The following is a 144,179-nucleotide window of genomic DNA, read 5'->3' on the forward strand; positions in this document are numbered from 1 at the left end:
TAATTTGGAGATTTTCACATACCCAGAAAGGAAGGCTCTAGATTTTAACTTCTCTTCTAGGGTCACATCTTATAGACAACGAGGGTGAGTTTATTCTAATATTCAAGAACAAGGAAGGAGGACCAATGCTTGAGGAATAAGAAGGACATCAAGTAAGCTAAGTGAAATGTCTGAGTTAGTAGAGGATGTAAGGCCTGAGCCATGGCTTTTTAGCTGATGATAAACTTAAGTATGACAGGTCTAAGAAAGGATCAATTTAAGAGAAGAAAAAAAACTATTGGGATAATTGTTTTTTAAATAACATGTCTTTTGAACTCACAGATGTATGTGTATTTTAAATATATTTGGAATTGCATTTCCCGCCTGTGTTCTATTTTACTGATTTTGTGAAAATAAAGAGAAATGAAATAGCTCCTACTGGTTTATTGCTGCTCAGTAAGCCCCAGATCTTGGTTCTCAAAAAGTTGTAGGTTCACTTAAAATAGAGACATAATAAACAGAGGGGAACAAAAACTTCTATTATGACTTTATGCTGAAAAGAAACAAAACTAAAATTATAAAGTAAGTTTTAGACCCCATTTGCCAAAGTATACATTGGAGTTGCAACTAGTTATTGAATCTCACAAGAGGACAAACAATGTATCAAGCATGGTTGGTCTGTTTGAGTTTAATACAAGTTTTCCATTGACACTGGTACCAACCACAAAATAACAGTAGTATGCACTTTACTTAGACCAAGGTGATCCTGGGAAAGGGTTTTGCACAAATAAACCCAAAGGCTTCAGCAAATTTTCCAAGGAAAAAAGAAGGGAGTGTCCAGTGGTTCTCTTTTGACATTAATAGTTAACCCTGACAGACTCTTAGCCACCTATGATACCCAACTCATTTTCCAACATTACTTTTAACAACCTCATGAAATCTTGTATATGACACAAAATTTACTGTGTCTGTCTAATAATCAATTTCTCTCCTGTGTTTTCTTTTTAACTTTCAGATATTTGGCATATCAGAAAACCACCAGAACTTAGAAGATGAGAATGCTAATATTATGAGCAGAGATAAGCACTAATGTTGCACGACACTAATTTTATAGGTAGTTTGTTTTATAAGGTTTTTTGATACAGTAACTTAGGAGATTTAGATTCTGGATACTCAGATGATAACTGTCTCCTGTAATTATTCTTTCTTTCATCCACATGGTAAGGATGTAATGCCAAATCTGTCCTTCCTACCACTGGTTATGCCTTCTCTCAGGAACTATGACTTTTTACCTGGCACTTTGTGAAAGCCATTAGAAGCATGCATGCTGAACAACCCTAGGAGGAAATCACCGGAATAATTTCTCAAATCACACAAAAAACTTTCAAGTCTTGGCACTGGCCTGACCTCTTCATTATATGGACGTCAGCACTGTTCCGTGGACCTTCTGTCTTCACCATTCATTTTAGTGCTGTACCCCGAGACACAACACTTGGCTTCCCTCTTACCTAGCCAGAGTGAAAATGGCAGGCCGTAGGAATTAGGACATTAGAGGAAGAGAACTCACTGGTCCTGTCTGGGATTATCCATAAATAGACACACTTTTACATGTTTCTCTATAGAAGGAAGTTTGGAAGAAGGAGTGTATACGTTCAGATAAGGCCAATCTCACTCCCAGTGTTGCTAGTATTGCTGAGAACAGAGATGTCAATAGAATTAGAGCACAGAGCCTGGAGGTCCAAAAGCAATTACTTGGATAAGGGTCTTCCCTTTGACTGCCACATCAGCAATAGTCTCTCTTGTGACTTTTAGCTCAAGAAAAGATTCTAGTTGAATGAGTCATTTTCTTTCTAGGCCAAGAAGTAGAAGTGCTGAAATCCTTAGGGTAAAACTTTGGAGCAGCATTTGAAAACTGAAAGCTCGTAATTCTAACCAATCACATCTCTGCAAGGCTTACACCGACAAAGCTTCCCAGTTGACAAATATAGCAAGGGCTCAAAATAGACACAGCTGTGGTGGCGATGAAATCTCTCACATTCATAGGCAGCATTTCTAGTAGATTCTAAAATGGCAAATGCATAAAAGCAAGGGTTCATTCCATGTTGGTATATTGGAGAAGAAGCCTGCTGGATCACAAGCTCACACACACACACACACACACACACACACACACACACACACATTTGTATCCCTAAATACTAGATAGTATTATCATCAGAAAAAAACACTATTGGTAGTAATTCAGTATGATACTAGCTCTAAGCAGGACAGACAATGGAATATAGGAGTCACTTAAGAAATACTATATGAAATTAAAGTACATAAGAATCTTCTATGGGAAAAAGGATGGCTACTGTAGGGATAGATCACGCCCTTTCAATAACCACATGACCCATGTACTATCAGTCAGACTGGCACATGTAAGCAAGCACAGGGAATATTTGATTGACAGCTTCTATATGTCTCAACTCACTCTTTTCTTCACCAAATACTTTTTCTTTTTCCTCCCTCTAACCCAGAATGCACCCAGTCCTCCAAATTTCACCCAGCATCTTCTACATACAACTCAAAAAGTTAGTCCTATGGGGTGGTATTCAGTTGATAACCATCTAATCCTGGCAGCTGTGACTGCTCTTGGTCCTGAGGTCCCTGGCTAAAGAAAACCAACCACGCGCTTTCCAACTCTTGCAAGTGCATACGTCCCTGCCCACACAGATATGTGTGCACACATCTGTTTGAAACAAAAGTCACAGAGCAACCACTGAGCTCTGGCCACTCTGGAATCTAGGCTGGACAGACCCTAGGAAGAACCCAACCCTCTTGGTGGAGGCTTCTCAAGTAGTCCATGGTCCTCTAGAGGAGAATTCCCTTTTCCTAGTTCCCCTTGCTCTCTGATTCACTTTCTAGAAGAGTGTCCTGATTAAATTGGAAGAAATCAAACTATCCAGGGGGCGTCCTTACCTTCTCTAAGTTCATCCTACTGAGTGTCTTGAGGATCAGATTAAGTTCTAAGTAGTAAATGTGTTTTTATTCTCACTCTAGATATACAGTGTCCTTCAAAGGGGCTGTTTTTATCTCTTTGCCCTCTCACCCCAGGCCTCCTTTCAATGTAATGGGGTCTGCACTGAAAGCCGGCCAATGGGCTTCACTAGAGAGGCTGTCTCCTGTCTTATGTGGTTTGAGGCAGATTAACCGACTGGACGACCGTCTTCTTTTTTTTACATAGCATCTCTGATTGTATGGGTTCTTGAAGCACTCACTCTTTCAAGTTCCATGGCTTAATTTTCTTTTCGCCCTTCTCCTTTTCCTATTTTACAGTGCTAGGACTTCAGCCTGGGTCTTTGTGCAGACTAGTCAGTTAATCCACGGTCCACTCCCAGGCTGCACGCCATCCCAAGGCCCTGAACTTAAAACTTTCTGATGACTTTTCCTTCCTGCTTTATAAACTGACCAGGTCTCTCCTGGATTCATCACTCCCCTGTTCTTTCTTGTGAAGCATAGCCACCAATATTAGACACTATTACAGTCCTAGTTTTTTATTATCTTTTCACAGCACTGCCACTTCCCTAGTTGAACAGGCTGCACAGCTATCTATTAGGAAAAAGAAAACAAACAAACAGCTACGGAAACATTGTGCCAGGACACAACAGGGTTCATCATTTTCCAACATCCAAGACTGGGTTCTCACCCTCACCCCAATGGCCATGGCAGTGTTCTACCCAGCACATGTATATAAGTACAAGTTGCCACACAAGCCCCGTGTTATTGACTTGGTTCACAGAAGGTCGCTACTCATTCACAGATATCTTATCGGCCCAATCTTTCTATCACAAGGGATGAGGGAAACCTCGTCCAACCTAAGAAGCTTCCAAAATCCCAGCCCTGGAGTCATAAAGCCCAGGGTCCACTCCCAGCCTTCACAGACATGAGCACCCTCCATGGAAGCCTATGCATTTGTGAATGCATCTCTTTAGAGTACTGTGTTGTAAGCTCTTTGAGCTCTAGTTAGGGTGACCAGTCAACTGGATTCACTTGAGACAAAGGAGGTTCCTAGGGGACATGACTTTCTGTGCTAAACTAGGAGAGCACTGGACAAACTAAGACAAGTTCATCACCCTAGTCATTGCCTCAAGGATAAGCAGGTAAGAGCAAACATTACCCAACTGTTTGGAAGCCACGTGTACCAGAATATTCAGCTCTTTCCGCCGTGGACTGACGTGGCCCATTTTCCAGAAGAAGTTTCAAGCTTTTGGGTAAGCAGCCTGGCCTACATTTGTGTGTGTGTGTGTGTGTGTGTGTGTGTGTGTGTGTGTGTGTGTGTGTGTGATTCTGGGTGAGTAAGAAAGCTTTGCTGAGCTCTTTTACGATGTTAAATATGTGCAGACCCCGTCTTCCAAATATAAAGTATGTAAACAAAGTTGTAACAGATCCAAAGGAGGAAATATTAACTAGGACATCCGTGGGCAAGACTCTGCTCCTCTATAAGGGAGCGAGGCCACGCTCCCTGACTGTGTAAGAGTCCATTGTGAGAAGGAAGAAAGATCTGCTCAGGGCCCTGGAGTTATGATGGAGGAGGTCAATTTTCAAAATAAACGTTCATTATATTTTTCGCTTTGAAGAAAAATGCTGCTTGGCCTGAAACAAATTAAGAGTGCTCAAGCTTTTTATTTGGGGCGGTTTTTTTTAGTTGAATATTATTAAAAATAATTACAGGCTGTGGATTTAATCTAAAACACAATCAGCATCCCCAAAGTCCCCTACAGTGAGTTAAAGCATCCTCCTTCTCAAAATTCAAAATTAAGTGGAAATTCAGATTAGTTTTGATTTATAACCACATTATGAACTATTTAATATTTTCAAGAAGTCATTCCCTGTGCCCATATTAAATTAATTTGCAACAGAATATTATATAATTTATATATGCATACATATAATAAATTATGGCCCAACTATATAATTCTACATGTATAATTAATTACATTAACCATCTACATTTTAAGCCTACAATTAGATAACCCTAAAAGACAACCCCGTTAGCATTTTGTAATAAATACTTGTGTTTGGAGCTGTTTAACAGGGTACCTGATAGCTGATAGAACAGCGTTAACATCTGTTCCATTATTTCCACAGGACGCTGGTTGAACGCAATACTACACACATAAAATATGCATTTGTTCTTGACTGTCAAGTACCTCTATTATTTTATTAAAAAGTCAAAAAAGAATATAATCAGACTTCATAATTTATGTGTGACATTTTCATTACAGAAAACTTTATGCAAAATTTAATTCTAAAATTTAATTTCCTGTGATGTTTAAATTACTTACTATCTGGCTCCTCTCCAAAACATCGTGATCATTGAAGGCCCCCATATGAATTCTATTAAGGATACATTTTGCTCCTGCCAGAATATACATGGTATTTTTCTAAGGAACTCTAAGAATATGCTTCTTAAATGTATTTTGTGCCAATTAATAGTTTTTCTCACACAGGAAAGAAAAGCAGGAACTTTTCTTTCTTCTCTCTTTTTAAAGCAACAGACAGCTTTTTTTTTTCTGCTCTCTCCTTCCCACCCTGCCCGTGACCCACCAATTTTGATATTTTAACCCAGAAGAAGCCAGGCCCGGCTAGCCTTGTCAGTTCCATCTCACCACATCACAGGATGATAACCAGGTTCCGTCTGTCTTTCTTTTTTCTTGCAGGAAGTGCAGATAACGAGGCTTTGTCCAGAGCAGAGCCAGAGTGCAGAACTCTGCCCTGCTCTCTCTCTCTCGCTTTCTCTGCAGTCCACTTGATAGGATGGTACGCAAGGCCTCCCACCAATCCCTGTGGAGACTACTTCAGTGGGAGCAGCCTCAGTTAGTGGGATCATTCCCAACGTGCTTTGGGAGACCTGGAAATGTCATCACATCTCACAGATACCAGGGGAACTAGAGCTGCTAATGATGAGCAATAATTTAAATAATGAGCCTTTGAGGAAAGAAGGTTACCACAAGCAGTGTTACCTTAATGTACCCTCAAGGGGAGAACTCATTTCCAAAATGGCATTTTAAATGGCAAAAACATGGAACCCATCAGCAGTGGGGGGAGGGGCGGGATGGAAAGAGGGAGCAGCTGTCAATCAGACAAGACTGGACAATGTCAGGCAGCAGTGCCTGGATTCATCCAGCCCGGAACTCCACAGAAAGAAGCTCTGGTAGTCGTGCAGCACACAGTGGATTTGCAAGACAAAAGACTCAAGACAGGATTCCTGCCATAGAGTGTCATAGTCCAGTAGAGGTATTCCGCCACATGCACAGAAAGCTTTATACTTTCTAAAAAAAAAAAAAAAAAAAAAAAAAAAAAAAAAAGGTTTTCACTTCGTGGTCATGGCCCTAGAAGTCAAGTGGTCCCCTCTAAGTTCATCTAGTGAAGGAGAAACAGTCCCACTGGACGATCTTTCCAGAGCTTGTCCCACTTAAAGTCACCGAACTTTCAGGAAGATAGGAAGTCTTTCTTCAAACTCTATGCCTCGCTAGTGGGGAGGAAGGCAGTATACCATAACTGCTACAGAAATAATCAAACGTTCCTCTTTCCAGCTCTTTCCAGCGTCCTGTGCTCCAGAGCTAAAGTTTACCTGGTCTGACGTAAGAAAAAGGCGAGGAAGTGGCTCTGCCTCCCTTACCCCCATATATGCCCACCCCACTGGAGAATATTCCCTTACAACGAGTTCTTTCTTCCTCATCAAGTCTATGAAAGGGCTGTTCTTACAGTTTAACCCTGCTTAAGCTGCAGTTAGTTAGTATGGCTCAGCCCCACCCTCGTGCAGCCATTGGCAGGAGCTGTTGGTACCCACCCGTGTTTATAAAGCGCCTCCGGTATCGGCATCTCTACCTGCTCCCCTTCCCGCTTAGGATCCTGTGTCTTATCATTTAGACCATGTTTTTCTCTATTGTCTTTAGGTCTCTTCAAAACGTGGAAATCTGCTGGGAGCGAACATTGGAAGTGACCACAACAAAAGCTACAGCAGCACGGAGCAAATGTCATCCTCAACAAATAACTTTCTAATGACTACTTAATAGTAGCCAAAAGTCCCCCAAATGTAAAAGGACATATATATGGTCATTCAGCAAGATTTGCATTCTGAAAAAAACAAAAAAAAACAAAAAAAACGAGTCATTCCCTCCTTGGTTTGAATTACATACTCCCTCTAGGATGCCTTTCTTGGCCATCTGGAGGAACCCAGAGAGTGGTCTCAGAAGTGGCTGTATCCATCTCTTGGGTCTCCCCCTTTCTTAGCACCTACACTTAATATTTAAGGGGGATGAACTTTCTTACCTTTGGCCCTTGCCCCACCCTAACTGCGGGTGTCAGGAGGATGGTGTTCATGCCCTATAGAAGCTGCTGGATGGGTACCCAAGATAACTTTTCCTTGACCTCATGACTCTTTCACCCTCTACATCAAGCATTCCCATTGCTTTGCATCCAAAATCCCTTGCTAGACATGCTCACTGCCTCTGTGGCTTACTCACTTCTCTCTGGCTTTCTCTCAAATCCTTCTGTATGGAGATACTTTCCCAGGACCATGGTGGCCTGCACGGGACCAAGTTCGATGGAGATTTATGAAATGTTTTTATTGCTCCCAGAAACACTGGGTACATGTCCTCCTCCTTGAACACATCTCTTCTAGCTTCTGAGATTCTTTTGTTCTTGGTTCTCCTGCTATACTCAGCAGTAACCCTCAGGCTCCCCAACTGTGCCCTCTTCATCTTCTCAATCCATAAATGTCAGAGGACTGCAGGGTGGCAACTTCAGACTTGCTTGTCCTAGGTCACTTTTTGTCATTCCCTGACTTCAGGCATTCATTGTATACTTGTCACCCTCAAACTGTCTTATATCCCAGAATCCCTTTTCTACTTTGTGTTAACATCTTTATTGGGAAGCCTGCTAGGCATCTCAAGTTTCACATGTCTAAAAATCAGATTAACATATACAAAAACTTCTTGAGCAGGTGTTTGAGCTAAATCCTTGACACCATCCTTGGCTCCTTCCTGGCTGTGAACTCTATTCCAACCATCAGCTAAATCAATGTGCTCCACCATGGCAAGATAGCCAGAATGCAACCACTCCACCATTTTCAACAGAAAGCTAGTGCCCGCCCACCTGCCACCCTCTCAGCTACCCTATAGGAATATCTTCCTATTTGACTCCACTCATAACTCCATGCACTATCCAGAAGGAATGTTTAAAACATCAGAAAGAACATGTCACCTATCTGGTCAACACTAAATATGACCACCTTCTAAATCACACCTCTACCACTCCCTCCAGCCTCCGGAATTTTTGGTCCATGACTTAATGGGTCCAGGACGTTCCCACCCACCTCCTTTACCTTACTATTTCCTCTACCTGGAAATCTCCTCCCCATAAACATCCGCAGATGAATCCCCTTACTTCTTTCACATCTCTATTTAAATGTCACCTCTTCAGAGAGGCCTTCTCTGACCTTTATAAAACAGCTTCCTCATCACTTTCTGTTTCCCATGCTTTTCTCTTCTTTGCAATGCTCACCATAACCTGGCATATTTTTTTTTTCTCTAAAGGTCTCTCTCTACGAGAGCAGTGTTTTTGTTCTGTTCATTACAAAATTCCTAGCATTAAAGTCAATAGGCACCTGTAAATGAATGAATTAAAGAATGAATGAAGAGGGAGAGTTGGCACCTGTAAGACATCTTCAAAAATTGTAAGGATAGTTGCCTCAGTTAGCCTGAACTTTAGTGATGGTAGCAGTAGTGGTGGTTTCTTCTTATTTTTAATTTTGATATTAAACTCATAATTGCTCACCATTTAACCATGCCAGCAAGTATGATTTTTCCGCCCCCTGCTGATGCTCTGATCACTGTACTAGCATCAACCAGGAAATGAAATCTTAATCGCAGCATCTGCTAAGCGCCTCTGACTTACAAGCCGACAAATGGAACTCCAGCTAAGGCAATCTCATTTTACTGTAATGTGGTTGGACCCAAAGACTGGATGCTGGCACTCAGAGCATATCCTTCTGCCCAGTGCTCTTTCCACTTGACTAATTTAAGGTTTATAGCACCTTAGCCTTTAACTTAAACAGAAAAACATATGTTTGGTACTTTCTTAGTAATATTACTGGGGCCATTTCTGGGTCACTACCTGAGTTCTTGCCAGGCTAAAGGAGAAAAGGCTTAAACCTCTATTAACATAAATGGCTACCACTGAATCTACAGTTTTACAACCCAAGGTGGTCAATGTTGATGGCCAGTAAAATAAAATAAGTCAAGGTAGGGCCTACGCATGGACTCACGAACAAAGGACTGGGAAGAAAGGGAGACAGTCCTCTTCACTTCCCAGAGGAGGAGCCACGAGACCTTGGGAAATGCTCCCTAAGCGCTCCCATGTGTCAGCAGCAGCCCAAGAGCTTCTTTGAGCTCCCAACTTGCTTCCTGGTCCAGCCAGAGGAAGCTGAAGTGGGATTTCCATGTTCCTGTCTGGGGCCGGGCAATCCCAACGCTGAGCCTTGTGAAAAACGATTAACATTCCACAGCAAATGTGCTACCCACAAAACCCGCCACTTTCGGGGGGCACCTGGCCATTGCGCCAGGTGCAGGTTGGTCCTTGTGACCTCCGGCAGTCACGTGCAGATCAGATGTCAACAGGTGAGAGCAGCAGTCGGCAAGGCAGGAAAGTTTATTGATTGAATTGGGTTTACGAGTTACATTCAAGACATGCTAGAGTGAAATATTGAGCTCTCCATTTCCTACCATCTGGATGTGAGAGAGGGACCGCAAAGCGCCATCTCAGCAGTCATGCCTATGCAGAAGGCTAAAGGTTCTCCGACTGACTCTTGTCAAGATTTGCTGAACGGGCACGGGTTTAAAGGCTCGTGGTGCTATGTCTTGAACAAATACCATCAAAAAGAGTGATTGCTGCAAAGTGGAAGACTCAAAAGAACTGAGCTGGTCGTAGAGTGCCAGAATCTTGACACATCTCCAGAATTCCCCCATTTCCCAGAATTTTGAGCCCCTTGGAGAAAAACGCAGAGCTGCTCTAATGGCAGAACCAAATCTCTGTGTTTCTTACTAGAGAACGACCCAGGAGGTGCTGTGCACCGGCTGTTGGCTGCCTGCGTGCACATGGGCCCAGCTAGAAGGGGAGGGAACACCCCTGGGCGGAGTGATCCCTGAGTGGAAGACTACATGAAAGTAGTCCGTGTAGGACGGAAGGAATCTATAGGATCAAGGGCATTTCAAGTGCTCTTAGAATAATCGTTAAACTCAGACGTACTAAATGTACATGCATATATTAAGACAAGCTGACTTATGGGGAAATGATCATATTAATAAGTTTCTTGGGAAAGAAATTGAGACTAAGGCACTGCCCTGAAGAGCCACTATTGTAGACTTACTGTCATCTGTTAGGCAGCTACAAAACGTCAGTTTTTCAAATCCATTCCTTCTGATTCCTAAAAAGGGAAAATGTGAGGAGTCACAGAGCAAGAACTAGGGCATCCTATGTCTATTAATTGCCCGTGAAGCTCAGCATTTTGTCACAAAACCCCGAAGGACTCTATGAAGATTGAAATCTTTAAAATTCAAGCCCAAATGCTTCCAATTCAAAGCACTGAGGCAGGTGTGACGGTCCATCTGTCTCCTGAGTGCTAAGAGTTGTAGGATGTCAGTGAAGAACCAACTATAAGACCAGAGAGAACAAGCCATTCACTCTACTCGACTTCACGGGGTTGTTAGTCTGACTGACAGCTGGCAACCCAGTTTATTTAGGTTGGGTTCTTCTTTTTTCCTTTTAATAGTCTTGTGATGTTTTAGCAATACTGATATGTCAAATCCAAGAATGTGCTACTTGGAGTTTTAGTTAATAAACCCCTGTTTGGAAAATCAGGAACTAGTAATTATGCTAAATCATGAGGGACGGCCTTGCCTCCCTGTTCTTTTAAGTTCTATTTTCTCTCTGTCGGATTTCATTATGTCTACAGGTAGTGATGCTCAAAGTGTACTGGCCAGAGGAGCAAGAAGGGGGCAAACATGGCTTCCTAGCTGTGGAAGACAAAACAAGACTCAATGAAGCCAGCCAAAGGCAAGTCAGGCCACTGGTGTATCAGAGGTCAGGAGTCTCTAGTTTGCGATCCTGAGATTTCTTGCTTTTATTGCCTTTGGCTGCTAGGTAAAATGGCTGCTTAAACACAAGGCCCTATAATTTCCTGGTCACTGATGCCTGATGTTCAGAGAGCTCTTCTGCCCTTTGCCACCATTCTCGGCACACCAAGTGCTTTATGCCTTCTTTTTCTTCATGACAAGTAACTTCCTCCTTCCTTTCAAGATCCAAATCAAGGGGCACATTCAAAGCGGTCCTCATCTTTAAGAATATATGAGAGGCAGTGTGTCCTAAGGGGAGGAATTCGAACTGTCAGAGACCCAAAAATGCTCTAAGGGTTTACCTCAAACAAGCTGTGAACATTCTGCAAATCAGTGTTCTCTTGCCTGGTAATCTGTAAAATGATATAATAGGTAGTCTACGGAGAATGTGTTGTTTTCACTTGAAAAGTTTACTACAGTGGTTAAATGGAGCAGCGGTATGAGGAACATAGAACAGCACCTAGTAATATGAGGGTGTCAATAAATGTTTAGGTTCATATACCCAGAACAAGACAATTACTCGTTGACCTTATACCATATAATAAAGAAATCTCCGTGTGTCTGGAATACATCTCTGAGGTTTTTAATAGTTAAAGGGTGTGAGACAGCAGTGAGGCTCTTGAATGACAGTGCAGTGAGTTCCTTCTTCCCCGACACCTCTTTTTCTATATCCTCTATCAAGCTTAATTCACCACAGTGATTGAAGAGCGACAGGAACATCATTCGTCATCAAGACTAGGTCAGAACATACAGCATCCTAGGAACTGGTGCAGCTCCCAGGCCTGGCATTCTTTTCCCCAGCACTGCTAACCTTGTGCAGCTTGGGTTAAACATCTGATTGCGCATTCCAGACTTTGGACTCCTCCTTGACTTATCTTAAGAGTTAGGGCATAAGTCAAACCATTACATCATATAATGGTTTATGTAAAAGCCCACGCACATTTTTTAATAAACTCCCATTATTTGTCCAAATCTGTGTGCAATTTAATATCCTAGAAAGGCCTGTGCTAGCCAACATACCAATAGACTGCCTTACCTGGGATTCCACAGATGCCTGCTAAAGCACAGAGAAAGTCCACAGAATGGTTAAAAAAAAAAAAAGTAATATTTGCACTTCACATTGGAAACAAGAGTAGCCTCTACACTGGGAAGAACTGCAGGATAAGAAATCTGGCTCCATATAGATGCTGGAGTTTCCAATGTAGAAGGCATTTGACTACTCAGCACACTCTCCAGTTAGGGGCTTTTCTACCTTAGGAGGTCTACTTTGGTGAAACAGAAGCTAGGATGTATTTTCTTTGCATTCCTTGGTATAAGACTGAGGCCCAGGGCACAGACTTAGGTCAATTCTATATCCTTTGTCCAGGAGGGAAAATTGAAGAGACAGAAGTCTCTGTATGAATCCATACTGTCCTGGGACAGAATGTGGCAGAAAAAATATCCTCGTCCTCCGATCCAGCAAGTAACAGTAAGACGAACCTGGCACTACAGTGTCCTGTCTGGTGAACTGTACTGCCTGAACTCAGTAACAGAAGCAGCTGGCTCCCAGGTAGCACCCTACACATGAAACTTCCAACATGACACTTGGCTGTGTAGCCCTAACCCTGAGTCAATAGTCCAGCCACCTAATACACTTTAGGAAATCGCTTTGGTGCTTATACTGCGTAATGGTGATCCTGCAACTTGTAAGTAGGTACCCGAACGGATTAACAGATAACACCAGCCAGCTATGTCGTCCTTAGTACATGGCTCAGCTCTATGGCATGGAATTTAAATGCTCAGCTGAAATTCTTAAATCAGCCTTCAAAGTTCCTGAAATTCAAAGAGGCCAGAACACACCACATTTCGAGGCACACCTTTACTTCCTAGGAATGCATGGTATTGCCATCATGCCTGTCCTTGGCAGACACTGTGACCAATGCTTTGTGTCAACACTTCCACTTCAAGAAAGGAAATTGTATCACTATGAGAGTGAAATAAGAGGGAAATAGGGAGAAATGAAATCTTTTCAAAATAAACTAATGCTATTCAAAAGCAATATTTTGAATGCTCATTAAATAAGTACTATTAGCCACCGCCATATGCAAGGTTGTCCCACCTTCAAAAATTTTTCTGTCTAATAGGTGAGAAAAGTGAGACTGTGAACCACTTCTACATAGTCCCCAGTTAATGTTGCCAATGAATGCCGAAGAAAAAGTCTATCTGGGTCTTTTCTCTACAACTCTTTGGCCCTGCCTGACACATCCAAACACTGCCGTAAGAAGCCCTGACTCCCCTTCGTTATCAAGCTTGCTAGATCAAAGTAAACTTGAGCGTTGGAGTAATTGTCTGCTTTAAAATTAGGTACAAGCTGGCTTTGCCTGAATAGCACAGAAAACTCCAAATAAGGTTTGCGATGAGTTTCCCAAGAGAGTCGAATCCTAAAAAGGATTTCAAAGATGGGGGGAAAAAAAGACAGTCCAATGCATACCAAGAGTGAAAAGAGGCAATGAGGAAAGTACACATTCTTGTTTCCCTGGGCCCTCTTCCTTTTTAATAATCTTCCTATTAACCCAGTTCACTTCTAAAAACGGAAAATAAAATGAAAGCCTAGCGTCCTAATATATGTGATGCTCTTTCAGGGAACTAGCGCATGTTTATTAAGGCCATACCGTACATGAAAGTGCAAGGGAGAGCATGAAGCCTGGTTCACATATTGTTACAAATCTGTAATGCTAGAATAAAGGGAAAGCTGATTCCTACCAATTATGAAAATGTACAGGATTAAACCAATTGCTCTGCCAGACCTGACCAGCATCTGGTCTGCAGCAGGGGCCAAACAGATCCCATTTGGGATATTTATGAAAAGTAACTTCTAAAACATAAATCAGGACTATAAACTCATCATGTGATTACCAAAAAAAATTCTAGAGGAAGAAGAAAGTGTATTCAAGTATGAAATATAGATTTAAAGAAAGAAGGAAGCAGGCAGCTTGACTATAGAACCATAAGCAAAAATCAAACAGAAAAAAGAGAGAAGGATGGACACCTCAGATAGAAAACTTAATCTATTCTTTCTAGAACACTAAGCCAAAGAAACTGGCTATCGCATCCCAGCTCCTTGTGCATCCCAGTGTTCCTGTGTCAGCTAATGTCTACAGCAAGCCACGACAGCCATTGGAGGCTTCCTAACCCACAGTTATTTTCATCTATGCGTTCTCCACAGATGCGTCCTTAAACTAGACATCTAAGTCCAAAAAACAAGAGTGAGATAAAGTTGGTATTTTGAGACTAATACAAATGACACAGGAACTTTATTAAACAGTGCTAATTGTGCAAGATAAAATTCGACTACTGGTCCTGGCCTAGGAGCCATGTCAGGGTCATATGAGCTCTGCCACCCTTCCTGCTTCTCCTACTCTGTCCCCATAATGGAAAAATCCAAGTCAGAACAAGATCCCAGTGTCTCAGTTATAAAGACTGGCTAGTTTTAGACTCAATTCATACAAATTTCTGTGGGCAAAATTTTTGATTCGACTACCTTACAAGCCATGGTCGATATCCCTAACTCATAAAGAGGTTTACAACTACCTTTGTTTTAACAGGGCAAGAAGGAGGTCAAGGGTCTCTCTAATTGGGGAAAAAAAATCTCTAAGAGAAACTACCTTTGTAAAAAGTCTTTCTTCTAGCTGGATAATTAATTATTATAATTACTTGATTAAATTAATTTTAATATTATTCAAAATAATTTAAATATATAATTATCCAACCTATAATTATTTGAAATGTTATTTTATAACTTAGATATAGAAAACAAGTGAAGAAATTAACTCATTTAATAACTATGGCACTATCTTCCATGTATTGTGTTAGGTGCTCTAAAGGCCTCTGAGAAAGAAAAGGCATCAGTATCCCTGCCCAACTGGGCTATAATACCAATCTGATGGAAAAGATGTGGCCCAGTGGTGAAACAGTGGCATGAAGGTTACAGCAGTAACCAAATGCTTTCTGATTGGATCTGAGGTCTGTGCCACAGGAGGGTATTAGTTCCTGGTACTGTAACCTGGTCAAGCCCATGTCTCAGAAGGTTATAGGCTGTTAGAAGGAAACCTACTACCACCATTTTGCTAGATAGCCACATTGTCCAATTGCCTGCTAAACATTTATGCTTATGCCCATAATAGTGCTGATCTCATCCTCAACAAAAGAAGCTTCTTTCTGCAGTGAGCAGCAATTCAGACTCATCACTTGTAGAGGTGATGATGGTACTGAGTGGCTGGTGAGGGCTTGTCCATAAATGAGACATCTGGATCACCACCATGACCTCTAAGGCTTAGGGAACAGCTTGGGAGAAGGGGCAGAAAGAGTGTAAGCACCAGGGGAGGGGGGAAGGGTGCTGTGAAGGGCTCTGTTCTGAATGTAGCATGGCCGTTGCCCTATGAACTCACTGCAAGTGTGTTTACCTGCACAAGACCTACACTGGGTCAAGCCAAAAAGATCGATACACATTCCCGTAGGTGACATTAATTGGGCTTTAGGTTATTAAAGAGAGAGAGAGAGAGAGAGAGAGAGAGAGAGAGAGAGAGAGAGAGAGAGAACGAACAGAAAGGTGGGAGGGAACATGTTGAAGAGTGTTGAGGGAAAAGAAGAGGAGATATGATCAAGATACATACACACACACACGGAATATATGTGGAATAATAAAATATATAAATAAAATAAACAGAGAGAGGGAGGGAGGGAGAGAGAGAGAGAGAGAGAGAGAGAGAGAGAGAGAGAGAGAGACACAAGAGAGAGAAGAGAGAGAGAGAACATCTTGAGAATATCTTAACTTCCAAATCCAGACAGTTCCCACTGCTGAAGGTGTCTAAATTAAAAGCGTCTTTTAGAGAGGAAACCAGAATGATGCTGCCTGGAATCTGGAGCCACATTCAGCAGGAAGAGGGGAGGAAAGCAGCTTTAGAGTCACCAAGACTACCTTTAAAACCAGCTGCTTCCTGCTACAGAACTTTGGGGAGGCTCTCGACACCTTAGTGTCTCTGTGTCCTTATGTATAAATTGGGAGTAACAACAGATCCCTCACAAAGAGCTCAAAGTCACAGAAGAAAAGTACTTGAAAGGAGTATGTAGTTCATTCGGTATGTGTGGTAGCCATCAGTAATATGACGAATGTTCTGTACCAATTTACACCCTTTGTTCCAAAGGACAGGACTGGCACTCTTTCAGCAAATCTACAGAAAGCTTTGCCCTATATACACTTAAAAAGCTTTCAAGCTATCAAAAGCTCACTTTTGGTGACACAGTGATATATCTGTATTCACCCAGTAACTGGGCAGAATAATGTTCCAATGTGTCCGTGAACGATTTCATTATTAATTTCCCTCTGCTGATTATGACAGAAGGAATACAAGTCACTGATCACCAGCAATTGTTTTTCCATGCTTGGAATATGACTCAATGGTGTGTAATGTTGAAAAAGAGATGGTTAAAAGGGAGAAAGTGATAAAACAGATGTTAAATAAAAAGAAATGCAATTTCTCACTGAATAAAGTAGTGGTTGTGCCCAGGAGAATTAACTCCACAATGCATTCTTTCCTCAAGGACTAGAGAGGCATTCTGTTCATGTTCTTTTGCCCCCTGAAAAAAAATACCCCCTTAGGGAGCCATGAATTATTCTGCTTATTACCCTAGTCTATAATGTTCTCTATGTCTTTTCTTAAGCCTATAGACTGTAAGCGTAAAAATATAGTGAATTTTCATACTTATTCCGCATCTATCAAGCAGCACCATGCCTTTCATGAACTTTAACGACAGCTTTGGCAATCTGGTTTGCTCAAAGTACAAAGAATCAAGAGTTAAATATAATAGCAGGCACCTTTCTGGTGCTGCCATTTAAAAGCTCAAGAGATGTCTTCCTTTGGCTGTTTTCTAGAGACCTTCTACAGACCACTAACCAAAGGAGTGGCCCGGAACTGTGGGCATTATCCTTCCTGCAGGTGAAAGCAAAGAGGAACGAAAGGATGCATGGGTAAGATTACACCTGGAGATCTGAATCAGCACTTTATTAAACAGAAATCATGCTATTCCAATGATTAAGCATTCCAGGAAGAAAGAAAAAAGAAGAAGGGAGGGAGGAAGAAAAAGAAAGAAAGAAAGAAAGAAAGAAGAGAGAAAGAGAGAGTAAGAAAGGAAGGGAAAGGGAGAGAGGGGAGGGAGAAGGAAGGAAGAAAGGAAGGGAGGGAGGAAAAGAAAGTGGGAGGGAGAAATGAAATTGGGAGGAAGGGAAGAAAAAAAAGAAATAAAGAAAAGAAATATATGTATCACCAATGTGACCAAAACCTAAAGATGAATGTAAGCCTGTGGTAGCATTAAAGTTTCATATTTATAAGCTTTTAAACTCCTTCACTCCCCAAAACACAAGCATTCTCTATATGATATTATTAGTCTTTATTATTATTATTTTGAATTATGAATTGGAAGAGGTTAAGATATCAGCGGTAGCAGAAGGAAGCATGGAAGACACAGAAAAAAAAATTGTGAGCAAAACTTACAGCTATCTTGTTAGTACAAAGCCTAAGACAAGTTCCAATTGTCAGGCATTATCACTCAGAAGCACTTAAGAATCCAACAATGACATTCTCTCCATTTCTGCTCTGTCTTTATCCCTGCACATCTTGTGGGCAATGTAAATTGTTTTTTTGGATGGGTTGTTGTCCCCCTACCTCTACTAGGAGTGTTGTCTAGTTAGAGGGTGTCCTGCTTAGTCACCATGGCCCCTGCTGCTAGGAGTCTCTGCTAGAGTCCCCCTCATTTCTCCCAGGAGCCTACTGTTATCACAGAGATGCCCTACCCACAGTTTCTCTTTTCTCTGCAGGCCTTCTGTCACTGCCTCACCCCCCACCCCTCCTCACCAGTCCTGATCTCCACCCTCACATCTCTCTACATTCCCTCTTCTACCTTGCTCCTTCTCTTCCACCACTACTTCTGTCTCTTCTATGTCCCCTTCTGAGTGAGATTTGAACATCCTCCCTTGGGACATCCTCGTTCCTTGTCTTCTTTGGGTCTGTGCGTTGTAGTATGTTTATCCTGGACTATATGGCTAAACTCCACTTATAAGTGAGTACATATCTTGTGTGTCTTTCTGGATCTGGGTTACCTCACTCAGGATGATCTTTTCTAGTTCCATCCATTTGCCTGAAGCTGCATAGTATTCCATTGTGCAAATGTACCACAGTTTCTTTATCCATACTTTAGTTAAGGGCCATCTAGATTGTTTCCAGATTCTGGCTATTATGACTAAAGCTGATATGAACATACTTGAGCAAGTGTCCTTGATGTATAGTGGAGAAATTGAAGGAATGTTCAACCCAAGACCCACCCCATGGGAGAGAGCCAACCCCTGACTCTATTAACAGTACTCTGCTATGCTTGCAGATAGGAGCCTAACAGAGTTGTCCTCTGAGAAGCTCCACCCATCAGGAGTACGGAACAGATAGTGAGACTCAGTCAAACATTGGACTAAGCACAAGGAGTCTTGTGGAAAAGTGGGGGGGGGTGGATAGAATTATCTAGAGGTGACAGGAGCTCCACAAGAAGACCAACAGAGCCAACTAACCAGATCCCAGAGGGGTCTGCTTAGACTGAAGCATCAACTGAAGACCATGCATGGACTGGACCTACGCCCCCTACACAGGTGTAGCCAATGGGCAGCTCAGGCTTCATGAGGATCTGCTACTAATAGGGGCAGAGGCTGTCTCTGACAGGGACTCTGTTGCCAGCTTTTTAATCACTTCTGCCTGGCAGGACTGCCTTGCCGGGCCACAGGGGAAGAGGATGTGCTTGGTCTTGATGTGACTTAATGAGCTGGGGTGGATGGGAAAGGGGGGCTCCCCTTTTTTAAGGAATAGGGGGGTTAGGGGAAAGGGAGGGAGAGTAGGACTAAGAGGCAAGGAGGCATGGGGCTATGACCAGGATGTAAAGTGAATAAGTTAATATACATATATAGACATAGATATAGATATGATTTGAACAATGAATTTTAAGTCATCTCCATTAAGCCATCTGCAATTTCCTTTCAAGTTAAGCCCTAATCACTCATGTATTTATCAAAGATTTTGGCTTACCTTCTGTACACATTGTACGTCCTCTTCTCTTGGCATTGGCTGTATCTGAGAAATAGTTCTGACCAATACTACCAATGAGGCATTGATGTGTATCACTTCCAATGTGTGCCATTAGCTAACAGAGTCAGCCTTGGAGGATTTTATTTTCCTGCTGCTGTGAAAACTGGCAATACCCCACAAGATAGTTCTGTTACACCGAGTCTAGAAATGACAGCCACCATTACAAGCAATATTTTAGATATGTGACGTATAAAAGAATTAACCCTATGCTGATTTAGGCCACAGAAGTTTGCAGTTTTTGTTGTAGCAGCGTAACTTATCTCAACCCAATTAATACAATACTGCTCATAATGACAAGCTTTAACTCACTGAAGGGACTTCCCTCAATCATGGGTGCCCTTCATTCTTGCACCCCCTCTCTTCTCTAATATTAATTAAGCCACGCTATCATTTCTATCTACAAATTGTCTGCTGTCCTGTGCTTTAACAATTTTGATGTTGACAAAACGCAGTAATTTATGGCCAGTATCTTAATTTATTTATTGGGCACTTTATTAACCTATACTTTTGGCTCCCTGAACAGTTTTTAATAGGCTTATAGTAGGATATTCATTTATTCCTCTGCAAGAAATGGGGCTATCATAATTCACCTGTGGCATTACCAGACATTAATTATCAAGATCAAGGTCTTACTAATAGTGAGGCCACTAAGTGTGAAGATAAAATAAATCCTCTTGTACTTCAGAAAGTTTTCTTGTCATTTCTAATAGCAATGGCAAACCATTTCTATAAAATTAGGATTACTGGGTCTGAATTGTATTTGTTCTTAAAACATTGTTATTTATTCTTCAACAATTGCATACGTGTATATGATGTGTTTTGATCACCCACTCCCCTCTATTGTTTCTGTCCCATTACTTCTGGAATGGTTCTTCTCAACATTGAAGCTAAGCCAGAATGCTAACTTAGCTAATTTTTTTTTTATCTGTATGATCGGCATAGATAGAAAGGTATAATGTGATTATTCATGAATAAATGCTGTTACTCTCATTAAAGAAATAACTTAGAGATATGTTTTTGTAAAAGTTTTATTGTTCTAGAAAAAAATTAAATGCCTCTTTGGGCTGTTCCTGGAATGTGTATAGATCCAAATTTACCAATAACAAGGACAAAAGCCCAGCTTTTGGTAACAAGCAAAGACAGATGCTGTTAAAACGACACAGGAGAACTCATGGGACCTAAATAAGGCAAGTAGCATCACTAAAAGTATACAGGAACCAACAGCTCTTTACAAGGTTGTTCTGTCAACATGACACAAACCAGAATCACCTGAGAAGAGGGAACCTTAGTTTGCCTCTGAGAATGTCCGGTGGGTGCATTTTCTCAAGTAATATTTGAAGTGGGAGAGCCCAGTCCATTGTGGGCAGTGTCACTCTGAAGCAGATGGCTCTGGGTAGTATAAGAAAACAAGCAGAGCTTCAGGAAACAAGCCAGCCAGCAGCGTCCCTCCTCCACACCTGCCTCTGTTCCTGTTTGAGTTTCTGCTGTGACCCCCCCCCTCTGTGATAGGGACTTGGAAATGTGAGGCAAATCGTCACCAAATTGCTTTTGGTCTGTATTTTATCACAGTAACAGGGAACCAAATTAGGACAGGGATTTTGGTAAAAGGAATGGGGGAACTCTGGAGAAAAAAAACATTTCAACAAGATACTGGGACTTTATTATTCTCTTCAAGGCTTACAGTTCCAAAGGACTATCTGAACACCATAGATGGAGGAAGGGCATGAGGGAAGGCAAGTCCTAAGTTGCCTTCGAGCTGCAGTCCAGAAGGGCAGGACCCAGATTGATTGGCTATCCTAACAAAACTGCTCACAGTGGGAAACAACACCTTCAAAGGAAATCACACTGTTAGATATAGAGGAAGTGGCTACTGAGAAGCTAAAAGGCATCAAAGTGTAATCTACTAAAAAACTGAAGACTTCTATGATTTAATGTGAACCGAGAAATTCATAGTGTGATGATATGCCCGTCGATTGCTGTGTAGGAAGGAATTTGTAGTCTATTTCATTTTATAAAACATCAGCTAGAATTCAAGAATTCACTTGGTTAAAAATAAAAGAAGAACAGGAAGAAGAAGAAGAAGAAGAAGAAGAAGAAGAAGAAGAAGAAGAAGAAGAAGAAGAAGAAGAAGAAGAAGAAGCCGCCATTCTGGGTATTTCAAGCACGAAAAGGCTTAACACAGGCTTGCCTACCCATGAACTTCAAATAATGAAGAAGTACATGATGCAGGAGCCTGGTAATAGAAGTATCTGCAGCCCACAGCACAAACTTTGCAAGGAGACACCAGGAGACCATGGCAAAACCACACGTCTACCAGCTGCTAGATCCTAATATCTACCTGCTCAGAAATGGGAGCAATTCAACTTGTGATTCACTTCTTACTCCAACTTCATGCTTCTCATTGGTAAACCCAAGCCTGGGATCCCCCTCCCCCATGTCACTGCAAAGGTTCTGGGAAAAAAATTTGCAATTCAGAATTGAGCACAGACTTCGGGGAGGAATATGGCTTCCAACAGACTGTCTGACAAACTTAATATTTGTTTGATTTCATTTTCCTCATAAGAACTTCCACACGCTATAAAATTCATATAAAAATGGGGCTCAGGGGTACTAATTGCACTCTTATCCCTCCAGGTATGTCTACATGGTTCTGAATTAATTTCTTTCATCTATTATCTCTTCTATTAATATTGAGTGTCTGCTATGTGCTGGTCGCTGAGTTGACATAGGCATTTGTAGAGGTGATAAGAGCATTTACTGCATAGGCGCAGGCACCTGGACTTGGATTCCCAATGCCCATTTTAAAAAAACTTCAGGTATTGCCATGTTCCTGTAAGCCCAACAAGGAGCAGAAGGGGACATGGGGCAGAGACACATGTCTCAAGGGATTAGGAAGGTTGTGATCAGGACACCAACATCTTTTATCTTTTTCTGGCCTCTGTACAAGCATTCTCACACACACACACACACACACACACACACACACACACACACACACACACTATGTGTTCATTGTGTTATAAATTAGTGGGCATGGCCCTTTCTCACAGTACTCTTACAGCCTAAACAGATGAAGAGGACAAATATAAATATCCATATAAAATGCCATGAGAAACAAGAAACAATGGAAGGGGTAAACTCTCAGCTGAAACTTTAAGGATGCCTAGACAAATCTTCAAAAAGATGACAATGAAGAAGTTGTTCAAGATATTCTCTTCTGCACAAGGGATTTGCTTACCTATCTTAGCATGTTATTGTAATTCCAGTTTTTAATAACTGGCAAGCTAACAGTTATTTGTGCTCTCCTTTTCCAAATGCCTTTCTTATTTTTTTTCACATTTATTTTACCAAATAAATGTTAAAAGTCGTTTTTAAATTCCAAGAAGATTTTGATTAGAATTTGCTTATGATGTACTGTCTGGCAACTGAATCTCCAAGAGCTCAAAAATCAGGCATGGACTTGGCCATTAAATACTACCTCATCAATCTTTATTTGATGCCTACTGTAGATTTTAAGCCTTATTCTCCATGAGACTCTTTGTCCTTTAGTTGTGCTAAATTCACTATAATTGTTCACTATGAGCATTTTTAATAGATTGATTATTCTGAGAATATACTTTGCTCATTGATATATTGAATGTGCTGTGTGTGTGTGTTTGTGTGTGTTTTCAAGATTTCCTCTAGTTGGGAAAAGTTTTTCCCCATCATATCTTTAAATCTATGGTCATTTTAGTTCCTTTTCTCAATGTCAATTGTATGTATGTCAACTCTCCAATTATCATTTTCTTTGCAATTAATTTTTCCTTACTTCCTTTTAATTTTCTTTTTAATATTTTTACATATACATTTATATTATCACAATATATACAATAAACTACACTTTTAATTTTCTTAAGCCTAACAATGTTACTGACTTTTTAGTCAATTTCATTCCAGTTTATGTAGCACATAATACAACTTTTTTCTCATATTTCCTTCATTTGCTTGTTTTCTTTCTATCTCATTCTTTGTCAACCTTCATATCATTTTTCTGAATATCTTAAAAGAAATGAGATTATATAAAATGTGTAGATGTTTGAGCAACTGAAGTCTTGGCTTAGGCTCTTGAAGGTCTGGTGATCAGTAGCCCTATGGGTGACTAGAAGCTGATCATATCTCCTAAGGATAATTGTGGAGTATGGTAGCCTTAAGTCTGCAACCAGTAGGTATTTCAACCCCTAGAAGAACCATCTTCTTCAAGGTTCACTAGTGATCCAACAGAGAACTCTTAAGCTCTACCAGACTGCCTGACTCCTGTCATCCTGTGCCTCCAACAGGGTGGCTAATAAGGAATGGGTTTTTGAAAGCATTGAGACTGATCTTCATATATAAATCCCAATATTATGCTTGTTTTCCACACACCAATACACTTTGAAAATGCAATCTAGCTAGAATACTGGCCACTTCGATGTGTAAATAGAGAGTCCTAGGACTGTTAGACAACCTACCTGGTGCACAAGCCACAGAACTAAGTGCGGCCAACAGAGACCTCTTGTCTGCCAATAAGGGAAGCCCCCAAAGGAAGATAATTATGATGGACACCTGGCACTTGACAAGACCGGGCACAGCACTGTTCCGTGTGCAGGAAACAGCAGAGTTTCCCAACCCAGCTGACTGCCATGCCCACATGGCAGACGTGAACGTTAGAAGCCCAAAGGGGAGCTGCTGTAATCATTCATTTTTACATTTTTCCTCTCGCATTTCCTCCCCCTCTTATTGTACTAATAATAGCACTTTGGCTATTTTTGCTTTTAAAATACTTACATGTCTTTCCTATTTTATTCCACATATTTATCTAGCTTTGTTTATAAATTTTCCTTAGGTTGTATAGTCAGAATATCTCTCTCCTTGTTCGTCACATTCCTGTTGTTGTCTTCTGTATCATTTGATGTCTTCTTTCTGCTCCTCCTGTCCATTCCTTCTTTATTTTCTCCTTTAATGATTCCTTTACTATTTTTCTTTATTTATTCATTTTACTTGTAAATAATCAGTGTTCTGTTTGCTGGTTATTGCCAGGGCATTACTGGCTTCAATTTAATCAGTTTAATCAGGGGGATGCTGCTGTAGTTTGCTATTATCACAGCAGTTTGTTTTGGTTTTTTTGTTTTGTTTTGTTTTTTCTCACTGAGTAGTGCTGTGATTGGGCCTTCAAAGTGAGAAGAATATCCTTGAGTAAAACCAGGACAGCGATCCAAATGGCAGATGTACAAACTATGGAATTACATCCTGTGGTCATTAATAAAGAAAATAAATAACCACACTTATAATGTCCAAGATCTTAAAGGCATGAATGATCAAGAAACCAAGAAAGCAAAGCAAAGATTACATAGAGTGAAAGAAGCTGAGATAAAAATTAAAGTCATAAAAGACCTATTTAAAGAAATAATAGCAGAAAAATCACCAAATATAGAGAAGGAAATGAAGATTCAAATGTAAGAGTCATTTTGAAGCCCAGGCAGACAGCGCTGGAGAAGACCTACACACAGCATAATGAAGTCAAGATGCTGAAACTACAAAATAGAGAACAGTATCAAAAGCTACAGAAAAACAACTCACTGAGGTAAATACATTGCAATAACATTAGACTTCTCAACAAAAACTGCAAAATCCACGAAAGCTTGGGGTGATATGTTTAAAACCCTAAGGTAAATAACCTCCAACCAAGAACACTATGGCCAACAAAGTTATATTTAAAGTTGACAGAAAAATAAAGACATCTCAACACAAGCACAAACTACAGCAGTTCCAAACCACCAGCACAGTGGGGCAAGAGCCTCGCAGAAGGATTATAAACACTGAGGAAAAATAACAAAAGTCTCAATCACACAACACAGAAAGACTAAATTTCATGAAAGAAATAGATAAATAAAGGACAGCAAAGAAAAAACCACCCCTGTCTAAATCAGTAAACCAGCAAGGCCCTGCCATGAAATGAGAAGGAAAAAAAGAACAAAAAAAAATTTGAATAAATCAGGAAAACAAGTAACATAATTACAGAAATCCACAAACACTTCACAAGAAAAATCTTAATGTAGGTCTTTTCTTATAAAACAATCAGACTAACAATTTGACAAAAATGAAAATCTAACTGTTTTTGTCTAAATGAAACATCTCTGGGCCAATGGGATGGCTCAGTACTAAGAGTGCTTACCACCAAGTCTGATGACCTGAGTTTGGTCCCCAGGACACAAATGGTAGAAGAAGACAGCCAATTTTCAAATGTTTTCCTCTGACCCCCATACTCAGTGATATGAGCACATGCACTTACATTAAGTAATACCAGTGCTCCTCAAATTATTTCACAAACTACAAGGAGAACTAACACTATCAAACTCATTCTGTGAAGCTAGTATTACCCTGATACCAAACCAGATAGGAACACAAGGAAGAATGTCAACTTAGCTTCATTCCAGGGGTCCAAGGATGGTTCAAGATATACAAGTCAACAAATCAGTAGACAGAGTCAACAATCACATGGTTGGTTGTGGTGATCTCCATAATCATGCCAATAAATGTAGAAAATGTTTGGTTTGTTGGTGGTGGTGGTGGTAGTGGTTGGTTAGTTTTGTTTTTGTTTTATTTATTTATTTATTTATTTATTTATTTATTTTATTAATTTATTCAGATTACATCTTTGTTTTTGTTTTGTTGTTGCTGTTGTTTCTCTTCTCTTTTTATAATTTACAACATCCTGTCATAACAAAAGCCTGGCAGAAACTAAGAATAGAAAGATCACGTCTCAATATAACAAATGTTATATATGACAGTCTTAGAGCCAATATTGTGCCAAGCGAGGAAAAACTGAAAGCATTTTTATAAGCATAAACAAGACAAATTAGTCTCTACACTTATTAAACATAGTTCTTGAAATCTTAGCTAGAGCAATAAAGCAAGAGAAAGAAATAAAACAAACAAGAAAGGAAGAAGTCAAATTATATCTATTTGTGGATGATACAATATTGTACTTAAAAGACTATAAAGAAGTCTTTGCCTAACTAGAAAATATTAGATATAATAAACACTTTCAACAATATAGCAGAGTACAAACTAAACATTCAAATACACATTTTAAACTCAAAAATTCAACAACAAATAAACAAATTATCCAATCAATAAGTGGAAAAATGAATTGGATATGCAGCTCAAAAGAAAATACAAATGGTCAATAATACAGGAAAAGGTGTTGATTTACTGTAGTCATTAGAGAAGAAATGAGATTAGACTGAGAATGAAATTTAGATGAAATTTAAATCTTAGAACTGATTGCATTCAAGTCAGAGTGGATATCATCAAGAACACAAACAAGAAAAGTTGAACAAGGATGTGGAGGGAGAAGATTTCCTCAATCATTGCGGGAATGTGAACTAGTGCAGCTAAATCAAATATCAAAATGGAAGCTCTTCAAAGTACCAAAACTAGAAGTGCTGTATGACCCAGCTCCACCAGTATAGAGTACATACTTGGAGGAGTCTAGACAGCATGCCATGAGATGCCTGAAAAATCTCTGCTTAGTTGTAGCATGTTGCACAATAATGAAGGTATGATAAAAGCCTAGATGTCCATCAACAAATGAAAGGATAAAGAACCAATGGAGTTTTATTCAGCCTGACAAAGAGTCAAAGCATGACATGTGCAGGAAAAGAAATAGAACTGGAGGTCGTCATACTAAATAAGATAATCTAGACTCAAAATAAGTATTCTATGTTTTATATTCAGAGAGAGAGACTGTGTGTATTTGTCTTTGTGTGGTGTGGTATGGCGTGTGTGTGTGTGTGTGTGTGTGTGTGTGTGTGTGTGTGTGTGTGTATGTATCTGTGTCTGTGGCTTTGTGTAGAAGGAGCACTTTGTGGGAGGCGGAAGTGGTGGTCTAGACATCAATGAAAATAAAAAGAAAGATCAACATTGCATGTTTTCTTAATATGCAGAGTAGAGACCTGGTGTGTAAGGTGTGGCGTCTCTCTAGGGCATGCTTAACCTCTCGTTTGGATCTTCATCCCCCCATAAGTGCCACATGAAGCACATGGCACACGAACCCTGCTGGAATTGTAGTCTAAACGGCTTTCTCAGAAAGCTTCCCATCTGAGGTGGGAACTCTCAGCACTCTCCATGGACACCTCTTGCTTTGTGAGATGGACTATGACCTTTTTTCTGATTTCATTGAATGAAGGGATTTTTTTTTCCTTATCCTGACTTTTCTTTTCTCCACTCCTCAAAAGTTTTGGGTAGATATTTGAGCGTGAACATGTTTTATTTTGCCCTTTTGAGATGGAAACCACAAGATTATATATTGAATATACAATCAAATTAGAAACCCCAGGAGTTTTTTTTCTTTTTTTTCTTTTTAACATTTGGTTTGGTACAGTCATGTCATATGATACTATAGTTACACAGTTCATCTTCTAGATTTAAGAGCACAGATCTAAATTTATCCTTGTTAAATGATGTCTTGCTAAATTCAACCTCGTCCAAGCTTTTTGAAAGCTCTTGGTCCGAGAATCTAGTGTATTTAGGTAACCTTTCCATTTTCACATCATTCACAAATTTAATCAGCTTACTATTAAGCACTCGTCCAAACACTGCCCAAATTGTTGAATGGGACAAAGCTAAAGACAGCCATCCCTCCCACTGTCTGTGCTCTGTCAGCAAGATTCACTTAACCTACTCTTACGCATCTATATCCAAGGAGAATGTGAAATTGTGTTAGCTTGTTACTCATATTCAGATGCCCCGTGTCTAGCATCAACTAGAACAGAAAGCTAAGGACTTAGGAAGAAAATGAAGTCAAACATAAAGATAAAACGATAAAAACAGAAGGGGGAGGACAAGGAGAAAAGGAACAATAATATAAAGGGATGAAAATAGGAAGAGAAAAGTGAAAGAGATATTTTTTGTTTAGAATGTTTTGCTTAAAGATAAATTAAAATTTAAAAGTAATAGAGCAACTGACAATATAATTCATCCAGACAAAGAAATACGGAGAGGGAGAAAATTATGAAATATTTTTTGTTACCTCATTTCTTTTATTCAGAAATGAACATCTCTAAACTGAAGTTAACAAGCCTAAGTCCTGCAGAAAGGACTATGTAGAGGTGTCCTGGTGTATTCATGTCAGAGGGTGGGACTTCTCAGAGCCCTTAATGTATTAAAGTATATTGTTAAACTCCAAGAGGAGATAGCACCCAAAATCAATGTGTTTGATCAAGAGCCTTTTGAAATGATGCCTCTCTTAGGAGCAGGGTGGCCAGATCACGTTCTGTGAGGTGATAGCCTAAGCCATCCGTCCTATTATTTGACCTGCTGGGGAGCACATGGGAATGGCTGCCAAATTTATCTTGTGATGAACAGAAGTTACTGAAGTTTGATTTTCTCATTGGAAAAGAGCAAGGTAAAGCTGTCCTTTGTATGTTCGGCTCTGGAGACTGGAATCAAAATGAAATTCAAATAGAAAACTAGGCTTGAGTTAGAGAAAGGTAGGAAAGATGAAAAGGAGTCAAACTCCAATGCCAGCCCGGCTCTGCCACTGGCTGACTGTACGGCATTGTTTGAGCAGAGAATCTTTCTCTGTGTGCCACATTCCTCTTCTATAAAATAGGGCCAACATCCTTCCTGGCCAACAGAGCCATTGTAGGTATCAAATGAGAACATGCCTCTGAAAAGCACCTTGCAAAGAAACTGCTTTGCAGGTGTAAACAGGCAACAGCCGCAAGAAATGTTTGGTGGTTGAACAGACCAACGGTGTACTTCATGCCCAAGTCCTAGTCAGCTACAGGTCACAGGTGCAGATTCCTGTGTCGGTGTGATCAGCTGAATCCTAAGAGACATTTTTCCATGCAGAGGCTACTGTCTCTATCACGCATTTTCCAAGAAACAAATGATGAAAATAGAAATAAGAACAGAGGACAGGACCGCTTTGAAGGCGTTAAACATCCCAGGCACTAAATACAACACAGACTCTTGAACCCAGTGCATGTGCTAGGAACAGAGAAAGCACCTTAGGCAGATTCCCAGGAGGCAAGAAGTACGTGGACAGCCTGTCTTTGACACAGGGGTTTCCAGCAGCTGACTCCAAGCAGGAGAAGGGTCTGCTTGTTCATCACCCTCTGCCAGCCAAGGGCTGTTCTCTTTCAACCCATCCAAACCCCTGACCCCAGTTATTGAAGGTGGACTCACGAAGAAGATTTCATATTTCAAAGGGACAAAGGCCAATTTGAATCAGTTCTCACTAAATAAAAAGAATAAAGAGAATTTGGGTTTTTTTTTTTTTTTAGGAAACCAGGCAAATGAGATTGTCCTCATTAGAACTTTCTAATAATTAAGTAAAAGCTAATGCTTTCAAAATAAAGTGTCCTACCTTCCTCACAGCATGAGGTACAGCACGCCTGGAGGTCTTCTTCTAGCTTGAAAAAAGGGTAAGTCGGAAGCCCATTAATTGCTTCTAATAATGTTTTATCCTATTACAAAAGCAATATATTTTCAATGCAAAGATGTTAATGTAGATGCGTAGCTGTTGCCCAGCGTTTTCCTTTATTCCGTACTCTGGGAAGGTTAAATCTTTCAGGACTGTTTCTTAAAAAAGAAAATGTGAACAAGGTGAGGCTTCTATGCATAGCGATTATTGTCATCATTCTCTGGCAATCGTGGGGAAAACTTATTTCCACCAGCCCACTCCTACAACAGTAACTCCAGCTGTGTGGACGCAGCTGGGTGACTCTTCCACTCAGGGTGGTGTGCACACAGCTGGGTGACTCTTCCACTCAGGGTGGTGTGCACACAACTGGGTGACTATTCCACTCAGGGTGGTGTGCACACAGCTGGGTGACTCGTCCACTCAGGGTGGTGTGCACACACTGGATGACTCTTCCACTCAGGGTGGTGTGCACACACTGGGTGACTCGTCCACTCAGGGCGGTGTAGACTACACCAATAGTTCCTTGGAGCCACAGACAAGCCAGACTTTGCAGTGGCTGACTTACTGACTCCCATGCTAACGGCATACCTCAGTACTTACCCGTGTGGTCCTCTCAACACGAGTTTTAAAGCACTGAAGCTGGGATTCATCAGGGAGGGCTCTGAGAAGAGAAGGTAGAAGAGGCAGATTTCTTAAAGCTGAGAACCAAGAGACAGATGGTAACACTTTTTCCATGTTGTTTTTGTTGTCAAAAAAAAAAAATCAGAGGTAGCACAATGTCAGGGCTCACGGGAGGGAGCTATTGCTATGGTCCTCTGTATAGAGATGTCTTACTAGCTCACTTTAGCAGATAGACCCTACAAAAAGAACATTATGATAGGCAGATTTGGGCCCAGGGGTCCTGCTCAAACTATGGCACCAGCCAAGGACAATACAGGCGGTAAACTATAAACCCCTACCCAGATCTAGACAATGGACAGGACAGTCTCCATAGTTGAGTGGAGAGTGGGGTCTGACTTTCACATGAACTCTGGTGCCCCATATTTGACCATGTCCCCTGGGTGGGGAGACCTGGTGGCACTCAGAGGAAGGATAGCAGGCTACCAAGAAGAGACTTGATACCCTGTGAGCATATACAGGGGGAGGAAGTCCTCCTCAGTCAAAGTCATAGGGGAGGGGAGTAAGGGAAAAATGGGAGGGAGAGAGGAATGGGAGGATAGAAGGGATGGGATAACCATTGAGATGTAATAAGAATAAATTAATAAAATATATTTTAAAAGAGAACAAGATCTGCAATACCAACCACCATATAAGCATTTTCTAGAAATTACAGCTACCACTTTTAATGCCCAAATCCTACACCCTCCTTCTATTTCTAGCCTACTCACCCCTTAGGATGGCTATCTAGGGTCATACTAGACATTTCTTGTACTCACTGGTTCATAACTCATGCCAGCAGCAGAGGCCGACCTACAAAAATGCCAACTTACACACTCACCTACAGAGAGCCACACATTCACAGTCATGCCCACACAAGCACAGCACACACTTATTATGTACATATTCGTAGAAACACGTACTCTTAACATAATCATTCTCAACCTTCCTAATGCTGTGACCCCTTTAGTACAATCCCTCATGTTGTGGTGACCCCCAACCATAAGAGTATCTTGTGGCTACTTTATAACTATAACCTTGCTACTGTTATGAATGATAGTGTAAGTATCTGATATGCAGCCTCAAAGATGTTGCAACCTACAGGTTGGGAACCTCTTCTCTAACATATTCATACATTATAGCCACACAACACAAAGGAGCACTCACACACATCTACAGTCGCAAACATAGGTATGCATAAACCCACACCTACTTTGACACTCATTCACAAATGAAGACTGCCATATTCTTACACTAACACAAAGTGATACAGAAAGCCCATTGCCCTGGCCCCTTAGCAGTTCTAGAAGGAAGCAAGGATATATGGGTTCTCTTTGCTCATTGATCCACAATGGTCCCTCTTCAGCCACGTGTGGGTAAAATGTGGTGCTCACTGGCCAAGATTCTGAGATGAAACAGTATGAAAGAAGCCCAGAAAAGGGAACGCAGCCAGAGGAGGCGAGCTTTGTGCTTACTCCACACCACCGAGTGGGCATCCTACCACATCGCCTCGGCCACCCTCCTGCTGTTAAAACCCAGCTAGGTCTCTGCTTAAAGCTCCACCTGTCTTGGTGTAGGGCCAGTGCCCCCAGGGCTCCTGGTGCCCATGTCTGGTGGCAGCTTTCGCCACAGAGGCAGTGATCCATGATCAGATGAAGCCCCACAAGCCCCAGGGGATTTGATTCCAAGAAAAGATGATGTAGCAGAGAGTTTTCCATTGTGCTGACATCTATTGTGGGCTTCAGGAAGCAAGGGAGCCAACCTCTGGGAGAGGTTTGCGGAGGGGAGAGGCAGAAAAGGCTAAGGTTACCCTGGGGCAGCAGGATGGAAAGGGAGTGGAAACTGATCCCTTTTCTAAAAATTTGCCGGCCCTAACCATTTTTAATATTTCTTTAGTATTGTGAAAATAAAAGGGTCAAAGGGAGATAAAGGTGAGCTTTTATTCAATTGAGGATACATACTGTTTTTATGCCTCTGCACATTCAATTCATTTTAGTGTCAAAGAGAAGCTGGCAAGTCAAAATCCCATGAACACAGTTCATTTGTTTTATTGGGAAGGTTGAAGCAAAATCATTTGAAAAGACTACTACTTTATATCATGATGCATACGTCAACCTTTTATCTTCAAATGTGGCCTCCAGGAAAAAAAAATCAAAGTTGGACCTTTTTTTTTTTTATCCTTTTTGGCTAAGTGTACAGTGACAAATGTACCAATTTTAGGTTCCAAAAGAAAAACCTCTATCTCACACTGACTTCTCATCACTGAAGACTGGTAGGTAAATCAAAAACAAGGAAATAGCTGGTGAAGGAAAGAAAGACAAGGAAACTTCACTGCTCAGAGCGTATTTGTGGAGCATCTTCTATGCGTCAGGCCCTGTGCTGGATACTGGAGACGATAAGATGAACAAAAAAAAAATCGGTACAGTAAAAGATGATACTGTTTTTAAATTGTTGAGGCACTTATAAGGTTCTATGAGAACCTGAAGGAAGAGCAATTGGCCCCACCCAGCATTGACATCATAGCTAAAGTGCACATAAAAGGGTACTCGGGTACAGAAATCAGGAGACAACCCAGCATCTGCCTAGGCCAAGAGCCATGAGACAATGAAACCTTCAGAGGAAACTGCACCATTCAAACCTCCCAAGGCATTACTAATATCACTAAGGGGATGAAGCTGGGGAGAAAGGCAGCTAGGAAAGACCTGTGCTTATAGGGAGCTGATCCTCACCAGGACATGACCCTAGATGGGACTCAGGTGGTAAGATTTGCATAACAAGCAAGGTCCCTCTGGCAGCAGCAGAAAGGATGGGGAGGAAAAGGACAAAACCCCTGGGCAGGGGACCAGGTGGTAGACAAGAATGATGTCACAAGCAAGGGCTAACAAGGCCCGGGCAAGGACAGTGGGCTGGGGCTGAAAGAGAAAATAGATTCAGAAAATATTTAGGGTCAGAAAAAAAAAATAAACCAACAGTAGGATGTTGTTAATTAAGTGTAGGGTGGGGAGAGAAATAAAAATACCTTGGGGACTTGGCACAATTAATTAAGACAGCATGCAAAAATAAGAGCAAGGCTTGGGGCAATTTTGAAGACACTAGTATAGGATATATTGATTAAAAAAAAAAACCTAGGAGTTCCCAAGTGGAAAATCCAATGCTCATAGCTGTGGAAATGGTCGTGAGGAGACAAAAAGGGTTGAAAATTAGAATCCAAGATAGACAGATATCTCCGAGGGTTAGTGGGAGAAAATAGTGGTTGAGGCAGTAAACAAAATCATTATACCAGGGCCCCTGTTCAAGTACCATGAGTTACAATTATGTGGTGGCTACAGGCTGTTGTTTGTCTTTAAAAGCCTGGTACAAATAGCTTGCCCTCGCTGTTGGTGAAAGCCAGGAAACTACACTCTAAACAGAGAAACCTTACAACCCCTCTCTAATAGCCTCCTCCCCTTCCTCTCATCTTCTGATCACTCTATAAATGGTGATTAAATTGTTTTCATTCTCTGTGTGTCCAGGGCATTGAACACAGTACATTGTACAGTCCAGGCAAGCACTCTGCCACTGAGCTATATCCCTAGCCTGATCTCTTTTCACATTCCTCGTGATAGACTCACCATGTGCTGGTCACTAGATTATGCTCTTAAGTTGCCAGGTGATTAAAAAAAAAATATGGTCTCTGACATGAAGTCTGTGGTATGGCTGGGTTTCTATTGCAACTGTTGCTGTGCTCATTCTCCTGTTTACAAATTTACTACAGACAGGCTAGACCCAAGTGCTTGCTTTTCTTAACCCCAATAGGTGCTTATATCTGCCTATCCTGCTAGAACCAAGATATCCTTCATTTGGCATTTTTGTCCCAAATGTATCCTAGAATTTTCTCTAAGACAGATAATGGGCCAGTTGAGACCCGTGGGCTACATACAAAGGATGCCCTACATAGTGGCCAAACAACCAACAGAAGCTCTGGCCTCCCTGTTGTGCTGAGTCTTCATGGTCCTTCCTCTCCTCCCTCCTCTGCTTCCTAAGAAATCCCTCACTTCGTCCCTTAAATGGGAAGGATCTATAAACACATATTGGTTCCCCGAGATTGGACATCATTGGAACGTATGGTAGCACCAAAGTAGAGCCCGCCCCGCCCCATCACCAGTCTCTCGCCCCACCCCCAGTCTCTCCACCTTTATCCTGCCCCTGAGAACTTATCATAGACCAGCATCTAGTTAGAGTCAGAGCACAGAGGAAGATACAACAGCGAAGAAGGAGATAGTCAGTTCCCTGCCTTGTAGAGTGTATGCTCTGGCAAATGCTAGCCATCAGTCTAGGCAAGTAGGACTGACACACGCACACTTGCCAAGCCCGAGAAGGCTCTGAGATATATCAACAGTGCTCATTCCGTGTGTAATGACTTACTCTACCCCGGTCCTTTCTTTCTGGTCATGCCCGATAAGCAGTCACTATGTCTTCATAACTCTTCGTTTATCAGCCTATCAGGCTCACAGGAGTCATTCTGAACCAGATTTGGGAGAACAGAGGGACTTACTGGACTGACTTCTGCAGTGGCATTAGTGTAAAGTTGTAATTATAAAAATCAGGTTTCACTTCGAAGGCATGTCGGTGGATATACTTGGCCATGTCTTAATTCAACAAGTGCTCGAAGAAGAGGAGAGAAGAGAGAGAGAGAGAGCAAGGAAGTGCTGCTTCTAGGACAAAGGAATGGACTGTGGCTTTGTGCTATAGTGGGCAAAGAAAAAGAAAGCAATTCACAGCAGCCTCGGGCACAGAAAGCCCATTCAAGGAAGAGGACGGAACATGGCCATTGGCTGCATTTTCTCACTTTCATGTGATAAAAGTCTACACCCACACCCATGTGTGGTCCTAATACCTATGCCTTGGGACTGCCCATGTGACCACCTCTGACCAATGGAATGTTGGTGTACAGGACATTACCACAGATTAAATGGCGTTTGACTTGGTGGGGGCGGGGGGGGGGGCTGTCTCGTGCATGCCTGCTAAAGGCATAAGGCTCTGACTAGCCACCATTCTACAAACCGAGCTCCAGAGTGAACTACGTGGCAGGGAGCCAAACACAACCTGAAGCTCGTGCCAAGATCAGTCAAACAGCCCTGACTTATTAGCAAGAAAAATAAATATCTTTCATTCAAGCCACTGAAATGTCGAGGTGTTTAAGGCAGCATCACGAGGCACCAGCTGACGGATACATGGCACTGGTGCCTTCCTACCAGCCACTTCCTCAAGCGTCCACAAACATCAGCATGCTGCATGCATAAAGATGGAGGCATCATCAGCCGCCTGTGGACTCGACTGAGCCTAGAGTCCTGAAGCTCAGCCCCATCACAACCTTCATTCAGGTTTAATGAACTGCTCTTCTATTTGTCTAATGTCACTATTTTCCCCTACTCGGCTGTACGGTACCTGAACTGTCTAGGAAAACCCATTACCTCTATTAGTCTGCCAATAGCAAATCAGTAGAATTGCTTGTTCCTTAATTGATAGGATACACTCCCCTCCTCCTGATAGATTACCCTGTTCTAACAGCTCCAAGAGCGATTCCCCAGTGTCTGACTACCATCCAATCCAGAGCAATTGGTTGATACTTGCAGTAATAAATCCTAACCTATCAATACATAATAGCTCTTCATAATCAACATCCACAGATTCTGTCTGGGTTCAGAGGCAACCACCAGCCATTTTTTACATGTCTATAATTAGCAGTGGCCAGATGATGTTTGTGCCTCTTAGCACAATGCCTTTCCCCGTCCAATAATGATAACACGTTTTACATAAATTCAAGATGATTTAATTCCCTTGTCGAAGCATGGAGGTATAAATATATTTCTGCGCGTGGGAATGTTCTGTAAATTAAAATAGTTCGGCTGACCTGAGTGCTGCGGTGAGAAAGTCCAGTTCTGCCTCTCCAGGAGGCTGACTGTGGGCTGCTGCAGAGCAACTGTCTTCCGCAGATCAGCGCGGATGGCCAGCTGGACGAGGTAATGCACATCATTTATTAAAGCTCCCGTCCATCTAAGTGGGTTTTGCAGGTTTATGAAGAGCTCATCACTATCGTAGAGCAGACAGCCTTTAGACCCCAATGTACAGTCCACTGGCATCAACACCAACGTACTGACCTACTGACAACAGCATTTCAGAGGCCACAATAACAATTCACGTTAAGGGGAAGAGGTGGGGAGGAGGGAACGGCATGTCATACTAAAAGCACACCCATCCCTCAAGTGCCCCTAACATGCAAGTTCACCAGCCATGGGAAAAACTGGGGCAAGAAAGCCCCCTTGATTCTTATAAATTAAATGTCACCAAAGAAAGTCGGTGAGAGGAAAGGAAGAAAAAGTGCCCCAAACAAGGTAATAAAACTATAAACTTAATGAGGGGCAGTTTACCGCTTTGCAGTCTCTCCACTTTATAACACGGCCTTATGAGCCAGCCTGTCAGGAGAATGTAATTGAGAACTTGCTATAAAACATATGTTTAATGGAGCCAGGGGCCAAGGAAAACACTGTAATTGTAATAAGCAGCCTGGTAAGTAAAATGATATCTTTTAAAGGTTAAAATAGAGTTGCCTTCAGAACTGGGCCAGTCTCCTTCTTCAAATATTGCTTTCCTAATGATTTCTTCACTTGGCTTACAAAATGCATCTCTGAGGAGATTTGTCACAAATGTGATCCCTGATTAGGATGTAAACTACTAGCCCTACAGAAGGCTCAAGCATTTATTCTCCGGTTTTATATAACTTGGGGAATGATGTTAAAATTGGCGAATGCATCTGAGGCACACCAGGCTACAGGATTTTTTTTCAATCCCCTCATTGTCCGATACAGTTCAACTTGAAAGAGATACAACAGAGACAAGACTGATCCTTTGTGGCCTATTCTCTTTCCAGAAGGTAAAAGCAATTCCCATCAACAGAGCCCACTGCTCCGTGGGGTCATCTCCATTCTTCTATGGGAATTTGTGGCTCATCAGGGCATGAATATTTTTAAAAGTAAGAAAGAAGAGAGGAAAAAAATATAAAAATTGGTCCTGCGATCTAGAAGACCTCACCTGTGGAGAGCCCACCCCTGCCTAAGCCTAGTGCCTGGCGACCCTGACCTCTAGGATGACTCCTTTAGGAAACTAAATACAAGTTTGTTCCATATTTGCTTCTGAGATTGGTACTCTTGGCATGTGTGTGTGTGTGTGTGTGTGTGTGTGTGTGTGTGTGCGCATGCGTGTTTGTGTGTGTTATGTACATGTCTCTGTGAGTGTGTATATGCATATATGTATGCAAGTATATGGGAGCATCTGTGTTGTTATGTACGATAGTGTTGGTATATGTATGTATGTATGTATGAAAGTGTAGGGAGTGTGTGTGTGTGTGTGTGTGTGTGTGTGTGTGTGTGTGTGTGTGTGTAAGCAAGAGGCTGACATCAATCCTCCACAATTGCACTTCATCCTATTTTTGGAGACAGGATCTCTCACTACACTCAGGACTCACTAAGCCAGCGAAGCTGGCTGGCCAATGAGTTCAAGGGAATCCAGCTGTTTTCTTCCTTCATGCAATTAAGTGTGGACATGTGACTAAGTTCTGGTCAATGAAAAAAAAAATAAGAGGTGTGTGGAGAGTGTATGGGAAGCACTTGGGGAAGCTGGAAGGAGGCAATAATGGGTGGATATTATCAATTTACCCTGTATAAATATATGGAATTTTCAAATAATAAAAAGTATGATTTAAAAATTAATAATAAGCACCTTCCTTAAAAGACAATTTATGCACAGTCTTTCCACACTTGCCTACAGTGTAGAGGCAACAGCCAAAGCTGTTGTTTCTCTTTTGAGTACAGTAAGAAATAGAGCCAGCCCTAGGATGGTGCACCAGGGAGGTGAACAGGACTTCGTCCAGAGTTCTTCATCTCACTGAACCTCCAAAGTAGTCTTGGATTACCTCCACCCTTCTGAGCACCTTGACCAAATTGTCTACAACTATCTTACTACAGTCATAGCATGTCATCAAGAGCTCTGTTACTTGCAGATGAGCTGTGTGTTTGACCAGTATAGACAGCATGTATAAATATTCAACAGAGTGAGAGTTGGAAGATGCAAGCCACATCCTTCACTGTGTACCATTACCCATATTACCTATAAAACAAAACCCAAGTGCCCTCTGTGCCCCTAAAGGTCCTACTTCAACAGGCTTGTGCCTAACCACATCTATTCCCTTCCCCTAGACCTCTGACAGGGGCAAGGGGTGGGGGATGGGGGGTAGGAGAAATGGAAGGTCGGGGTTGGGGAAATGGGGGGGGGGTGAGAGGAGGTGAGAGGGTGTGGGGTGAGGGGTGGGAGGGCTCCTCCCCCACTATCTGACCACAGCCTATCAGATTTCATCCCAATAGCCTTCTTCCCCTTCCTCTGTGTGCCTGATAGACCTCCCCACCAATGGAGATGATCAAATCATTTGTTCTTTCTGAAGTATATTTTCCCAGTCATTTGCATGGATGATTTACTTTAATAATTTCTTCCCCAAAGTCACCCTAACCACAATATCTAAACACACATACACACACACACACACACACACACACACACACACACACACACAGGGAGAGAGAGACAGAGAGACAGAGAGAGACAGAGACAGAGACAGAAAGACAGAGACAGAGACAGAGAGACAGAGAGACAGAGAGACAGAGAGACAGAGATGGTCTCTACTCCAACATTTCATCCTCAAGTGCTTTGACCTGATGTCATCTATCAGTATAATATAAGGTCTATGACAGCAAAGAAGATATTTCTCATTATTGTATCTGGGCATGGTAGAATGTGTCTAATAAATAAGTAAGCATTTGATAAATACTAATCAGGTAAATGGGTGATGTAGAAGACTGAGTTTTTAAAAAACATTTTGTTAATTTATTCATATTACATCTAAATTGTTATCCCATCCCTTCTATCCTCCCATTCCTCCCTCCCTCCCACTTTCCTCCTATTCCCCTCCCCTATGACTGTGACTGAGGGGGACTTCCTCCCCCTGTATATGCTCATAGAGTATCAAGTCTCTTCTTGGTAGCCTGCTATCATTCCTCTGAGTGCCACTAGGCCTCCCCATCCAGGGGACGTTTCAAATATGGGACACCAGAGTTCATGTGAAAGTCAGTCCCCACTCTCCACTCAACTGTGGAGAATGTCTGGTCCATTGGCTAGATCTGGGTAGGGGTTCGAAGTTTACTGCACGTATTGTCCTTGGTTCGTGCCATAGTTTGAGCAGGACCCCTGGGCCCAGATTGCCCCCATCATAATGTTCTTCATGTAGGTTTCTAGGACCCTCTGGATCTTTCTATTTCCCCATTCTCCCATGCTTCTCTCACCTAAAGTCCCAGTAGGATGTTCTCCCCTGTGACCCACTTTCCTGGTAAGTAAAGACTTTCATGGGACATACCCCTTGGACTAGTAGTGTCTTGATATAAGTGAGTATATACCATTTGACTCTTTCTGCTTCTGGGTGAACTCATTCATTATGATCATTTCTAGTTCAATCCATTTGTCCACAGATTTCAGGAATTCCTTGTTTTTAATAGCTGAGTAGTATTCCATAGTGTAAATGTACCACAGTTTCTTTATCCATTAGAAGACTGAGTTTGGAGTGGAGAAGGGAAAGACTGATTTGAAGGAAGAGGAGGAGGCAGCTACAGAGACTTGTTTGATGACTCACACCTCTAATTTAAGAGGTAGAGACAGGTGGATCAGTGGTTCAAAGTCATCCTCAGATACATAATGAGTCCAAGGCCAAGATGACCTATGATATGAGACATCACCTCAAAAAAAATGGTAGACTGATTCATAAACCCTTGGACACAGATTACTTTGGCACTCAGAATTTAGAAACATAATTAAGCGCATACATCATGTAGCATATCAAATGGGATTTCTAAGAATATCCCATAACAAAATATACTAATATTTTGCAGAAAACTAAAATTTCCACTAACTTGTAGGTAAAGTCTCACAAATCATTTGTCTATTCGTGGCTCATTCGTCCACCAGATTCAGGTCAAATTTTGGTGCCAAGGGTTCTGAAGAGGGAAAAAAAACACTCTCAGAATATTTTTTGAGTTTTTAAATTGCACAGAATGGATTGGATTTGCATGTAAAACATGACTGGAGAGACTTCTAGAAGATCGTGATACATGATACACCATCAGTAATGCCCAGACAGCCCTTTGAACATAATACAATAAATACATAGTTACCCTTCCCATCGTTCAATCCATCCTAATTTCCTTCTTCACAAAAGGATATGTTTGTAGGCTCAGTGATTCAAAACTACCATACGTGGTGTGGCTGTTTTCATTTCACATATGAGAGGCCAGAGAGGTTAAGGATCTTATGCAAGGTCACAGTGTAGGCTGAGAACACCAGCCGAAGACCTCCGCGGGACCAGAGCCTGTGAGATCTTTTATAGGTAAGTGATTTTATTCAGGAATTTTGAATGGAACACTAAAGTGGGTGTACAATTACAGCTAATTTCTCTACTTACAATCGTAGCCAAAGGAAGAGTGAAAAAGGCCATTACCAGTTTACAGATGGGTTTGTGGAAAATGAAGAGAAGAGGCATCAGCCCTCAGAAGGGCAGACACAGGAAGGGGGGGGGATGCGGCAAAGGCGAGTCACATGACAGGAAAATCAGGCGCTCCATAGCGTGTAGAGATGAGACCCAAAGTAGGAAGGACACCTAGAAAAAGTAATACAAGCCATTTTCCTGCATCTCCTGCCCCCAAGGGGATGAAGTGCTCTGCCTCACAGCATGTGTGCAGTCTTGAACCAGTGTTTACCGATGCTTGCTGTCTGAGGGCACTAGAAACCAAAAACAAAACCCCGACCATTCTTATACTAAAAGATCTCACAATTTCCCATACAGGACAAACTTGTATGTGCAAAAATTATGCGCTATCTTTAATTCAACCAAAACGTACTCTCTACTGTCCCCCAGGCCTGGAAACAGCAGAATCCAGAGTTGCAAATCTCCAGGAGCCCAGGTGTCAGGCAAAAGCATAGCACCTACCTAAGGGAGCCAGTTGTGTCTATAAAGGATTTGGGTGAAAGAGGAGACTGGCCACAGAGCAGAGCAGAGCTGTCCTATGAGCGGATCTCAGCTCTCTGTCTACACAGACGCTTGGTCTGGGAGGTCAGAGGCAACAACGCCAGATCTACCTTTATTTCTTTATTTTTATTATGTATACAGTGTTCTGCCTGTATGTACACCTGCAGGCTAGACGAAGGTATCAGATCACATTATAGATGGTTGTGAGCCACCATGTGATTGCTGGGAATTGAACTCGGGACCTTTGGAGGAGCAGTCAGTGCCCTTAACCTCTGAGCCATCTCGCCAGCCCCAGATCTAACTTTAAATAAAATCCAAATACAGGACCTTTCAGTGTTTAAATATTAACAGCAAATCCAAACTATTTTTTTAATCTTTTGCATCTTAACAAAACACATCTACAAGCTGCCACGTTGTCATCTAAAAATAATCACAAGAGGAAGGGAGGAAGTGGGGCCCTCTTCACTCCCTCCCCACTCCCGACTCCTTCGCCCCATCCTGTCATTCTCCGCAGGGTTTTCCCCAGCCCACGGCCTCTCTCCAACCCTCCTTCACGCCTCATCTTTTACTCCTGGCCAGCCCCTCTGTTTCCTTCCAAAGAGCCTGGTCCAAAGGCCTTAGCCATGGCCCCTATAAATCCTTCCTGCGTTTCATCATTGCAGTCTGTTGCATACCTGGTTTTCTCACTCAGACTGAGAGGAAATAAAAAACTAATTTTACAGAACTCAATCCAGCTGGTTAAGGAGAAACAAAACCATATAATCCACAGATTAGTCCTTCATAAGGTGGAGCTCGTGGCTTTTCATATGTGTTCATCTTTCCCCACCAGCAACTTTATTACCCCATGGAGCCAGATCTATTCTCCTCACAAAAATTTATGGTTATTTTGAGTTTTTAACTGTCCCCTTCCATACATCTAATCCCTTACTCCTTTGAAGTTACAAAAGCCTGCACCAGACTCTTTCATGGACCGGGATCCATTATGAGCAGAAAGGTCAGCGATCGCGTGTAAGCAATCAGAAAATATCAATTGCATGTGCACACACACATATCCTGTATGTATAAAACTTTCTAAGTGTTACTTCTATGAAGATCTGTTGGCAAAGATAACTTCTGTGGGTTTGTCATCCAACCTCAAAAGATGTTTTCATTTTTAGAAAAGCTTGGACTTTTGTTACAAAGATATGAGACATCATAAAAACGATTGCGGGTGACTGGCCAGTCTTTTGTTATATCTCTAAACATAAGACAAACAATAACGTGGAGGCTTTTTTTCTTTTCTTCTCTTTTCTTTCTTTTTTTTTTTTTTTTTAAGAACTCAATATTAGTCACAGTAAGCCTGAACATATGGGAATAGGTGTGGGACTGGGAAGGGGGAGGGGAAAACAGCTCATAGGGTTTTTTTTTTTGAACCTTTAAAACTGAAAATATATGTATCCCTGCTTTCTGTATATGCACATAATGTAAAATTTCATCAACCACAATATTTTAAAAGACAGAAATCATGAGATATATCACATCTAAATGGAAATATCATCTAAGGAAGGCACCATTCATCAACATCACTTTGAAATGCGGTGGAGGATGTGATGGCATTATGTAGATCTCAAATATCTATGGGTGAATGAAATTGGGTAACCTTAGCAACCCCAGGTACATCCATGCAGCTATAAATCAAATGTCAGCACTCGGAGCTATGCACAAAATAGAGAAATAATTCTTTGAAATATTCATAACGCCATGCAGTGTATTATTTTGAAAGTCTGTCCCCATTATGCATTTTTTGAATCTAACTAAAAAAATAGATATAACATTTGCATAAATCACCACCCCCACCCATCCTACCCACCCACCAGCCCACCAACTGAACCATACAAGTTTCTGGAAAGAGGCAAATCTGCTCTGCAGTCTTGTGGCCACCGCAGAATTCTGGTTCTTCTGTAAGGGAAAGGAATTTTATACACTGGCAGCTAGTCTGACAGCAACCCAAATGGGTTTATATTGATTATTCCATTAAAAAAATAACAACTAAATAAGACATGAGAATTTGGGTGAGAGTGTCACGATATGTGTACATTTTTTGTATGTGTGAAAGTAATATATGCAATGTTCCACACTAAAACGGGAAGAGAATTGCTTTAAAAATAAATAAATTCTTGCCGGCAAGGAAATGCGTGAGTCTTCTGATGTTGTCGATGTGCGATTGTGGCTTGTGACACAAAATAAAGACTTTCGTTTCATTTACACCTGAGATTTCTTTTCTTTGATCATCTCATTATTTGGGATTTCTGTATAAGTACAGTTACTAATAGCATATTTTAAAAATTCTGTCCCTGCCTTCTTCTGGAACTTTTACCACAGTGTCTGCATCCCATGAGCTCCTGTGATGTGCTCCAAGTCCATGAGGTGGCCAGAATTCTGATGTAGGACTTGGTGTGATTCTAAGTCTCACAGTGACCCTACACTATTTTTTTTTTAAGACCGTGACACTCATAGGGTGACTAATGGTTTTTCTGTGAAAGTTTTACAAACACAGTCAGCTTAAAATCCAACAGAGTTACGCAATGCAACAATTCGGGTGCATTCAGGTGGCTGCTGAGGGAAGCCTGCTCTTTCTGCACAATTAGCAGAATTGAGTATGTGTCATTCCACACAAGAGTGCTCTTCACGTCAGACGCACTGAAAAGTGGCACCAAATGAAGAAGGTTTTTAAACTAGGAATTAAACAAGCTTTTCAGAGGAATACCATCTCGTTTATCCGCAATCTATTATTTTCCAAGTGGCCCATACTCCTCAAGCCGTATTAATTGTTCTGGACTATAGCACATGCTTCAATGAAAATAAATTACTTTATTTCTATTACGCCACTAATGGCTGTGCGACTTAATTTCATTAGCTCGAACCTGTTGAGAGTATTCAGATTGCCATAGCAGGACGCACTTAAAATGAAAAGATCCTTTCGATTCTCAATTAACGGAATCATCCTCTTTCAACCGAAATGAATGTTATTGAAACCAATTAGCATAGACTGGAAAATCTCTCGCTAATGAGGGGAGTGTGGGTGAGTAAACAGCAATGAAAAGATGAAATTAGAGGAGAGTCTCTTCTCATTGGCCTGAATAATTACATGCTTAGTTGCCTAATTGTCTGGTGAAAAGCACCGCAGTGATAGTAACAGATTGCCATGTTCATTAGGCGGCAAAAGGCCACCTGCTGCTAAGCTTCATTTTCCTGCAGTCGATACACACGTGTTTATCCCTGGGGATTGATATTTGGACACAACAGTAGCTGGGAGAAGCAAATGAGCTTGCCAATATGCTGCAATATTGTGTCCTTTATGCCAAGATACGGAAGCTTAATGTGTCAAATGGAATGAATAAAGCCAACAGTGATAACGAAGTTTATGAGGAGACTGACCTCCGAGCAGGCTGGGTGTACAAGTGTAGACTGTGTCGAGTTCAGCCTCTCAGTACAGATGTTTTCTTCTGGCCTGAGCAACTCCAAATTATATAGTACAAAAGGTAAATTACAACGGTTAGGGCCTCGGCGATATCTTAGACAATGCCGTAGCGAAGGCATGCGATGTAGCTGTTAAAATTGAAAACAAATGTTCACTCCTCCAGGCAGCCCCATGTGTGAGTAGAACGGCCTTGTTCCTGTCGCCTCGCTGTGGGCAGACCAAAAGAAAGGTCCCTTTGTTCATCAGGTAGCCTCCTGAAAAGCCCCCTTCATTTCCTCATTGTGAGTCTGTGGTTGTTTTTCACTCATCCTTCGGCTGGCCGAGGTCATCCATTACACACTGCCCGATGGAAGTTTCCCTACCAACCTGTTGGGTTGTGGTCCGTAGGCTAAGACAGGAAAGCGCAGACTGCTTGGGGCTTTGTTTTGTGATGTCAACCTTCTGTATACATCATCATTTTTTTAAGCCCTGACAGTATTGGAAGGAGCTTCAATAACTTAAGCCTTCCGCTAATAAAATGAGAATCTCTTTTTTTTTTTTAAATGAGTTCAGCAAAGTTGGCAAGGCCGCCCCCCCAACCTGCCCCCACTCACACAGCAGCACCTTGAGTCAGTCAGTCAGAGGAGGATGACTGGGTAATGAGGCACCCGCACCAGTTGCGTGCCAAAAATGCAAACCTTGCACTCTCAAGACTAAACGGGGTGCAGACAGGCCCACCTTCTGCTTTTCAGGGCTGCTTATATGAGTTTCCAACATTTAAAAACAGACGATTTAACTGTATGAGCCACATACCTGACTTTTCTGAGCCTTCTCTGAGGACTTAAAACCACCAAATGCCAACACTGCAACAGTGCATGAACATCATTAGCCATGAGCTCGTAGTTTGGTGCTGTCCCCACCATCCCCTTTTTACACCCCAGCAGCTGGGCATAGGATACATTGCCATTTATTATTATATGTTGTACTATATTTTTCTCCTTAATATAGTATTTTACTTATTCTACAGAAAAGTCATACATGTATCCAGTGTATTTTAGCATATTAAACTCCCATTCCTCCATTCTGTCTCCTCTCAAATTTGACCCCCTTCTCCATGTTCATAAGAAGTGCAATAGTTCCTAATAGCCATATTGCTTTCAAATGAACTGGTCAAATAAATGGTATATTTTCTGAGAAAAATTCATCTTGCGGTTCAGGGCATGGCTTAGTGGTAGAGCACTTGTCTAATTTGTGAAAGGTCCTGGGCTGCATCTCAGCAACAAAACAAAAGAAAACAACAACAAAGCATGCTATAGAAAGTCTGTTTCGATTATTGATGTTACCCACCTTGCTTCTGCAGGCCTTCCTGTTTGCTATTCTGAATGCAGTCTTACTTCTTGTTTCTTTAAAAAAAAAAAAGACAATGATTACAATGACAAAGAAGAGGAGGAAGAAGAGGAAGAAAATAATTAATTGAAAATCAGAGAGGCAAGATTTGCAGGAAGTAGCATCCTAGGTCTCCGTCAGTGGTCTTCCTCTCTGCGAGGCTACCTGTCATGCAGCACAGAACACTGAGATTCCTAGCCTCAAGGCACATATTCAGATGCACACACTGACAATCACAAAAGAGACATAAGACACCTCAATGTGCGTATACAGCATCAATGGCTAGACTGTTCTACTAATTACCCACTATGGGCATCAGCAGAGGTTTGGAAGCTGGCAAAGGGGGAAGGAAGCAGCCAAGAGCTAACAGGGTAAATGAGAGTTTCCCAGACCCTTTTAATTCGAGAAAGGAAGGAAAATTGAGACTTTGGCATCTGTTGAAACAGCAATCATCCTGGTGGAATCAAGAATCTCACAGAGGCTGCTTGCCGGAATCAACTGTCATGTGCATTTCAGCAAATGATGACATGAGGGAGCCAGGCATAGGCAAACATTCCTGTGGCAAATCCAAGTCCTGGACGAGGCCTGGGGCCTGCATAGAATCATCTAGAAGCCCATGCTTTCTACTAAGGGATCCCAAATTTAATAACCCCTTCCAACCCATCAATTAACACTTGCTGTGTGATTCCAATGTGGATGGACATGTGTCAGAGCTGGTAAAAGTGAATAAAAGTAAGGCACTAGAGACAGTCCACATGACGGTTAGTGGTGAAGATACCCGGCTTTGGTTGGTTCACACAGTTTAATATTGTGCCAAATTTTGTGAAGGTACACTGAAAACACTTCAAAATATGTTCCTTCAAATTGCTTGATCACACTATGTTTTCCAGATCTCTTACTCATGTATAGAGTTTTCATTTTGAACAAAAGCAAAGTGAAAAATATGAAATTTTAGAGGCACATTTTTACTATCTTTCCTGTCTGCTTACAGCCAGCTGGGTAACAGCCCACATGCAGGAGCTCCTCCTCCCATTCCCAAGAGATGCTCCAGAGTCCTAAGATGGATGTTGCTTCCCCCTGCCTGTGGAACCTCTCAGCACTTCTAAACCATGCTCATTCCTTTGTGTAAGTCCCAGATACCTAGAGACACTCTCTGCATGGAACTCCCAGTAGCCACCACCACACACAGACTCGGGTACTTAATTTTCACTCAACTCCCTGCCCTCCATTCCGATCTCCAGTCTCACCCTCAGCCCTCTAATGACCTGTTTGCAGGAGCCCCTCCTCCTATCTCACCTCTATTTTCTGGAGACTCCAACTCTGGGTACAGACTCAGGGTGCTCCTAGCCCTTCCCTGTCCCTCCAGATTATTCTTTGTTTTACTACAGTCTCTTTGCTGGAGCCCTTCCTCCTAGCTCACCTCCAAATCCCTGGAGAGCATGCCTCTAGGTGTGGACAGAATCCTCTTACCTTTTCCCCAAAGTGCCTCTCAGCCTTTGCTCCTAACCTATCTCTATTCTCTCTGCCACCCATGAACCTACAGAGCCACTCTCTACCAGGGAACACACAGCCACCACACTTGCTAAAGACCCAGAGTTCTCAACAGAAACCAAGGAATGGAATAGCAACAAAGAGAAGACCTCATATTAACGCCTAGGATGACGTTAATGATCATAACTCGAGTGCCTAGAAACCAGAGCTAGGACACAAATGTTAACAGCCAAGACTATGTGCCTCTACCAGAACCTAGTAACCCTACTAACAAGTGGGACTTGAGAAATGTAATACAGCTGAAGCACAGGGCAAGGACTTCAAAACAGCAATCGTAAATATGTTTAAGGATATGGATAAATCCATTAGCGATGCCTGTGAAAATATAGACAATAGAATTAAATGATGAAAACAATTCAAGACCTGAAAATAGACTTTAACAAAGAAGTAGAACCATTAAAGAAAACCCAAACTGAAATAAGACTAGAAATGAAAAAATTTAGGAAGTTAAATAAAAACCTCAGAAATAAGCCTCACCAGCATAGACATGGAAGAGAAAATCTTGGGCACAGAATACAAGAAATAAGAAATGAATACCTCAGTCAAAAAATATGAAATCTACAAAAATAAAAAATAAATAGTAATCCAGGCAACAAATATACAGAAAATCTGAGACACTATGAAAAGATCAAATCTATGAACAATAGGAATAGAATGCCAGGTCAAAGGCATAGAAAATATTTTCAATACAATCATAGAAGAAAATTTTCCCAACCTAAAAAAGAGAAGGAGCTTATGAAGGTTCAAAAAGCATACAGAACACCAAATAGCTATGATGACCAAAAAAGAAACTTCTCACAACACATAATAATCAAAACACTGAACATATAAAATAACAACAACAGAAGAGAGGATTAAAAGTTACAAGGGAATAGAATAGCATCTGATTTCTCAATGATGTTCTACTAACTCTAAGAGACCACAGATATTATGCCCAGTAAATTATCAATCACAGTAGATGGAGAAAGGAAAACAGTCCATGATAAAACTAAATTTAAGAAGTGTCTATCTACCAATTTAGCTCTACAGAAGGTGCTAGAAGGAAACCTCAGAGGTTAAACATACCAAAGAAAGCACAGGAAACAAATAATCCCAAACAAGGAAATCAAAAGAGAAGTAGGAATCAATATGATAGCAACAAAATAATACAAATTTTTAAAAACGCTGCTCATTGAAAGCTCTCAATATTTATTATCTCAATTCCTCAACAAGACACAGACTAACAGACTGGATTACAAAACATGAGCTAACTTTTTGCAGAATCTAAAAAAAAATGTCTTACTGTCATCTCATAGTAAATAGATTTTTTAAAAAATGGAACCAAGAAACAAGCAAGTATAGCCATTTTAATATCTCAAAAAATAGACTTTAAACCAAAACTAATCCAAAAAGATAAGGGAAGATACTATGTACTCATCAAAGAAAAAAATTCCTCAAAGGAATATTGCAATTCTAAACAATTATGCAGCAAGCACAAAGGCACCCAAGTTCATATAAAAAACATCAGTATACCTTAGATCACATATTGACCTTCACACAATGATAGTGAATGACTACAGTACCACTCTTTGACCACTAGACAGGTTATTGAGATAAAACCCAGAGAGATATTTTTGAATTAAATAAGTAATAAATTAAATGGACCAAGCAGACATTTACAGAAGATTTAACCCAAACACTAAAGAATATATTTTCCATGCAATGCATGGAACTTTCTCCAAAAGGGATCACATACAATGGACAGAGAGCAAGAGTCAACAATTTGGGGGAGGGGTTGAGACAGGGTTTCTCTGTGTAGCCTTGGCTGTCCTGGACTCGCTTTGTAGACCAGGCTGGCCTCAAACTCGCAGCGATCCACCTGCCTCTGCCTCCTGAGTGCTGGGATTAAAGGCATGCGCCACCACGCCCAGCTAACAGATATTTTTTAAAAGAGTGAAATAACACCCTGTGTCCTGTCTGACCACCATGGATTAAAGCTGGATATCAACAACAACAGAAAGCTTACAAATTCTTCATGGAAACTGAACAACTCACTAATGAATGAAAAAAAATGTTTAAGACAGAAATTAGGAAAATTAAAAACTTTTATAATGAATGAAAATAAAAGCACAACATACCCAAACCAATGGGACACAATGACAACAGTTCTAAGAGGTAAGTTAAAAGCATTAAGGGTCTACAGTTTTTAAAAAATTATAAAGATATCATATTAGCAACATAGTTGCATACCTGAAAACTCTAGAACAAGGAAAGGAAATATTGACGCAAAAGAGTAGATGGCAAGAAATAATCAAACTCAGGCCCGAAATCAATTAAATAGAAAAAGAAAACATACGAAGAATTGATGAAACAAAAAGTGGTTCCTTGAGAAAATCAGTAAGATTGACAAACCCTTAGCCAAATTAATTAAGAGGCAGAAAGAGAAGATCAAAATTAATAAAATTAGAGGAAAAGGGAGGGGCATCACAACAGATACCAAGGAAATCTAGAAAATCCTAAGGGCATACTTAAAAATCTAGTCTCTATCAAGGTGGAAAATCTAAGATAAACAGATAAATTTGAAATATAAGACCTACCAAAGCTAAGTCAAGACCTACAACGCCTTGTAAAATAAAGCAGTAACTAAAAGTCTCCCAACAAAATAAAATCCCAGGGATGAATGATTCAGTGTAGCATTCTACCAGGCCTTCAGAGACAAATTAAAACCAATGCTCCCCCAAATTATTCAGCAAAATAAAAACTGAAGGGACATGGCCTAATTCATTTTATGAGATCAGAATTGCTGTGAAAGCTAACCTACACAAAGAAAATTAAAGACCAGTACTGCTTATGAACAAAGATGGAAAAAAAAGTCAATAAACTACTTGTAAACCAAATCTCAGAATAAATGGTCAAGTAGACTTCATCTCAGAAATGCAGGGGTGGACCAACACATGTAAATCAATAAACTTAGCCCACCACATAAGCTAACCGAAAGAAAAAATCCACACACTCATCCATGAAATGCGGAGCAGGCCTTGGACAAAACCCAACATCCCTTCATGATAAAAATTTTTGAGAGATTATGGATACAAAAGATATACCTAAAAAATAAATAAGACAGTTTACAGCAACCCCACAGCCAACATCAATTTTAATGGAGAGAAACACAAAGTATTCCCATGAAAATCATGAGCAAGATGATGTCCACTCTCTTAATATCTATTCATTGGAATACTTGAAGTCTCAGATCAATAAGACAACTGAAGGAAATGAAAAGGATACAAATAAGAAACAAAGATGTCAAAGTATCTTTATTTGCAGATGATATGGTTTTATATATAAACGACACTTTAAAAGTCCACCAAGGAAAATTCTACAGCTGATAAATACTTGCACCAAAATAGCAGGATGCAAATAACCATACAATAATCAAATGTACAAATGACAAATTGACTGAGAAGAGAAATCGGGGGAACAATGTTTTTCACAACAGCCCCAAAAAATAAAAAATAAAAAATATTGTGGGATAACTCTAACCACACAAATGGAAGGCTTGTATAATAAAAACTTTAAGACATTGAAGAAAGAACTTGAAGAAGACATCAGAAGATGAAAAGATACCCAATTTTCATAGATTGGTCTTTGATTCATTTGGAGTTGAGTCTTGTGCAAAATAAGCAGCAAGGGTCTGGGCTCATTTTTTCTGCGTGGTGAAACCTGGGTTTCTCAGCACCATTTATTAAAAATGCTATCTTTGCTCCAATGTATATTTTGGACATCTCTGTCAAAGATCAGCTAGCTATAGTCATGTGGAGTTCTACTGGAATCCTGTCCTATTCCACTTATCTGTGTGTCTTTTTGTGCCTGTACCATGATGTTTTTATTAGTATGGCACTGTGGTATAATTTGAAATCAGGTAATGGTGATATCGCTTGAGTTGTTCTTTTTTTTTCCCCCAGGATGAACTTGGGGTATATTTTGGAGCAAAAATAAAACCAGAAAGAAGCCATTGGTGGGGGGGTGGAGGGTGCATTCATGGAGGAGTGATTGTAGAGTGTGGACGAAATGAAAGTAGAGAGAGGGGAAATGCAGGGGTCAGAGTTCACGAAGGTTGTAAAATGACAGGGATGGGAAAATGAGGAGCCGAGCACAAGCTTCGAAATAAACTAAGTGTGCATAACGAAGCTGCATGGTGACCTTTGGTCTTGCAGTCCAAATGTTAAAAATGCTTAAGAGGAGAGAGTGGGACATATGTGGCGTGAAAAAGCATGGGGAGAAAAAAGTACTGGGAGCTAAAGGTTTCAGCAGGGATCGGGGTTGGGGAAAGGAGTAAGGAGCAGGTTAAGTGAAACAAGGATATATGCCGAAACCTTATGAAACCCCACGAGTCGGTAGACAAGTTTTGAAATACGTAACTGTAAAAAGTTTGAACAGAAGTTCCCCCACCTTAGTGAGCAGTGCTGCTCTCAGGGGACACGATTCACTGATTCACTAACCTTAAATCTCAGGGCCAGGCACAGGTTACCGCCTCTGCTGCTGGGACACCAAATCAACACGGGCTCTTGCAGTTGCCGTTGGCTTCTGTGATGGTTTGGATGAGATCGTCCCCATAGTCTCTTACCATTGAATACTTGGTACTCAGCCGGTGATCGTTTTGCGGGGGAAGGATTAGGAGATGAGACATTATTGGAAGAGGTGTGTTCTTGGGGGCAACTTCAGAGGACTTGGTCTATTCCTGATGTGCCTTTCTCTCTGCCTTCTACTTGAGGATCAAGATGTGATCTCTCAGGGCTGGACTGGCTGCTCTTCAAGAAGTCCTGAGTTCAATTCCCAGCACCCACATGGTGCTTCACAACTGTCTGTAACTGTATATAATAGAATCCAATATCTTCTTCTGGTGTGCAGATTTACATGGAAACAAAACACATTAAATAAATAAATAAATAATCCTTATTGATAATTGGATGTTTACCCTATCTATCTTCTTTATAAGTTTATATAAGTATATTATTTACTAAAATAATAAGACATATTCTATCAATTTTTTGTTGGGATTAAGAATAGAGGTTATTAAATACATACATAGATAATATTGGCAGTATTCTGTAAACTGTACCAATCTTCTATTTCAAAGCAGCTACAAGTCCTCAATTGTACACTATTATCTTAAAATACAATACATAACATTTGCACATACATAGCATACATATCAAATCATTTTCTTTAGCATATACTTCCAACTAAAAAACTATATCCTCCCATAATTTGGACCTGACAGTGTCTCTCTCCCCCGGACATTAAAAAAGATATCATTAATTCTACCATGTCGCACGATTTGATTTGTTTTTAATTTGCATTTCTTTGTTTACAGATAATATTGAATGCATTGGTTTTTTTGTTCATCCTATTGCTTTATTGAATTGCCTCCTTACGTCCTGTTTCTATGGGAGAGATAAGCCATTATTATGTACTTGGCCGAGCTCCTTATCTCTGTTTCTCCATCTGTAGCAACACCTGTGAGGGTTTATAAGTGGTATATTACATTGGGTTATGCTCTATCTACTTTGACATTATAAAACTTTAAATATACCAATGTCCATCTGACATGGCATGTGGCTTTAATCATATTGGCAGTCTTTCTATGCTCTGAGATTCCATGATAGCTAACTATAGGTTCTTTTAAATGTGTTTTCTCAGTTTTGCCTTTTATTTTAACATTTTTATCCACATGGAATACGTTGTATGAAATATGTGGAAAGAATATAACTTTTTTCAATGGCTACATCAGGTTTCTCAACTCTATATTTAATAATGATATAATATCCATTTTATTATATTATTGGGTTTCTTGAACCTAAAGCTCCCAGCTTGTCTAATTTTATGCTTACTGCTGCACAAAGACATCTCAGTTTTCATGTATTGACCCACTAAACTTACGGATTCTTGGTTAATTCTGGTCCTGTCATAAGAATTCCTTTTTTTTTTTCTAGCTATTTTAGGGTGCTTTTTTCCCCCAAATGAATTTCAGACAAAATTTTAAAGATGCTGCCTTAAAAGCAGGGAGGAAAAACCCCCTTTGGGTTTTTATATAAATTACATTGAATGTACAGATTAACTTAAGAATATTAAATCACAGCATCTCTACAAGGCTTGAACATGACCAAGCCAGTCAACATTCCTTCCAGCCCGGATGGAGGGGGCTCATGAGACTCCTCCCCTCACTGAAAAGCTGTTGCCAATCCGTGGCTGGTGAAGTTGTCTTCAGGTGTGTGGTCTCTTATGGACCTATGGGTTGGCTGTTCATGCTCCAGAAAATGGCACTACAACTCTACACAAACAGGTAGTACTAATTGGACTCCAAGAGGGGATGGAACCTGACTATGATCAAATTGTATTTTACGTATAATTTTTTAAAGAATAACAAAATCTTTTCATTTTTATTTTGCCTCAGTGCTGGGAATTGAACCCAGGACCCCATGCATTATAGGTGAATACTCGTATCAGTGGTGACATTTTATTTTTTCAAAGTTTGTTTTGTTTTGTTTTGTTTGCTTGGTTTTTGGTTTTTCCAGACAGAGTCTCTCTGTGTAGCCTTGGCTGTCGTGGACTTGCTTTATAGATCAGGCTGGCCTTGAACTCACAGCAATCTGCCTGCCTCTGCCCCCTGACTGCTGGGATTAAAGGCATCCACCACCACACTCAGCTTGCAAAGTTGTTTTTAAAATTAAAATGTATAAAGGAAAAATGTCCAGAAAAAAATTGAAATGTTAGAGACAAAACAAAAAAACTACACATTTTATCAGGGAGCTTAATGAACTGAAGGAATTTAAATCTTTCAAATTAGTTTGATAAATAATTTTAGATAAGAAATGAGTGGTTGTCTCATCATAGAAGAGAAACCAGATTGGGAAGAGGCGAACCCGTAGCCACACTGCCTCTTATTCTCCCTTTATTCAAAGAGAATGCCTGTTTCTTTTACTACTGAAAATAATTTATGGGGAAGCCAATGGATGGGGTTATGACTTTACTGAAGGGTTCTTGCAAAAAGAAAACCCTACATTTTCTTGCAAGATAGGAAAGACATTCACTATCTCTGGTGGCTTCCAGTCACTTAAGCAGAATTAATATGTTCAGTAATCCCATTTCATTGATTCGATAGGGATAATTTCTATGCGAGAATGAGAAAGACCTCTCACGTATTGAGCACACATTCCAGTCCTTTAATTAAATGGGTTATGGGTGGAAATGTAAGGGAACAAGACAACAGTCAATCCATCCTTAGCTCTGCATGTATCATATCTTACATACATACGCATATCATGTGTGTATTCTATCACATGTATTCTGCTTAGCCAAAAGTCAATCCATCCTTAGTTCTATATGTATCATACACACACACACACACACACACACACACACACACACACATATATATATATATATATATATATATATATATATATATATATTCTCAGTAAGGGGGCAGGCTAAAAATGCCAACCCTAATGTGTGCGTGGATGCTTCAGGAAGAGGAGAGCATACACCCTGGGAAGGAGACTCACCCACTAGGAAGCTCTGCTAGCAGTGTGCCTACAGTCTGGCTTAAAGCAAACACTTCCCTGCCCAGGGTGGGCTTCTCCTATAGTCTGAGGCCATGACAAAGCCTGGCCTATGCACAGTGGAGAGGGGCAGAGGACACCAGGAGGCCACATAAGTCTGAAGGGCCTGGGCAATCAATGCGGTAGAGGGTCATGGTGAGGTCACCCTCTCATTCAACTGCTTGAGCAAGGCCCTCCTGCACTTGAAGCTTAGCTGTGTGCTTACTTGATTGATGGGAGGGCATGAGGGCAGTAAGTGTGCAATAGATGGACCCAGGGGCCAGTCATGCAGCTCAACCTGGCTTCTCGAGACTTCTGGGCCATCAGCGTTGGGATGGTGAAGCCCCTCCCTTCTGGGGCTACCATAGGATCCAGTAAGGATAAGCGCAGGTGGGCCTGGATCCTAGGAAGCACTCAGTAGCCAACGCTGCAGCTGTGTTCTCTGTAGAACGCAAGGGTCAGTTTTTTACTCACTTGGGCATAAAAATCAACTCTTCTATCTTTTCCTAATCTATTTAAAGAAACAGTAGAATCTCAGAATCGAATCTTTGTTTCTGTCTTTCCTGCTGTTTTTGAATCTTTCAGGTGGAAGCATGTTTTTAATTTATAGATATCAAACAGCCCCAGGGCAGGGAGGCCCCAGAACCCTCCTTCTGTGCTATGCAAATCGCCACTATTTCGCCTGTAAATCCTATGTCAGCGATGAGCAATTCTGACAGGGTTCTCAGGCTCCATGCCAGTTAACCTCTGTGGATTTCTTCATCATCTTACTACCATCTTCAAGGCATAAGCGCAACTGTGTGTAATATGGTAAAAAAGGAAGCCCGTTCCCCTAAGACGCATCTGCTTCTGCCAAAGTGGCTTCCGGAAACCTTAAGCTACCTTATAAGCATAGTTAAGTCGGTTGCGGAGAAAAAGAGGACTGAAGACACCTTGGGCACGCCCACTACCTTCCACGTGACTTCCAGATGAAAAGGGGGGAAGCTCGACTAAACAAACCCACACCCAGCAAACCTCTGACTGCACTGCAGACCCAAGCAAGATTAGTGTAAATAGACACGATATCCTATGTTTCAATTGCCGAAGCTCTAAGAATAAACTAGAAACATTGACTCGGGTCAGATTGAACAAACTGGCTTGGGTTCAGAATTGAATCAAGCTAAGATTAACTCAGACTAATTAAGCGGCATCTTGATTTCTACCCAGACGCTAATGGGGGTGCTGCCGGCCTCAGCATACAGTGATACACAAGTGAAGCAAATGCCTCCTGCGAGCAAGACTATGAAACTAGCAAAAGAAAACGTGATTTGTCACTGTAAGAAGGCTACGCTTTAGCCAAATTGAATATAAAAAAATAGCCATTCATCTTAAGAAAGTGTCCAAATGGCTTAGGGCCCAATTAACAAATTGGCTACATTAATTACTTTTCTAGTCTGCTTCTATGTTGCTGTGATAAAACACTGACCAAAAGCAACTTGGGTGGGGGCGGGGGTAAGTTTATTTGACTTAAAGCTTACAGACCATCACCAGGGCAAGCCAAGGCAAGAGCTTGAGGAAGGAGAAACCACACACGAATGAGGCATACTGGCTTGCTTCCTCTAGCTTACTCAGTCACCGTTATGTTATTTACACAGCCCAGGTCCACCTGCCTAGAGATGGCACCACCTACAGTGGGCGGGGCATCCAACACCCGTATCAATTACTAATCAAGAAGATGCCCCCACAGACATCCCCCAGGGCCAAGCTCTTAGAGGCAGTTCCCTTTTCTGATAGAGGCTCCCTCTTCCCAGGTATGTCAAGTTGACAATCAAGATCAGCCACCACAACACAATTACCAAGTTTGTTTTTATCACAGCCAGTCATTAACTGACTAAGTAGTTTACTAATGTCCTGATATGCTAATATGCCTTATTGGAGATGTGACTATTATTGTTTGCTTTGGGGAGACATATGCTAAATAGTTTCATGAGACTCCCAGTATTGAAGCACACTGAAAAAAAAAATCACTGAAAGCCAGCCCAATCTGGACTAATATCATTATGACATTATGGACTGTCATTATGGAAACCAGTGGTTTGTACAAATGACCAAAAAGTACATCACATTAAATGTATACTAATGGCAGATAGTTTTATTTGATTTTGCTTAAATATTTTTCATTTAGGATACAATTATTCTGAAAATGGAGTTGTACTAAATTAAGGGGAGGCAAAAAATATAAGTTGAGCCTGAGATTAATGAAAGTAGACTAGAAAACAATGCTGTCTACCCAAGTCCAAGCAGACACTCTAGAAAATAATCCTGAAATGATGGATCATGTCACATGGTCAGCCCCGTGCACCTTCACCCTGGGAAGCGCTGATGCAAGGCTGACTCACAAAGCACCGGGACCAGAGAACAAGCCTCAAAGAACTGCTCTTCTCAGCTGCAATGGCTGCATAGAAGCTCCCGCCTGGTCACTGTTTTCTAAAAATACTGAGCTCCACCTGGAACCTGCACTTTGAGACAGGGTTCAAACCAGGTTTGATTTTGGAAGATGATAAGAACTTTCAAGAGCGAGTCTAAGCCTAAAGGTGTCCTGTAAGCCAACTGTGGCCTCTGAAGAAACCACTGCCCCAGTCTAGAGCGAACAGTGCCTGTCGGTCATGTCTATGTTGTCATTGTGCCGTGGAGACGACTGTGAAGAAGCAGAGCCTTTGTCTGTCTCACTTAGTTGTGAAAGAATTGATGATGAATGAGAAAAAACCCTGTCTTGAAAAACAGAGAGAGAGAGAGAGAGAGAGAGAGAGAGAGAGAGAGAATTAACAAAGCCAAATTATTTGTGTGTCTCTGGTCTGGGTCCTGTCTATGCAGTGCCATTTTCAGCTCGCTCCTCTCAGTTGAAGCCTAGTACCATCCTATAAGATGCACGAAAGGTACTTTGGAAGACAAGGTGTGAGCAGCATTTTGTCCAAGGGACCAGGAGTGAGCAGCCTGAGACTGGAGCCAAAGCCCTGTGCTCTAAAACCACACTCTTGATATGACAGAAGAAAGACACTTCTGAGGTGGTTTTGTTTTGGGTGCATAAGAACATCACACCCCTTCTGAGTGGAACGCTCCTGATATACGGCTCTAGTAATAGACCAAACTTGAGCTGGCTTTTAATGCAATCTAATAGGATGAGTTTCCAAAGAGAAGATCCTCTACTTGGGAGTGGAATAACCAATATGGAATTAACAATAAAGCAAGCTGAATAAAATTCATTCTACCCCCAAAAAAGAATAAAAGATAAAAGACCTTAAATTGAAAGTCCAACTTTATGAGTTTAATACCAAACCCAAAACTATAAAGGCATATAGACAGATGATAGATAGATGGATAGCTAGCTAGCTCGCTAGAGGATAGAAAGATAAATAGATAGATAGATGATAGGTATTCTCCCAACAAAAGTCAAGTGCTTAAGAGCAGTATATAAAAAGAATCTACATTCTAATTTTTTATTAAGAGAAAAAGTGTCAGCCCTTTGAAGTGATATGCAATCATTTATCCAAAAGACAGTCCCAGAATGAACATCAAGGCATCCTGTGAGGGCAGCCAAGAAAACGATTGGGACTGACCTCGGCATTCTTCTTGTTGCCTAAACAATATTTGGCTTTGAAAGCAGAAAATTGCTCTCTCCTCTGAGATAAATGTCATCTAAGTGAGAAGACGGTATCTTTCTCCATGCCCTAACTTACAAAATACATATGTGAGCATGCACTCCTACACACACACACACACACACACACACACACACACACACACACACAATTATTTTTACGCCACTTGAGATATATAGATAGAAGAGAGAGACAGAGAGACAGAGACAGACAGACAGACAGACAGACAGACAGACAGACAGACAGAGACAGAGACACAGAGACACAGAGACAGAGAGACTCCCATTTATTTTTTAAGATGTCGGTATATATTTCCCATGAACAGTGCTGTGTACGTGATGACAGTTGTGTTATCATAATCAGGAAATTGAACGTTGATACAGTGCTGTTGCCTTCCTGACTCACTCTGGTTTTACCATTGTCCAGTTAATGTCTTACAGTCAAGTTCTCCCTTGATTCAGGATCCAATCTGTGATAACACATTGCATTGAGCTCTCCTGATTCCTCGGTCTAATTTAATTCAGTTGTTCAGTCTTTTTTTTTTTTTTTTTTTTTAATCTCCTTTCTTTCTCTGCTCTTGACATTTTTTGAAACAGGTTGGTTAGTTTTTTTAGGACTCTCTTGAACTTGGATTCCTATGGCGTTCTCTCACCATTATGTGAGATTTGGGTTATGTATTTTTGGCATGGGTATCACAAAATGATACTGTGCACTTCCCGGGAGAGTATGTCAGAAGGCTCAGGATGCTCAAGCCACGATGCTCATTTGATCACCTGGTGCAGGTGGCCCTGCCCATTGCTCTTTGGCAACAATACCGTGTGTTCATATTTAATTAAACAATACTGTGGGGATATGTTTTGAGATTTACTTTTAAAACTCTGAAACCTGTTCACCATCACATTTCAACCACTACTTTTAGTGCCTTTTAATAGTAATTGCAAAATGGCGCTTTCCTTTTAACATCATCAGTCCTCATTAGGCTTCCATTTGTTGGCTCTGTGTCTACTACAGAAAGAATCATCTCTTCTCCCCAGCTCATTTACATTTCTCTATGTATTGTTAATTTAGACTGATTAGTTTTTATTTTACTCAATGTGTTATAATCCATTAGTGTCCTTTTGATGTCCACATCCACAAATACTTTTAAAATGGTGCTGGAAACAAGAGCCATTTCTCAAATGCCAAGAAACCAAGACAGCTTTGAATGTTTAAATACAAAATAAATAAATAAATAAATAAAAATCAAGAAAGTAAATAAATTTGTTTTGTATTTCCTGCCTTCCAAAAAGATCCAGATGTTAACAGAGAAAGCTTAGAGAGAATGTTAGGAATAGAAAGATTTTAGAAATCATCATGCAATTGGATTTTGATGAGGAAGGACTCAGTCTTGGAATTTTATGCAAGTGCTCATAATTGACTCTGTCTTCACCAAATCCCTACTTCTCTGGCCTGAAAGATGACTCAGAGGGTAAGGGTACTTGCTGCCAAATATGACAACCTGAGCTAGATCCTTAGATCCCCTTTGGTGGGAGGAGAGACAAGATTCCTGTTAGTCGCCCTCTGACCTTCACATGTAGGCTGTGGTGTATGTGCACATACACACACGAAATAAGTAAATGTTTCTTAAAATCTGTCACTCTTTTTTCCATTTTATATTTTTTGTCTGATTCAAGGAGGCAGAAAGTGGGCACACATACTCCTCCCAGATGATCTCACACACACACACACACACACACACACACACACACACACACACACACACTGCTCTCAGGTGATGACACACACACACTCCTCCTAGGCGATCACACTTCATAGGCCAGTTACAAGGTGCCTAACTGAGATGCTGGAGCCCCACAGCGATGGCCACTACTTGCTGCTTTTTTCTTTCTTTCTTTTTTTAAGATTATAATATAATTGCATCATTCACCCTTTCTAGTTCCTCCCTCCAAACCCTCCCATTCACGCCTCCTTGCTCTCTTTCAAATTTATAGCCTCTTTGTTGTTGATTGGTATTGCTTACTTTTATGTATAGTTATATACATTTCTATTCCTAAATACACCTTGTAGTCTATTACATGTATATATGTTTATAGGCCTGGCCTTTTGGCATTAGATGACCAGTTGGTGCTCTCTTCCCTGGGGAAGACTATTTCTCCTGCTCTCAGCATTCCTTAGTTATCTTTGTGTAGGGTTGTTTAATTAAACAAACATGGAAATTTTTTAAATGAACCCTAAGCCTTCTACCTGAGAACAGAAAAACCAAGTATAAAAGTTTGTACTTTTTCAAATTATTCTTAATTCTTGGACATAGAACAGCTTAGGTTTCTTTGCTTGCTCCACCAAGAGGCTGTTGATGCTGGTGTGTGACAAGAGACGACACTCCTTTGGATCATCTGGTCAAAGTCGCATCTGCCAGTTATTCTGCCATAATATCACATTATGTGATATCACGTAATATCACATCACATAATATCACAATGCACTGTTCTTTATTTTGATGGAATTTAATAGTCAGTGCTTGCACTTAACATTTCTAGTCTTAGTGTTGAAAGGAATAAACAATACTCATCGTTATTGTTAAACAACATTTCCTGAGCAACATTTTTCAACCATGCCGTTAATTAGCTGTGTTCATTATTTCAGCTAATTCTTAAACTCAATACAAGCTAGTGAGTTTGTGTAAGAACGCTGACTTTGTCATGGGTGGGGGTACTGGCCTCATGTCCCATAAATTAGAATATGGCTTGGGTAAGTAACTGTGATGAGCCCCACCCAACCCGTCCCCAGAGTCTGGACCAGTGTGCTTGAAACACCAGAAGTGCAGGAAGAGGAGGCTCTTCTTTGATACCACAACAGGCTTTGACTGGATCCCACCAGGCGTTCTCTACTCACAGGGCCACATTAAAGGAAACACAGCCTCGGGATGGAGCTGAGCTGATGGAACTGCTCGGCCTCCTAACGGCGAGCTTGTCTTGGGCCCATCTTTCTCCCTTCCCTTCCTCGCTCCCTCACCACACCTAATTAGGCAGTGCATCCTATCAATTTTGCTTCCGAACTGCCCCCCTTAGATCCACGCTCTCCTCTCCGCTGACCATCCTCCAATTAAAGCACTTCCCACGCTCACCTCACTGCTGGATTCTTCTCCTCCTTCTCTTCTCCTCCTTCCTTTCACTTATCATTCCCACCACAGGAAAGTTGTCTCACTCAGTTTGGGTCATGGCATTCACCTGCTCAAACACCCTCAAAGGCTCCCCCGTTGCTTGGGACAGAAAGTCCTTATTTGTCAGCTTAGCATCTGTAGACACCTAGCACGTGATCTCTGCCTGCCCTCCACCCTCTCCCTGCACGGATTACACTTACAGTTTCCTAAGACAGACAGCCCTATGTGGCCCAGCTTTCTGTTTCTATTCAGCTTCCCCTCCACCTAGAACATTCTTCTCTTTGTACTTCTTCCCTGCCTTGCTCCACAATCTACACCCCTGTCGCGGGTCTCAATTCCTTCTTGTCAAAGAGATGCCTGTATGCTGAAAGTGATGCTGGCCTTAAGTAGTCAACTGAGCCTACAAATTATCTATTACACAGAGATACTTCAGAACTCACTGTCCACCAAAGAACTGCCTTTAATCAGATTGACCTACCTTTCCTATACAAGCCTGTTCTGTTTATGATTCTCTTACGGCACTTACCAAGTTCTGCCTTTCATTAGAGCTAGCTGTAAATACTTCCATCTTCCCACCAGATCTTGAATACCAGACAAGAGGAGACACCTCAAAATAGCCACTTTCTCATAAGCAAATGTTGACAGGTGTCTCTAAGTATTGGTGGAAAATTTTTTGTCAGTGTAGGAAAATAGGTTTTCTATACATTAAGGACAAGCAACAATTATAAGGTATTTAATAGACACATGCATGTGCAAAATTACCTGTAGTTATACATCTATACATAATGTGAGGGGCTAATAGTGGGTACCTAATAAATATCTACTTATTGCTGATTGAAAAATATAGGCTTTGAATAGACATCAATAGAAAAAATCTCATATGCTATACTTTCATTGCTTGAGATGTGACACCTATTTTTCTTTAATGATATAATTTAGAACCTACATAGCCTTCTTCAATTATAAGATGCATAGATTAATTTAAACTGAGACAAAGTAGATAATTTAAGATATGGGAAGTCCTAACAACCAACAAAAAAAGATAACTGCACATGTGCACATGCATACACACACATATATATACGAGAGAGAGAGAGAGAGAGAGAGAGAGAGAGAGAGAGAGAGAGAGAGATTTTCCTAAAAATAAATATAAATGGAAGCAAGAGAGAGTGTTTGCAGTGCAAGGACAAGGACCTGAGCTCAAATTGCCAGCACCCACGTTAAAAACCAGACATGACTGTGTTTGCCTATAACAGAAGCTCTGTGGAGAGCGTAGACAGCAGGCTTCCTGCCAGCCTAGCTCCAGTAAGGGACCCTGACTCATGGTAATAAAGCAGAGCACGGCATAGCAGGACACTTGACTTCCTCCTCTGGCTTAGCACTCACAAAATAAACACATAAACAATAAGTATAAAAGGACTTCAAGATTTAAAAATTTTAATTCTTACTATTTAACTCCATCATTCTATTCCTGGTAACTTATTATGAGAAAATAATCAGAAATGTAGATTAAAGAGTTATGGTCAAAAATTCTGATCAAAGAGTCACTTATAATGATAAAAATTGGGAAGAACTAAATTATTAAGTAATAGAGAAATAAATTATGTAACATTCTTATAGTGGAATATCTAGCAATCATTAAGAATAACATTGTGAAAGCTATTTAACAGAGCGTGAATAGATCAAAGACAGTACGATACAAAACAATACAGTGTGACCCCATTTTGTGTAAGATGTTTGGTGAGAAAATAGCTGGCTTCCCCCCTTTATACACAATCTACTTCTTCCAAGTTTTTACAATAAAAACTTGTTTTTATTCTTTAAAACCCAAAATAGAAATAAAAGATTACCCTGACTTTTTCCTGGTAGGACCAAGATTCAAAGACCAAGCAAGTCAGTTCTTTATTTCCTCCGAGAGTAAAAATGACTGACTTCAAAAACCCACCAGAACGCTGTAAGCTCCCATCTCAAAGAAATTGTGCAGTGTTTGGGATGGATAAATTTAAAGAGACAGCCAGTATTATTCTCATCTGTGATGTATCATTTCTACCTCGGATATGATCTTAAAAAAAAAAAAAAGTCAGTCTGACTTCCTTTATTTTAACTCCTACAACTGTACAGACACCATCCAGTAATGGAAGGAAGCCGAAAACTCTGCCTCGTCACTGCACATTTACTAACCACAGATACAACCTCCTGCTTTTGAAACAATAAATTATTCATATGAAAGGAATGCCAAATTATTAAAAGCCATTGGATGACTCTCTGACCTTAATTGACAGTCCCCAGGTTGAGTGACAGCCTGAGAAATGGTGTGGTCAAAGAGAGTATGGACAAGGCCAGACTAGCCTCTCCTGCTGCCCACTAAACCACATCACTGAGAAGAAAGGAAGTTGTGTCCATTCTGAGGCTCTCCGAGAGGGCAGTCCTTCCTCCTGCTGGGTGTTCTCTCTGTTCACAGCTAACAAATCATTTTCACATTTTCACAGGAGCCGGTGAGATAATCTGGGTGACTTACTATAAACTAAACTTCAGTATAAAGAGAATGAAGAATGACCATTTACAATGTGGCATAGGAGCTACAGCCAGTACATGCCTGTAATCCCAGCACTGAGAAGACTGAGGGAGGAGGTTACACACATAAGACTGCCCAGGGCTGTGCAGTGAGAACCTGCTAAAGAGGGGAGGGAGGGAGAGAGGGAACCTGCTAAAGAGGGGAGGGAGGGAGGGAAGAAAGGAAAGAGGGAAGGAAGGAGGGAGAAAACAGGAAAAATTAGATATATGAAAGACTGCATTTATTCAGCCCAATTTTATATTATAAATAAAAATTTGTCACATTATACAAACTAGATAAAAGCAACACCAACCCCCATAATCGGAACCCAGTTCTAGCTTAAACATGCTTGGCAGTTGCTGGTCCCCATTGAACTCATCACCACGTCCTCTCTCCTCAATTTCTTCCCTTTGAAAAGCACATCTTCACTCGGCTTGTAGCAAAACATGCTAATTTGGTCACACTGATTCCTTTTAATGCAAAGAGTGAATTGTTTTTAGACCACTGGTGATTAATGTAGGTATTGATTAGCTGATCAATAAGGCCACAGTGTCTAATTATTGATAATCCCTCTCCAAATGAAAGATCGAGTGCAGTGAGTCCTAGTTACAGAGTTCAAGATATAAAGTGATTCAATGTGATGCCCAGTAATTGAAAGTCAAACTAATCCCATAAATTAAATCACAACAATCCATAACATTTACCTGATAAATCCTTTCAAAGCTGTGCTTAACTTTCACCACTCTGCCCACCCCCCTTTCCAAGACCCTCTGAAAGTCTTGAAACACATAACTTGTATAGGTTAAACATCATCTTAAAGTGATCTATCTTTAAGAAACAAGGGGTCCAATAACGCCAATCTGATGGCTGTATATCCAAACTAACAGCTATGATCTCTGTATCACACCAGAGAAGGAAAACTGAGGAAAGTCGCAGTGGATGCCCCCCCCCCCCCAGAGCACCAGCTGTCCCTGCTTCTTAGACTCACAGACCTGGGAAGCATTTCAGAGATCCTATCACCAATCCATTTGCCCTCTGACAGGCCAAAAGACCTGATGATTGTCACGTAGCCAGTTAAAGGATAATTCAGGACAGAGGCTCCAGAGCCACTCCATGTGCAGTTTTGACCTGCTGTGCACAGAGCATGCAAACATTGTTTTACACCAATATCAAAAGTTTACTTAGGGTCTGGAGAGATGGCTCAGTGGTTAAGAGCACTGTCTGTTCTTCTGAAGGACCCAGGTTCAATTCCCAGCACCCAGATGGCAGCTCACAACTGTCTGTAATTCCAGTTCCAAGGGATCTGACACCAATTCTCATAAAATAAAATTAAGTAAATTATTTTTAAAAGTGTACTCAAATGGTCGACCATTGTGATGTATGGTGAAAATGAAGCTTTTTTTTTTTAATACATAAAGATAAATCTTGGCTTGAATTTTCACTGGCAGTGTGGACATAAGGTGGGAAGACCTTGGTAATGAAAGGCCACTAACTCTCTTTGCATTTGAGGTTGGCTCAGTCCCCTTTGTGTATAAACTCTCCTTGGGATATTCCTGTGTCCCTATGACAGGGGACAACCAAGTAGCAGAATTGTGTGGCCCTGCAGCTGGTTGCTGGAGTCACTGCTAAGGCATAGCTCTTTCTACTTAGCATGTATATCTTCCTTTTTCCTTCTGAAACTTAATTTTGACATATTTAATCCTTCAAACTAATGGTGTGTGTGTGTGTGTGTGTGTGTGTGTGTGTGTGTGTGTGTGTAAGTCAGAGGAAAACTTGCTGGTCAGTTATTTCCCTTCACCCTGCATCCTGGGGATGGAACTCAAGTGGTCTGGCTTGACAGCAAACACCTTCACCTGTTGAGCCATCTTGCTGGCCCTGTCTGCTAAATTTTAAGCCAAAGCTCCAGGGAGTAAGAACAGGATCCCCAGGGAATGCAGACTATGTTATTTTTCCCCCTTACATCAAAATCTCTTTTCTTTGGACTTCTATTTCTAGATGGAGTAGCTTGTGTCGATCCAAACTTGCATTTAAAACATATATGGAAGGAAACTGTCTCAAGTTTGGTTTTAGGTTGCTTTTGTTGTTGTTGTTGTTGTTGTTGTTTTTTAAGTAGCTGCTTGAAGTCATCTGAGAAAAAGTAAGGAATCTCAGCCTTGGAATGACCGGATGCCAAGATGAACACAACTGGCTTGAGGGGCTTGGCTTTCTCTGCCTTTTCCTTGCGAGGCCAGGAAACTAGGCCACAAACTAGTGAGAGATCTCCATGGGAGGCCCGAAAAGCTGGCTGCCCAAAGCCCTGTTAGCAAGGACTGATGCTATGTTAGCATTCAGTAAAAGTTCATCTCAACCTTGGCTTTGCACCATACCCAGAAGTTAGCTTTGGGTAGATTTTAGGCATAGGTGAGAAAAACAAAACTACAAAATTTCTGAAAGACTACTTAAAAGAACATCTTGCTGATCTTGGGGTAGGCAATGTCTACTTAGACAAAATATAAAAACATATGGCATAAAGAAAAAGATTAATAAATAAAAACTCTAAAATTAAGAATTTAAAGTGGGGTGAAAGAGATGGCTCGAGGAGTTTCCAAGATGGCGGCGCCTATCACGCACTGTATCTGATCTACTGCCCTGGAGACCAGGGACCTGACCACGAGCCACAGACTGAAAGAACTGGAAATCATTAGGTGAGTGGGGTCCCACACAGTGCAGACCACAGGCGGGCCTGGCCCCAGCTTAAACAACAGCCCAAGGAGGTCCTGAACCCGTTCCCCAGACCCCGGACCAGAACCCACCTGCGAACTGCAGCTGGCCTCTATAGCCCGAACTCTATGTGTGGGATGGTGGAACACCAGAGCTCCTGGCCTGGGGAAGTATCAGGGAAACCGGCGAATCTGTTCTCGGACCCCCCACCCCCACCCCACCTGCCCCATGCCAGTCTACGGAGAGCGGCCGCGGGGAAGCCCAGGCGGCTGTGAACGTGTTGCCCAGCCACAGCGAGCGCCTGCAGTCTGAACAGGTTCAGACCAGAGCCAGGCTGCCGGCTGAGGTGGACCAAGCCTGCAAAACTGGGTATATAGAATCCAGCCAGGCCAGTCCCCATGGCCCAGCAGGATCTCCCATGCCCTTGGGAGAAGATGGAGAGATGGCTTAATGGGTACAAGCTTGCTGTGTAAGATTGAGGGCCTGCCCTGTAATCCCAGCACCCGGGGAGGCAGAGCCGGGTCTACAAAGCAAGTCCAGGACAGCCAAGGCTACAGAGAAATCTTGTCTAGAAAAAACAAAACAAAACAAAACAAAAGAATGAGGGCATGAGCTGAGATCTCAACACTCACATAAAATAAGGCGTAAATCAAACGCTGTAGGGGACAGAGACAGGCAGACCACTGGGACTAGTTGCCCAGCAGCCCAACTCCAGGTTCAAGAAGAGATCTTGTCTCAAAGGAATAAGGTGAGAGAGAGACAGAACATGACACACAATGTCCTCCTCTGGCTTTCTTGAGCATAACACACACACACACACACACACACACACACACCCCACACACCACAAGAAAGAGATAAAAATTGGGATTTTGTGACAGAACACTGTTAAAGGAAAAGTGAAGGTCAATATTTGTGGAAAAGGTTATAAGACTGAACAAAGGATTAATAACCAAATCCATGAGGAATTATTGCACTTCAACAGGAAAAAGCAACAAAACAACTTTGATTGGCAAGGAGAACAACCAACCAGCCACTTAAATAAGCATTTGACAAAAGGAATATACATACCCAGCCAATAAGTATATAGAAAGTGCGTTGGTTATTGACATCATTAATCAGTGGACAAATGCAAATCAAAGCTACGCTAGAATCCAATACATTCTATATGCAACTACGTAAACACAATGGAAAATGCACAGTGGTAAGAATTGCTACCTGCAGCTTTTTCTACTTCTGGAATGGAAAAATAAATGGTGACATATTTATAAAATGGAATGCTCATCAATGAAACTGAACAAGCTAATACTGTACACAGTGACATGAAGTCTCATAGACCTAATCTGAAGAGAAAGAATCCAGATAAACTGTCCACATAACGTCATTTTGGTTGAAGAAAGGAATCTGTGGTGGTGGAAGGGAGACTGGGTGGGGCGGAGCCTGTGGGGGGCCTGGCTTTGCTCCTGAGAGTCCACAGTGCCTGCCTTTGTAGCCACAGAGCAAAACACACCATAACAACCACACAGGAACCTAGGACTCATATTACTTTCTGTCAGTACATTACATTCTATTTTAAAAGTTTACTTTTTGAAGAGACCCTATCTTTTAAGACAATTATCTTAATGCAGATCAGAAGTCCTATTTTAGAATTCAAAAGCTAAATGTCGAACATCTCTTTTCTCTTTTCATTCTAATATGAGAGTCCTATGCTTCCCTAAAGCATTGGATGCCTCTGGCTGGCTAGGAGACGAATCATGTAAAAGGAATAGAAAAAAGGAAAAGAGCATTAATACATTTCAAAAATACTATCTTTGCTACACTTCTCATACTGCCCAGAATCAAAAGAACAAAAATAGATGTAAATTAAAACTGTGATATAATTCTTCAAGATAATGGTAAAAAAAAAATATCTTTGAGAAGAGACGCTTTGTGGAGTAACGGTAGGTAGACTGTGACGTTCTATGTGCTGTTGGCCCAGGCATTCCAGAGAAAAATTGGGGGCACTGTTAATAGTGCACCCTATTTGACTCAGCAATGCCCTTTCTTGCACCCCAATGTACAGAAAAAAAGTTGTGTGTGGGATTTTTCTACAAGTCTTTTCTTGGTAATTTGACTTAAATTTTAAATAAACGTGGGAGAAATATGACCAATAGTAGATAAGTTATAATACATTCATATAGAAAATTATAAAATACAGAATTTGGAACGTGGCTCAGTTGGTAAAGTGCTTGCCACACAAGCATGAAGGCCTAAATTCTGTCCCTGGCATCAGCTTAACAAGCCAGGTGAGTACATAATCCCATTGGGAGGCAAAGAGGACGACTGGGGGCTGCTGGGTAACCAGTCAGACTGAGTTGGTGAGCTCCAGGGGAGCTCCAGGGACTATGTGAGACAATGAGACAAGAAAGACTAAGGTGAGGAGCAATTGAGCAAGACACACAACATGTGGCTTCCACACACACACACAAAGGAAAAACTTTTCTGTTTTCTCTTTATGCAAATTCATTTTCTTTAGAATTCACATGTGAGTGAAATGATATGTTACTTGTCTTTTTAATACTTGGTTAATTTCACTTAGTATAATGTCCTAAGTTCCTTCATGTTGGTGCAATGAGAGAATTTCCTTCTTTTTTAATGCTAAATTGTATTTTACAGTGTGTATGTATATGTAAATATACGCATATATATTTTCTTTATTGAGTCATCTGTTGACCATGCAGGTTCATTCTATGTGCTAGCTATTGCGGCTAATGCTACGTAACTATGTTTTTTCATATGAGAAAAAGAAAGCTTCATAGTATTCCATCTTATGATACACATTGAGAGACAGTCCAGAAGTCTAAAACTTCAGAGAAGAATTGACTCTGGATGATAGAATCGCATACTCATTGATTAATATCTGCTCCATCGCTGGGCCAAGCATCAGGGATGTGTGAGTGTACCAAGATAGACACATCTTCTGTCAGTACTGGGAATAAATCCTGGAGAACTCATCACTCATTTTATTCCATGAGAAAGGAAACTAAGCAAAGCAGGCTTGAGCTTTGTTCAAAGCATTCACAGTTGATGGAGGAGGAGGAAGAGAAAGAAAGAGGAGGAGAAGAGGAGAAGGAGAAGAAGAAGGAGGAGGAGAAGAAGGAGAAAGAAGAGGAGGAGGAGGAAGAGGAAGAAAAGCAAAGAGCACTGTTAAGTTTTCCACCTTGAATCTAAGGATATTTTCTATGGCTTCTGCTTAGCAAAGAGGAAAGATTTTTCACTTCCTTGTACTACCTGCCCCTCACTAGAAGTGGAAATCAGGATTTTAAGTTGTTGAATCATTTCTAAAAGCCAAGAGTGTGATGGTGTCATTTTTATTTGAGTTGGGCAAATTATCTATGCCAGGGCAAGCTACAAAGAAAAAGAAAAAAAAAAAAAGCAAAGAAGCATCCTAATTAAAAGGAACATCTCAAGAATGTCACATTTGCTCTTTCCACCTCTGTCAGTCACTCAGGGCGCCTGTATCTCCACTTTCAGGAACACCAGGCTCAGAATGGGGGCCTAAGAGGGAAGACGAGGGGACCAGAGTTCCTGGGTTTCAATATCTGTTCTCCCACTTTGAGCTTTATGGCCTAGGGCCTGTTACTTAATATCTCTGAGCCTTGGTTTCCTACTCCAAAAAAAGGGGCAGGGAGGACTAACAGTAAATCTGCCACTGTGTAGCAGTGAATATCGGTGAAAGTCATGGAGGAAGACACCCAACATCAAGCCCAGGCCTCCACATGCATATGAACATACATGCACCTTTGCATACCCACCAGTACACACATACCACACCAAAAAGAAAGAGGAGGAAGGAAGGAAGAAAGAAAGGAAGAAAGAAAGAAAGAAAGAAAGAAAGCTTTTCTTTCTTCTTCTTCTTCTTCTTCTTCTTCTTCTTCTTCTTCTTCTTCTTCTTCTTCTTCTTCTTCTTCTTCTTCTTCTTCTTTTTGAGACAGGCTCTCTCTGAGTAGCCTTGGCTCTCCTGGACTCGCTTAGTAGGCCTCAAACTCACAGAAATCCACCTGCCTCTGCCTCCCAAGTGCTAGGATTAAAGGCATGCGCCACCACGCCCGGCGAAGAAAGCTTTTCTTTTTTTTTTCTTTTTTTAATTAATTTATTCATATTACATCTCAATTGTTAGCCCATCCTTTGTATCCTCCCATTCCTCCCTGCCTCCCGCCTCCCTCCTACTCCCCTCCCCTATGTCTGTGACCTGGAACTCACAGCGATCTGCCTGCCTCTGCCTCCCCGGTACTGGGATTAAAGGTGTGCGCCACCACGCCTGGCTGCTACAGTGTTTCTTTACGAGCTGATTATATCAGTGATTCAGGTTTAGAAATGACCGCCCTGTGCATGTCAAATAAGAGTAAGGCATATCCTGAGAAAGCCATAGCCACTGCTTCGCTGAAACAACAGCTAAAGCAAAGTTGCATGAACTTAAAAAATGTTCCAATGCTGAGGATCAAATCCCGGACTTAATGCACACTAGGAATTACAGAGAATTTTATTTGAAGCGTATGGGTTTTGTGTATATCTCATCTTTTCCCTGGTGTCTTTCTTTCTTCACTCATTCGTTCTTTCCTTCGTTTCTTTTTGGAGACAGGGTCTCACCACGTAACTCTGCTGCCCTGTAGTCACCATGTAGATCAGGCTGGCCTGAACTTAGAGATCCACTTGTGCCTCCCAAGTGCTGGATTATAGATGTACCACCATACCTGGCTGACCAACTTTAAAATAAATAAATAATAAATAATATCTGTAAAAAAAATATTGGTGTAAGTTTCCTGTGACGGGCCTTCCTGGAAAAACGGTGCTCAAGCCTTCTTTATCATCACTGCATCCTCAACACCGAAGAGCTCCTTCCTGCTAGGGGAGCACTGGGGCCATGGAGGTAGTTCGCTTGGGAAGGTTCTTGTCTTGCAATGACAAGGGCAGGAGTTTGATCTCCAGAACTTAGAAAGGTGGGAGTAATGATACACAGAGGCAACTCCAGCGTTCAAAAGATAAAGGCAAGTAACTCCCTGGGGATCCCATATCAGTAAGAAACTCTTGTCTCAGAAAACAAGGTGGGGAGTTGATGAGAGACTCGTAGAACAAAGGCACTTGTCACCCAGCTTGACAGCCTGAGTTCAGTCCCTGGGACTCACATGGTGCAAGTATAGAGCTGACTCCCAAGTGTCCTCTGACCTACACACATACACACTTAAACACACACTGACATAAACGCACATGTGCGTATACACACAAAAATAAATAAAATCTTTTTTAAGAAAATCAAATTCCTGAGGGACACTTCTGTGCCCCATGGCCTCTGCATGCATGTGCACACACATGTGTATGTGTACATATATACAAACACATACACAAAAAAGATACACAATGACTTTTTCTAAATGTCTAAGACACAACAGACTGAAAAGAATTAAAAAAAAAACCTGTCAGATCTGTCTGTAATTTGGAATTGAGCAAATAATTATCTGGCTTACTTTTCAACTTAGGTAACAAACATGGATTATTAAAACATTTTTTCATACCAAAAAACTTCTTTTTTTAATAAAATATGTCATTTTTTCAACTTCATCTTTGTCATTGGAGTGCCAGCGTTCTGTATCTCAGACTGCTTAGCACCCACTTCAGCCCAAACTTTCCTAGAATCTACTGACTGGGGCTCCAGAAGAGCCTGATAATACAAAGATGGCTTAGGAGGGATGTAGACACGGAAGAGGTCATGTTCGACAATTATTTTTGCCCTGCCGGTCTCCAAGCTCATGGATTATTTACATAGCACTATACAATGGCTAGATCAGATCGTGTCATTCTCTCTCCATCTTTCATGGTCGGTTAGATAACACCAGTTACAGCCTCAATCATTTAAGTCACACAGTTCCGTATGCCCAACCGCGAGGCAGCGTGAGCCTAGGATGTTGGAAGATTACTAACTAAAATCTATGGACTCCGCACTCAGTGCAGCTACGTCCCACCTTTATTCCTTTCCTCTGGACTGAGCCCATGGCCACATGACGTGGCAGTAAGATCTACCATCATAGAAGGCAGAAAGCAAGAGAGGAGCAGGAGGGAGGAAGGCATCCTGCAATCCTGTATCTCCAGTGAGCTGTCCTCCATCCCTTTGCTGTTCTTCCTGTTCGTCACGGTCCCTGAGAAATGGAGGGAAACCCTTCACGTGGGCTACTCAGTGGTCTTTCATCCCCCTCCTCAAAGTAAAGCACTTCCAGCTTCTTTTGAACTAGGAAGTTACAGTGGGGAGTTTTGTGGAGACAGTCGGAGCACAAAAGACTCGAAGGTCAGAGAAAAAGGAGACATTCCCGCCTGATCTGCCTCTGGCTGGCTTCATTCCCCATGTGCTACCAAAGGCTCTTCCCCCTGCCTTATTTAAAGCAATAAGCGGTTCTCATCTCACGAAACATGCTAAGCCCATTTGACCTCTCCCGCCTCCTTGGAAGCCTTTCTGGCAACATGTTCCCCTAGTTTCTCTCCAAATTCATTTCCCACCAGTTTGCTTTACGTTACTTTACTTCACTTCACTTTACCTTACTTTATTTTATTTTACTTTACTTTTTGAGGCAGGCCTCCAATTTGCTAGAGAGCTGAGAATGGCCTGGATTTCTAATCCCACTGCCTCTGCATCCTGAATACTGAGATTACAGGTATGTAGCACTATACCCACTTTATGGAGTGCTGTGAATTTGAGCCCAGAGCTCCATGTGCCCTAGGCCAGCAATCTGCCAACTGAGATGCATCCCCAGACCTTGCTTTTTGGCCACCTCTTCTTTTCTTCCTTCATGTCTAGCATTTAAACATTAAGGCTACTCCAGGGTTCCTGTCTCATGAAATCCTATAAACAGTGCTCAGCACCACAGATGGACTGATGATCACAGATGTAAAGCTCCAGTCCTGGTTTTGCATCCATCCTGCAACTGCCCACATAAGAGCTTCATCTGATTCCTGCCATCGCTTGACCCAGTCCCTTAGACATGCTTATTTTCAGTAGATGCTGCATGCAGGGTCTTAAACCTTTGACATGGTGCATACAGGGTCATCAACACCACCTTGACTTTTCTCTCTCAAACCTCTTGCCCAGTTTATCTTCCAGTTTTCTCCTTTCTTCTTGCAAGCTGTATCCCATATCCAATCACTTCTCACTACCTTAACCCAAGCCACCATCATTTTCCTACAGACCATCCAATGGTCTCACCTACTCTCTTCACCTCCGTTCTTGTCACGCTGCCACAGTGTCACTAATATCAAATGTTAATTGACTTCTGCTACTCTCCTCCTTAGGATACACCAAGGCTTCCAAGTGATATAAACTTGGAAGTTCTACCATGATCTATAAATGTCCTCCAATGTCAATACAGATATCGCTATTCTGCCGTCTCTGCATGGGCTTTCTTCCATCATCTCACATATGCCAAGCTCAGTTTTCCTTGGAGCCTTTGTGGATGCTGTTCTTTCTTCTTTGGGTGTTTTCCTCTGACATCTGTGTGGTTGGCTTCTCCTAGACATTTGGTTCAAAAATCAGACATCACATTTCTACCCCCAAAGAGGACATCTAAGCCACATCACAGCCCTCACCTACCTGGTCACTCCCTACCATATCACTTTGTCGACATTACCATTTTGATCACTGATTCAAATATCCATTTACTTGTCTCTTCCTTGACATGCCACTAAAACACTAAGTTCTTCTTTACATTTTGGTCTTGAGAAATGCTTGCCATATAAATTTATCGAGAGAATGAAAATATAGTTGTCTGAAGGGCCGTGGAAATTCAGATAGAATTCAGAACGTCACTTGAAAGATTTTTTTTTTGTCCTTTTGGAAAGATGATCAGAGATGCAAAGATATGAATAACCTTGGGGAATCTACTCACTTCTGAATGCTCTAGGCTCAGCCTGTCAAGAGGGGAAACATCTTCCCTAAGTGCTCTGCCACATAGAGGGTGTTAACTGTACTAGGCGGACATGGCCCTTGAATCCTGGCTCTGTGTTGGCTTAGGGGTTGCAAAGCTAACCAAGGCCCATGTGCAAGGTGCTGCCATGCAGATATCTGTCTCAGTACAATTCTAGGACCCTTCAAAACATCGCCCATTGCAACCTTGCAGCCTCTTTTCTATTCTCCAGTATTGGGGGCTCATATCAGATAGTCTTCTCACCAAGAACAGTGCATGGCTGAACTCTCTGGCCAGACATTCTGCACCTGAGCCAAAGAGACCAAAGCATGAGCCTGGAGCCCAGAAAGAACAAGCCATCTTACACATATACCAAGCAGTCTTTGGTCACTGACAAATCATCAAAATGTTGATCCTTTCTCTCTCCCAAACACCAAAAGCCTGACTTTAAAGCAGTCAAGGCTGAAAGAAGTTCCTGGCAATTCAGTACTACAGGCATCTACCTTCTGTTGTTTTTGTTGCCAGGTGGAGGTCACTGCTGATAAATTAAAGTGAGAATTTGCATCATTAGGAAACACTGCTGAGCATGAGGCAAGGCAGAGCCAACTGGTCACATCATTCCTCCTGCCTTCCCTCTTCCTGTCTCTGGTGATCAAGCAATAAATGTATCAGGGAAGAAAGCTAAGCTGAGAGAAGAAGGGCTTTATTATTACAATCCCTCTAAGTATGCACCTCTCTTGCTTTCTTTCTCACTGTAACACACCCAAATGCAGTATAGTTGTTAGTTCCTGCATGGAAAAGAAGCACACATCTCACAAAAGTCATTAGCTCTCCCAACACATCCTCCCACTTGTGATCATGCACACTAGGATTTCATGTAAATTTACACATACTCATCTACACTCAGTAGATAATCAATAAGTGCATACATAGAGTGATAAAAAAAATAAGCTCTTCATGAAATTTAACAGACGCTCTTTTGTTGGGGTAGACTGACAAAACCACATCTTACATAATTATTTGTTTCGAGTGAAGCATTTTTAATAGACAAACTCACTGAATCAATTAAAAGTTGGCACAGATTGATTGCCCTCTCATTAGGGTAGTTAATTCACTCCAACAACATTTTCCTCTCGTCTGCAGCTCGATAACCTTATTACTCACATTTTAAACACTATAACCAGATGCTTTTAACGACATGGAACGAGAAGCAAGAAGAGGAAATGTCTACCAAGTTCTAATAGTCAGGGCACTCTGGGTCCAGATGTGAAGCAGGCAAGGTCAAGGTAAACCAGAGCATGTAATCTGAAAGTCTGCCCTTGAACCTTTACACCATGTTTCAACTCATTCGACTTTAGAAAAGCAATAACTGCCAAAAAAAAAACCCACCCAAAAAACAAAAATAATTTTTTCCTGGCAGTTTCTTGCTGAAACCATTGACAAATTCTTCTGAATAATTTAAGTCAGAAGTTCCAAGCTACCAGAGAGACAGGTTTGTTTCAGATACTTGTAGAAAAACTCAGAACTCATCCTATCTAAAAATATTAAATTGGATGGGACTTGGCTTTATTTATGAATTGGAAGGTAAATCTTTAAACTTTTGAAGCTAGGATTAGAAAGCCTAGTCAGAAAACAATCCTTGGCATCATAAAATCCAAAACCAAGTTGGATCCAGGAAAACAGTTTTATGAATGACTTCATACTTAATAGGGATCGAAAAAAGTATGAGTAATAGTTACTAAGTAACATCTTTTATTTCACGAACATCATTGCATTCTTCTCTTATATCAGACAGTACACTAGCATTGTATTGATTGTTATACTTCACACAAAAGCATCATCTCTCTTGATATTGTTATTATTTCTGCTCTATAATCAAATAAACAGGCTTGACACATTCAAATTCCCAGATCAGTAAATAAGAAATGGAGGCTACTGTTAGCCCACACAGTTTCCGCAGAATTGGATATCTTGCTTAAAACTATGTAACTCCAACGGCTCAAAATGAAACCTTCACCAGATTGTATGTCTCAGTAATATAGATTTTCCATGTTCCTTTCAGCCAATCAAAGCCTGAGCGGTTCCACTAAAACCACAACCTTTCACAACATGCTTCCTTAGCTTGTCCCTTCCTCGGAAAGATATGTCATTTCAGGCAGTCTCGTGTGATGAAAGAGATAATGGGCCTCTCTGGGCGGTAATAAAAACAAAGCCATTACTTTGACAGTAAGTAAAATAGAAATTGAAACTTTGAAAAAAAAAAAAGAGGGGGGCATTTTCTGACTTCACAGATGAGCTATCAAGAAACTTTAGGTTTTAAATCTTGGTGCTATTTTGCCTGCTGTTTAAAATAATAACATGCCAACTCGGGAAGTTCACCGGACTCACTTTAACATGTAAAGAGCTCAAATTCTATTTGAAAGCTCGGACTTCTGCATACAGAATTAAAACACAAAAGGAGTTGAAGAAAGGGTTCTGTGGTTTGGGGGAGGTTCTCCAACACAAGTCAGAGAGGCAGACTAAGCTTAAGGAGTATCCAGCCAGCCCAGGCCTCAGGAGCCCACAGGGTGCCAAGGGCTTGGTGATGAATATCCATGAACTCCATTCATTTGAAATGGAGTGTCTATCAGGGAGGTAATGCCTCCTTAGTGCTTGAGTTTAACTTATTTCATTGATGTTGAGGGTAAAGATCAAAGTGACATGTGACTAGCCAAGAGACCAAGAGGGGAGATCTGAGGGGAGAGGACACATCCAATAGGCCAACAAGGGGTAGATAGTGAGAATGAGTCATAAGTAGTTTAAAGCCTGTTCAAATGGGGAGTAAAATCAAAGTACACAGCGGGGAGAACAGTAGCAGTTCCTATGTAAAAGAGTGTCAGGAGAGAGAAGAATCTGAGACTTATATTATTTTCCAGCTAAGAAGTTGCCACTCAAAGATTTTGATGATGTACACGAGAACACAAGACTCCTGGCCTGAGACAGAACATTCTACATCACAACATAGCGAGCAACAGGAGCCTCATGGTATCCGTGTTGCTGTCCCCCTTCCTCCCAAGCTCCCCAGGCAACGTGACAGACCCCCATCATGGTCTACACATGCAGGGAGTTACACTATGGGAAAGGAACCCAAGCCTAGGAAGCAAGAATTCTGGGTAACGGCAAAGAGCATGCTGCTCTAGAGTGAAGCACCAGCTCTGTTTTCTAAAGTTGTTCGCCATTCAAAGATATTGAAGGTCATTTGCTAGTCAGGGCCTTTCTTGTGAGGGAGAGAGAGAGAGAGAGAGAGAGAGAGAGAGAGAGACAGACAGACAGACAGACAGACAGACAGACAGACAGACAGACTTGGGAGACACCTCCTGGATGGCTCTATACCCAGTTCCTCAATTTTATTCACTTAAATAATAGACAACCATAACTCACTCATAATGTCATTCTGAAAAGCTTGGCAAGGAGGAAAAAAATCTGCCTTGCATTGGGCTCTCTAAAAGCAGACTTTAAACAAGTAGTCATGTGCAAGTCACTTATTAAAGACGTTGTCCAAGGACAGTCTGGTAAAGAAATGGGAAGTCCAAGTCATGGTGGAATTTCAGCTCAAAGCTAAAGGAAAATTCTGAAATGTAGTCAATGCTTCTGAATTGTAACCTAAAGAAAGGGCTCTGGGCTTTCACGTACCCATCCCTAGCAATCATTGTCTTAAACCTACACAAAGGTAGTAAGGGCTATGGGAACCAAAAGTACCCAGGAACCAAGACAAAGTCCTACATAAATGCTTAGATGCAGGAGGACAAAGGGCACAAAATTGTTTGCTACACTCACTACACATAGCCTTCTGTTACACCTTCTTGCAAGTGAAGGGGGTGGTTAAATTTTCTGGAGGAATATTACAAGAAGTGGGTTAGCAGAATGAGGAAAAGCCCAACACCTGACTGACTTAAGCTCACAGTTAATATGCATGGTCTTACTACTCATTCAAGACTTGCATTACTTTTTGCTATCACTATTGCTGATCTAGGAAGCTTGCATGGTGGCATGAACCAGACCTTCCTCTTTCAGACAGCTGAGTCTAGTTACCATTCTCTTATCAGGTTGTGATGGCTGCAATTACACAATCAAAGTTAACAAGAACAACAATAAAAATGAAGAAGAAAAAGGAGGAAGGAGGAGGAGGAAGAAGAAGAACAAGAACAACAAGAAGTAGAAGAACAAGAGGAAGAAGAACAAGAACAAGAACTAGAAGAAGGAGAAGAAGAAGAAGAAGAAGAAGAAGAAGAACAACAACAACAACAACAACAACAACAAGAACAAGAAGAACAAGAAGAAGAAGAAGGGAACACCAAGCCAGAGCCCAGCGCTTCCCTGAGACGGTCTTTTCTAGTTGTGACTCTACTTCTTCATGATCAGAGCCAGTTGCCCTTGTCAGCATGGTAGCTTTTTCTTTTCCTTACTCATCTACTTTCATTTAATGACAAGATGCTACACATGTATTTATTATAAACAAAATTCCCTTTGTGTCATTGAAAGAGGCTCCTTCTTCTGCCCTGGCATCCCTGCTATTAGTCATAAGGCATTTAGTGGAGGATGTAAAGAGATTAAAAGCTGTTATTCTATGTAATCTCCTTAAAATGATGGTAAAAGTGGCATGATGGAACTGTCCTTTAGCTGTGCCCTCCCATAAGATTCTCTCCTTGCCTTGATCTCTGATAAGATCAGCCTTGTGTTGAGCAACCTCCAAGCCTTGTGTCATGTTTGAATCAGGAGGCCCATAACAGAATAATTCAGAGTTTCTCCAAAGCCTCTCAAAGAGAAGAGCTAGGTTGAATTCTATGGAAATCACAAAGACTTTTTCCTCCACTGGCCTAAGGTTTAAATAGAAATCAATTTCCTTTGAGCTCTTTATTTAACTAGTAAATTCACACTAATCTTGGTCCATTAGTTCATGGACTGCATTAGCTGGTATTCTAGCTGAAAACAGCACATCGAGATTGTATGTTTTCAAGGGCTGCCTAGTTGCAGTGGGACTCACAATATTGCTCAGTTTTAAGGATGCAGACAAAATACCTTCTCTGACAGCCAACTATAGACTTATCTTTCACAGTTTTGTTGTCCGTGGAGCCCCAACTCTAAATACAACCTGGAATTCACACTTCAACAAAAAAAAATGGATATACTGAATTAGAATGGACAGAAGTTTACAATCAATATTTTCAACAAATATTCATTGATTACTTGCTATGGCCGAGATACATACTCTGGGCTGATTGTTCAGTGGTCAACAAAAGAGGCATGCTGCCTGCCCTCATGGACTTTTGACAAGAAACATAATAAAAAAGCATACAAATAAGAACATAAAATAAATTATGTCTACTGTCATGAATAAAAGGTATGGAATGTTCTGAGGGGGATTGGTAGTGGGTTCTGAGGGAGAATGTTCTGCTGCAGGATGGGTAGTCAGAAAATGACTTCCACACTTTGACTAGAGGGGTCAGGACAAGCCTACTAGATACTACACTGGGAGAGAAGCAGTCACTGATAGTCACATGCAAAGCAAACAAGAAAGAGCAAGAGCGAAGGGAATGCCAGATAGAATCTGCATCTGAGGCCCAATGAGAAAAGGAGACAGCCCAGTCAGACCGATTGTGATAGAGTAAGGATATGTCATAGGTATATCAATACACTGTAAGAAAATTAAAACCGTTCAATTCAGAGCGTGTTGTTGCTGCTGCTGCTGATGGTGATGATGATGATGATGATGGTGATGATGATGTTGATGTTTTAGGTCTTGTTTTGTGATCGTGCCATCAAACCTCAGATCTGACACTTGGCAGGCAAGCACTCCATCACTGGGCTCCACCCTCAGTTCTTCACCTTAGCATTTTCCTGAGTTTCTTTTTTTATTGATTCTTTGTGAATTTCACATCATGCACCTCAATCCTACTCATTTCACCAACCCCCCTCCCAAATGAAAACAAAAAATAAATAAATAATAAAAACGTCTCACCACGGAAGCTGTACAGTGCCGTGGTGCGTCACAGAGCACACTCCTTTGCCCAAACTGCTTTACCTGTAAATGCTCACTGCAATGAGTCATTGGCCTTGGTCCAGGCCTCTGGCTTCTGCTACACTATCAATACTGGATCGTCACCAAGACTCCTCTTGGATATCCTGTTGTTGCTCTGTGTCATGGAGATGCTGAAGCTTTGCATCTGTAGGACCAGCCCCTTTTTACTCTCCAGCAGTTCATATATGGTGTAGATGTTGAGGTGGGCCAATTCATCGCCTGGAATCTGGACCTGGATGGTAACTGAGTTTGTCACCCAGTCTGCTCTCTGGCACCTGGCCACCAGGATAAGCTCTTCAGAATTGCCCCAGCAAGGGATGGGACCAGCCCTCCCACTCTCATACCCTCGGGGCGGGGCTAGCTCTCTCCGGAGCCACTGAACCCGCTCTCGACAAGCTCTACTGTGCTGCCCAGGCGAGGTGCTGAGACCTGCTCTCCCAAGTATTATAGCTGTAGCTGGTGGCCAGCTTTGCTTAACCCTCAGACATCAACGTGACCCCAAGCAGCAGCTCAGACCGGTGGCATCGGCATAGCCTTTGGTGATAACATAGGCCACAGACATCGATGCCGACTCAGTGGCAGTATGGTCCGGGACCTCTCCATGGCCTCAGGGAGCAAGCAGCACAGACTACTCATGGCAGGCTGTTTCTCACCACCCTCGAGGCTCTAGTTCTGCTCCTCTTCATCGTGATCAGACAGTTGCACCTTCTCTTTCTCTGCAATTTCTCCACGACATACGTGCTCGTCATAGTGACACCCACCAGCCTCTGGGTACCTTCTGCTCCACCCATACCATGTGGTTGTGGGCAGCTCCTCTGCACTTTTAAAAAGATTTTTCTGTTTGCTGTGTCTCAAAATTTAGGACAACTAAGTGTAAGAGGGGGCTTGAGGGGAAGATAATCTCCTACCCCATGTCTTGGGCCATCAGGGAAAAGTGTCCCCCGTTCACCTATTTGCCTAGAATTGGTCACACCAAAAAGAACACTGTTTGAGTATGGTCAGAGGTAGTTCCACTATTTGTTGCCATTTCCAATGTGGACTTGAGAGCAAACTGGGAGCCAAATACCAAAAACTACTGTGCCAAACCCATCTATTTATATGTGGATGAATGACAGTGGGTCAGACACTTTCTTGTTGTCCAGAAATATTTCTGTGAATATATCTGTGCTGCCTGCTGGGGGAGACGCATAAATGCAGACAAAATTAGTGAATGGTTATAATGCGAGCAATTGCCCTCCACTTGATAGACCATAAATCATGAGCAAAGTGTTTTTCCACTGGGAGACTGTGTTTTACATATACAAAACTCATAATTTGTGCTTATTGAAAAGATTTGGACACTCGAATGTTATTTATGTTTTTAATTTGTCTGCATCAGTAAATAACATCCCACTTAGCAAGCAGTTCCTGGGCCGAGCACTTACTCCTCTAATACAGAGTCCACGACCTGCCTGGCCACCTCCGTGCTTCGTGCTGCTAATCCATAAAACCATAATCAATGTGCTCGATAAATATTTATAGACGAGACAGATGGATGAGTGAATCCTTATATCTTGTCTATTTACAGGAAGAGTCAACCCAATTCAGAACTTGCTTCACAGTCTGTTACACCATTTAATTAACAACATCAGTCCCCTTTGTATTACATGACTTTTATTTCTCTGTAACTACACACCAGTTTGTCATTTTTAATAGCATTATATATTCGGTATGCATTTCCTATAGCATAGGCTTTTTTAAATTTATAAAGCATATTTTGCTACATATTAGTATCCACCTAGGAAGTCTTTTTTAGAAAACTGCTTTGCTCTCGTTTGCTTTAACCTTCATTTGGACACATTTAACCAAATATATGCAGGACACATTCATAGGTCCCAAGAGAAGCTATAAGGATGAGCCAGTTTGGAGAATCCATTTTCAAACTCCTTATACTGAGAGAACACCACTTTGATGATGAAAACCTATGGGTTGCATCCTCCACACCTCACCAGAACATCCCTACACTACTGGCTTAACTCAGACCTTCACTACCACTTACCTGGGCAGTTACAATAGCCTCCTACTTGACACTATAAAACCAGAGCTGTCATTCCTTTCCTCTTCTCTTCACATAAGACTAAAGGATATTTTGAGAAAAGACCATATCATCAATCTAGAGCATAAAGATTTTAATAAATGGGCTTTTGACATGTTACATCACAAATGAACCTTCTGAGTTTGTAAGTGGCCCTTTGACAGGATACATCAGGTCAATCCATAGCTCAGAACCTTCACTGATTTAATCCATAATTTATATAGTAATGGATCCTGAAAATTCCACTGCTTCTTTTCCACTGGTAAAGGCAGTTATGCTATCAAATCTTGAGCCTGATGCATCACTGTTGTGTGCCTGAGACTGTGCAGTGTCCTTGGAACAAACCCTGCAGACCCCCACTCGGCCTTTCTCAAATTTGTCATTACCGGACCAGTCTCCTACTCTGGCCATCCCCACTCACCTTTTATGCTATTGTCTGTACTTTTTTAATTTCACAATTTCTTAACTTAAAACGGTGACTTCATGTCATCCGAAAACCAGTAACAACTGTCATTAAAAGAAACCTGCACACTATCATGAAAGGCTCATTTGCATAGCAACAACAGAAAAGGCAGCTGCAGCAAAGGACTCAACTGGCCAACTCCATCACCTCCCTTGTGCAGGGAGGAATCTGGGCAACAATGATAGGGCATGATAGCCCATTCAGTGTTGTCTCGGCTTCACATAAATAATCTAAAATTAAGTTGGGCATGTGACCTGTGTATCACAAGAGTCTCCTGTGGGTTCCACAGTTAGCTATGTGAGCTAGACCTCCCAGTCTAGTCTGGTCTTAGAAGTATTTGTTTCATTGTCTGATTTTTTTTTTCATAGAATCAGATGGCTTTCTTAAAAATTGAAACCATGGGAGGATCAAGGGAAGAATAAGGAGAAGGGGAAAAGTGGCTTTTGGTGAATAGTGTTAAAGGTGTGGGAAAAGGAAGAAAATACAAAGACACAGCAAGGAACCCTAAAGTGGAGCAAGCACAGCCCAAAAGTAACTGGGAGCTCTCCCAGAACTATTTGGGCTTATTGCACATGCATTAGCCTGAAGATACAACTCATGAAGATTAAAAAATATAAATGATTTCGGAAATGTTGACTCTTTTAGCAGAAAGAGCAACACAGTTGTTTCTGCAGAAGTGGTTTTCCTTTTGTTTGAGAGCCTGGGTACAGTCTGATTACATTTCAGGTACCATGATTTTTTTTTCATTATGATGCCATTAAACAATGGTGACAACCATGGTGATAGTGATGGAGGTAGTCATCATTTCTGGCATCATGCCACTTTCTAGAACTTCAATACCAGACCATGCAACAGAATCTCTATTTTAAACCCCATCTCCTAAAACATGCACTTTTATTTATGTTGCCTTGATTTCTTTCATTCATTCATAGACCAAGTATAACTCTGCTTTTTCAACCACATTGACTAATTGAAGCATAGCAGACAAACTACCTCTTCTAACAAAGAGCCCGTAGCACTCCACACCTGGTGCCTGCTCTTCCTTCAGACATGCATGTTTCTTCAGAACAGTCTACTAACATCTTGGCTATAGGGGAAGCTAGAGAGCACGGCGCTCTTCAGTTACCACATGGGCATCAACACTATGGGACTTATCAGACTTGGAAAGGGGAACCTGGCTACTACCCTCCTATTATTTCTGTCATTTCTGAATCCCAACTCCATGGCTCAAACACAAATCCTAAATCATTTGTTTGTTGTTTGTTTGTTTGTTTGTTTGTTTCCTATGCTCCTGATGGAATTGGATGCAAAGAAGCCTAGTGCCCAAAAAATACTACAGGTTCCTTGACCACTGTTAATTACTTAACCCTGCCTTTTCAAAAAGGCCCATAACAGTTTTCTAGGGGGGGGTGGATTATCTTGAGAATAATATCAGGCCAGGCAACAGTGGTGCACACCTTTAAGCCTAGCACTGGGGACGCAGAGGCAGGCAGATCTCTGAGTTGAAGGCCAGAATATTCTACCGAGTGAATTCCAGGACAATCAGGGCTACAAAGAAAAACCCTGTCTCAAAAAAACAGTTGTACTGAAGTGGCGTGTGTTTCAGTCAAGTCCAATCCATGCACATCCGAGTACCTTCTTCTAGAAGCCACTAACTAGGGCAAAATAATGACAAAATTAAATTATAGAACCTGTCTTCAGGGTGTTGATAAAAAATAGTAAACAGGATACCAAGACGAATCCCAACTTCTGCTATATGACAAGTGGTTTTCAAGTCTGTCTATACACAGTAAGTATATCCCACACACCGTTTGGAATATACTTATCCCTTAAAAGTTATTCATCATGGACCAAAAAAGAGGGCTCGGCAAATAATTTAGCATGCAAGCCTAAAGATGCGCTTTAGTTTCCAAACTCATGTAAAGACCCATGGACAGAACCAAAGCAACAAAGTCTCTCTCTGACCGCCACATGTGGCCAAGGCACATGCGCCCACAACTGCACATCACATGCACACACAGTAATAATCAAAAATAACTTTAAAGACTATCAATCATTTGTTGTGTAGCTAAAATTCAAATCTAACTCTTTTTTTTAATCGCTGAGTCTGGAAATCATAACTACAGTCATTTAGCAAATGGTTACCAAGTACTAACTCTCTGCTAGTGGCCGTTCTCAATAGCCTAGATAGTAAACAAAAGTCTTTATTCTTGGGAACTGAGAGTCCAACAAAAAGAAAGTATAAACATCATTTCAGACACATTCCATCTTTTACAAATACATTCTATGCATTGAAAGTGAAAATACTCATTTATTATTGAAGAAGAGGGCACCAACACCATTGAAGTGGCCAGCTTCAGCAGGAAGAGAAGCTATCCAAGAAAGGCCATGGGTGAGACTTTCAAAATAACTTTGTATATGAGGGCTCTGACGCAGGATGAGCCTACGGCACGAGACCTCAGTGGTACAAGGTCTTCATTTCGCTCTACACTCTAGGAACCTCTTATGCTATTTAGAACAATAGTCCCCTGATAGCATCTGCTTGATCACTGGGACAACAACAACTTCTCCCACATATTTACAAAGGTACCAGGCCAGAGCTTTCAAACATTTCCTATTGACAAAGCATTAAAACAAATCATCAACTAAGGAGAAATAAGGCTCAGTCACATCCGTGTCAGTCAAGCTTTAAATGAATATCTAAGGAAGTTGGAGACATGGCCCAGTGGTAAGAGCACTTGTCTACGCTCTGTTTCCCAGAACCCACGTATCTACTTATAACCATCTATAACTTCAGTTTCAGAGAATCTGATGCCCTCCTTTTAAAGACCTTATCTTTTATTTCAGAGAACTGCATAATCACATAAATGTTATTTATTGATGCAAAAGAAATCTGATTATTCACATGTTATGGACTCTCCACGGAGAGATGAGAATGTCTAAGCCAGGAACGCTACTCTAGAGGAACCGTGGAAGGAAGGAGGACCGCTTTCCTTCCTCACAAACCTGGGGAACGCACATCCATCTCAGTGTATGAAATAACTGTGTCCAACAATTTTCAATAAACTTTCTGTTCATTCACTTTGTGAAATACTTATAAAAATACCGAAAGTACATATGTTATACGTAAATCGAGACACCTGTTTTATGATTTTATAATTTTTGACGTGTATCTAATTATTTTTTTTTCCTTCCAGCTAGCTGTAGTACATTACTATCAAGGAAGAGCTTAAAAATAAATGTGGTGGGGCGGGGGGAAGAGAGAGTAAAATTACAGGAAATTCACATTTTTCTACCAATTAGATTTCAGGAGATATTTGTAAAATTATATAGAGCATACCTGGTGAATATAACTGAGAAATAATAATTTCATTTTTATGCAGTACAATCAGAACATGAAAATGATGAGATTAAAAGCAGCGGAGTTACCCAGTGAGGGAGGAGTTCAGGAGGTCCTATTAGTGGCTCCGTATTACAATCTAGAAACATCTCAATGTAGACTAATCACATTGCAGGTCCACGGGAGATTTACAATGTGATTTGCCACAGAGAACTCCGTGTAATTTTCGTTGAGGACTGACACCATTTTATCTTTGCACGAATCCCTGTTTCTCACACAATTCCGTCCTTTCTACATTGTCAGTTCTGACAGGCTGATTTAATCTGCTGGATTCTGAATGCCTCTGACCACTGCAGCGAGTCATTAACCTTGACTTGCATAATTGAATTCAAGGTTGATTGCCTGTGACCCTCTGCGCTGAGGTCTTCTAAATGTACATATTCATTACTGGCGGCCTTGCTAAACGGATTGCACAAGGAAAGCTGTAGCAGTCAGCCTGCTTGGTATGCAGAGGGCGAGGAGGGCACTAATTGCATGTTAGAGCTGAGGATTAGATTATGAAACGAGTGAGAAAATGAAGATAGATCCTCTGACACTGTCAGATTAGGGGCAGCAACGTGCAGGAATATGACATTGAAATTTACAGTGACATTAACAGAAGGAAATTAGAAACAAATAGACTTTGGATATTTTCTGAAAATCTCCGTATTTCCTACGATCACCTAATAGACAGGACAAGGGAGCTAACGTCTGTATTTTTCATTTGCATAATGGAGTGGAAGGATGGAATTTTTTTTTAAAGACGCTTTTGGAAAATTAGACGACCACATTCCCGTCATTGTATCATTACCTGACGCGCAATATCTAAGCTACGTTTAAACAAATGCCATTTTGGAGTTGTCGGGGACAGAGCTGTGCACAACTTTAGTGAGGATGGGAAAGAAAGAAATACTTAAGGATGCGAAATTATTGTGAGCAATTCTGAAACCCAATAATGCTAACGTCCAACTTAAGTGAAAGGCCAGCTTGTAAAATTGTCACTATTTCTGCTTTTTTATTGATCTAATGCCACTTCGTAGTTAAAACAAGTGCCTGCCTGTTCGTTCACCTCAAATAAGTCTTCTGACCCACAGCAGATGTGCACATTAATAGCCAACAGTTCTACCAGCCACTTCCACTTTCCAGAAGGAAACATCTTCATGGTTACAAATTCGGTAACAAGTAAGCTGCCCAGAGGTGAGGCTGCATATAAATGTCAGAGCCCTTTTTCTCTCCCTTTCTCTCCCTCCTTGAGCAGCCTTTCTTCTTACGTCTAACGTCTTCTTACTTTGGCCAACTGAGTTGTGATTTATTTTAAATGAAAACGATGGCCTGCCTCTCTAACAACAGAAGAAGAGAGTACAACATTGAATAGTGGAGGATGCTTAAAAACAAGCCCGCAGAAGGCTTCAGTGTTTCGCAACAGCGGGAATGACTGTGGCAGTGGTTTGGAGCCACAGAGCCTACCTGTGGAGAAAGCCAGTAAGGCTTTGTGAAGTTTTGTTCCACTCTGCTTGTGCAGCAAGACCACAGGCCGAGACCACAGACGGATCCCTGTGGAACTGTAAGGCGAGAGCCCAGAAATATTCCACAGCGTTTTTAAATGATTAACTTGGTTTCTATTGATCTTTCAAAATGAAATTTATTTTCGCTACCTTGAGAAGCTCCAAATGGAAGAGGTAACTTCTCAGTAATTATGCCTCACTGGGGAACTTCTCGTTCTGTAGAAGAAAAAGACTCGTGAACTAAACTGTGTAGCAAGAAGAAAGAGGTGTGGCTCCCCTTGGGGTTCCACACTTTTGGGTGCCTTCCTGAGACATTGAAGTGATAGTTGCAGGTGATATCTGTCCCCCAAATCTGTTACCTATACATGAAGTCAGCTTTCAAATACACCATCATGGTCTTTTTTTTTTTTTTTTTTTTACTTTTAATCAGATAAATTATTAGTCATTGAAGCTTATGCTAAGAAGTGGCAGGATCTAGGCCCCAGTGCCAGCCCTGTTACTTTCTGACTGTGTGGCACTGAGTCAATCCCTCATCATTCAGACTGGCATACCTCAGCAGGTTTCTCGAAAAACGACTGCAAACTACTCCACTACGTAAGCATTATGGAGATTGCCAGCGCTGTTTCAGTTACTTCTTGTTGTCCAAGAGGCCTCAGCAAAACACAGCGGCTACACGTCACGGCGGTTGGCTGTTGCTCTTCGTAATTCTGAGAGCTAATGTTCTACGCTGTTCTGCTGGTCTGGGATTGCTCATGAGGCTGCCATCGTTTATCTGGTAGTTTACCTGACAGTCCAAGACGACCTTGTTTGTGTGCCTGGCTGTTGGACTTCAGTCTTTTCCAGGCCTTTCTGAACCTCTGTCTCCCATTCTCTAATAAGCTACAGTGGACTTCTTAAATGTGAACTTATGATGATGTCCTTGAGGAGAGTAGCTAGCACACGGCATCCGTGGCCTTGCTCTGGAACCCGGTCATTACCTCTGCCATGTTCTAGGCATCAAAGAAACCCCTCAAACCAGCCCAAACTGAAAGGACTAGAAAAATGGAGTCTGCTTCATGATGTTTAAATGAGGAGCTGCACAGAAGGAGGAAAAGGAAAAAGAAAATGGTATAGTCACATTATAATCTCAAAAATGAAAAATTTTAAATATATAAATAAAGCAAGAAAGTGTAGACACAAAGGTGTTTGATTCATTGGAGGCCATCTTCATAACAATCAGTTTTCTAAAATATGTATGTAACAGCATAAAAATATAAAAAACAAGCAGTAATATACTGACACTTAATTTACACTTTCTACCACTATAAAGACTGAAATTCCTTGTTATCTCCTTCCCTGACTATGTCTCATAAATAAATTGAAAAAATCTCACTCTATATCCCAGGCTGTCCTGGAACCCACAGTGATCTGCCTGCAGACTTTACATACTTAGTGTGTAGATTGTTGGCCTAGAGTTGCTGACCCTCCAGCCTTAATTCTGCTCCTGATTCTCACCAGCTTTGATACCATCATTTAGACAACCTGAGTTTTAGTGACGTCTCAAAGCATGGGTCTGAGTCCTACCTTCACGGGGTTGGAGGCATGGATCAGCAGTTAAAAGTGTTATCTGGTCTTTCAGAGGACCAGGGTTTTATTCCCAGCATCCACATGGTAGCTCACAAACTGTTACTCCAGTCACAGGATCCAATGCCCACTTCTGGCCTCCTCAGGCACTGCACAAATGTGGTGCACAGATGCACAGATACACACACATACACATACACACACATAACATGCAGGCAAAATGCCCATACACATAAATGAAAAAAATATAAATAAATCCTAGAGTCATGAATTGCTACCTAGGTATCCTTGATTAAATATCTCTCTCTAAACCTCCACCCTGCTTCTGTAGAAGATGGCCAGTGGCAGTAATGACCTCACAGAGTTGTGGTGCAGGTTAACACCATCCTTTGAAGCACCCGGAGAAGCGACGCACAGTATGGCAGCTCTTGTTAGTGGGTTTCATTTGCACCTGAGACCAGAATAGAGTTCAGTGGTGGAGAATCAAGCTTGTCATCTTATCATCCGAGGACATGAGATACAATTGGAGTTACTTATTCCATAACTTAAGATCTTTGTAGCTTAGTGGTAGAGTGTGTGTCTACCATGTCATGACCCTGAGTTTGATACCCAGCATCACACACACACATGCTCTAGGTAACTACACAGACAGATAGATAGACACAAACACACACACACACACACACACACACACACACACACACACACACACACACACACACACACCTCTTAATACCAATGAGATAGTTGACAACAGTGACATATAATAGGCTCTGAATCCACATTTCTAGGCAGCAGATCTCCTCAGTAAGCATTCTTCTTACCACATCAGATACAGGTTGGGGAGCTATTGTTCTCCATTCTGGCAATTAAGAACTATGCCTCTGTCTTAATGGGAAAATGACATTTGCTTTACAGTGTCCAACTAACAGATTACATCATCCACATTCTTTCCAGTGCGGATCAGCATGTCCTCTTTTCACTGTATTGATCACTCATCATGATGCTTTGCTGTTTGACTCGCTGCCAAAAAACAAAAAACAAAAAACAAAAAACAAAAACAAAAAAAATGAAAGTGTCTTGTAAATGACAAAGCTGGCTTCACATACATGAGGTACGTTGTCATCAGTGGTGTTTAAGATAACTTTGTCTTCTTGATAGAATACACAAAGCCCTGGTTTCTGCCTCACCAGCCACAATATCTACCACTCTGTGTTTTAAGACACCCTGAACCGCAGTGTCAACAAGCTTCCTGAAGACAAAGGGAGCAGCCAAATTCTTACAGAAGGAAGGTGTGACAGGGATTTTCTTGTGTTTCGTTGCTTTGTGGCTGTGCTGGTGATGGTTGAACTCAGAGCCTTGTACATGTGAGGCATCAGCGCTCCTACTCAGCTACAATTGTCCTTAGCAATCTGATGGATTTTTTTTTTTAATTCTAAGGTTAATTCATAAGCTAGGGATGTAGCTCAATTGATGAGTTCTTTCAAAAGTTAACATGCGCGTCGCCCTGGATTCAGTCCTCAGCACTGAATAGACTAAGTGTGAGTAAGGAGGGTGGGGAGTCCTGGGTCCTTTCCAACTGTGCAGGCCCAACCTGGAGTAGCTGAGCACCTCTCTCACCCCCACCCTGCCTCAAAAAAAAAAAAAGAAGTCATTAATGGGTTAATCTATGGATCATGTGCTAGTATTCTGCGAACAGATATCGAGCGACACCAAGAATAAATAAATATTGATGACATTTCAAAAAGCAAAGAAAGAAGAGCCAGTGCCCATCAGATTAAATATGCTGTCTTGTGTCTACATAGGACTTATTCCAGATTCTAAGAAACCCACAGCATCTTATAACGTATGTGCTCGGAGTCAGAGCCTCAGCGCCAATCTGTGGTGCACTAGGGGGAAAATATGTCTGTGTCTACTCACATTCCAACACATTCCTCTTTTCTTTCCATGGTTACACATGTCTGCACTTTGCACGAATCCTTGCTATTTGAACAAAGGTCAGCTGAGGGCATCTCCCTCTGCACTTACTGACAAACAGTCTGCGCTCATCAGAACTTACTGGCTACTTTTAATTTGTGTGGGGAGTTATTTTCCTGTTGTGATTGCTGTTGCTTCTGTCTGCTTTTTGTTTTCTCGTGCTGTCTAAAGAATAAAAAATAAAAAAAATAAATAAAATAAATAAAAGGTAGAACAGGAGCTAGAGGTTAAGTGTGCAACAACCAGGCAAATAGACAGATAAATTCAACAAAAATGAACAACTGGTTTTTATGCTTGTACGTGGGTACATTTAAAAAGAAAAATGATTTTTCTCCGTTATTTGAGTTTTATCCTGGCTCCCAATAAAGAATAAGTTAGAAGCTAAACTACAAGATTATGTACTTTTAAGAATTTACAATCCTGCAGAAAAAAAAAAAATACAGGACATCAGGTCTTAAAATGCCGGCTGGTGTCTGCTAACTTCACATAACTAGAGTATCCGAGGGAGAGTACCTCAGCTGAGGAATTGATTTCTTCCATCAGATTGACCTGTGGGCATGTCTGTGAGGCATTTTCTTGATTAATGATTGATGTGGGAGGACTCAGCTTCCTGTGTGCCATACCACTCCTGGGCAGGTGGTCCTGGGCTGTATGGGATAGCAGGCTGAGAAAGCAATGGAGAGTAAGCCAATAGCAGCATCCCTCAATGCTCTTTGCTTAAATTCATGCCTGCAGGTGCCAGCTTTCGGTCCCTGTCCTAGCTTCCCTCAGTGATTAACTGTAAGCTGTATACTGAAATATTTTCCTCTACCTGTCGCCTTTGTTGATCACAGCTACATAGAAGCCAACTAAGACACATGGAATGAGGACTAACGGGTGAGGAACACAAAAAAAGGTTCGAGGAAATCCATGAAAAGATACAACATTAACAGCCAGGCATGGTGGCGCACGCCCATAATCCCAGCGCTCTGGGAGGCAGAGACAGGTGGATCTCTGTGAGTTCAAGGCCAGCCTGGTCTACAAAAGCAAGTTGAGGACAGCCAAGGCTACACAGAGAAGCCAATTCAACCAACCAAACAAACAAAAAGATAGAACATTAACTAGTAAGAGGCAGGAGTAAGAAAAGCTGCCAGAGACTGTGAGACAAAGGCAGATCGTGGGTGAACAGAAAGAAGAGGTCTTCCCACACACAGACAAAACAATAAAATAAAATAAGTTTCATGAGTAACTGTGAGCTTAAATACCCTATAACAGAGAGTATCCAGAGGTGTGTGCCAGATAGGAAATATTGTTAGTTATAGTAAAGTATATAAAGTATAACTAATATATAAAATTATTAATTTTAATAAATACATCTTAATGAGCATGGATGTACATAGTACCATCACAGCATCCAAAGTACTAAGCATGCCATTTTATGCATATGTGTATGCATGAATACACTCGGGTGTACGTGTGGGAGCACTAGTGACAGGCACACATGTGCAGGACAGAAGGCAACGTCCAGTGTCAGACCTTGCTCTACACTCTGAGACAATTTAGGGTCTCTTTGTGCCCTACAGTCTATGCCAGGCTAAGTGGCCTGCAAGCTTCCCACCTCTCCTGCCTGCTTCTCCCATCTCACAGTAGGAGTACCACGGCTGCAGATGCACGTATAATTACATCCACTTGAAGTGAATCTTGTCTGTTTGAACTCGGGTCCTTGTGTTCTCACGGGTCTCTGCATTCTCAGCCATCTCCCCAGTCCAAAGGAACCAATCTTTTAAAAAAAAAAAAACAACTTAGACTTGTTCTTCACCAAGGTGCTTAGACAATATTATCCCATTTTGTCTTCACAGTGCCCTGCAACAGAAAAATTACCTGGCATGCCTATCTGGTGATGTGTACAAAGTCTTCATCATCCTTAGATGGCTCCCTTTGTCATGAAGTTGCTCAGGACTGCCTCGCACACAGAAACCCACAATGAAGTGTAGCTACCAGTTCATTTTTATCATTAGTATGCACATCTCACTGGAAGCTGGAAAGCTCAGACTTGTCCCCGCAAGCCCTCTTTCACAACCTCCATATTGTGTCCTGCCTGTTCACTTTGCCACACCTACCCTATGAGGATGCCTGTGGCTGCAATTAGCAAACCAAAGCAGTTGAGTAAAGTTCGTTACTGGCTCGAATATCTCAAATTTCCAAACCTAGGACATACAGTGTGCTCTAGCACCCTTCCTGTGCCCTCCTCTGGGTTCTGAACTTGATGTGTCTGCTCCATCCTGGAAAATAGAAGCTTCACAAATGGCAAGGCTTTAAAAAAAGGGGGGGCATATGTGTATTACGGGGGTGCTGACACCCTCTAAACTACTACTCAAGGAAAGAATAAGGGGGTTGCTTCCTGAGTTTCATCCTGATTGGGCCAGCTACGGTCATGTGCCCATACCTAAATCAATTGCTGTGACAAGGGATTAGGATTTGTCTATGGCTGACCCACCGTGGTTCAGGAGTCTTGTTGGAATCAGCATGGCTGGTACAGGATGAGCAGCAACAGGAGTGATGAGGATAGCGTGACAAAGCTCCCCATACGTGGCACTCATGAAGATTTTTATCTACAGTAACTTCTAAAAAAAGAAAGAAACAAACCTTATTATTGGAGGGCTGGAGATGGCTCAGCAGTCAAGATTATGTACTGTGTATACTGCTGGACATCCTCTGGTTCACAACGGCCTGTAATTTCAGTGCTGGAGTTCCAACACCTCTGCGCACCTGCACCCACATGCGTATACCCAAGGTCAGATACACACATGCACACATGCACGCGCACATACACACACACACACACACACACTTTAAAACAAAATGAATCTTTTTTTTAAAAAAATCATTCCTACATTCTAACCCTTACTGTCTATCACATCATGAGGAACAACTCACTTTTATTTAAAATTACAATATAATTGAAGAAATTATTTGCTGAGCCAGCTATAAATATCACCTCACTGTTATCACTGCTGAAGGCTCGTGTTTTGAGCTCAAGCTCCGGTTTCCGTTCCAGAATACTCTAATCTCTTAGACCACATTAATATCCATAATCCAATTTTTCCATTCTTTTAAGATGACATTTTCTATGCCCTGTCTAGTTGAGATGGAAAAAACAAAACAGCCTGCACACTGCAGAGCCAGCGTAACTGTTGCCTAGTGGACTCGGCAAACAAAGGAGAAGACAAACCAAACAGAGCCCCCATTACATTAGGAAGCCAGCATGACTGTTGCCTGTTGACTTTGCATCCAGAGAGGCCCACAGCTGAAAGGGGCTGAAGTCATTGGCGAAACCTCAAACCACAGTCTGCAAACACCCTGGCCTGGGAAAAGACAGGTACCGCCAGCCTTGGCTTTATGCGTCCAGTTTTCTACGAAAAGCATTCCTTAGGAAATGGCTGCTGGTGAAGATGACTTCAAAAAAAAAAAAGACAGTGAGAGAAGTTGAGAGAGCTGGGCCTGGAAGAAATTCTAAAACCATTACACCCCTGTCATAAATTCTCTTTGCAATAAGGCATAACATTATAAACAGACACAGAAGCCTGGGTAAGGATAAGGAGTCCAGGAATTAAATTTATACCATTCATCTGGGTCATAGGATCACTAGTAAAACAGTTCTTTCTCTTAGTAGCTGTCAATCACGATTGGCCAGAGCTCCCTGGCCAGCACAAGCACCTCTGCTCTGTCCAGAGAGTCCTGTCTTCCACCAAGGATGCTTCTGACCTGGACACAAATCTCTGACAGTGGCATAAGGTCTCTCCATCTGCCCTCCATACAGAAGGAAAAGGCAGACAGACCAGCTGCCCTAGAGGAAGCATACTCAACCACCTGAACTCCGAGACTCAGAGCCAAAAAAATTGTGTCCTGGCTTTGCCACTAAAGGGTCATTGGTAAGGTGTCTTGCCTGTAGTTGGCTCACGGGTTTTGACCACAAAACATAATTTGTCCTTCAATTGGAATTAAATTGAAACCTCTAACTATATAACAAAATAGATAAATTTTGTTACTGAAGTTTGAAAGAGAAAGTGGATTCTGTAAACTGTATAAAAATGGTTTTTTAGCAAACTTTTTTTTTATTGGCAATTTCAAACTGGACACAGTAAACAGATACCTGTAATCCCAAGAGCTCGGAAGACTGGGAGAAGAGGGTCCTGAGTCCTGGGCCGGCCTGGCCTATATGGTAAAAGTCTGTCTGAAAAACAAAACACTGTTCCAAAGAACTAGCAATACAATACAATATCCTCTCTCCTTCCTCCTCCTCCTTCTCCTCCCCTTCCTTCTCTCTCTCTCTCTCTCTCTCTCTCTCTCTCTCTCTCTCTCCCTCTCTCCCTCTCTCCCTCTCTCTCTCTCTCTCTCTCTCTCTCTCTCTCTCTCTCTCTCTCTCACACACACACACACACACACATACACACACACACACACATACACACACACACACACACACATACACACACACACACACACACACACACACACACACACACACACACGCACACACGATGCCAGGTCTTCTATCTAATCACCCCTACACATCCTGCCTCAGAGATGGGCCTCACCAATGTCTCCCAGAGATGGCACAGGAGCGTCTGCTCTGTCCCCCTAACTCTGCTTCTATTCCATCCAATAACAGCTTCACTGCTGCTTCCAAAAACAACCTCTAAATGGCCCTGCCTTGCAGGCAAAAGTGAAAACTGAACCATTTGTCACTGCCCTGTTAATCACCATTATTTCCCACCCATCTACTACCCCAAAACATTCTTTCTTTTATGACATGTGAACTATGTAGAGTAATATATCATGTTTACAGAGTTATGATTATCACTCGTGCTACTTTAAATCAAATTTTTTTTCTAAGCATGATTTTAAGAAACAATTACACACACAAACACACACACACATACACACACACATTTAGTGAGACTTCTATGCCATTTACAGTTACTTACTGATGTCACCTACCACAACGTCTTATAAAATGAACATATATTTTTCTGTTTAACTACAAAACCTTTGAAGATAGGTTTTTGATTCATTTGATTGGAAATCTAGTATATAGTTTAGTCTACCAAAATTTGACATTTAGTTGATCAATAGATGTAGCTATGTAATTTGACCAGTATTTTATATAGTGCTAAGATAATTTTAATATAATGTATTTATTAATCATTGAGAATTTTATACAGTATATTTTGATAATATTCAATCCCAACTCCTCCCCATAACTGCTTCCAAATCCACTTCCCACATGTTCACTCTCTCAACTTCATGGCCCTTTTTTGTTTTAATAACCCATTGAATCTACTCTGTGCTATCCACCTACTCACGGGTGTAGAGCTATCCCCTGGAGGATGGTCAACCTTCCAGAAGCCACGCCCTTAAAAAACTGACTGTTCCTCCCCTAAAGGCTATCAACTTCCCATAGCTCATCAATTAGGAAAAGAAGTCTTGAACCCTTTCTGCCTCCGTGCTAGGGTTTTGGCTGGCTTGATCTCGCACAGGGCTTCTGCAGGGAACCACAGCGTATAAACGCAGTGTTCCTATCCTGTCCAGAAGACACTGTTTCATTCTGCCAACCTCTTCCTGTTACAACCTGTTGCAATGGTCCCTGAGCCTTGGTATGGTATGTGTGTGAGTGTGAGTGTGTGTGTGTGTATGTGTGTGTGTGTGTGTGTGTGTGTGTGTGTGTGTGTGTGTGAGTGTGTGTGTGTGAGTGTGTGTGTGTACACGTGCATGGGGTGAGGGTAATATTGATGTGACATTTGTGGCAGAGCACTCCACTGACAGTCTACACTTTGACCAATTGTGAGTTCTTGCATTAGCCACAGTTCACTGCACGAGGAAACTTACCTGATGAAGTCCAAGAGCTGCACTAATATATGGATAGAGAGACACAAATTTAGGCTGCAGTTTAATACTATGTTCACTTTGCAAATAATAATAATAGTAGGTTTACCCCTCCCCAGGCCTAGAAACACACCAGCCATGAGTTCTTAGCCATCCATGCAGTACCAGGTATGTGGTTCCTTCTATGGAATGGACTTCAAATCTAATTAGAAGGCAGTTGGTTATCTCCACAGCATTTAGGCCACTTGGCACCTGTAGGCACAGTTATTGCAGCTCACAGCCAGATAAGATTATTGGTGGCGTTTCTCCTTGGTAGCTTACATGTTATAAATGGTAGCCAACAGAGAGGATTGTCTTGGTCAATGTATTACTTGGTATGTATTTGCTACCACTTCCTAAATGTATGCTTCTTTTTAAAGAAACATTTATCTGTGGTTTTTAAAAAAATCTCCTTGTAGCATTTGCATAAAATGAGTTCTGATCTATGATAAAAATCACAAAAGGCCTAGAAAGGATACAAATATCCACTGCTAAACTATAAAGACTTACAAATTGATAGTTAATGTCCCATGGATTAAAAGATGACATTTTAGTGACTCCTTTAGGCTCACAATTAGGACAAGTGTCAGAGTGAAAAATAAAATACACAGCACTCAAGATTTCCTGCTTGGATTAGTCTCTGCAGACCCAAGGCCTCTTGTTCAAGGCTCTGTCCTGAGGAGTCTGGCCTGAATACAGCTTGCATTCTCCTGCAACCCTGTTGTGCCTTTACTGCCATCTGATTTCACTTTGACTGCTATCTGTCCCATCTTTCATGGACCCAGCCCTACTCAGTTTCTAGCCTCCAGCCCTTGGAGAGTCAGGAGTTGCCTTCAGAAGGCACCTGATGTGCCATGCCCAGAAGGTTCAGCATCATGCAACTCTAAAGGTTTATGACATCTGTAAACAGTGCTCTCTGCTTTCTACTTTGTCTACAGGAACGGGTCAGTTTGGTAAATATGCTGAGTGGGGTGTGTGTGTGTGTGTGTGTGTGTGTGTGTGTGTGTGTGTGTGTGTGTGACATGTTTCATTTTGAAGTCATTTCTGTATTAGAAAATGCTGTTCATGGTTTTCATCCCTTCATGATTCTCCAAAATCTAAGCCATTAAATCTCCTTTGGAAAAACAACTGCTTTTAATACCTGCTGGGTTTTCTTTAGTGAAAGTGAAGGTCAAAATATGAATTCTAAATACAGAAAATCACCAGGTCAGTGAATTCTCAATGATACGTGGCATTTTCAGTCCCTCTGTTTCATCTGACTCCATCCATACATCTTATTCACATAATTTATTGGGCATCAGTGTTCAAGTGCATTGTGAGTTGCAAATCCCCAAAAGGAATGGTCCCTGCACCCAACCTTAATTAACTTAAACAATTCCAACATGGCCGTCGTCCTTGGCAACAGAGAGGAAATGGGTACCGTGAACGCACAAACAGAGGCTTGAACTTTGGGCAGAGGCAATGAGATGAGCTGAGTATTTCGGGGGCAGAGCGTATTTGAAGAGTGCAGGAAGCTGTGCTTGGGAAGAAGGTAGAATAGACAAGCCAGAGAGAAAAGAAAACGGACATCAAAGTCAAGAGAAGAGGTTGCCAGGTAGCCCATATGACCAGAACCAAAACTTCAGTGATGATGGTAAGGATCAGGGCAACAGGTGTCCAACAGGCCATGCTGATATCTCTTTAGAAAATGGAAGTAGCTTCTGAAGATCCCTGAAAAAGAAACTGACCCAAAGAGACCCTTTGTTAAGACATTGGTGTGCTGGCCAAGTGAGGTAGAAGGTGAAACAGGAAGCAGGATGTCTGAGAGGGAACAACAGCGACAGTCCATGTGAGGACACGGAGCACATGCACTGGGCTGAGCACACAGAGCACACGCACTGGGCTGAGCACACGGAGCACATGAACTAGGGCTGAGCACACGGAGCACATGCACTGGGCTGGCCTTGGAGAAGAAAGCTGGGAACGGAAAGACTTTAGAAGACAGGATGCCTAAGTCTGTGGTGGAGAAATCTGAAGACTCTGAAGACACAAGAAGATGGTGAAGTAGAAACACAGGGCAACGAGCGCCCAAAAAGAAGATGACGGTGAAATCGATCCCTAGCAAACTCCAGGAAAGGCAGTTTAGTTGGGGGAGGTCTCAGCCTTCCTCTTTCACAGGAGCCATCATCTCCTGGAGCATTTACCATCTCGCAAATGTCAGTATTTGATATCTATACCTACCAAAGCCAAGAAGCAGGCATTACGTGTCTGTTATCTGTCTATTTGTAGTAATAAAGAATGCAAAATGTTTTTGTCTGTCTGATCATGGTCTGTAATGCCAACTCTATTTTTCTCAACTCCAGTTCTGAAGTTTGCTGACACTAAAATCTGGGTTGCTTTTGAAAGTCTATATCTGTCTAAAGATGGCCATTTGGTCACTGGTCTTGGAGCCTCATAAGTTGCCATTAGCATTGGCTTCCTCTTACATCAACCCATTAAAAAAAAAAAGTCAGGCAAACTTAACAGTCTGCATGCATGCCACTGCTTGAAATACTTCATTAACAGTTTATTTACCCAACTATAATGACTTTAAATTTCTTGCCCCAGTTGACCAGTTGAAACTCCATGGTCCTTTGCATTCTTTTGTAGAGAATCAGAGAGATTAGATTCCAAATTTCCTCTGTTTTTCTGACATCTCTAAAAGAGCCCATTGAACTAATGGAATATTCTCTTCCCCCCCCCCTTAGTTCAATTTAATGTTTTTAATTCAGAAGGGATGGGAAACTGGAAGTACAAATAAAATCAGTGGCACACTAATTATACACCTGATGAAGATAGAGACAAGGAGCAAATTTTGAAAGTAATGTGCTGAAAGACAGGTCTAGAATGCTGGCAATAGCATATGAGTTAGGAATACATCTTGTCAATCCAGGTGCGGCCCACAGGAACTTTCTTTCCATAGGAACTTTTAATCCTCTACAAAAGTGGTAATTGCAAGGAAGATGAGCAGATTTAGAGGGAATTGACTAATTTTAATACAGATCAAAGAGGTAGTCTTTTTTTAAAAATATATAAAATTGGACCTAAAAGAAAAATGTTAAAACCTGCCTTTGCTTTAAGCCAAGTAAAACACAAGCTAACTTTAATTTGCATTTTTATACAAATAGTTTTGGGCACTGAAATAGCATAATTTTGCATTGCCAAACCCTGACTATATTCTTTTTTTAATAATTTATTCTCTTGAAGGTATTTTTCAACTCTTACAATTTAATGTTTTAAAGGGTAACTCTACCTTCCATACAAAAGACAGACTTTCCATTTTTAAGCCTGTTACCTAGAGGCACAATTAAAATGGAAACATTAAACAGAAATAAAACACAATTTTTCAGCTCTTTTCATCCACCAGCTGGTTCATTTCATGGCCTCCCTCGTCAGTTAGCTCCAAATACATTAATACTTAGTCTATTACCTATTTGCATATCCTTCAAATTACAAAACGTAATTGTTGGGGCCCCAGTTCAGGTAAGCCTAAGCTTTGATTGTCGCAGTGTGCTGGATCTTAGGCCCGAGTCCTTAATCACTGTTTTCCCCAGGTAGATCTTCATGTTCCCTAGCCTTTCAGAATCCCTTAGCTTGGTCCTCTTGCTCTCTGGCTGGCAACTGGCCCAGCTCCAAACATGCCAATCACCAAGCACTTCCCTCTTAGCATCCCAGGGAAGCCTTTGGATTGTTCAGAACAAATAAAATTCAGCTGCCCCTTCTTTCTAGTGTGTGTATATATATATATATATATATATATATATATATATAAACAGCAATACCGATTAGGGATTTCTCCTTTTCATTTTTATGATTAGGCACCTTGAGGTGCCTATGAGTAAGTCCGCAGTGCAGTCGCTGTGCACGTGGTGTTGTGATAGCTGGTTATGATTTTCTAATGTTTTTCTGCAACTCTAACCATATGTAATTTTGAATTAAATGAAAGTTAAGTACTAAAACGTTTCGCCCAAAGGGAATTCAGATTCTCAATGTGCTTTTAATAACTGTTTGTAAAACATTTAGGAAAATCTATGGCAACACATTTAGGGGGGAAAAATCAAATTACTCTTGCCTAAAGATGTTATTCCAGTGTCTAAACTTCACGAAACACCGTGTGTGGCCCAATTGTTGACCTAATCCAGTCAGTAATACTTTAGAATATATTGTATATACGGGACCTGAATTTAATTTGTATAATATCCTTAACAATAATTCTCTAAAATATGTCCTTCACACTCACCGAAAATGCTGGGGATGTTACAAAAGTGGTTTCATCAAATATCTCAGAAAAGTTGCAATTAGACTCTAATTAGGTAGCAGTAAAATGAGTTGGTAGAATATGACTTAGATCCATTAAGCGATCGTTACTTTTTGAGGGAGAGTATTAGAGGTTTTGAGAATCTTGCAAAATCTAAAATAAATGTCATCGTGTACCCGAAATCCACCATAATCAAATATGGCATTCAGTGGCAAGTGGGGACAATGAGAAGAACTTTCTGAAAAGCTAATTGGTTGTGTAGACTTTTCTTCTGAAAGCACAATTTGAAAAATGGACTAAAGATTAAATTTGACCTGAATTTCCATTTTTCTCTCACACACAAAAATGCCTATGTAGCTAATTTGGGAAAATTCAAACCATAACCTTCAATGTAGTGCTCAGAATCTGTGCTAAGTGTGAATGCTGGAATCACCTTTCATTCAGAAAGATGCTGTCCTTGAACCTAACCAGGCGATAATGAGCTTTTCTTTGTCTCACTTTTGTGATCCTCCCCCAAAGCATCATTAGAATACAACCACCTCACAATACTTTTGGAGGCATTTCCCTCTGCAATCAAGCAAACAGTTACAGATACTTGTAAAATTTGTCAGCCGTGCCCATCAAAGAAAGAAAAGTAAAGCACAATGATCTGAAACACAATGGCAGCTAAAGGACTCTTTACTCTGAAAAGATCAGGATGTCGAAGTGACAGATATGTCAGAACCATCCCCACTGAGGATATGACCAGAATTTTTATCCCACACTCATTAAATTACAACACTGTGTGACTTTATAAGCCCCGACTGACATGGCATCTTTACCAAAGGGCCTGTTAATAAGTGACTGGAGGTGTGGGTGCTCTGCTTGCACCTCACACACTTCTGTACCATTTGGGTGGCTTTTTATTACTGAGAATGTATCTTATTAACGAAAATGTATCAGTCGGTTTTATAGGCATTCCTTTTCCCATCTGTTACATGATACTTTGTAGTGTTTCTCATGACCAAGCAATGATAGTTGAACATGGGTAATGTAAATATTGTATTATATATTATGAATTATTGACAGTATCCCTAATGAAAGGCTTTCCAGGGTATATTTTGATTTTTGAAGTCCCCATATGTGTATACAATATATATATTAATCATACCCACCCTCACTATTATGTTTATAAATACGCAGCTTAAGGAAGAAGTTTTCTGTATCTGCACTAGTGTATAGTTTAATAGTATCCAAGTTGTTAATCACAATTATTTATTTTAGAAATTGAAACTTGTATAAAATGCTTCCTCTTGCATGGCTATATGGAAACAAATCAATAACAAAAAAACAAACCTAAACAAAGTTGCTTCCAAATATTAACATTTACTTGACTAGTTGACATAAACATAGAAGTCCAAAAAAAAAGTGTACTGAGGCTAAATTAAACTGTTAACACTCTATCTATCTATCTATTTCCATCCATCCCTCCCTCCTTCCTCTACATCCTCCTGCCTCAGCTCCACCAATAATGGTATTACATGTTTATAAGTGTGTAACACCACACTGTGTTTAAAACTGCTATTTTTTTTAAATGGCCAATTTGGATACAAGGGTCTTTTCAATCACAGAACACCTGTCATGCTAGGGGTTTAAAGTAGTCTATTCCCAATATTCTTTAAGTGCCCAATACCTAATAAGGATGCCAAGAGCTCCATAAGCATTCTGACTTTAACTATCATAAGACCATGAGGGAGGTGATTTTTCTTCTTTTATTAGTTATTAATTCATTCATATTACATCTCAATTGTTATCTCATCCCTTCTATCCTCCCATTCCTCCCTCCCTCCCACTTTCACTCTATTCCCCTCCCCCATGACTGTGACTGAGGGGGGCCTCCTCCCCCTGTATAGGATCATAGGGTATAAAGTCTCTTCTTGGTAGCCTGCTATCCTTCCCCTGAGTGACACCGGGCCTCCCCATCAAGGGGACATGGTCAAATATGGGACACCAGAGTTCATGTGAAAGTCAGTCCCCACTCTCCACTCAACTGTGGAGAATGTCCTGTCCATTGGGTAGATCTGGGTAGAGGTTCAAAGTTTACTACACGTATTATCCTTGGCTGGTGCCATAGTTTGAGCAGAACGAGGGAGGTGCTTTTTATGCCCGTTATACAGATGAGATGGTTGAGGTTCACTAAAGCGGAATAACAACAAAAAGTCCCACATTGCAATCAGTGATAGGGACAGAATTTGTCTCTAAGAACCCATGTTCTTAGCCCAATTTCAGAACAAAAAGGAAACACAAGGTAAAAATGCACCTAAACTATCTTTAGTGAAATGACACCAGACAGGCTTTATAAAACTTGCTGAAAAGAACTAATTAATAGATGTGAAATACAAAATTTTAAAGTATGCCTGGGTGTATTCCTGTCTTGATCCTGGTCCCAAGTTACAAATATAAGGCCTATGTTATAGCCAAGGAGGCCCAAGCTGGAAACAACTGCCTTGCAAACACTCACCAAGAACCCACTTGAATCTTCACCCTAATTCAGGTTCACAATCTCCCGACCCAGTTCCAAAGCCTGGTTTTCAGGTACAACTTGTTCATCTTAACTACGGTTGCTTGGGTCTGCTTTTTCTTTACAACATCAAGTACTGGGATTTGAACGTGTGTTTAGAGGATGTATTACATTCCTGAGGTCATTTAGGGTTCTGCTCTAAATGTACTATGATGGACCTGGGTCTAGTCTGTTTCTTTAAAGCTCAGTATGTGGTTCTCCTGGGCACCTGGGTAGAGCTAGAGGCCTGATGGACAAGAGAAGCTCAGCTTCACAGGCGTGTGCCTCAGGCAGAGAAGGCAAAGCAAGAGGACAGAGCTAGGGCAAAGGTAACTCAGCCCTCCTAGCCAGGGGCATACAGGAAATCCAGCAGAAGTGGTGACACGTGCCTATAATTGCAACACTGGGGAGGCAGAGGCATGAAGATCAATAAAAGCTGAAGGTCATCCTTCCCGGCCTACGTGGCAAGTTCCAGGCCAGTCAGGCTATCGTGGAAAAAATTTATCCCAGAAACCAGGGTGTAGAGGTTGGAATCCTCCAGCTCCTCTCCTTTCTAGGTGTCTGGGAGGTAAATGCTTACCGGAGTGGATGTCATTTGAAGGTTAACCATCACCTTTGAGAGATTACCAGACAGATATACTTCCCCAAAGCTGTTCGTTGTAGTCTGCTGCGTGTGAAATGAGCATATCTGCGGGCAAAAACATCAGCGTCCAAGGAAAGAAACCAAAAGGATTGCTAATAGGAATGAGTCTTTTAATCCACCCCAGCATCGTGTCTTGATTGGTTGTCTACTACTAACCAGCATCGTGCCCTGATTGGTTGCCTACTACAAAGACTAACTAGCATCGTACCCTGATTGGTTGTTTACTATAAGGACTAATCATCAGTGAGACTGGATAGAAATGAATGCTCCTGAAGCACTAGCCCACTAGAAGAAGGTAAACACTGGGAAGAAAGTAACGGTGAAAAAAAGTGAGGTGGGCATCACAACAGAGAGACGTTACCTCACATCCACTCGGGTCAAATGGTGGACATACGAAGTTGATAGGATGTGGGGCATCTAGAACCCACATACACTGCTACTAGAGACGTAAAATGGTCTATAACCTTTTAAAAATAATTGACTGAGATTTTTAAATTAAAAATATTCTTTCTGGAGCAGGGCAATGGTGGTGTATACCTTTAAGGCCAGTACTCAAGAGGCAGAGGCAAGCAGATCTCTGCGAGTTCAAGGTCATCCTGGATTACAGACAGAGTTCCAGGATCGCCAAGGGCTGCACAGAGAAATTCTCTCTCTCTCTCTCTCTCTCTCTCTCTCTCTCTCTCTCTCTCTCTCTCTCTCTCTCTCTCTCTCTCTCTCTCTCTCTCTCTCTCTCTCTCTCTCTCTCTCTCTGTGTGTGTGTGTAGCTTTTTCTGTGTATCTCAATACTTACACTCACAAGTATGCATACAAAAGAAACTAAAATGTTCAAGCATAAAGCCTAACAAGCAAATATTCATAACAGAACTATTTAAAGAAGCCGGAAACTACAAGTGATCTCAGGTGGGATGTTGCTAAGTGACAAGAAACAAACTGCGGATTCTCCGTTATTCATGAATCTCCAAAATGGTATCCCATGTAAGAGAAGCCAGACGAAAAAAATGACTGTATGTTGTTGGATTTTACCCTCTCAAAATGAACATGCAAAACGGTGGAGAAAGAGCTGCTCTGTGGCCACCTGGGCAGACTTCGAGTAAGAGCCAGACTGCACTACAAACAAAAGGATGTTTGGGAATGACGTAAGCGTTCTAAACTAGGATCGTGATGGTTTCACAATTTTACCAATTCACTAAAAGTCATACAATTATCAATATACAAAATTTCGTGGTGTATTCCTTATACTTCAAGCTGTTAAATGTTTTTTTAAGTAGTTGAGGGAATAAAAAGAGAGTGCAAACTTGGGATAAGAGAAAAGAAAGACAGAAACTTGCTAAGAAGTGGTACCCCGGGAGACTGGAAACAGACATAGCTGCCTTGTTGGCTGTGTTTCAGTCTTTAGCATTTTCAGATCAAATTCTGCATTGTGAGAGCTTACCAAATTTAGAAACACTTAGGGGTGACAACATGATTCCAAATACTCCAATTAAATGGATTAATGTCGAATGGTGATGTTGCCACTGTTTCCCTGAATATTTGGTTCCTGATTTAACTCACAATTTATATTGTCTTTGCACCATTTGCATTATCTCAAAGTTTGGCAACACTTTCAGCACCTTGCAGAAATAGTGAAGCTGAGTTGAATTCCTAGAGTTTTATAAAATTAAAATATAGTGACATCATTTTTCCTTCCCTTTCCTCAATCCAACCCTTCTCATTTGCCTCCCTAACTCCCTGTCTTAATCATGGTCTCTTTGTCTTTAATGTGTGTGTGTGTGTGTGTGTGTGTGTGTGTGTGTGTGTGTGTTGTATATAATATATGTATTATATACAACACACACATACTTAGATTTATACATGTTCACATAAATATATGTATATCTATGTATACATGTATGTGTGTATATTGTATACACATATCTATGTGCATATATGTATATATAGTACATATAACATGTACATATACACATATAATATGTACACATACATAGATATGTATGTATGTGTACATAATATATTCATACACATATTAGATGTATATATAAGCATATCTACATACGTATATATACAGTAAATCCCAAGACACAAACTTGTAACATAATCTAAAAAGCATTGAAGAACTCTGGGTATGAGGATGTATCATATTCTGTTATCACACTTTGCTAAGAATACTTCTGAAACACTGGCTTTTCAACTCTTGTACTTGGAGTCGCTAAAATGACCCATGAACTTTCAAGGGTCAGTAATAAAGACATTCAGGATGGAACAGAAAAAGGAAACAATTGTTGATCACATTTTAACAACTAGCAAATAAAGGTCCCTACCTACCCTAAATACCTGCCAGTAGACTCAAGCTAGCTGAGATGTTTGTTGGTGGTGTTTTTTTTTAATCTGAAGGAGACACAAATAGTCCTTTTTTTAAAAGAATTAAAGGATTTGACAAATGCGACATGTGAAACAGAACAGCTTTCACAAGACCAATGAGACTGTCCCCCTCCTGGGAGAAGGATCACTCTTGCTTTGCTCAGCCAAGCCTAACATACAGACATTTAAAGAAATGTGTCCCCAAATGCCCATTTCTTTCCTCATGACAAAAGGATTCTAAATATTTTTTTTTGTTTGTGGGAAAAAATACTAACACAAAGCAGTTGTAGACATTTTGTAATTCTTTTTAGAAAAAAATAGCTGAGGACACATAGTTAATTCACTACAGCTGAAATTTCATCAACCAACCACCCTAATGAGCACCGCCTGGGGACTCCTAATTACATCCACTGGATTTCTGTCACTGACATTAATTTCTGTCAACTTCTAGAAAAGTCTTGATGTCTTCTGGATTTTTCAAGCAGGAAAAATTTAAGGATTTCAACAGTTTCTAACTAATACTAATTTTTATAACTGGCAGTTTTACAGCAGAACACGGTACCGAGTCGGAAACCCCATGTTGTCATTCGCGTGCATGTCAAAACTCATTTTATCAAGATGGCTGGTGAGTCCACATCCGAAACTGTTGTTCATTATCCTATTTTTGTTCTTGATGTATACTCTAGGGTTACTTCAGAAAATTAAGTCCATATAGCCGTCAACTCAAATTCTCTAAACCAAAATTCTACTCAAAGGCTTTTCAGAAGACTGGCTTCCAGCTCATCTTCTACTTGCTAATTCTGCAATTTAAAACAAAATGTTGTTTTGCTACTATTTTATTACAATTGTGCTCCGTGAACTTCCTGCGCTATTCTCAGCATGAAATTGGAAAGCATACTTCTCAAATGAATCTTCTCTGCATCTTCTGCGACATGATTGGATAATAAACACAGCGCAAACATTGCCTAGTTTACAAACGCCAGACTTGCAAAGATCCCACACGCATAAGTGGCCACAGAGGCCCTGCCCTATACACAGGTCATGCTCTGTCTGTCTCTCTCTGATGGAATATTATATGGAAAAGCTTAGAACTTCTGGAAGGACGTGGAATCGTCTCAGTCGCAGATGACACTGCTCAGAGGTGACACAGTGGAGAGCCTAATCAATCTGCTTCCCTGCTCACACATTTCTTCCACCACAAACTGCAGGGAGTCTGGTTTATCCCTTTATCACAGTGCCTAATAGTCTTCAAATTACAAATCTCTTTATATTATCAAGCTTCTATAAAATGTAAATTCCTCCCAGAGAAGTAATTATATTGTTTAATTAAGTCACATTGCATTGTTCTTAATACCTCACTTTATGTGTGATAACAGATTATCAAGGAGTCCTAGAGGAACAGCTGTTCTCTTCACAGCTGTGGTGGCATGGCAGGAGCAGCAAGCGGTCACTGCGTGGCACACCCTCCCAAGAACTCCATGTGGTTGCTGCTTTTAACTCCCAAAAAGTCTTGAAAGGAATTTCAGAGAAACAAAACAGTAGTCCCAGGGTGTAGTCTCTAGACTACACATCTCAGTGTGACTAAATCTACCACATACACACATACACACACTCGTGTGTGTGTGTGTGTGTGTGTGTGTGTGTGTGTGTGTACATAAAAATAAGGTAAAGGATCTGCCACTAGCTAATTTAATTGTGGTAATCATTGTATGATGTATATATGCATCAAATCACATTTTATGTCTTCAATATATATATGCATATATATTATCCTGGTTAGTTTTACTTTTTTTGTTTGTTTGTTTTGTTGTGTTTTGTTTTGTCAACTTGATACAAACTGAAGTCATCTGGAGAGAGTCAACTGAGAAAATGCCTCCATCAGATTGCTTGGTCTGAAGGCAAGTCTGTAAGGGCATTCTCTTTATTAATGATTGGTGCAAGGGGGCTCAGCTACTGTGGGCAGTGCACCCCATGAGCAGATGGCCCTGGCTGTGTAAGAAGCAAGCCAGTAAGCACTATTTCTCTCCATCGTCTCTGCTTCCTTTCAGCCCTGACTTTCCTTCATGATGGACTATAAAGCTGAAAGAAACCTTTCCTTCTCAAGTTGTTTTTCATCATGGTGGTTGTCACAAGTGTAGAAAGCAAGCTAGAATATCATACTAAATACATAGACACATATATATCAGCTCCGTCCTGTTGCCTCTCTCTGGTTCTCAGTCTTTGAATGCTTCTCCGTCTCGTGGTAGCTATCCGCAGGCTCCCCCACACCTTCCCAGCAGCTCTATCATTGAACTGTCATCATAGTGGACCACATTTCCAGCTGAGACCTTGATTTTTACAGACCACAACCAAGGATTAATAAACATTATATATATATACATATATATATATACATATATATATATACTGACTATATGTATATTCATATATGAAGAAGATAATCTAAGCATCAATCATAAAAGAAAACTTAGAAACAGCCCATCTTAGGAACAATGTCATATAATTAATTGTTCACTGCCTTTCATGCTTATGCGTTATTTGTGTTGGGGTATCTCATGATGCCAAGCTGGTGTTTTCCAGATCAGTCTTCCAGTACTGTCTGCACTACTCTAGGGCCCCTGCCCTCCAGGCTTTCCTTGGGGTCACTGACCCTCTGGCCTCTGGTTAAGGTTAGCCTGGAAGATGCAGTGGCCAGAAGATCAAACAGTGGAAACAGTCTGGATAGTCATTCCCTCTGTCAGTCTCTCTGCTGGGCCAGTGTGGCTGAAGTGTGTCCCTTTACCACACTCACTCCTGAGACACAGCCCCTGTCTGAAAGGCTGGAGGCTGAGCTCTCAGCTCCCTCCTTTTGCCTCTCTCTGGTTCTCAGTCTTTGAATGCTTCTCCGTCTCGTGGTAACTATCCACAGGCTCCCCCACACCTTCCCAGCAGCTCTATCATTGAACTGTCATCATAGTGGACCACATTTCCAGCTGAGACCTTGATTTTTACAGACCACAACCAAGGATTAATAAACATGATGTACTCCTTTGGGTCTCTGTTAGCTTTCTTTTAGTTATTCTCTTTCCATCTGCCAGCTTGTATTATGTTTCCAGTCTCAAAAGCCATGCTACCCCATACATCCATGAATTCGTGTAAGTGCTGAGTAAAAAGCACATGGCATTATTATCATTATCACTGCGGTCACTGAGAAATTATTGTTATTTATTATTGGCTCTAAAATAATGCCTATAAATTAAAGGAAAGCAGACTTTGAATTAACAGAGTGTTGTTGTTGTTGTTGTTGTTGTTTTGGTTTTTAATTTTTTTTTTAATTACAAGTTCTATCAATGAAATACCCAGCCTTGTAAATAGAATTTATAGAATATTTTCATGACTGTGGTCTCAGACGACCTTCACAGCAATCCTACAAGGTAAGCATCCTGTATAAAGTGATGACATGATTGCTCCATGATATGGTGAAGGGGAAGGGTTTTTATTGTAGATATGAGAGAGATAACAGCCAGAGGCATCTGGAAGAGAGAAAAAAAGGTAGACTGAACATGGCCATGAGAGAAACAGGAACAGAGAGAGAGAGAGAGAGAGAGAGAGAGAGAGAGAGAGAGAGAGGGAGGGAGGGAAGGAGGGAGGGAGGGAGGGGGAGAGCATAGAGGGGGTAGGGAAACGGAGAAAGAAAGAAAGAATCAGCAAAAGACGGTGGTGTAGATAAAATAGCAGGGTTATAAGGAGAAGGAGTAGCTGGGGAGAGTGAAGCCCAGGAGGAGTTTAGGGAACGGGAGGAGATGGGAAGACTTAGGATGCTAGCATAGACTTTGAGATGTTTATCAGGTACTGTGATGCTGAGGGGGCCTAGAGGCCAGCCTGCACCTTAGGATGCTAAGAGGCACAATTATAGTAATTTGTCCTTTCTGCCAGTGATAAGACAAATGGCTCTTTTTGGTAGAGAGGAACTGACTTTACAAGCTCCTGAGAGATGCTGGCTTTGGGTCTATCCTCCAGAATTTGGGGAAATGGGGTTTCCTGTGGACCTGTTGTGTACCATCAACCTCTTGCTCAGCCATGGAAGCAGAGACCTACAGGGCATGAAGGAACAGCTGCCCAGCAGCTGCGCCATTGCATGTTGGCAGCAACACTGCGATCATATACTGGGGCCAGGCTCTTCCCTCAGCACCCATCCAGAAGTCACAGGGGCAGCTGACGAAAGCTTTGGGAGAGAAGTGGGTTGTCAGTTTTACATAGGTGATATTATTCTTTCCCCCTACCACAACCTGCCCACTTGGGCCACAGTTGGCTGCAGCTCCAATTTGCCAAATTGCCAGTAAAAATCTTGGTTGTGGAAAGAAAATGGAAAATGAAATAAAGGTAGAGTGATGTGAGGTTGCACATGATATGTCAGATTGGAACAGAGCAAAGCAGGGAGGGGGTATGGGACAGAATCATGGTGAAATGTAGGCTTCTTAAAAAGTGGAGCACTCCTGAGGCCCACCTGGAGTAGTCTAGCTCAAACCAACACGCAGAACAGAGAGCCAGTGGGAAATAGCATCATGGGAAATGATGTAAAATTGAATGAGTGGGCTGTCATTCATAGTGGTTGATTCTCTGTACTGGCATTTCCAAATGTTACCAAGAGCCTCAGGAATTAGGGTACATGTAATGAAATTTTTATTTGGCAAATAATTACCAAGGAAGGCTATGGAGGGCCAATGCCTTTAGAAAACACATGGTGTTGGGGGGTGGGTGGAGGGGAACTTGGTATACAGCCTAACATTTGATTTTGTTAGTATAAATAATATATTAGCAAGTTGAACAGCCTGGATTTTGTCCAAACCACTCTGCTATAAGTTCTTTGCTAAAACTTACCAGTAGTTTTTATTTCTACAAATAATAGTCATAATTAGAACAATTTTCTAGATGCATCAGTTTATACCTTGCAACAAATGTCCCTTTAGAGCTCGTCATCACTGTAAGCACTTCAGAGGAAGCCTTGAGTTAGATGGCAACGGTGTCTGATAATGTCTACATTCTGGGAAAGAAAGGAGAGTTCCAGCTACAGCTGGGTCCTAAAGGCCATATAGAAACAGGGCACATGGGTCAGACATGGAGAAACACCTTCCAGGTGCCACGAAATGCTGATGATGAAGACCAAGCTAGTGTGGATTCTGGAAGAGTCTAACTGGCATCTTTGCTTATGTATACTGGGCAAGCCTCCATCTGAAGATAAGAAGTCTGGGTGGGCTTACAGAGAGGCAGTGTGGGAGAGTAGCCAGTCCCCTGGGTGAGAAGCGCCTGGCTCCTGGTCCCAGTGCTTTGGCTTAGTAGCTCAGTACTCTGGAGCAAGTCTTCTCTAGAAGTTTGTTCTTCATCTGCGAAGAGGCCACAATAGCATCTTCCTCATGGCCTCCTCAGATCGAATGAGAGAAAGTGTATGAAGAACCACAATTGTTCTGAGCTCAGTATATGCCCTTAATACATTGTGTGAGGTTATTGTATAAGTGAAGCTATCCCCAAATCTGGCCAGGGACAAAATACAAGTTTCCTGGGAACTGTATTCCCTCTGTGGTCAGTCTACTGCAAACTGTTCGTTGTACTATAGATCAATATATAGATGTGAAACGTCAAATAGACCATGTCTTTGCCTCTGGAGAACTTCTGGTGGGAATGACATGTGCACAGACTACTGATAGATGGTGTCAAACATAGCCGACAACTCTAGATGGATGGTTCAGGAGTATTACATGCTGATAAGCCCTCCCGCCATTTTTATTATAGAATTGATGACTGAAATCTGGATTTCTCATTGGTTAGCAGATTTATATGATAACTGTTACCATTTCCTTCATCTCATTGTAGGAGCCGGAGGGGTGGAGGACACCAGAAGAAAACGGCCCACACAATCAACTAAGCAGAGATCACAGCGGCTCATAGAGACTGAAGCAGCAGTCACAGAGCCTGTATGAGCCTGTGCTAGGTCTTCTGCATGTATGCTGTGGTGGGTTAACCTTCGAGTGTTTGTGGGACTCCTAACAGTGCAAGTGAGAGTGTCTCTGGCTCTTTGACCTGACCCTTTTCCTCCTATTGGGTTACCTCGTTTAGCTTTGATATGAGGGTCAGTCTGTGACTGGTCTTACTGCATCTTGGGATGCTGTGTTCAGTTGATATCACTGGGAGGTCTGCTGTTTCCTGATTAGAAATGGAAGAGGCGTAGATCTGAGAGAGAGGAGAAGGTGGGGTGGGGAGGCGTGGAGGGGGGGGAGGTTGTGGTCTGGATATATTGTATGAGAGATGAATAAAGAAAAAGAAAAAGAGAGAAATTCATCACTTAGATAACCCCTCCAAGAATGTCTCACTTCCTCCGATTAGTGTAAAGAGGAAGCTGTGGAGGAGAAAGACACTGTAGCCCTGGAAGCATATGAGCTTCACTGAGGGAACAACAGGGCTTGAGTCCTGGCTTCTGGCCACTGCCTGAGTGCCACCAGCAATCACTCCCAATGGATGTCCACATCTGCCAAATGATGCTACCTCTCCCTCACAAGGGTGATGCAAAAAAATGCAATAATATCTAAGTATGTTTTATAAAAGTTAAAGCCCTGTGTGAAGTTCATTGTTGTCCCAGCTGAGTGCAAAGAGACACTAATCCTTTTAGAAATGAGAAAATGACTCAAGAAGAATCTTAAACTTGAAATAATTACTTTAGCTAGGAGCTCTACATGGTTTAAAAAAAAACACCAATGATATCTGTTACTTATTAAGTGTCTGGTATGTGTTATTTGCCCCATATATACTCCCCCAAATTCTTACTATAACCCTATAAAATATTTGTTATTCCTATTTCCAGAAGAGGAAACAGGCTTAGAGAGGCCATCTGATTTTCCAAAGGGCATACACTAACAGGTCTGAGCTTAGACTTGAACTCAAGAATGCATTCCCTAAATACACCACATCCTTTAACCGCATACAAAATTCAGTGTTGGGATATGCGCGGGGAAAACATTAAGAATCCTGCAGTTTTCAATGAAATGTCCTTGAGATACTTAGAAAATAATAATAATAACTATATACCCATAATATATTGAGATCACATTTTTTCACGTAGCACATACTTGGCTCTTTCCACAGATTTCCTCAATTAAACTGTAAAAGCTTCATGAAGAGGATTTGCTGCTGCCACTTTGCAGATAAAGAAACAGACTTCAAAGGTTAAGAAACTTGCCTGAGGGTCTTCAGTCCCTCTGCAGAGCCACTGGAATTGGAAGCCAGGTGTTTCGTACTCAAGCGGCTGAGCTCTTTCTCATCCTTATTGAAGCTTCCATCCTATGTCTAGACGGTGCATATAACTCAGACATGAGCTAAAATACCCAGCGGCCTCTTCCAAAACGGAGACTTTCCTTGGTCTGCATTGACATCATGTTAGTCCCTGAACTCACCAGGGCTTCTGATCTGGATGGTCTTCTCTCTGTCCATGCTGCTTCGGATCTTGCTTCCCACGATGCCTACTTCATCTGCTCTCAGCTACTTCATCTGCTCTCAGCTACTTCATCTGCTCTCAGCAAGACCAATACACATCTTGGACTTACCTAGTTACCTTCCTTGGACTCATGCACTTGGCTTAACCATATACCACAGCAGAGTCTTACAGTCCTTTTCTTCTACTGAATGGCAAAGTACTATGCTATACTAGAGTCACTAGGACCTTAAGTGAGTCAATTAAACTCTCTAAACCTCAGCTTTCTCACTTTCATATAGATCTTCTCAATGGTCTCTGTAACTTTAAAAATACAGTCTTCATAGCGACTGCTGGGACACGTGGATGGCAAGTATGGAACAAGACTGGATACGATCAATGCATGCTCTATGCACATATGGAAATTCCACACTGGACATAATTAAATTCTATGGTTAATACACATTAATAAGAAAAACCCTATGTGGAAAAATACATTTCTACTTTCCTAAGTTTTGAGTCCTCAAGAAGAGAGTGAGCTACTCAAAAGTTTGCAGTTGGGTTTTTATTCCCATAATGTCAGCCTGAGAGAAATCACTGAAGAATTGTCACAGATGAATGAACACATATTATAGCTGAAAATATTGGTTATAGATTGTGGGAAAGAATGATACCCATATTAGACAATATCTAATAACATGAGGGAAAAAACTATTCAAAAACATTTAGGCAAAAGAGAACAACAAAAGAACTAAGAAAATATTAACAGTCTAGGTGGAAAAGCAGCAAAATAAGACAAAACTAATTCATCAGTAATAAAATAAATAACTTATTTGCTATATGTAAAACAAATATTCCTAGTAGTTAAGGTACAAACACTCAGCTGATTTAGAATTTGCAGCAAAAAGATAAGCAGAGAGTTAAACCAGTGCTCATACAGGTGAAAACTCACCCTTGTTATCAGTAAAGAGGAATCTAAATTGCTCACTGTGTGCTGGTGATTTGCCCTATTTTAACACATGCAAGAACAGTTCATCCCCTTCAAAATCTCCTTCTCTAGCTAGATCTATGCCAGTGTCTTCAGAGATAAGGAGACTGAGGTTGCACGGGAAGGGAATGAAAGAGTGTACAAGCAATAAAGATCTGTGTTTCATTTTGAGAAAAAAAAAGCCCAATTTCTGCTTCTACTTCCTAAAAGGGAATCTAAAACTTGCTTCATTTAGCCTCTGGATTACTTCTAAAACTGTGCATGAGCCCTGATCTTTTTTTGTCATTTTGATTCAATAACTGCTTTCATTTTATATCACTCATGATAAATGCAATAAAAATAAATGATGACAGATGTACAGACATTGAGAAGGGAGTGGGTGGGAAATTAAATGCTAGAACATTAAGGACAATATAGCTACATCACGTATACCTGGTTTATAGTATGCATACAAAAAGTTTAAGTGGATAATAAAAAGAGAAATTGCTTAGAAATGAATCTATGTCTTTTATGTCCTTCAAAATGTTTTTTCTTTTCTACATATACATTTATATTATTACACATATATACAATAAACTACCTACAGCAAGAACCACAAAACAATCAGGAATTATATAAATGTTACGTTCACAGTGTTGTGTCTGTTTGTACTTGGCAACCTTGAAGAAAACATCTTTCCTATCTTGGTGAATCTAAAATTCTGAATGTAAATCAATATCTATCATATCTCATCTTTGTCAACTTAAAACATCTATCTAGACCTAAAAACATCTTAACCCCAAACAGCTAAGTTTAATTGTAAAACTAAACTATCTGGTCTCCTACCCCATCAGAGACTTGAAAAGGAATAAAATTAATTACCTGAGTAGACAAGAAGTAGCAGGTCAGCAGCTTCCCAAAGTGAGAAAATAACAGGGACAGATTGATACATGAATAGTCACCCAACATTCTCTATAACGTTGGAGCATCATCTTCAGCCTTCTGGCCCAATATATCTGACAGACGTATTTGTGAGGCAGGAACTGTTGAGGACTTGCTTACCCTGTCCAAAATGTTTTTTTTTTTTAAATAAAGACAACAGTGATTAGGAAAATGTTTTCTAAAGCAACTCTTTCAGAGCTATCGTCTTCGTTTATAAGCACATATCCTAATTTGCTTTCTGTTTCTATGACAAACACCTGGACTAAAGGCAATTTTCTGGGAAATGGGTTTGTTCATTTCATCTACACTTTCAGCCAATCTCTGAGGGAAGTTAGGGCAGAAACCACAGAGTGATGCCTCCTATTGGCTGGATCCCATTGGCTTGCTCAGGTGCTTACTTACATAGCCTACGCCCACTTGCCTCCAGATGCTGCTACCCCACCACTAAAACTATCAGTAGAGACAATTCCCCACAGACATGCCCAAAGGCCATTCTAAGAGAAGCAGTTCCTCAACTGAGGTCCCTTCTTCCAAGTGACTCCAGTTTGTGTCAAGTTGACGATAAATATTAACCAGTATAGCTTGGTAGGTTAATGATCAATAGTTCTTACACATTGCAAATCTACCTGAGTACGTTTTTATTCATAGCCAGGCTTCCATTCTATTCTCTACACTGCTCTCAACACTCTTATCTTCCACGCTCCCACAAAATATCCCACTGAGCTCTCAACACTCAACGGCTCATCTATCCCAAAGGTCTAAAGTCCCTCCACAATCCTCCTAAAAACATGGTGGGGTCTGTCATAGGAGTATCCCACTATAATCGTACCAATTTGTCTTAGTTAGGGTTTCTATTGCTGCAATGAAACCCTTTCCTTGGGAAGGAAAGGGTTAAATTGGCTTATACTTCCAGATTGCTGTCCATCACTGAAGGAAGTCAGGACAGAAACTCAAACAGGGAAGAAACCTGGAGGCAGGAGCTGATACAAAGGCTATGAATGGAAGGGTGCTGCTTGCTAGCTTGCTCCCATGCTTTTTCTCGGGCTGCTTTCTTATAGAACCCAGTATTATCAGCTCAGGGATGGGCGGACCCACAGTGGGCTGGACCCTCACCCACCCATCAATCACTAATTAATAAAATGCCTTTCAGCTGGATATTATGGAAGCGTTTTCTCAATTGAGGTTCCCTCCTTCTTTGATAACTCTTTTGTGTGTCAAGTTGACCTAAGACTAGCCAACACAACTGTTGGATTTGTTTTCCTCATATAGTGATTCTTTTAGTGTTATAAAGTCCTCTCTTTCTGTCTCCAGTAACAATTTCCTTCTAATCTATTTCATCTTCTCTTAACACAGTCACACAAGCTCTGCTTTGGTTACTATTTGTGTGGTTTATCTTTTCAGTAGGTCTGAAAACTGAAGAGTGTTTCTTGTCATCAAACTACAGTGAGGTCCTGTCTTTTCATCCACTTTGTCAAACTTTACCTTTGATTGGAGTGTTTAATCTTTTAAATTTAATGTGGTGACTGATAAGGTAGGGCTATTTTCATTTGTGTCTTTAATAGATCATATGTGGTTTTTTAATCCTGTTCCTCCGCTTATCACTTGTTTTTGTTAATATTCCTTGTTTTTAAGGCTAACTTGCAGCTAAGGATGAAAAATAAAGCAAATTAAGATAGATAAAATTCAATTTTGTGAGCAAAGATGCAGCTATATTTCTTGAACATGTTCTTGAATTCTTGTAAATACTTGGTCAACTTTTAGAGATTTTGAAAGAATGATTTTAACTTTTGCCTATAAAAGAATGAATTTTACGGAAAAGTAAATAAGAGGTCTTTAAATGTCATCCTCAATGGAACCATATTATCTCTTGATCTTTAAGTGAGAAAATGGGACATGACTATCACTTGTAGATGAAGTGGATTAGTAGCTATAGAAATGTTTTGTGGGCTGGAGAGACGGCTCAGAGATTAAGAGCACTGGATGCAGAGGGTCCTAGTAACCTACAAGAAGAACATTATGATGGGCGGATCTGGGCCCAGGGGTCCTGCTCAAACTATGGCACCAGCCAAGGACAGTACATGCAGTAACCTTCGAACCCCTACCCAGATCTAGCCAATGGACAGGACATTCTCCACAGTTGAGTGGAGTGTGAGAACTGACTTTCACATGAACTCTGGTGCCCCATATTTGACCACATCCCATGGATGGGGAGGCCCAGTGGCACTCAGGGGAAGGATAGCAGATAGAAGAGACTTGATACTCTATGATCATATACAGGGGGAGGAGGTCCCCCTCAGTCACAATCATAGGGGAGGGGACTACAGGGAAATCGGGAGGGAGGGAGGAATAGGAGGATACAAGGGATGGGATAACAATTTAGATATACTATGAATAAATTAATAAAATATTTTTTTTTAAAGCACTGGTTGCTCTTCCAAAAGTCCTGAGTTCAATTCCCAGCAACCACATGGTGGCTCACAACCATCTATAATGAGATCTGGTGTCTTCTGGCAGGCAGGCATACATGCAGACAGAACATTGTATACATAATATATATGCATACATAATAATAAATAAATCTTAAAAAAAAAAGAAGTGTTCTGTTGTTGCCATAATAAACTTCCAGAAAATTCACAGATTTAAATAACATAACTTTATGTAAGATCAATAGAAATCTGAAGTCTGGTGAGTCCCACTTAGCTAATAACAAAGTGTTGTCAAGGCTTCATCTCTTTCTGGAGGTCTCTAGAGGGCAAGATCCATTTGTTTGCTGCATCGGTTGTTGGCAGGATTCAGTGCTTGTGGCTGGACTGGGTCCCCTTTTCCTGTTGGCTGTGAGCTAAGCGCCATTCCAACCTCCTCTATACTCGCCACATGATTCCACTCCTTGCCCCCTTCTTTGCTCTTCAAAGCCAACAATGGAGGGTCTCGTCTTTCTCATACTTCCAGTGATATCTACCTTCCCTCCTCCCTCAGAAATCAACCAATCAATCTTTCTTCCCACTCTTAAACATGAATGGAATAGTTGTTCCCTACAACCCCTATGGTAGGATTTTTAGCATAATTCTACATGCAGATTTCCTCCTCTTCCACACATCTGGGTGGGGACATGGTGGGTGAAGCACTGGGAAAGGATGTACCTCTGGCTACCGCACAATATCTCAGGAAACATCTGCCCCAAAGCCAGCGAGCAGAAGCACTTAGACATACAGTTTCAGGTCTTCTTGTGCCCTGCACAGTTGCTCATTTCACCACATGACACAAAGTGATGTGGCAATCCAAGCAGCCAGACTGCTTTAGCCAGCTCATCACTGTTGATTCTGAAATCACGGAATGTCGGTGACTGAAGGCACCTCGGAGCCCAGTCCTATTATCTGACAGGCAAGAAAAGTAAGTTAACATCCACTTGCAAGTCCCAGAAAATCCAAACCACAGCTAGCCCTCTCCTAACTTCCATTCATTTTTTTTTCCACCTCAAAATTCTTTCTCTTAAACCCATACTTCAGCCACTCAAATTAGCCTTGCGATACGTGACAATTAACAGCCATGCACACTTGATCCATAAACTTTTATTCCATACAATCAACTATTCCCAGCTACCTATGAGTCTCTAAAAATACATCATTAAAATTTTATGACTTACACTTTTTCTTACATCTCCTCTGAACACAGATTTTCATGTGGATCCCAGCTCACAAAAGGATCAAAGATTACAGTCACTGCCCCCAAGCCCGTGCTCATTAATTCCTACCAAAGCCACCCAGAACAAGATGCCTTTGTGGGTCCCCCAGATTATACTCATAACAAGAGAGGACGGGAAGGTGAGCTCCTAACACAGCTCCAAAGCCCCATAGTGCAATCCTATAGGTTCCCCGGCTGCTGAGATGACGGCAGCGGGGAGGCACCTTGCTGAGGCCACTGTATTGAACAGCGTTTGCACTTACACTGTCACTTATTTTAAACAAAATGTTAAAAAAAAAAAAAACTTTAATGTTATTTCAGCCTTAATTTTGACTCAAATTGTTAAAATTATCTCAAGAACAACTTGATCTAAATTACTATGTTAGAGGGAAAAAAAGACTAAAAAGAGGCACAAGCTAGAAAACTAAGTGAAAAGGCATTTGTGTTGAGAGCCCTAAGATTAATTAAAATAATATTAATATAGTTACTGTGAAAATATGTATCTCAAAATAGAGCAAGGCCTAGTCAGAAGGCTCAGCTAATTTAGGAAGCTCACCAACAAGACAGGGAACATACAATTTCCATCTGTGGCCCTCCCTCACTTCCCCTCTGCCAGGGCGGAAGCAAACTACCCAAAAGTCACACAGACTATGGGACTTCTCCTGCTTGTCAGGACAGCTTCCATCTCAGCCCTTCATCATGAAAGCAAGTAGGGCAGGAACTCAAGCAGGGCAGGAACCTGGAAGCAGAAGCTGATGCAGAGGCCAGGAGAGGGGGCTACTTACAGGCGTGCTCCATGTGGCTTGCTCAGTCTGCTTTCTCATAGAATGGCAAGGCCCCTGGGTGGTCCCACCCAAAATGGGCGGGGCTCTCTCCTATGAATCACTAATTAAGAAAATAGCTACAGACTTGTCTACAGAACATTTTGTGGAGACATTTTCTCAATTAAGGCTCTTTCCTCTTTGATGACTCTATCTTGTGTCAAGTTGACGTAAAACTATACAGCACAGACTTCTTTGCTTATAATGTGAAAAAATAAGTTCAATATAGATATGTACGTGGGGTGTGTGTGTGTGTGTGTGTGTGTACAATTAAATAAAAAGAGGTCACAAATTTGAAAGAGCACAAGCGTGTGTTTGAAGGGAGAAAAGCGAAGGGAGAAGTGGTGTGATCGTTATGTAATAAAACATAAATCAAAATATAAAAGCATTATTTTAGAAAAAGAAAATGGCCAGCCAGATCCTCTATATTTTTCCTATGCTATCAGACTTCTCTAAAATCAGGTTCAAGAAACTTGACACCCTGCTCTGCCTGTGGCTGCTTTAGGCTGTTTCTCCTATAAAAGCTACAGTCTCCTTCCTCAAAAGGCTCAAGATCTCTATTCACATTCAAAGATAACACCATCCCCACTTTATATTTCTCACTGAGAAGTAAATAGCAGAGTCGAGAGAATGGTTGTTCTTTCCTCAAAGTTGTCTCTACCTCTTCTCAGGCCACTCCCCTTTTTTGCCTTCAAAACTGTTCGAATCTTTCTAACGAATGAAGAAACCTCATTTCACTCTCCTTCCTTATAAAGATTTCTTAAGGAGTAGACCAAAATCCCCTTTTCTGTCCTTACATTTGCCCCTGATTCTTAACATTTTAGCTATTGTCGTCAACTGTTGAATTTACATTGTGTGCTAGACATTAAAAATTGTTTCCCACCGTCAAATGTAGCGTCAGCCCCTCATCGTCTCCTCTGCCATGTCTAAGCATTGTTCATCTGTATCCAGTCCCTCTTAGACACCTTGAATGCTTAACTGCTCCTTCTTCCTCCTACTGCAACTACTAACAGTCTGATGTACACCATCCTCTCTACTCTCCTATTTACTTCTCCTGTTTTTAACTGCTGAAATGCTACACATGCCTTAAAGCCTTTTAAGGAAGCCCATAGATTGAAGATCAGGGCTATACCATCCCCACTTTATGTTTCTCTATGAGCACCTATCACCACTACTACAGTGTCTCACACACAACCTTGACCCTTAGGCCCTGCCTAAGCTGACCAGACATGACAGAGGGAATTGCTCTTGGGAATAAAAAACAAAACAAAACAAAAAAAACATGGAAAACCTATTCTGGGAGGGAAACATACAACAAATAAACCTCTTGCAGGTCAATTATTAAGTCATGTAGATAGCAGTAATTGGTCAGTTTGTTGCTATTATACTTAGAATACACTTTCATGCCAATGTATAGCCTAGTCTAAAGAGTTGTTTTAGGTTTTAAACACCCTAGAAGATTTGTAAATGGGATCCAGGCATGGTGACACACGCCTGGAATCCCAGCACTTGGGAGGCAGAGGTAGCAGGCAGATCTCTGTGAGTTTCAGGCCAGACTGGTCCGCAGAGTGAGTCCAGGGCAGCCAAGTCTACACAGAGAAACCTTGTCTCAAAAAAGCAAAAAAAGAAAAACTAACAAACAAAAACAGGTTTGTAGACGGGGAAAAAAAGTTAAGCATGTTGCTATCCATTACAAACTTTGAAGACATTAGTGACCAGCCTGGTGCAGCACTGTAGACAGCTGGAAGGATTATAACTGGGCATTGCTTACACGTGGGGAAAGATTTTCGTTAACAGCTAGATTGTTACTATAGGATTTACTTGACCTCCTGATTTGCTTCATGACTTTTCTATAAAGTGAGTGGAACCAAAGTGGCAAAAACAGTGAACTTGGCACTGTTTGCAAGTCTTCTGGATAAACAAGCTTATACAATATAGGTTTGCCTGCCTGAGGGGGTGGGGGAACACAGAGAGAAAGAGAGAGAGAGAGAGAGAGAGAGAGAGAGAGAGAGAGAGAGAGAGAGGTGGGGGGGTTGATCCTTAACTAAAAACATGTTTTTGTTATTGTAAATTTTTTGGCAATGAATTATTCAATACCCAGAGTAACAATAGTAAAACAGGAACATTTTACAAAGATCCCTATATTCAGCACGGTTTATAATCATAACTCCATAAAGCACTATTAAAATTACTAAAAGACATTACAAATCTCTTCTTGAAATCATATCTCTCTTTTTAAAAAAAAAGTCTACAAGCATGTTTAATAACCTGTAGCCATTTAAACAAATAAAAATTACTCACCCACCCAAAGCCACCATTCAATTTCTCATTTTGCAACACCAAAACCCTTAAGCAGACAAGTCAAAAGCATCTTGGGAAAGTTAAAAGTCATTAGTGGGATGAAAAGAAAGGAAATGTATGCAGTCCCTCTCCTTCCCTGTTTTATTAGGCCATCTTGAGCAATTAGCTTATGAAACTAATCATATCTCAATTCTGTTTTTCTACTTACAGAACTACAAGTAAGAAGAAAGACATATAGAACGGGAAAAAGATTGAAAAAGACATACATATTGACAAATTCTGAAAAATGGAGTCTAAACAGAGAAATGTAGGGGAGGTCTAAAGTTTTATATATACACACATATATACATATATATGTGTGTGTGTATACATATATGTGTTTATATGTATATATGCATATATACACACATATGTATAAGCTTCATATACATGCATGCATGCATACATACGTACATATATTCACACACATATTTTTTCAAAGCTTAGTTACATGACCTAAATTGTGTCAGCTGCTACCAACTGCTCTGAAGGGCATTCCTCATCACACACACAGAGAGAGGCCGACAGATGAATGTCACCCTGGAGCCATGGCCTATGAGAGAAATATATACTTTGGAGTCAGTCTGGGTTCAAATCTTGGCCCCGTAACTTATGAGCTGCGTGACCTTGAGCAGTGCTCAGGCCCTTCACCTGCTCAGAGCGTTGCTGTCAGCTTCAGAAAGTGTTAGAATTAAATGATGTAATGTGTGAGGGAGCAAACATGACGGTCTTCTCCTCTTTGGAAAGTAGTGGAAACTCCACACTGGGAACAACAGTTCCAGCATTAGAGGGTTAATGAAGAAAAGTTATTCTAAGCTGCTGGTTCAGGTATAGGCATCCTGTCCCAGACAGCCCATCAGTCCCACTAATGGGATTTAAAGCAGTTCCTGCCTCTTCCTCGGCCGTGTAATGATTTCTGGATAGCCTGAGAGGCCATTATCCATAGTCCATACTCCTGCTCTGTCTGGCGATAATGACTTCTTAGCACAACAGCAGGCCGCGTCTTCCACTTCCTGCCACACCACGCTGTGCGAGGGGCCCTCGCTAAAGTCAGAGACAATTTGTCTGTCCCACCAAAGAGTTGAGTGGTCTGTGAAGCACTGCCCCAGCCAACTGCGACAACAGCTCCTAGAGTCGCCCTCTAAAGCGAGGGTGTTCCCTCAAGGGGTTTCCTGGGAGATTATGAATATGACAGATGAGTGTTTTCCATTGAGAGCATGAGACCCCAGCATCCGCAGAGAGCCTCTGAAGTTGATGTCAAAGTAACAGAAAACTCCCTCAGCCTAGAACTGTCTCAGTCAGCTTCTATCCACTGTCTGCAGAGACCAGGGCAAGACAAGCTAATGGGGGCTGGGGAAAGCCACAAACTACAATTAAAAAAAAAATTTAATGTTCAGATGTGCTAATTAACTTAGGTTCCCATTAACATTTTCCTTCCTTTATTCTTGTATTCTTTACCTTAACATTTTTTAAATCTTATTATGTATTAGTCATCTCAAATACTGTTAAGTAGTGGGCAAGATATAGATCCTAAATAAACACAGCAAATAGAATAATAAATTAAAGTGCCTCTACAGGCTTGAGCCAATCCCAAAAGAATTTTTGGCATTAATCATGGAAAGAGCCTCTTGTCCAAATCAAGGAAGAGATAGCACATTCATTGTGCAGTGTGATTTGTCAAAGCATTGCTAAAGTGGGAGTCAGAAGAAGGAAGAGAGCACGCTTAGTGGTGACTGGGAAGAAGATGCAAACTGGTTTGAAAGTAAAGGCAAGAATTGTTGTGCAGCTAAACAGCTACCCAAGAAAGTGATCTCAGCTATTTCAGTTAAAGCAGCTACCAAATTTCTTGACTGTTGTCTCTTGTTTCACCTTAGTAAATAAAAATGTATGGTTTTGAAAGGATGGGGCTGAGATGTTCAGTTGGTGAAGTGTTTGCCTGACTTTGGAGCCCCCAGCACTTGTATGAAAACACCTGCTCTAATCCCAGGGCTGGGTAGATAGAACCAAGCGGATTCCCTAGGGCTTACTGGCCAACCAGTCTAGACTAACCAGCAAGCACCAGGCACTGTGAGATAAAGCAGGATGGACAGCCATAAAAGAAGATACTGGAGGTTGACCTCTGCCTTTCACATGCATGTGCATATGGACATATGCGCGCACGCGCGTGTGCACACACACACACAAACACACACACAAAGAAAAATCATTTCTGCTGAAACTAGAGAGACTATGTCAGATGTTAGCTTGACTTCTGCATACATCATTACAATTATTTGGAAAGGAATCTGGCAAGAGGTTTGAAGTGTCTAAAAATGGTCATTATTCTGTGTATGGGAATTTATTCTTTTTTTTTTTTTTAATCCAAAATGTAGGCAGAAGTGTTGAATGATATAATGGTAAAATAAAAGTCTCTACTTACAGAGAAAGTGATATAAATTTGGCATGCCTCCATGGTAAAATAGCTTTAATTCTTAGCAATTTTTTTTCTGAGATTGGAAAAGCCAACAAAGTAAGTAGGATCTTAGAGAACTGAAAAAAAAATATATATATATACATATATATAAATAATAACAATTACATATAACAAAGATAAGCCCAAAATGTTAATAAAAGTTACAAGCAAATTTAATTAATCATACATGTTTTTTAAGATTCCTCAGTTGTCTGGATGACTGCATATTATATTTATAACTGGAAAGATAACACATTCTTATCTGTGAGAAGTAAAAAAAAAAATGGTGTTTGGTTGCATGAACATAACCTTTGCCATCTCCATCTCTGGAAATCCTGGGTCCAGACAAGAAATAATCAGGGGAAGGAGCCTGAGATAAGACAGGAGTGTTAGGGGCCAAGGTAGGAGGAGTGGCCCCCTGGAGTGCTACTTCCACCCACACCCTACACCCCACACCCCATACCCTACACCCACCCCCCACCCACCCCCCACCCACCCCCAAAGAAATAACCAGGTCAAAATCCCTGGGTGCCTCCAGGCAAAAGGGGCTGAAGACAAAACTCAGAGCAGAAAACAAATCAAATTATTGAAAGTGACGAGAAATAACTAAAGGTAAAATTAGTAGGCAAAGACATTAAGAGTTATTGTGTTTCATATTATCATGAAGATAGAAGCCAGAAGAAAGGCCAAACATGTTAAATAAAAATGTGGAAAGTATAAAAAAAAAAATCAAACTTTTAGAAACTTAAACTACAGCGACTGGAAAGAAAACTATTGGAATGACATTAATATTATATTGGCCACTAACGGGAGCAAGGAAACTGGCAAACTTGAAGACACATAAAATGGAAATGATGAAACTCAGAAAGCCAAGCCTTCCAAATAAGAGAAGGAAGAGGGAAGATCAGGAGAAGTCAAGAGAGGGAAGAAAGGCTTTCAGTGAGCTACGGAAGTGGCTAATAGCATGCACTTGTAGTCAACAACAAAAAAAAAAAGTGAAGAAAAGAAAAAAGTCTAAAGATAATAATCATATATTTATAAATTAAATGAATTTTATTACATCCAGATCCAAGTAGTTTGAAAACGTTTCAGCAAATTGTAAGCACCAGAGCTAAACACTGTGGTTCATGCTACAATTCCAGCATTTAAAGCTGCGATAGGATGGTGAAATGAGTTTGAAGGCAGCCTGGGCTACACGGTAAATTTGAAGCCGGCACAGGCTACAGAGTGAGACCATATATCAAAAGAAAAAAAGAATGAAAGAAAGAAGGAAGGAAAGAAGGAAAAAAGAAAGGGAAAATAAAGCAGAAAATTATACAAAAGTATGTCACATTTAAAATCAGAAAAATAGGAAAAATGTTAATAGAAAAAGATGAACAAAGATAAGAAAGATGGTAGATTCCTTATCTAAAATAAACACCAGCTAGAAGAGTGATATCTTCAGTGTATTTGTTTATACCAACCTAAAATTCTATACAAAATAAAAGTAACTTTTAAAAGACAAATAAAGATATTCATAAAAACATAAAATGTGAAAGGATTTATCATCAGTGTGTATATAAATTTATTTATAATCACTTGTTCAGGCAGATAGAAGTGTGGATCTACACAAAGTAAAAAATTATTGATAAAATATCTCTTCTGTTATTTTTTAATTTTTATACCTATAAACACACAAGAAGCTTACAGAATATCACTTAGATTGGACCAGAAAAATAAAACCATCCCACTACATAATAATCAAAACACTAAATGTACAGAACAAAGAAAAAAAATACTAAAAGCTGTTAGGGAAAGGGACAAGTAGCATATAAAGGCAGACCTATCAGAATTATAACCTGACTTCTCAGCAAACTCTGAAAACCAGAAGAACCTAACCAGATATCTTAAAGACCCTAAAAAAAAAAAAAAAAAACACAGATGTCAGCCCAGACTACTATACCCAGCAAAACTTTTAATCATGATAGAAGGCAGAAACATGGTATTTCATGACAAAACCAAATGTAAACACTATCCACAAATCCAGCCCTACAGTAGATACTAGAAGGAAAACTCTAACCCAAGGAGGCTAACAAAACCCACGAAAACACAGAAAATAAATAATCCCACACCAGCAAAACCAAAAGAAGGAAATCACACACACACACACACACACACACACACACACACACACACACACCATCAAAATAACAGGAATTAACATTCATTGGTCATTAATATCTCTCAACAGCAATGGATTCAAATCCCCAATAATAAGACAACAAGACAGAGGCTAACACCATGGATGTGAAACATTCTGCTGCATACAAGAAACACACCTCAGTGACAAGGATAGATATGACCTCAGATAAAGGGCTGGAAAAGGTTTTCCAAACAAACAGATGTAAGATACAAGCAGGAGTAGCTATTCTAATATCTAATAAAAATAGACTTTCACCCAAAATACCCATCAAAAGAGATGGGTAAGAACATTTCATACTCATCAAAGGAAAACTTCACCAAGATAATGCCTCAATTCTGAACATCTATGGCACAAAGCCAAGGGCATCCACCTTTTTTTCACTAATTTATTCACTATACATCCAAATTGTGGCCCTCTCCTTCACTCCCTCCTGGTCCCACCCTCCCTCTCTTTCACCCCCTATTCTCTTCCCCTGCTCCTCAGAGAAGGGGAGCCCTTTTTCACTACCAACTGACCCCAGCCTACCAAGTCTCATCAGGACTGCCTACATCCTATCCTCTGTGGAATGATAAGACATGCTGCCAGAGGGAAGTGATCAAAATGCAGACAACAGAGTCCATGGCAGGAGCAGCATCTGTTCCCCTTAATAGGGGACCCACATGGGGACTGAGCTGCCTATCAGATGCATCTGAGTGGGAAGCCTAGTTCCTCTCTATGCATGGTCCTTGTTTGGAAACCTACAATTGTAAAAGAAACATTGCTAAAGCTTAAATCGCAAATTTATCCCCACACATTAATAATGGGAGACTTCAACACCCCACTTTCACCAATGGACAGGTCACTGACACAGAAACTAAAGAGAGAAATAATAACAACTAAACGATGTTATGGCACAACTGGACGTAACAGATATCTAAAGAACGTTTCACCCACACACAAAAGAATATACCTTCTCAGCACCTCACAGAACCTTCTCCAAAATTGGGCATATACTCTGTCACAAGCAAGCCTCAACAGATACAAGAACATTGAAATAACCCCTTTTATCTTATCAGACCACCATAGATTAAGGCAGGACTTCAACAACAACAGAAACAACTAAAGCCTAAAAACTCATGGAAACTGAACAACTCTCTATTGAATGACCACTGGATCAAGGAAGAAATAAAGACAGGAATTAAAGACTTTCTAGCATTTAATGAAAATGAAGGCACAACATTGCCAAACTTATAGGACATAATGAAAGCAGTGCTAAGAGGAAAGTTCATAGTACTAAGTGCCTTCATAAAGAAATCAGAGAGCTCTCATACTAGTAACTTACAGCACACCTGAAAGCTCTAGAACAAAAAGAAGCAAACATACATAACAGGAGTAGATGGAAGGAAATAATCAAACTCACAGCTGAAATACATAAAATGTAACCAAAGAGAGCAATACAAAGAGTCAACGAAACCAAGACGTGGTTCTTTGAGAAAATCAACAAGACAGACAAAACCTCAGCCAGATCCCAATCAACAAAATCAGAAATGAAAAGGGAGACATAACAACAGACACTGAGGAAATCCAAAAAAGTACTAGGTCTTACTTCAAACATCTTTATTTCACAAAATTGGAAAATCTAAATGAAATGGACAATTTTCTTAATAGATACCACTTATCAAAGTTAAATAAAGATCAGGCAAACAATTTAAATAGACCTATAACCCCTAAGGAAATAATAGTAGTCATCATAAAAAGTCTCTCAACAACAAAAGCCCAAGGCCAGATGGTTTTAGCTCAGAATTCGACCAGACTGTTGAAGAAGATCTAATATCTTACTCCTCAAATTATTCCACAAAATAAAAACAAAAGAAACATTGTCTAACTCATTCTATGAGAGCACAATCATCCTCATACATAAACCACACAAAGACTCAACAAAGAAAGAGAACTTCAAACCAATTTCCTTTATAGACCATCAGTGCAAAAATACTCAATAAAATACTCACAAACTGAATCCAGGAACATATCAAAACTATCATTCATCATGATCAAGCAGACTTCATCCATAGATGCAGGGATGGTTCAACATATGAAAATCCATCAACATAATCCACCATATAAACAAACTGAAAGAAAAATACATGATCATATCATGAAACACCAAGAAAGATTTTGGTGAAATCCAAAACTCCTTCATGCTTTGTCTTAAAGAGATCAAGGCTATAAGGCACATACCTAAACACAATAAAGGCAATATGCAGTAAGCCAATAGCCAACATCAAGTTAAATGGAGAGAAATTTAAAGCGATTCTAGTAAAATCAAGGACAAGAAAAGGCTGCCCACTATCTTGGTATCTCTACAATATAGTGCTTGAAGTCCTAGCTACAGCAGTAAGACAAATAAGGAGATCAAGGGGATACAAATTGGAAAGGAAGAACTCAAAGTATCACTATTCACAATGATATGATAGATAGTATACATAGATGATCCCAAAAATTCTACCAGAAAACTCCTACAGCTGATATACACCTTCATCAAATTGACTGGATACAAATTTAACTAAAAAATAAAATAAAATAAAATCAATACCCTTCCTGTATACAAGCAACAAATGGGCTAAGAAAGAAATTAGGGAAATAGCACCCTTTAAAATATCCACGAATAATATAAAATATTTTGGCATAACTCTAACCAAGCAAATGAAAGACCTGTATGACAAGAGCTTCAAGTCTCTTAAAAAATAAATTGAAGAAGATATCAGAATATGGAAAGATCTCCCATGTTCATGGGTAGGTAGGATTGATATAGTAAAAATTGCAATTTACCAAAAGCAATCTACGGATTTGATGCAATCCTCATCAAAATAACAATACAATTCTTTACAGATCTTAAAAGGACAATTCTAAACTTCATATGGAAAAAACAAAAATCGCAGAATAGCTAAAACAATCTTATACAATAAAAGAACTTCTGGAGGTATCCCCATTCCTAACTTCAAGCTACAGTACAAAGCAATAATAATAATAACTGCATGGTATTGGCATAGAAATAGACTGGTTGATCAATGGAATAGAATCAAAGAACCAGAAATAAATCCATACAACTACAGACACTTGACTTTTGACAAAGAAGCCAAAACCATACAATGAAAAAAAGATAGTATACTCAACAAATGGTGCTGGCCTAACTGGATGTCTACATGTAGAAAACACAAATAGATCCATATCTATCACCGTGCATGAAACTAAGCCCAGGTAGATCAAAGACATTAACATAAAACCAGATACACTAAATCTGTTAGAAGAGAAAGTTGTGAAGATCATTGTCACAAGATACAACTTCCTGAACAGAACACCAAAATCTCAGGCTTTAATATTAGTAACTAATAAATGGGACCTCTTGAAACGAAAAAGCTTCTGAAAGGCAAAGAGCACTCTCAATGGAACAAAACAGCACTCTACAGATTAGGAAAAGATCTTCACCAATCATACACACAACCAAGGGCTAATACCCAAAATATATAAAGAACTCAAGAAATTAGACACAAATAAGCCAAATAACCCAATTAAAAACGGTTACAGAGTTAAACCAATAATTCCCAACAGAGGAATCTCTAATGGTCAAGAAGCACATAAAGAAATGCTCAACGTTATTAGTCATCAGGGAAATGCAATTCAAAACAACTCTGAGATTCCATCTTATACCCATTAGAATGGCTAAGATCAAAAATTCAAATGACAGAACATGCAGGTGAGGAGGACATGGAGAAAGGAGAACATGCCTCCATTGCTGGTGAGAGTCCAAACTTGTACAACCACTTTGGAAATCAATCTGACTTTTTTTTTCCAGAAAATTGGAAATAGCTTTACCTCAAGACCCAGCTATACCATATACCCTGGACATATACCCAAAAGATGTTCCACCATACAACAAAGACACTTGCTCAGCTATGTTCATAGAAGCTTTATTCCGAATAGCCAGAATCTGGAAATGACCTAGATGTCCCTCAACTGAAGAATGGTAAAGAAACTGTGGTATGTTTACACAATTGAATACTAGTCAACTGTTAAAAAAAAAAAGGACATCATGAAATTTTCAGGCAAATGGATGAAATTACAAGAGATAATCTTGAGTGAAGTAACCCAGACCCAGAAAGACACACATAGTATGTACTCACTTATAAGTGGATTTTAGGCATATAGGATAGGATAAACATACTACAATTCACTAGCATAAGCAAATAAGTAATAAAGAAGACCCAAGAGAGGTTGATTAAATCTCACTGAGAATGGGAAATGGACTAGAGAGAAGAAGTGAAGAAAGACAACAAGGTAGGATAGAGAGCAGGGAGAAATGAGGGTGGAGATCAGACTTGTGGGAAGCAAGGGCGGGAAGATAGAGAACTTGCTGAGAGAAGTGAAACCGTGGGCAGAAACATAACTGTGACAAACTGGAGACCTAAGACAAGGTAGGCTTCTGTAAGAATATGAAAGCAACTCTAGCTGAGACTCCAAGGAGCAGGGCCATGGAGACTAAAGAGGACACCCTTTAACTAAACAAAACACCAACCCACCCATAAAATGTTGACCCAAAATTTACCTTGCCTACAGGATATTCATGGATAAAGATAGAACAGAGATTGAGAGAATGTCCAACCAATTCCTGGCCCAACCTGAGACTCACCCCATGGTAGAGAGCCGAATCCTGACACTATTAATGATACTCTGCTATACTCACAGTTAAGGGCCTAGCATAGTTGTTCTCTGGGAGGTTCTATCCAGAAGCAGATCAAAACAGATGCTAAGACTCACAGCCAAACATTGAGTGAAGCATAGGAAAGCTTGGGGGAAGGATAGAAGGACCTGGAGATGACAGGAGTTCCACAAGAATACCAACAAAGTCATCTAACAAGGCCACAGAGGGACTTACAGAGACTGAAGCACCAGCCAAGGACCATGAACATACTGGGTCTATGCCCTCTACACAAATGTAGCAGGTGAGCAGCTCAGGCTTCATGTGGGCCACCTAGTAAGGGGAGCAGAGGCTCTCTCTGACACGAACTTTGTTGCCTAATTTATGATCATTTTCTCCTGGTGTGGCTGCCTTACCAGGACACAGGGGAAGAAGATGAGCTTAGTCATGATATGACTTGATGATCTGGAGTGGGGTTTTATGGGCTCCCCTTTTCTGAGGATTAGGGAAAAGGGTAAAAGGGAGGGAGGGGGACCCAAAAAAAGAGGACAGAAGGATGTAAATTCAATAAATAAATTAATTAATTAAAAAGGGAAGTGGTCGAAGTCCTTAGTCACCAGGAAATGCAAATAAAATGACTCTGAGATATTTAAAAAATTTTTGGAGAGATCAGGGATACAAGACACATACCTAAACACAATAAAGGCAATATTCAGCAAGCTAATAGCCAACATAAAATTACATAGAGAGCAACTTAAAGCATTTCCACTAAATCAGAGAAAAGACAAGGCTGCCTACTCTCTCCATGTCTCTTCAATATAGTATATAAAGTTCTAGCTAAAGCAATAAGACAACTAAAGGAGATCAAGGGGATACAAATTGGAAAGGAAGAAGTCAAAGTATTGCTCTTCACAAATATTATAGTATACATAGGTGACCCCAAAATTTTTACCACAGAAACTCCTACACTTGATAAACACCATCAGCAAAATGTCTGGTTACAAAATTAACTCAAAGAAATCAGTAACCATCCTATATACAACCAGTAAATGGATAGAGAAAGAAATTAGGGAAATAACAACCTTCACAATAGTAAAAAAAAATTATATAAAATATCTTGGTGTAATTCTAACCAAGCAAGTGAAATATCTACATGACAAGTCTTTGAAGAAAAATCGAAGAAGGTATCAGAAGATGGAAAGATCTCTCATGCTCATAGATCAGTAGGGCTAACATAATAAATATGGCCATCTTACCAAAAGCAATCTACAGCTTCAATGCAATTCCCATCAAAATGCCAACACAATTCTTTACAGACCTTGAAAGAACAATACTCAATTTCATATGGTAAAACAAAAACATAAACAAATAAACAAACAAAAAGGATAGCTAAAACAATCCTGTGCAATAAAAGAAATTCTGGAGGTATCACTATCCCTAATTTCAAGCTGCACTACAGAGCAATAGTAATAAAAACTGCATGGTATTGGCACAAAAGCAGACAAGTTGATCAATGGAATTGAATTGAAGACGTAGAAATAAACCCACACACCTACAGACACTTGAATTTTGACAAAGAAGCCAAAACCATACAATGGAAAAAAAGATAGCATAGTCAACAAATCGTGCTGGTCTAACTGGATGTCTGCATACAGAAGAAGCAAATAGATTCATATTTATCACCCTGCACAAAACTAAAGTCCAAATGGACCAAAGTTCTCAACATAAAATCAGATGCACTAAACCTAATAGAAGAAAAAGTAGGTAACAGCCTTGAACTCCTTGTCACAGGAAACTACTTCCTGAACAATACACCAACAGCTCAGGCACTAAGATCAACAACTAATAAATGGGACCTCTTGAAACTGAAAATCTTCTGCAAGGCAAAGGACACTGTCAATAGACTGAAACAACAGCCTACATACTGGGAAAAGATCTTCATCAACCCTACATCTGACAGAGAACAAAAATCCAAAATATATAAAGAACTCAAGAAATTAGATAACAACAAACCAAATAATCCAATTAAAATTGGGTTACAGAGATACACACCAATAATTCTCAACAGACAAATTGCTAACGACCAAGAAGCACTTAAATTAAGCGCTGAACATTATTAGTCATCAGGGAAATGTGAAACAAAACAACTCTGAGATCAATCTTATACACATCAGAACATCTAAGATCAAAAACTCTTTCTCAGAAAATTGGGAATAGTGCTACTTCAAGACCCATCTATACCACTCCTGGGCATATACCCAAAAGATGTTCTACCATACCACAAAACACTTGCTCAACTATGTTGTTCATAGTAGCTTTATTCATAGTGACCAGAAACTGGAAAGACCCTAGATGTCTCTCAACTGGAATGGAAAAAGAAAATGTGGTACATTTACACAAATGAATACTACTCAGCTGTTAAAAAACAAGGACATCAGGACATTTTCAGGCAAATGGATGAACTAGAAAGTATCATCCTGAGTGAGGTAACCCAGACCCAGAAAGATACACACGGTATGTGCTCACCTCTAAGTGGATATTAGCCATAAATTACAGGACAACCATGATACAATCCACAGACTCAAAGAAGCTAAGTAACAAGGAAGGCCCAAGGGAAGATGTTTGAATCTCACTCATAAGGGGGAATAAAACAGACATTGGGTGGATGGAGGGAGGAAACAGAGTGGGAGAGAGGGCTAGGAGTGGAGGAGGAAGGACAAGGACAGCAAAGAAACAGCATGATGGATATGTTCAGTACCTTAATTGTACTAATCACAGGAGTTCAGTATATCTATAAATGTGGAAAACTTTCATATGTCTATTATATCTCCATCAATATCTTATTTAAAGCCCAAACATTAAAAATTACCCAAAAGAGACCACGTGGGTGGTGGACTGTAGACTGAGGGAGGAAGAGTGGGCAATAAACAAAAACATTTCTTAACAACAGCAACAACAGAAAAGAATAAGGGAATGTAATAGGAAATGCCTATGGAGATACATTAACTCCTCCTTTCTAAAGATCTTTCTTAGGCAGCAGAACTTACCATCAGTGGACAAATGCCAATGGCAAGTTCATTAAGTATTGTACTTAGTACTGGTCCTGTTGCTTAGGCGTAGGTGACTTTCTCTTAGCCTGTAAAGTCATGTGTGCTTGGCTGGTTGTTGAACCACATAGAAAACTGAGGATGAAGACACTGACCGAAGGAAAGGATTTGCAACCACAGCCAGGAGAAAAGCTGATTGTATGTTTCCTGGTTAGGTTCAAAATGATCAAGTGCTGACTGGCTTGCCCCATTACCAGTTCAAAAGGATAAAATGTGACACTCATATAAATATGAAAGAAAGAAAAGAAGAGACAAGAACACAGGGCCAAAAGTGATTGGTAAGCTGATTTTATTTTATAACAGGAGGAATCGAAATCATGTGCCGTCTAAAAGATAAACACAAGAACAGAACAGAAAATTTAAACTTTCAACTACGTCTGAATTCTATAAAGCTGCAATCAGATCTGCCATTGGCAAGCCACAAGTACTTTGTGTGACACAGGGACAGAGGCAAAACAATCCTTCAAAATTGGAATACTAGGCTTGGCTGCTGATGTAATAGGGAACAATGATTAAACTATCAATCAAACAGATTTTTTAAATATGTTGCATGTCATAGCCGGAGATTTCAAACCCAGGACAAAATCTGGTGTTCGTTACAACAGAGATGAATTGGGTGGTCTCTTAGTACACAGATGATCACAAAATCAGCATAATGTGGAAATCACTTCAAGGACTATTTTCTTCGTCTTTCCTCATGAAGATTCCAAATTAATAAAAGCAATGTTATAGATTTATGAGTCATTGCCCTGCAGAGTGTTTTACGCTGTCCTCCAACTTATTTACCATGTTTCAAAGCAAAATCATCTAATATGAGCGCCATTCTCTAACTATATCTAAATATCTTCACTTCTTAAACAATTGAATTCCTGGTTATTTTTTCCAGATGCACAGCTCTGCCAAGAGGGAAAAAAAAAATTCATCCCTAAACCATCTGGAAGGCCAGTAGAAATGGGGTTGGTCTCAGTGCCAGTCTTCTCTAGAACCTATTTTATGCTCACTCACATCCAATTGAATGTTCTTCCCTATAAGGGAACATTTAATTGAAATATTACAAGTTCCCATGTGGTCACTTCCTCCTCAAGTTTGTTTCCAGGGAAAACTCTTTCTGTGCAGTTGCATGCTATAGGCTGCTTACCAGGAAATGAAAGCATGGGATGATTCCTTTTATGCTGCAACTGCCAGAAACCAAGTCCAAATGCCTTGCTTGAATATCATAATCTGTTTGGCCTTGGTGCCCCCCCCAAAAAGAAAACTCACTCCTGAAATTTGACCTGCGTCTCTGAGCAGCTATTCTATTTCAATGTGCAAGCTACTTTAAGGCCTTTTAGAAGCAGATAAAATGTGTGACTGAAATAAATGTAATTGGAACGCAAATATTATTTTTTTCATGTTTGTAACTCTATGGCGGCTTCCATTCATTCTACAAGTATTTGTGTCTACTATAGTGTGCCAGCCACTGGGGTGGGGGGGGGGGGAAGTACTCACTTATGGAGATGACAAAAATCATCTCCAACCACAGAGTGCTCGTTAAATAGTAGAGGTGACAAAGAAGGAAAACACAACTTCTATGGCCAGTTAGTAATGGCTTTAGAGAGTCAAATATCACACTTCATCAAAAATTTTTGCAATCTTAGCAAGAGTGACCACACCTTTCTCCTTTGTTCTCCAATCATTTAGGCAAATTTAATACTGTTAAGGAGGCACACAGCATCTACCCCCTGCCCTTATGTATAGTCCAAATGTCCCAACATGTAATACTCTGTTGCAATCCTCATGCTAGATCACATGTCAGCGTTCCAGAAATGTACTCACAGGGGGCATTCAGTTCTGCCTTCACTTCCGGGCTCAGGCTGTACTTGAACCCAAAACAAGCATCTCATCACCTCCCTCATCATCTCCTCGTCCATCTGAATCTCAAGTAATTTCAAGGTGCAAAGTATGTACCTGCCTTCCACTGACAGGGCATCCTGCACTCTGTTCTTCATCTGGGGTTCTTATGATTTAGGTACATTTTTTTTTCTCCAGTTATTTGTTAGTTTTACCCTTCCAAGGCAATTCTAGTTTCTTCAAGAACTATACTCCAATCATGATCAGAACCCAAAATGACCAAATCCTAATCTACTTGGAGGTCAATATGAGACTATCATTTTTTCCATGGCAACTGAGCTAAATAGTAAATATGCATTAATAGCTACCATTTATCTAAAAGCAACATGCCAAGTTGTGTTTTATTTAAGATTAAAACTATAGCAGATTCCAAAATTCTCTAGCAAGCAATCGTATCATGTTTTACTTAAATCTACCATATTACTATGATAATGAGCTGTGTTTTTTGAGTACCTACATTGTGCCAAGAACTGTATAACAGCTATTTTACTTCATCACTGTAGAGCCATATGTAGTAAATATTATTAGCATCATTCCAAAGGTCAAAGCATTTCTCCATATTCCATTGTCTGGGGTTGAGGTAAGATTCTCAAGTAGGTTTGCTCCTCACCACTGTGTACTGCCTCTGAATTAAACAAAAAGCCATTCTTAAGCTAATCCATTCATCAATAAAGAAGTGTATGAGACTTGTCCAACCAATTTATACTAAATATTCAGTTCATATCTAGCTCCATATTATGTAGCCTGAATAAGACCGATAGTAATTTGCCATAGATTTTTTTTTCTAGCTCTAAAGATATAAAGCACTCAGATACCTACTATTTGTAAACGTATGTGGTCAGTCTCCTGACCACTAGGACAGCCAGGGACCCAGACGTTGCATTACGCACTTCCTGACCACACGGTTGCCTCCAAGCTTTGCTGTTTCCCTTCAGTGTTATTTGTGTGTTTATTGTTGTTTTTGTTCATTTGCCTGAATACACTGGTGCCAGACATTCCCAGTTTCATCCCGAAGCACTCATTCTTCAGCCTTTTTCCAAGGATGAAATGGCATCTGTTTAATTGAGCGCCTTAGAAATAGAACCTCTCCGCTATCTACCGCTACTTTACAAGTGGCGTAATAATTACCACTGGAGCAGGGAAATTTATTATCCAATGCATTTCTGCTACACTCACACACATTTTGTTAATGCAAGTGGTAATTATTTACTTATTTGTCATCAATAGTGCCTCGGAGTCGGTGGGGCTTTAATTACTTCCTAATTATCCAGACCCCTATTTCTTTATAAAGACTGACTTGAAAACAGCAGTTCAATAGCTCAGACATTTTACAACTACCATTGATTTTTTCCCCCTCCCTCCTCATTTATTGATGGGCCATTCTCCCTCTTGTATTTCTTGTTCCACGATAAAGTTGTAAATGAGTCTGTGTATCTTTTTTTTTAATTCCTTTACTTAGCCTTGGCTCGTGGGCCTCTCCGTCTGCTTTGCCTCTTCCAGCTGCAGAGGTTCTACTGAGAGTCTCTTCTTTGAGTCCTTCCTCGTGATGCATTTCCTTCCAATGGTCCTTTCACCTTTAAGCTTCACAGTTTCCTGTCTCATAAATCCTAGGCCCATTTCCACAAAATTATGCTGCAGAGAAAGCGTTCTAGCAGAGAAGCTTCTTCACCTCATGCTAATATGCACACGGCCCTCTGTGAAGTTTTCTCTTTTTCTCTTTGTGGCTTTAATATACCTACAAGCTGCAGAGTCCCATCACATCTATTTTCAACAGGGAAAAAAAATCAAACAGCTCCGTCAATGAATAGCATATGTATTCACCTCCAGAAGCCTGAGGAAAACAGAAACAATCAGAACGGCTCTATAAATAGGAGCTTCATCAATTTAATCTCTTCAAAATTTCCACAAGCACGGCCATTCTGCCCACGGTAAGATTCTCTCCAGTGATTTGCTCCATCCACGGCACGAGACCCTATTCATCCTCCAACATGTGCTCCCAACGTGAAGTAATCTCTGCCTGATGAAGTGGAAAGGGACCTTCCACTTAAATAGCACCGAATATTTCATTTCTGACATCCATACCTTGGGTGGTAACTTTTTTTTTTTACTGGATTCCTTTACAAAAGCGATCCTTATCCTTCATATAAATATCCTAAAATAATAAAAACAGGAACCAAAACACTGTGATTTCAAACTTAGCACATGCCATGTGGTGTGGCAAAGCACAGTACTATTTTAGTCTCCAATTGTTCCTGTCACAAATTACCAGAAACGTGGTGGCTTTAAACCACATAAATGTACTGACTGTTCAGGGGTCAGGTGTCTAAAGTGAACCTCAATGGGACAAATCTAAGCATGAGCAAGGGTGTGATCACACTGTATGCTAGGATAGAAAAGGCTCCATTCAGTTCCTCGCCTTTTCCAGCTTCTAGAGGCTGTCCTTGGTTGTGGCTGTCCATGTTCAGGACCAGAAATGGACGGAGGAGCATCTCACATCACACCTTTCTAACACTGATGCTCATGACACTGATGCCCATGACACTGATGCTCATGCTTCTGTCTTTCCCCTACAGCCAGGCTGGGATTCAGGGGGACCCCTCTGATGAACACAAGCTAATTGCTCTATCTCCAAGTCAGCTGATTAGTTAAATGAATTCCTCTTTGCCATGTATTGACTTTCAAGTTCCGGGTGATAAGATACACACATCTTTGAGGAGTCATCATTCGCCCTATCATAGTATTATTAGGATACATTTGGGTATATTATTAAAACAGTGAAACTGCATTTCAAATGACCATTGCCTCTTTAAAAATAATAAGTTGGTGATATCATACATGTTACTATTTGTGCTAAAAAAATGTTAGAGATATTTAGGAGGTTTCATATGTTTGGTTGTTTTGGTTTGGTTTTTAGTGTTGTCTTCAAACTCAACAGAACATTCTTAGGATATAAACAATGTTATCAGATTTTAAATATTTAAATATAAATTAAACAAGCAAGATATGGTTGTACATACCTGACACTCCTGCACTCTAGAGGCTGAGGTAGGAGCATCTGAGCTTAAGGTTGGTCTGGGCTACCTAACAAGACTCTATCTCAGAAAATTAAAATCTAAGATTACATGAATTTGCCTTTGAAAAGACCCAAAGTCATGAGAAAGCTAATGTCATGACTTCCATAAATTATCAAATAAGAGAGTATCACTTAAATCCAAAATAAAATGAGAACAATAAAATAAAGAGCTCATTTTTCCAGTATAAACATTTTGTAAATAACAGTATTGTAATAATAACTCCTGTGTACTCACTAGCAACCTGTAATTTTCTGAGTGTTTTTCATGAGTTATCTTAGGCTGGTGAGACAGCTACTCCGTGTGTGTGTGTGTATGTGTGTGTGTGTCTGTGTGTGTCTATGTGTGTCTGTGTGTGTCTGTGTCTGTGTATCTGTGTGTCTGCATGTCTGTATGTGCAAATGGGCATGCCTGTGTGTGCATGGCTGGGGAAAGAGGGGGCCATTGGTGGATCATCCTCTATCTATCACTGGGACTTCTTTTTAGTCAGAGTCCCCCTAAACCTAAAGCTTATGCTTTAAAAAAAAATCTAGACTGGGAGTCAGCAAACCACAGTGACCATCTTGTCTCCGCCTCCAATACACAGCAGCTCAAGAGCCCATAAGACCATGACAAGCTAGTTACCTGTATGCTAGGATATGAATCCAGATCTTCATATTAACACAGCAAACACTTTTAAGCACTGAGCCATCTCCCAGACAGAAGGTACTATTGTGAATGCCAATGCCATTTTACATGTGATTATGAGAACAGGATAATTTAAATAACTTCCTTAATATTACTGGCTAAGAGATGGAAAAGCAGAGATGCTCATTCCAGGTTCCTAATCTCATAATCAGCACCTTACCTATGCAACCCTCTATTTTCTTTATTATAAACCCCTTTACCCACATATTTTGTGCATTTCAATAGCAAAATCGTTTGCTAAGAAGCAAGAAGATTAGATATTATATAAAAAAAAATAAAAGCTAGAAGTCAAGTGGCCTATTTATTTGATTTGTACTTTGTGATGTTTACCCTTAAAATAGCGCAATGACCACAAAATTATACATGAGACAAAAAGAGAAAACATCAAACAGTATCATCAAGATATTCACCTAAAGTAAACTTCAGACTTTCTCCCCAGCATTTCTGGGTGCAGACATGAGAGAAGTGTAGACTCGCTTTGTGTTGGACAGCCATGAGGCAAGCTTCTCCAGCTGCCGGAGTTGGGCTGAGGGCCTGCAGTTCAGGAAGAGAGTCAGAAATGAAACAGATGCCTCCAGTGTGGTGGGGTCAGTGTGGTCGACCAGGAGTCAGCTGAGAGTGTCTTAATGTGGAGAAAACAGGCTCTGTGGGCATACTACCCTAAAAGAAGCAGGCATAGTTAAGTCTTTAAGGTCAAGTTTCTTTGTAAAATAAGTTAGCTGGTCATCCTGTCCCTTAAAAGCAAAATTAGGGAGGCTCGAAGCCTTATTCTTGACTTGTAGGAAGGCTGCCTCCTCTCTGGGTGTCTGTAGATCCCCACAGATCCTATCATGACCCTGGGCCTCTCAGCCCTCACCTCTGCTCATGAGCTCAGTTTAGAGATCATCTTCTCTCTCAAGCTCTGAGTTATACCCTAGATCAACCTCCTTATGCACAAACAAAACACTCACTTGCGAATGCATTGTGTCTGTGTCAGAGTGTCTTGGAATACTGAAAAGCAATACACTACAGCTTCACATGGCTCCCACATCTAATAGTGAGCATCTCCGTTCATAACAGTTCTTCATCACCTTCCATGTCCTTAGATCTTTCTCCAACTACATGCACAGACACAGATTCATACATGGCGGCCCCCTGCCTGCCCCTTACTTCAAGACTGGAACACAGCAGAACAAAATTTTGAACCTGGACTTTATCTATATCTTGGCCCTGATACCACCCAGGGAAATTATATTTTTGGATTAAAAAAATCATCATTTGCTTTGCTTAGTCCATTAATCTACCTAGAACATGACCTACTCAGTGTCACAGGTGAGTCTTCTCAGCCTAGTCTTAAGTTTTGTCTCTTTTTCCTTGGCAAGTTGATTTTAAACTGTGGTGGAGAGAGACAAGCAAAGCAGACATGTGTTATATTTCTGGTGAGCGGGTCTTCGTTGTTTCCATGCCCGTTCATTATTACCAGCTACAATGAACTAATTTCAGGAGTTAGTTATCAGTTGTCACCTAAGAGTGATGGCTATATGCCTCAAATTACTGCAAGTGGAATGCTCAGACATCTGAAGACTTACCAGTCAGAACCGTTTCAAATTATGCAAGTTGAACTTTTTCTAACCACACCCTATGCTCTTTTGCCTTGTCTTAGAAGAATAAAAAACAAATAGTAATAAATGTAGAATTTCTAATTTCTTTGGGAGAGGGTTGATGAAAACTATACATCTCCAAACTGGACCATATAAAAAT

Source organism: Acomys minous, assembly GCF_964271855.1.
Source record: "Acomys minous genome assembly, chromosome: 19".
Taxonomy (NCBI): Eukaryota; Metazoa; Chordata; class Mammalia; order Rodentia; family Muridae; genus Acomys; species Acomys minous.